Consider the following 141719-nt stretch of genomic DNA (forward strand, 5'->3'; position numbering starts at 1 on the left):
TAGTAATGCTCTGAGCATAAATAGTGTTTTCAGCAAATTATCTTGGAGTCATCTGGTCTGTTAGTGCCCTGGAAGTTGTACACTGTTACATGCACAAAATAAGTAACAGATCTTCCTGTTTTCCTATAAATGTGTGGAATTTTCATGAGTTTGAAGCTGGGTTTTAGACTTCAAAAAGCAATTTTGAAAATGCCTGATTCTTTATGGTTGACTAAAATTTAGGGCTCTCTCCCTTCTTCCCCTCATTCCACTTCTGAAGCTGTCATAAATCTGGGAACAAAAGGAAGGTGAAATTTAACTCCCACATGCCAAGATAAAAATCTTAATTCGTTATGTTTGATTTATAGCAAAAAGAAAGTGTTGCTCTGCATGCACTGGTCCTTATTTCACAGCCTCTGAAAGTGCTGTCTCATGTATTTCTGAAATCAAAAGCTTTAACTTTAAGAAATTCACTTGGGAAGGGAGAATGAGGAAGATGAAGAAAAGTAAGGAAAGAGGAAAACTGCTCTCTTCCAAGGTCAGCAGTCTTGCAAACTGCGATTCCTTCCTATCCCGGTTAACAACTTTGAAGCAAATGGTAACTGCCTTCAGAAGTTGTTCCATGATTGATACAGTTTGTTAATTTTATTAAAAGCTATTTTAAGGCTTCTCTAAAACAATGACAAAGCTTCTTTTATTATTATAATTGTTTGGGGAAATAATATCGAGGAAAAACTGTTCAAAACCTAATTTTTTTCTTTTTCTTTTTTCCCCTATAGGTTTTTTTAAAATATAGCTAAGAAAAAGCACAATGGAGTTTTACGAGTCTACCTACTTTATCATCCTCATTCCTTCTGTGGTTATTACAGTCATCTTCCTCTTCTTCTGGCTTTTCATGAAAGAAACTTTGTATGATGAAGTCCTTGCAAAACAGAAAAGGGACCTAAAGTTTCCACCTACCAAGACTGATAAAAAGAAAATGGAGAAGAAGAAGAACAAGAAGAAAGAAGCTCAGAACGGGAACATCCACGAGTCTGACTCTGAAAGTACACCTCGGGACTTTAAGCTCTCTGATGCCCTGAGTACGGATGAAGAGCACGTCGCTCCCGTTCCCTTGAGCGTGACTGAAGCATCTACTGGCGTTAGAGAACGGAAGAAGAAGGAGAAGAAGCATAAGGCCGTTCAAGATGATCATGTAGCTAAGGAGTCGGAAGGATCCAAGTCTTCAGGCAAGAAAGTAGAACCAGTCCCTGTTACAAAACAGCCCACTCCACCATCTGAATCAGCAGCATCTAAGAAGAAGCCTGGGCAGAAGAAGCAGAAAAATGGAATGGGTATCTGATGTTGCATATGCTTCTTGCACAGAACGCCAAAACCATGTTCTGCTTTTTGCAAGGCCACAGAGTGTCTCTCACAACTGTTCTGCCTGGTCTCTATGGGGCAAAGCTCACTTCTAACCTTTTCCTTTTAACGAGCTATTGCATTTTTCTCCCTGTTTTCATCTGGCAGCAATGCTCTGGTTTTCCTCCTCCCATCCTTGCTTTCTTCTACTAAAGATTGAGTGAAACAGAGCGGTTCGGTATCCCTGCTTTGCTCTATGGTTTGGCTACTTTGCTCTCCAGCTGTCAAAATTGTGATTACCTGAAAGAAGTCCTTAGATGTTTGCTGTGTGCATTCTGACGTCAAGCTATGAAAAAGTGGAGTCCTAAGAGTGGTTGCTCTGATAAGGAGGGGTATCTAGGGAAACTTCATAGCAGACTGGGCAAAATAAATCACTGTTGAAGTGCAGGCTTAACGTACAAAGAGGTGTTTGGTGGCTGATTCATGGAAAGAAGCACTTACGGCTGCTTCCCACCTGCTACGCCTCTAATTGAATGGAACTGATGCTAAAAGAAAACTGGTCCAGCCGTTGTAACTGAAACATCCAGCCTAGAACAGACCGAAAACTGTAGTCAGAGTCGCCTGGGGCTGTCCTGACCATAGCCTCAGCAGAAGCTGACATGTCTCAATGTGGCTATCTGACTATGAATAGAAGTTAAAGAATAAAAATACCCAGTTTCAGAAATAAGTGAAAACCGAAGTATTTTGCAGATCACCCTTTTGGGATGCAGGCATAACAGGTTTGCTACAGGGAGTGAGGCAAAAGAACGACATTGCTGCTTGATGTGGTGGATTTTTTCTTTTTCTGAAAAAAGGGAGAAAAAAAGACCCACCCACTACCAACAACAACAAAAAAAATCTCAAATCTTGTTTGTGGGTGTTCTCCGAAAATCTCTGTGGCGTGGTTAAAATGTGGTCTGCGAGCACTATGCTGAGGGCAGCCACAACTAACTCTTATCCTTGATTGCAGGAGCTAACACCATAACCCTGTATTGTGTGTGTCAGCTCTGACAAGAATATTATATAGAACAGACTGTCCGAAAAGATAAAAAAAATCTCTCGCTAGAAACAACTTTTTAAAAGAACAGTTCTCTAATGTGAAACACTTATTTTCTGCTTCTCACAGTCCCAGTAGCTATTGGGGGTGTGTGTGTAAAATACCCAAGTGGGTTCATGGGGAGGGGATAAAAAACTTCTGCAAATGAGAAAGTAATACGGGTAACATGTGCTGTCTCCTCTGTCGCAGTAAAACCTGGATTGGATTTGTTAAACTGTTACTTGCGTTGCCGTATGTTCTGCTTGCAGATAAGGTTCCTGTCTGTCAAAACACTAGGTGCTGTGGCTCTTGACTCTGCTAAACCTTCCTATTGCTTTGGGGTCTCGTCTGGTACGGGAAATGTATGTGTTTGTGAGCGCGTGTGTGTACATATATATGGATAACTTTGTGTTCTGATTTAAAATACACAAGTGTCTTTTCTTCTGGGAGTGGACTTCGGTGGTTATTACATATTTACTGATTGAAAAGTCATAATGAGAATATCCAGAAAAGCATATTGTCTTAATTGTCTGTTACAGATGATCAAGATAGTAAGACTGATTCTGTTGTATCTCCTGCCAAAAAGCAAGATCCAGTGCTGCTCCACCAGGAGATAAAGCAAGAAAATGTATCAGGAAAGAAGAAGGTCTCTGCAAAGAAGCAGAAAGTTGATAATGGTGAGAATATAGATGGTGACTTCGTTCAGATAAACTTGACTGTTAAACCTTTTTGCCATCCATCCTTTAGTTTCTCTTCCTTTGGAAAAGAAACTCATAGAAGAATAACTTTTAATTTGAAACAGCAGGAATTCCAGGTAGGAAAGATTGTTCAGCCTGTGATTCCGTTTAATTTTATGAACATCTGGTACCACTGAACATGGGATGATGCTGTGAACCTTTCTGAGCTCGTTTGAATCCAAACATCCACACTTGAATTGAGGAGTAATGTGTTGACTTAGAGTATAAGCTGAGCAGGCTCTAAGTTGCTCTGAGCAAGGCATGTCTGGAACTGCTGCAGTCATCTGCCCCAAACAAGACTGCAGTTTTTTTTAGCCGGTTGCTTTGACCACCTTCCTCTCTTATTGTCCTTTTGTTAGCTAGCTGTTGCTCCAACATAAACTGTTCGTCTTTGCTGTCAAGGCCTTTACTGTTCCTCATCCCTCATTCTCTGCCAAGATGCTGTTTCTTCTCTCCTCTTGGCTCAGTGTGCCTCTGTGTTTGTGTTTTTTACAATGAGTGCCGTTGTGCCTGTGGCTTTTGGGAAGAACGTGACCATGAAGTTCTGCGAGGCCACCTTGTTAGCTTCTCAAAACTCTTCTTTACTGGGACAACTATGAAGAAGTTGGTGGACTGCTCCTGGAGCAGACAATGTTGGTCACTGTTTCCTTTATACTTCGGTCCTGTCGTCAGGCTCAGACCAGGGTTCCAAGTAGTGCAGGGTTCCTGTATGTTGTAACAACTGCAAAACTTTCAAATTATTCCTGGAAGAAACCTACTGATAGGGAACCTAGGATGTGATTGCCTTTTATGGATGCTCTCGTGCTTTTCTTGACACATCCATTGCTCTTTTTTGAGGGGCCGTTTTACGGACCAGAAACTTGTCTGTATGCGGGAAACAAGTGTCAGTACCAGCTCAGCCAGCATTAAAGCTAAGCTGTCAGTGCTACACAGGAATAGCTCATGCATTATTTGAATGCAAGCTGTTTTCTTTTAAAGCTGCCTCTCCAAAATGACAGAGGAAAAATTAGCTGCGGTGGGCACCTGGATTAGCCAAGACAGTGCTATGGGGATTTCGGATGTTACTGACACTGCAAAATGTCTTGTTGGTATTAAATGGATTTTGAAAGGAGGGGACTAAAATGAGGAGGGGAAGTTAATAAGGAGAAGAAGGGAAAAGGTGAGGATGGTAACTGGATTAGGTGGTGGGTATTTCTGCTAGAGGAGAGCTTTCCTCACTTCTGAGCTTGCAGTGTACCTGCAGGTGTTTGCTGGCTGCTTAAGGGGAAAGACTCTAGCAGGTGACACAAAAGGTCCGTCTGTCCTGTTCTGCTCCTTAACAGCAGCCAGAATACAAAAGTGTTTTATAACTGGCGCTCTGGCAGCCAGGAATGTGTATTTGTCTTGCACTGATGCCTGAAACCTTGCATCCCACCCAATTCCTCCTCTCTCTGGTCTGCCGCATGGCATCTGTTGTCCGTCAGCCCTTCAGACTGGGCTGGCTGGGTCAGCGAGCTTTCCTGCTGCGGAGGCTCTGTGCACAATGTCTTGCATACTTCAGGCGGTGTGGACCAGCAGCTCAGGAGCTGGGCAAACAGCAAATCCAGCTCTGTAGCTGGCTGTCTCTGTTGTCCCTGGTCTGTCGCTCTTCCTCTCCCCTCCTCGGCTTTTGTCTCCTTTGGGCAGAGGCTGATCCTCATCACATTTATACGGTGCTGTGTGAATGGAGACCCGAGGTCGGCCAGTACCTCTGGGTACCTCTCTGAATATTAATGATGCGTAAAGCCTGCTCTGACAGATGAGATATCTTCATTAAGTGCAGTTGAGTCTGCATGTGAAATAAGCTTGGTTGCTGTCCCTATTACATGTTCTGCCTAAATGGTTTAGTGCGTAGGTGATGTAATCTGGGTGAAAATGCTGGCAGTAAGGTACCTGTTTTGAACACAACAGGGACAAAAGACTTTACTAATGCTTCAGGGAGGCCGAATGATTTCATACGCAGCCACAAGTAAACCAGTCTCATTGATGCTCTGTGCAACTTTCTCATTAAAGTGAAATGAAAGTCAAAATGTAAAGGTTCTTCTCTGCTACTTGTTAAAATGCTAAAAGGCAGCTTTGGAAATAGAAATTTAATTTAAGCTATTAAATTACCATGCATTAGAGACCTTTATTTAATGAACTTACCTGAAGAGCTTTAATGAGTTAAGCTGTGAAGGATAATAGAAATAGCGAGTATAACTAACTATTGAGGTTAGAGATGCTTTAATCCAACTCTCTAATATGTTATGCACCTTTTCTAAAAATGTTGATGTTAATTATTATAAAGCTTTAACCCATCCTGTGGACTTCTGATTACAGTTTTGGTAGATGAACCTCTTATTCAAGCAACTACTTATATTCCTTTGATGGATAATTCTGACACTGGCACTTTGGAAAAGCGAGAAGCGGTTGAAGTAGCAAAACAAAACGTGAATGAGGGGATCCAGAAGAGCAGTGGCAAGAAACAGAAGAATGAAACGGATAAAGGTAAGAAACCAATAGTGCAGTCTGTCTCTGGCATAGCCTGCTTGCAAACCTGAACAGGGACAACACGCTGTGTATGTGGGGAGGGAGATCCTCCCTTATTTGCTGGGAAGAAGTGATTTGAGGAAAACATTTGTGGCTGCAGGACACTGTTTGTTCTTGTCTGTGCTTGTTTCTCCCCCGTCTTTGGCACCGTGGAAGGGGCTTTGCGCCATCTGAATCCTTTTAGTGCTGACTGTAGGCTTTTGTGTCCTCACAGTGAGCAAACCAGAGATGCATGCGAGCTAGTTTTACAGGAGATAGTTCAGGCATCGCTAACAGTGATGGACTCTAAACCAAGAGCTTTCAGCACAGGCTGTTGGAGTCTGCTTGAGACTGGGAGTGCAGGTTGTATGTTCTAGGGCTGTTCATGGAGCTAGCTGGGGCTGACCAGCCAGCGTGTATCTCCGAGTGCAACACAGGGTTACCTGAAGCAAATTGCCAGTGGAGATAGTCTGCCAGCTTCCAGGAAGACTTTGAGTTTTCCTTTCAATGCTTTTGGAATTGGCTGGGACAGGGGAACTTGCTTCATACTTTCTGAGGGAGGCCTGGAGTGATTCTTGAGCACCCTGAAACTTTAAATAGGCCACTGACCTGCTCAAAGCATGCCAAACTTGCTGAGCTGTGAGGAGAGACCCTCAAATTTGTGGGCAGCCAGAGAGGAGAAGCTAAGTGACTGAGCAGTGATTCCCTACTCGGGTTTGTGCAGAAGGCTGGCTCTCCAACGTTGTCTGCCTGGTCACTCACTGCTCTCTTTGGAACCTCTCTTTTTAGACTCGTCTTCTAAAATGCTCACTCGAAAGCTTCCTGGCAATGCCTTATGGTATCTAGATTGGATTCCCACTTGCCGGGGGCTCCTCTTGTGCTTTTAGCTTAATGGCTGCATATTACTGCCTTGCAGCACAAAGCCTCTCAGTGCACCCGTCCCTTCTCATTCCCTTTGCAAGCTGTAACCTTCTATATGAGCTCCTAATTCTCCTATGTCAGCTGGGATTTGCCCTCCCAATATAGAAAGCTTCCCCTATTCTAATTGTAAGCTTCTTGGATGCAAGGGCAAGGTCTTCCCGTCTCCAGGGAGCACAGGGCTCAGGCTGGTCCATGCCAAGCTGCTATAGGCTCCCGGCTAACCAGACTGCGGGCTCAGGATTTTGGTGTATTCCTGGTAACAACATCATTGATGATGCCGATGCAGCAATGATGTGATCTGAAGTCTGCGGCCAAGACTAAGTTGGATTTAGGACTAGGAGAGAGCATGCTAGAATTTCTCAGCGCTTCCCCCCTGCCTCCCTGGACTCTGTTATTCAGTGATTTATTTTTATGCTCGGTAATTTCTACTAGGGGCTTAGTATCACCAGCACTTTTTCATTCTTCATTCATTTTTCAAATTCTGGAGAGGTTTGGGTTTAATGTGTGACTCGGTTTCAATGGCATGTTTAATACCTATGGTGGGAAACCTGGACCCTTCTCCATGATCTCTGGGACAACCAAGCATCACTTTTAAGCTTTTCCTTTTTTCCCCTTCCAGTCCCTTGATGTACTTCTGTCCCCTGGTGAATATTTCAGAGATACTGGATGCCTCGGTCTTGTGCTTCCATTTACTTAAGTTAGGGGGCCACCTAATGACCTATCTATGTGCAGCCTGTTTTTTATGAACAAATGGGTTTTTTCCTCCTGTAAGACCATTGATGAGTTGAATTGTGTTTCCTTATTTGTGTCTTTTTAAACACGAACTGATTTATCTTCCTACTGCTGAACTCCTTCTGCAGCAGTTCATTTCCAAACTTAGACTGATGGAATATTTTTCTGGTTTCTGTATATTGTAATCAGAAATTCTTAACCTTGTCATTTGCATATTGTTTGTGGAGCCAGGCTGTCCTTTAAATTGAGAGCTCAGTTTGAATTACTGTCATAATACACTAGAAAGGACTCTTTAAGTTTTCACATTAATGCTATTTTTTCCCCCCAAAATCTGTGTTATGCTTTGTCTTCTTGCTAGCAACTCTATAAATGTTACCAACTGTACAAACAAAGCGGTGGATTTTTTCCCAAAACTGTCAGCTGGCAGATTGTTATCGGATTTAAATCAGAGATATGTTGTTTTTGCTGAACGTTCATGACCTTTTGCTTCTTGGCGTTTCAGACTGAAATTAAATATAATGTGTAATAATACCCCATCACATGCAGTTTTGAAGCAAAATAAATAATTCTGTATGGAGTCCAAAGTAAATATATCCTCCTTTCTGTGTTGCAGAGAATGCTGAAGTGAAATTTAAAGACTTTGTAATGGCCATGAAGAATATGATCTTCACTGAAGATGAGGCCCGTTGCATAGTGGAGGTGTTAAAGGAAAAATCCAGTGCAATTCATGACGTCTTGCAGAAGGTGAATGACTGGGGCGGGGGGAGAGAAGACTATTAAATAAGCAGAAGCTGGAAGAGATGCTGTCAAATTAGCTATGTCAATGTTCTGTTGTGATTTCTGCATTCTGTCTTTTGGAAGACTTTTTCCAGCTGGTCTGTACTTGCTTTGCATGCAGAAAGCAGTTGTCAGATGTCTGTGTGCTGCCATCTGCCATCCCATGGGCTGGCTAGACAGGCTGATGGCTCTTGACCGCTCGTAAAGAGCAGACATAGCCGTGGAGAATAAGGTATGTAACGTCGGACTGCTGCTGCAGCTGACGCGTGTGTGTTGGCATGAGGGAAGGCTGTCTGGTGACTTTCAGGAGTGATCTTTCACAAATGTGTAAATAGGATAAACTATAGTAGAAATTAAGAAAAAGCTGCTGTGGCTGCGCACTCAACCAGCTAATTCTGTGTTTTGCAAGTCAGTCCCTCTTAAAGCCTATACATTCTAGTCTGATGAGTTCTTTGGATATATTTCATAGGATTTTAGGACAATTCAGATTTGGGAGGGCTCTCAGAGGGTCTGTAGTCCAACCTCCTACTCAAACCAGGGCCAGCTCTGAGGTCAGCCCAGGCTGCGCAGGGCTTTATCCAGTCTGGCCTGAAACCTTCAGGGACTGAGACTGCCCAGCCCCTCTGGGCAACCTGTGCCAGTGCTTGGCAGTTCTTTTTAATTTTTGTATTAAGATGGAAGAGAGTGGTGACCACCAATATCTTACAAATATCTACTCCTCCTGCCCATGACTCATTATGATTGTCATTTTATGCTTGTAACATCCTGTTCGTCACGCCTGAAGTCTTGCAATTCTGTATTCTTCTGCAGATATGGTACCAGAACAGAAATGCAGAACTGGCTGTGTGTCAGCTCAGTTAATGCAATATGCTGGTATATCGCGTAATCCAGGCTGGAAGGGACTTCAGGAGGTCATGCAGTCGAACTGCCTGTTCAAAACAGGGTCCACATTGAATTCGGAGCAAGTTGCTTAGGGGTTTGTCCAGCTGGGTCTCAAACCTCCAAGGACAGAGACTTCACATTCTCTCTGGGCCCCTGTTTCAATGCTTGACTGGAAACCCTGTAGTGGTATGCTTGCAATGATATTCCCTGTTTAATTCAGAACATCAGCCAGCTTGCTTGCTGCATTTGTTGTGTGTGGTTTTTTTTTAAGGAATATTTTACGTTAAAGGTAAACCTCAAGGATCAAAATGGGTTTGTATATGACCAAAAAATGTAGGTTTCTGTAGATGGAGATGTGAATATTTTCCTGTCTGTAGCTCATGCAAGACACTGTCACGTGTGTTTTGGGTATGTATGTGGTACATACCATTAAAGGAGTACTTCCAGATGAATTCAGAGTGGGTTTAGGGGACTGACGCTCCTCTTCGCTGCTTCAGTTATCAGACTTCGCTCAATAAAGTCTGAGTGCAAATTTTTGAAGGTTTGCCCCTTACTGCAGTTATTTCGTTTTAGGACCAGCATACAAGTGGCAGGACTGTCGGGATCGTTCCTCTAGTTCTGTTCCCTGCAGTGTCTCTGAAACTTTGTGTGTCAGTGTGCCAGCAGAAATGTAATTACGTCAACTGGAGGCTCTCCTGTGAAGTGGAAGGAGGGACCAGATCAGTGTTCCCTTTTTCGCTTTGTAGCGAGATATTTCGAGAGATTAAGTTTGTAGTTATAATCCAAGTTGGGTTATACCTGTTTTGAGCATGGGTTGGACCAGGTAATCTTGGAAGTACCTTCCAACCTCAATTATTGAATGATTCAGCACCTCTGCATCTTTTTCCTTTATTTCTCTTAATGGCTGTTCTTTGTTTTCCCCAGTGCACCACAGCAGCTCTCTTCCAACACGGAAGCACCTTAAAAGCCCATTTATTCTCTTAATTGGTTTCAGTGCGTTTGAAAATGCATTTTCTTCTCTAATGAAATCGGCTCTGCAGGATCCATTAGCAGCAGAATTGGGTACTGGTGGTGCCACGTACGCCATGCGGAGGGATGATTTGGGGGCAGGAGGGGGTGTTTCTTCCTTTCAAGTTTGCTCTGCTGCCTGCTAGTGTGCTCTGCAAGTACTTCTGGCATGTATGATCATTTTTATGTACTTTTGCTGCAGGCTAGCAAGGCTGAGTCGGCTGCAGCTGTACATCAGCTACAAGACAAAGAGAAAATGCTGGCTGCGATGAAGGAGGAGGCAGCTGTTGCAAAGGAGCAGTGCAAGCAGCTAACCCAGGTAAATATAAAGAGGTTCAGGCATGTAGAGAGCTGTGGGAGAGGAGCAGGGGCTTGTAGGACCAGCAGCCAGCAAATGCTGATTTACTGATGTTAGTGTAAGTTGATAGCTGGAATTTTTTGTATTGGGAAAGCAAGACACTATGTTTGGTTTTATGATGCTATTAATGAATTTATGCAGAGTTATTCTGCAGTAGTTTTTCCAGAGAGTTCATTTACTGAGACTATTAAGTTGGGACTATTTTTCTTTTCAAAAGGTTACTTTAAAAACACTTCCTTATGAGTATAATCTGGTTTTGTGGATGCAAATATTAAACACCTTTTCTGGATTGCAGTTTTAATTTGGTGCATAATCTAGCATTCACATGCTTGTGTGCTTCTAGGCACAACAATCATCAGTTTTCTGTAAGAAGGCAGCTACAGAAAGCGTAGACTGCTGGCTTAGCCCCTTGAGTTGCAGCTCTGACTGCTTTAGTTGCTGATGTACCACTGTCAAGACCGGTTTATGAAACTTGGCCTCTTTTATGAAGGTTTCAGAGGAAAGCAGTTATGGTAGAACAAATAATTAGGCAGATATGGAGTGAATTGGAGACTCTTCTAGGGGGCGGATTCTTATGTTTTGGCTAGTTTGGAAGCACACAGGCATTAGGTTGAGGAAGGTCGTGTTGTGGGACAGAAGTTGGGCACAGAAGGCTGAAGACGGGAGCAGAATGGCCAGAGGACACAAGAGTTGGGCGCCTCGGCAGATGAGAAGGGAAGAAGGGAGTGGGTTTTGTGTGAGCTCCTGGCAGGGCACAGGTAGGTGTATATTCTTTACTGTGAGGGTGGTGAGGCACCGGCACAGGTTGCCCAGAGAAGCTGTGGACGCCCCATCCCTGGAAGCGTTCAAGACCAGGTTGGATGGGGCTTTGAGTGACCTGATCTAGTGGAAGGTGTCCCTGCCCATGGCAGGGCGGTTGGAACCGGGTGATCTTTAAGGTCCCTTCCAGCCCAAACCATTCTGTGATTCTGTGATATTTACAGGTGGGATTGAGAGGTTTGGGATGGTCAATATGTAACTAGGGAGAAGGGACTTGTGATGTGTTTGAAGGGGGGGAAAAAAGAAACTCTGGCTCAGGATTGCAGGGTGAAAGGGGGGAGGTATCTGCTGGTGAGGAAGCAGAGGGAATGTATGAAGGAGCCTGCGTGTGGGGGAAGCTGATGTGGTTGGGGAAAAAACATCTGCAAAGTGGTGCTGGCGAAGGCAGGGCGGGAGCTGCGGAGAAGAAGGGGTCATTGGGGGGGGTGTTTGCCATCTGCATTGGGGGAGGGAAGGGAGAAGGAGGAATAAATAGGTGTTCCTGAAAGCTGGGGAAAAAATGGGTAAAAACAGAGTTGCTGCAGTGCTAAAGTATCAGGATAAACAAGGGGAAAAGCTCAGCTTGACTGACAAAAAGCTCCTATCTTCTAGTTAACGTGTTTCTCTGAAAACACTGCCAAAAGTTATGGAGGGACTGTAAGGTGCAGAGATGTTCCTGCAGGGGTGTTGATAAAGATGATAACTGGAGAGGATGAATGAGAGCAAGAGGTGCCTGACCTCGGAGGTATTTGGCAAAACACAAGCTAGGTGAAAGTTAATCTTCCCAGGATCTCTGGCACTGCCTTGACAGGGTAGCCGAGTTAGTGAGGACTGCAGATGGATGGTGGAATTGGTGGAGGGGTAGAAGGAAGCTGCAATATGTCCCGGTGCCCTTCTTTTTGTTGCATCTTAGAGATGCAAATATAACATGGAGAAGGCTTTGTGTCAAGCTGCTTACGCTGTATTTGCAGAAGTGACTTAAAATGTCTGGTGTGACTCAAGTTCCTAAATGCCTCCGTGAACATGGGCTTGGGAACTTGTGTCACTTATTTCATTCAGGGGGAACAGCCTCCTGAAGCTAGTAAGTTGGATCTCAAAGAGAGAAGAGCTTTTATTTAAATTAAAATGTGGAAAAAGCTATAATTACTCTGAAGAGATGGAGGGTATTCAGGCTAATAATTTAGAACGCTTAAATTGTGTCAAGGCTCCCTGGCACTGTAAGGAGCTGGAGACACCTGAAGCTTAAATGGTACAAATACCTCCTTCTGCAATGGGAGCTTGCTGAAAGCTGCACTTAAATGTTTTTGCTTGCTACAGCAAGTGCATTTATATTGCAGAGGAGCAGCTCTATGGATTTCTCAGGTGTCTGGGTTACATAACTAGCTAATAAATGATTAATCTACATAGCAATGTGTATTTTTATTTGAAAGCTGTAATATGGCGTCATGCTGGTGGGGTTCAGGGCTTCTCCGGCTGTTGCTGGGTACTAATAGCCCATCTCCTCTGGCAAAACATTTGGCTTTGCAACCTGCTACAAAGCTATTATTTGCTCTAAAATGCTCTGTAGTTTTGGCACAGTTTACCTGCGTTCTTCCATTTTGCTAAACTTGGGATGAAAATCTAAGCTCTGCCCTGTGTGATATCCATGGTTTTAATTGTTCGGACTCTGTGTAGTTTGGCCAAACTCTATGGAAATAAGACTCCAGCTCTTCTGAGACATCAGCAGATCAGTGTTTAAATTGGCAAACCTCTTTTTAATAAATGTGAAATTATGCTGATCCTGAATCCTCATAAAGGTGCTGGAAGCTTGGTCAGGTCTAATGCTGTAATTTCTCTGAGCGAAGATCGCTGACTTTAGTTTGATGCACGCTTGCTGTATTTTTAATTTATCTTAAAACACTATTAAACTCTAGAAAGCAGCAGTAGATGACTTCTTTTCCGTTTTCCTTTCACTCCCACCCAAGGAGCTGGTTGCAGAAAAGGAGAGAAACGGCTTGCTTACAGCGAAAATGCGAGAGCGCATCAACACGCTAGAAAAGGAGCACGGCACTTTTCAGAGTAAAATACATGTTAGCTACCAAGAATCTCAGCAGATGAAGATAAAGGTAAATGCTTTACCCAGACCGTTCCAGTTGATGTTCATGCACAAGCAGATCAGTGCTGAGAGGCCTTTGCTTTAGCCAGGGTGCAGCATTTGTTGTCTGCTCAGACAGAAATTGGCTTTACTAGTTACCCTGAGCCTCGAACGCAGTGTGCTGGTAGCTGGTGGTATAACACATCTGCATGAGCACGGGGAGCTTTGTGGCAGTTTCCTGACTTAAAAGAAAGACGAGACGTTCTCATGGGTGACTTTTGTAGTCTGCAAAAGACCAGTGCTAGCTAGGCATCTGATCTCTGATCTTAGTTAATTTGCTTTGTGGTATTCTGCTGAAATGTTACTCAAAGTGTAAAATCTAACTGAAATACTCAACTTCAGAGAGCCACTAATGCTGATGATCACTTACCAGCTGATCAATCTCATTTTTTAAAATTATAGTACAGAGTGACACCGTAGCAAGAAACATCATTGCATGGGAGAATGCTTTGCTGAAAATATTTGAAGGGCAGACGCTTGCATTTTTTTTAAGACCCCTGTTACTCTCTCCTGAAGTTGCATTACAACCTCAGAAGAGTTTGTTTCATCAGATTAAAAAGTTTGACTTAAAGTTTTCTAAGAAAAATGGCCCCTCTTATACCAACTTGATTAGTGCTTAGATTTGACATTCTGGTATTTTTTTCTATATACATGTCACAGCATCAAGCCCAGCATGCGAAGTTTCCAGCTTTAGTGCTGTATTTTCTGTCTCGGCACTTTGGAGAGTAGCATCTCTGCCGTTTTGGAGCAGAACTACGTTCTCCAGAGCAGAGACAGTTTCCTTTGAACCTATACAGACAACTGCATGACGAGAGGGTCGTACTGCTGGCTGGGGAGGGTGAAGGAGCTCTGGGCACGACTGGGTGGCTTTTGCAAACGCTGCTGCGGCAGGCAGAGCTGGAGGAAGGATGCGCAGAGGAACCGGTGCTCTGGTTCTGCTCCCCCTGCTGATGTGCTGTAGCGTTGCAGAGATGCTGAAACTTCATTTTCCAAGCCTCCAGTTATATAGGGCTTGTGCTCTCGCTTCTATTGGGATCTTCTATATCTGTTGGCATGAAAAGAAAAGGGGGGGGAGCCAAGAGAACCCCCCAACAAACATCCAAGGACCAGCTTCTTAGATGTGTTGGTGCTGAATTGGAGGCGGCTGCCCTGCAAGGGACTGCTGTCTTCTGCTGTGGTTGTTATGCAAACATTTGTTTGGAATTTTTTTTATATACAAAATCATTGTTGAGTCAGCCATTTGATGAAACTGGGTCTTGGAAATGGTGTCAGCCATATCTACAAACTGGTACTGGTCGAGGAGGAAAGTATTGTAACTGTACGTGCTTGAGGATTTTCAAAGCAGGCTGTTGGGCTGTAAGACCAGCTGTGCTGTCGTCTGCATATGCAGAGTCCATTTTTTTTTCTTTGAATCCTGTCTTTTGATTTTGTTCATGCTATTCTGAAGCAACCTTAGGTTATTAGGGCTTCTCTCTGCCTCAGTTTCAACAAACCGTGCTGGAAATGCAGTCAAAGCATATTATTGCCTAAATAAAGGATCTATTTCATGATCTTGATTTTGGGATATTAGATGAGAACTATCTTTTTTGCAATTTACGTGCTGTCATCTGTGTATTGTTAGTTATTTTATACTTTTTCTGCTTTGCTTAAAGGCTTTGTAAACTTCTAGTGCATTTGTTTTATTTCCCTTTGGAAAAGTAATGTATTGCTATCCAGTTATTGACAAGTATCTAAAGTTATACAGCTGAGCAATTGGTATCCTAAGTAATGCTTGTGTAGTCTTTTAAACAAACAAAAAAGGCTGCCTTAATAGGTTAATACACTGGTATAAAAGGAACCTGGTGCCTTTATTTGAGCAAGAGGGTCTGAGTTGCACAGTTTAAGAGTTGGGGTGTGAGGAAGGATGTAAAGCTGCCCCTCTCCCAAAAAATCCACTTAGTTTTATTTACTTAAACTGTTGTGATATCTTACCTACCGTTTTAAGTTACAGGGGTTTTTTTATTTATCCTTAGTTTAATCTTTTTTGATCTTTTCTTCCCCCTCAGTTCCAGCAACTCCGTGAGCAGATGGAGGCAGAAATAAGCCACCTGAAGCAGGAAAACGGTATCCTGAGAGATGCTGTCAGTACTTCTACCAATCAAATGGAGAGCAAGTATGTTCTCAGCTACTCGGGGCTCTGTGTGGTTTTAAGCCTTCCCTGAAGAGTTGTTCTGGCTTCTGCTCCTTTTTGTTTCCATCTCCTCGGCTGTCTCTGAATTTGTGGTTCAGCTAGGAACACAGTTATTTGGAGCTGGGGAGGTAGCTATTTGTATTTGTATTTGCATTGAGCCAAGGCTTTCAAAACAGATTACTGTCTTTTATCAATTTGAAGCCTGAGCTTTTAGAGAGTGGGTGCTGAGGCTTTAACAGAGAGAAGTGCAGAAGTGATCGGCCACAGTTGGTGATTTTGGCAGGGTATGTATCCTTTCCCTTGCGGCTTTAGGAGAGGTGCTGATGCTGGCCTCTGGGAGAACAACAGCTCTAAACTTAAATCAGTCTTGCAATAAGAAAAAAAATATCAACACCCTGCAGTTAATGATAGTGCTGGGGCGGCACTTGGATTTATCTGCTGGTGTTGCAAATGTTTGGAGAAACAAAAAGGCATCTCAAGGTTTTGTCTTTTGTGAGTTACGACTTAAGCTGCCCCTGAGCTGGCAGAGCGGATTGTAGATATTGTGGTAGAAGCTGAGCACCCCGGTAAGGTGCGTAGTCGGACGGGTGAATTGTTGCCAGTGGGCTTCTGCCTGTAGAAAGCAAAACCGCCGCTTTATATGATCTCAGATATTTGTTACTGTAGGAGACTAGAATGTCAAAACCGCTGTCGGGGCTTGGAAAGGGCTAAGGGCTCAGTATCTCCCTTCTCTGGCTATGCTGTTCTTGCAGAGGTGCTGCTTCTATAAGGACCTTTCTGTTAACAGCTTCCCCACGGCGAAGCGCAGCTCGGCAGAGACGCGTTCCGCTCCCTGCCCGTGTCCTGCCAGGGCAGGTCGATATGATGAGTGCTTGGAGAAGGGTACCGGTACCCTGATTTTAGGTGTCCTCTTTGTAGAAATGAAGCATCGTTATCTCTTAGTTATCTTCAAAAATCCTTAATTCAGGCAAATTTAAGGTAAAAATAAAATGCTTTTTATTTGCTTAGACACAAAGGGGAGCCTTTTAAAATTCTTCCCTTGGGCTATACAAATGCATCTTCTTTCCCTAAGTGAGAGAGTACATCAGATGCCTTCATAAGTTAATAGGTAAGTCAAGGCCAGGAGGCAACGTATAGTCCGAACAGATGCGTGCAGCTAGTAGTCCAGGAGGAATAGTCTTGAGTAAGTCTGAGATCAATAATCCTTTATGGGAAAAGGAAAGGAATGTGAATTTTGGTGTGAGACCTTTCCTTATGCTGAGCCTCTCTAGTTTATATAAACCTGTCCAAATTATGCCCATTGGCTTGCAAACCTTGTAAAGGAACTGCTGCTTGTGGCTTAATCCTGACCTTTTGTTTCTTACTCAGTGGGTTGTAGCTGCTGTGCTGGTGGCCAAGAGTACCTGGCCCTCATCCCTTTCCTAGGATGAAGCGGTGTGGAAAAAAAACCTCCCACCCAGTACAGCCCTCTGGCTGCAAATACAGGACTTGGTGTTGATATTTGGGTAGCTGTTGTTATGGCCTATGCTTCTTGTAAAAGATGCTGTGAAAACGTTGATTTTTAGGCAGTCGGCTGAACTGAACAAACTGCGCCAGGATTATGCGAGGCTGATGAACGAGCTGGGAGAGAAGAGCAATAAGCTGCAGCAAGAGGAGCTCCAGAAGAAGAACGCAGAGCAGGCAGTTGCTCAGCTAAAGGTGACTCGGGTTTTCTCTGCCTGTCGAGTTGCGCTTAAGGCTTTATCTGAGCCAAGTTCTGAATCGGGCGGGATGTGAGCTGTGTGAGAATCGCTTTAGCTGTTTCCCTGGCCGCTAAATCTCTCTGTCGTCTTCATATGTGCCAGTATCTATTTTCAGATAGGCTGAGCCAGCCTATGGGTTTATTTAATGTTTTTATTCAGTACTCTGGGTTTTGAGTGATTACAAACCTCCCTATGAAGTGAAACTTACCCTTCCAGGTAAATATCTTTAAAGAGCTTAACTGGGGATGTTGAACTTTGCTTTCTGTAAGCGTACAATTCCAGCAAGATTTGATACTTTGGAGTCGTTTATCCAGATGGCATTGTCCTTGTGTGACTTTTATTTGAAACTACATGCTTTTGCTTAAATGTATGTTTAAATTTCAAAATAAATATACTTTTTTTTAAGAGTTAAAATGTGAATGGACTGGCTTTTGGATGCATGTCTTTCCTTTTCTTCCAAAGAAAAGGTCTTTCGTATTTTTTTTTTAGAAGAGAAACCTAGTGGTTTTGGGTGAGAATGCCAATCTAGAGCTCATTACTTTTTTTTCGTATTTGCAATTAAGTCTTAGTTACCAGAAGTTCTCCCTCTCTCTAGCCCTTGCAGGTGGAGAGTTGATATCTAGAGTTGAGACATGTTTTAATTACTGGATGCAGATTTATGTGATGCATGGCTAGTCTGGTTTCTAATGTTAATTCTGAACTTGCAGGGCAAAGATGCTACACTTTCATATTACAGAAACCATCCTGTTAAGAGCCTATAATGAAATCCTGTTCACAATTTGCCTTTCAAATTAATAGGCTAAACTACTTTAGGAGGAGGATTACAGGGCACTCTGTCTCTCTGATGTGCCCTAATGGAAACAAGAAACAATTTTACTTCATTGCCATATGTTCTGGGAATAGCACTGAAGAGATGCACTCTGAATGTTTCAAAAATAAATTAAAGGTTCGACTTCTTTTCATCAACTCTCTCTTCAATGTGAAGGTCCAGCAGCAGGAAGCAGAGAGAAGATGGGAAGAAATCCAGGCTTATCTCAGGAAAAGAACAGCAGAACACGAGGCAGCACAACAAGGCATGTATCACAAAATTCCTAAATAATGCTTACTGCAGTAATTTGGCTGTTGCCATTTGTAAAAAAAGGGCATTATCGAGTCAATGGCTTAAATAAAGCTCAGGTGAAGTCAGTACTGCTTCAGCACCCTGGGGAAATAGTATGTTGTGATACCAGTTAGTTTGAATGCTGATGAGAGAGCTGAACCTTGGCTTGCTGGAAAGAGGCTTCTAATCAGCCTCCCTGTTTACAGTGAAAGTTATTTCCCCCAGAGTTAAATATTTACTTCTGAATTAAAATCCTGACGTTTCTGCTACAGATGTGCAGAATAAGCTTGTGGCCAAAGACAATGAAATCCAGAGCTTGCACAGTAAACTTACTGATACAATGGTGTCAAAACAGCAGCTGGAGCAGAGGATGTTGCAGTTAATAGAGGCTGAGCAAAAGAGAGCTACTGCGGAGGACTCCATGCAAATGCAGGTGCAGGTAGTACTGCTCACGTGTCTCTTCTTCCTTCCACTTTCTGCCTATGGAAACACAGTAATATCCTTGAAATGCTGCTTTAGTAAAGCTTTTCCACTGAATAAAGAATGAGAAAACTGTGTGCCGGTCTATTATCCGGCAACTTATGAAGGGAGACCTTGTGTGTGGTGCTGTGAGGAGGTCTGGGGCCATCTCAGACCGGAGAAGCGCTCCGGGCAAGTCAGGAAAACGTGCTGAGCCAGGCAATTTCCCAAGCTGTGAAATGACGCCATGGGCTGGGGAACACCCTGGAAGAGCAGCCATGTACCTTTGATGTTTGTGTGAGCTCTTCTGGAGTGATCTCTCTCCTCCTGGCGCCACGTGGTGGGGGGCAGTGTGGACATAGCTCTTGAGGGCTTCAGGGAAACCAAATGGTATACGGTGGGGCAGGGAATACTTTTGTCTTGGTTCAGAGCAGGTTCTTATGCTTCCACTCAAACTGGTTGATCTTAGTGGGGAGAAAAATAGCATCTTTGAGAAGTGTCTGACATGTAAATGCTAAACTGTTCTTACTAACGTAATCATGGCTAAGAGCTAATCCTAGCAAAAGTTGACTAGCTGCAGATCTCAGCCTGCTTTTCTTTCTGTGCTCTCTTACAAGGAGCTGATAGAGCAGAATGATGCTTTGAATGCTCAGCTTCAGAAGTTTCATTCACAAATCGCAGCCCAGGTACAGCATGTTCTCAGACTTTCTTTTGTAGTCGTGAATTGTGAACTTTCATTAAAAGTCAGATTTTTTTTTTTTTTTTTTGTAGCTGGATATGAGATACGTAATGCTGAAAACAAAGACTTGTTAGCAGCCTCCTTTTCTAATGTTTCTCAAACTGATTTAAAACTTAAGCTTCTGCTCTCCTTTTGGGTGGAAAAATCCACTTATTTCCTCCTGTAGTAGCTTTCGTTTATAACCAAAAGGTAGAATACCTTTTTGAATGTTTGTTTTCTGTATCTTTGCATGTGTACAATTCTGTCTTGTGGTTCTTTGGTCTTTTTGCAGTCCTCCTGTGAACAACCTGATCATGCTTTTCCCTTGTGCATCAGGTTGAGAAACAGTATCTTATGGTAGCTCCCACGTAAAGCTGTTTTGTTCATTCCAGCGGTGACTTCTGTGCAGAAAAAAAACCCCAAACAAAACCCCACCAAACCTGCACAATGCCTTTCTCAATTCTCTTAATCTCTAAAATATTAGTTTGACTAGTTTCTTTGAGAAATGATTTCTGTTGTACACACTATGTAAAACCTCTGAGTCGCTGCAGTTGCTTCCACGTAGAGGTAGGTCACAGAAATCAGCTCAGAAAGGCTGTAATTTCTGTGGGCACAAGTGGAGACTGTTCCTATGCAGTTGGGTGCTGTGTTCTTTTAATCATGGATGTGCTTGATGTAGTTTGATTAAATTCAACATCAGACTGAAAATGTGTCATCTGGCTTTGTTTGAAGAGCTTGGTGCTTCAACCCTTTGGGTGGGGAGAGTAGCAAAGGAAGAGGCACTCTGGATTTATTTTATATTCATGACCTACTCCTCTTATCCCAGCCCTTTAAAAGGGCTTTGGAAACAAATCCGTAGGGGAATTTTAGTTTTTTGCTCTGGGTTACACAAGGAGGCTGTTGAAAGGAGGTGTGTGCTTTCCCCATGGAGCCCTACTGGCCATGAAAATGCATGGCCATCTTTCCACCGTGGACAGTGGGTGTGAAAATAGCACTTTGGGGAAGCGAGGTTGGACTGGATAGGGTTGATGAAACTGCTTTGGTCATGAAGGAGACCCTCTGGGACTGGAACTACTTGTTCCCTTTCATTTTTTTTTTTTCTTCCCTCTGATGCTGTTCTCCATGGTATGATCCAGATAAGGCAGTATAGGAATTGCTGTAGGGTCCCATGGGCACAGGCTCTGCGAGATCCAGGATTTTGGAGGAGGGTAAGGCTGGATAAGGAGAACCATGCATCTGAAGCACAAATGAACATGGAAGTTCTGCCACAGCTGCTGCCAAACTGGATGTGGAACAGTCCGCAGAGGTCCCTCGATGTCTTGATAACCAGTATGATGGGCCTCTCCTTCCCTGTTGGGGGCGACCACATAGGAACAGGCTTTTCCCAAGGGGAAAAAATGCCACTTGCTGGTTTTATGCTGCCATTTCTGTTCTTAACATGAGTCCTGATGCACTGTGTGGGGTTTTCTTTCAATTCAAGTGGTTTGTCAGCAGAATGTCCTGTAAAGCACTTAGTCCTTGGGAGAAAAGTGCTGGTGATCCCTGTGGCTTGTTTGAATCTGGTGAAGGGCAGATAAGATGGTTCATTTTTTCCCTTCGTGTTACCTTAGGCCAAAGGGAAAGGGGCATTAGTATGTGCTGGTATTTCTTCAGTGTTCCTTAGCCAGGAAATAGTTGGAATCATCCTGTGCCAGTTTAAAATAACTAGACAAATCCTGCAAATGCTATTCCTGGCTCACTGTAGATGATGATTCTTTGACTTGCTTTAATTTCAGCTGTTTTTTTTTTTTTTTTTCTTTTTGCAGACCTCAGCTTCAGTCCTGGCAGAAGAACTGCAGAAAGTGTGAGCGTTCGTTTCCTCTGGTATTTGGGAGGCGTTAGTGGCTTTTAATGCGTGCCACCGTTCCTCCGCGCACGTGCAATGTGTACGGGAGGGACTGGTGAAGGAAACGTTGCTGTCTATGCTTTTAACTTCTCGCTGTGAGATTGACTTGGGAGCTGGGAAACCGCTTCCTGCGGATTTCCCTTCCGTGTCTGGCCTCAGGTTTGGAGTCTGTTGTATGTGGCTCTATACGCTACACGGAAAGCGGTGTCTCCTCTCTTGTTTACAGCTGCCTCTGTGCAGGGATCAGTGCAATGTGCAGGAATGTGCATGACCATGAGAACTGTTAATATTTGGGCTGTATGGCTGTGCCAGGAGATTTCTTCCTTTGGGAGACGGGATAGTTGTGTTTCAGAGCTAGAGAATGTCCCATAAATTTTTGGCAAGCAAACGGTATTTAAAACGGATGGAAAAGCTTTTGGACCCAAAGCGTACTGTCAGCAAGATTTAGAGTAGGAGCTGGACTTCAGGGCCAGCATGTATCTTGTGTTTAGCCTGATGCTTTGTGTACTACTTTCATCCAAGACCTTTTAGTACTGATAATGTCATCGTTTCTCATTTTGTGCAGGATTGCGGAAAAGGACAAACAGATAAAGCAGATGGAGGACTCATTAGGCAATGAACATGCCAACTTAACCAGCAAGGAGGAAGAGCTCAAGGTATAATAAAAGCATGTGTAAATGCCAGCTGGTACGGGGAGAGGCTCATTGGCTGTGCATACAAAATGAAGCCCACAAGGCTGCTGCCTTTGGGCCTAGAACCAGCTCTTTCAGCTACAGGTCTGCTGATTTTGCTCTTCTAGGCAAGGCCAATGCTTGGTGCTGGGAAGCAGTTGATAAGAAAGCTTGGGGTTTTTCCTTGCTATTACCTCTAGACTCCTTCAAAAAATGACCTGAAATACTTTGCACTGGAGAGTGAACTTAACTGAAATACTGTCTCTATGCAAAGTGCAAATTATTTCTTTTTCTCCTTCCTTCAGGTCTTACAGAATATGAACCTATCCCTGAAATCAGAAGTACAGAAGTTACAGGCTCTGACAAATGAACAGGTAAAATAATTGTTTCATTAAATATCTAATTTTACTCTCTTCCCACTACCTATTCTGGCATAAATGCAAATGCGGATCCGTTGGCGTTAAGGATCCGTTGGCGTTAAGGATCCGTTGGCGTTAAGGATCCGTTGGCGTTAAGGATCCGTTGGCGTTAAGGATCCGTTGGCGTTAAGGATCCGTTGGCGTTAAGGATCCGTTGGCGTTAAGGATCCGTTGGCGTTAAGGATCCGTTGGCGTTAAGGATCCGTTGGCGTTAAGGATCCGTTGGCGTTAAGGATCCGTTGGCGTTAAGGATCCGTTGGCGTTAAGGATCCGTTGGCGTTAAGGATCCGTTGGCGTTAAGGATCCGTTGGCGTTAAGGATCCGTTGGCGTTAAGGATCCGTTGGCGTTAAGGATCCGTTGGCGTTAAGGATCCGTTGGCGTTAAGGATCCGTTGGCGTTAAGGATCCGTTGGCGTTAAGGATCCGTTGGCGTTAAGGATCCGTTGGCGTTAAGGATCCGTTGGCGTTAAGGATCCGTTGGCGTTAAGGATCCGTTGGCGTTAAGGATCCGTTGGCGTTAAGGATCCGTTGGCGTTAAGGATCCGTTGGCGTTAAGGATCCGTTGGCGTTAAGGATCCGTTGGCGTTAAGGATCCGTTGGCGTTAAGGATCCGTTGGCGTTAAGGATCCGTTGGCGTTAAGGATCCGTTGGCGTTAAGGATCCGTTGGCGTTAAGGATCCGTTGGCGTTAAGGATCCGTTGGCGTTAAGGATCCGTTGGCGTTAAGGATGTTAAAGGTGTGAGGCTACAGAGTCGGGCTAATACGTGATTCCCTGGAGTTCTTGCAGCTTGTGGGAGGCCTACTTCTTGCCCTTCCTTCACCAGTGAAATCTGTTTCTTACTTGGCTATCCAAGTTGCTGAAGCAATTTGCTTGGTTGGTTTAGATTTGCAGGCATGCAGAGTGCAGGATGCTTCACAGGAGTGAACACAACTGTGCTCAAATACGCAGTCCTGGCGTTTGCATGCCAGGGTCATAAGCACCCCTCTAAAAAACCCCAAAGCACACAAACCCCCCCCGCCTCAACAGAGATCTTTTTAGAACAAAACACAATGTTTTCCCTCTGTTTCTGTTATGTGGCCTGTCGTTACAGAGGTAGAAGTGCAGTGTTTAATTAGAGATAATCCTAGCTGTCAAATGAATCTCTTTGAGATCTTCTTCCCTTTGCGTAATAGGATGCTTGCCTGGTAGATATTGGTGTTTTAAAAGTGCATGAAGACAAGCTTACCGCTTTCAGTCTTGCTGGTGAGTTGTGTGCTGAGAGGCCAAATGACTTGTTCCAGCTTTTTAATATTGTGGAATGAAAGATTGATTGAATCATGTGATGTATCCTAAGTCTGTGTTAATCCTCTTTAAATCTAGGCTGCTGCTGCACATGAGCTGGAAAGGATGCAGAAAAGGTAAATAGCTCTGGGATTGATAAACAATGTTTGTCAGTCTTTTATGTTCTTTTGAATCGATGCTTTTTGTAAGACTTGGATGAGGAAATGTATTTAACTGTTCTGCTGTGTCTCAGCATTCACATCAAAGATGACAAAATAAGAACTCTTGAAGATCAGCTTCGAGAGGAACTTGCTCAGATTTCAAACACAAAAGAAGAATGCAAGGTAAGGTACAGAATAGCTGTTCTTGTGCTTATTTACAGTAAGTTTTCCAGGCTTTGGAGGTTGTGGAGCAGTTCATGCAATTGAATGTTGATTTGCAAAATAAAACTGACTTTCGGCTGTTAAGGTAAATTACAGTATTCTGTTTGCAAGGCAAGAGCGATGTGGGATGTCACAGTAGTAGCAACAGACTGCAGCAGAGTAAGAGGTGGGGTAACACAAGTTAAATGTGGTGTTTGCAGTTGCGAAGTGAGGTCTTTGAAATTTGGAAGAGGAGGTTGTTCAGTAAAAGCTATTGCAGTTTCTCTGCGTTCCACCTTCTAATGTGACTTCCAAGGCCTTGGTGTGAGCCTTTGTAGCTTGGGTTATCGTGCTGTCAGGTTTTTTCTTTTTTTTGTTGTCAAAGTAGGTGTAAAAATGCTTATTTTTCTCCTGCCATCTTCCAAATTGTTTCTCATAAGGCCGCAGCTAAATTGCGGAAGCTTTTAGTGCTGACATCTGGGGTGTGCACAGCAGAGCTGATGCTTGTTTCTAGATGGTGCATGCAGAGAGCAACTTAACTCCTCCTTGCCCTCTGCCACTGTAAGCTTGTTCTTCTGACCTCTAACTGTTAGAAATAGACCTGCTTCTTGAGAAAGGTGATGACTCCATCGTTTTAACTCCTTTAAAGCCCCTCTTGGGTAGTGCTGCTTTCCTGATGCTTCTGGTGAAAGGTGACTCAGTCTGAATCTCATAATGTCAAGTTGGTAGGTTTGCTGGTGAGGAGCAGAGCAGGCGGGTAGCAGCAGAGGCAGCATGGCTTGTGTAGGGGCAGCTGTGCCTCGTGAGTCTCCTGGAGCTCTTCGAAGGTGTTAGCAAGCAGGTAGTACACCTGGATCACGTATTAAAGTGGCACTTTGAAAGTGTTTTGGTGAGAGACCCTTGCAAAGCCCCGTTAGTTTCTCTAAGCTGTCAGAGTAAGAGGGAAGAAGCTTGCTCAATTAATACAGTGAGAAACAAAGTACAACTTTAGATAGTTGATATTCTTAATGAAGCTATCAACTGAATTTTCAGTGATGCGTGTGCTGGGTAACGGGTGCATAAACGATCTGGAAAGGGGTGGCGGGCTTGAGTAAGTTGTTGACTTTCAAGTGACAGTCTCAGGGCTTTCAGGGTGGTGGAACATGGTAGCTGAAATGGTGAAAATGAATACAAGGAGGAGTAATCTGCACTTCCTTAGTGTGGTGGTTTCTGTATAACTGTTACCCAGCAAAAAGGCTTTAGAGGTGTTGTGGGTGGTTATGTGCTGAAATCAACTCCGTGCTAAGTAATGGCAGAAATCAGCTGGAGGCAATCCTAGCAGTTCTTGGGAAGTGAATAGGGAACTGAACGCAGATCGTCATGTGGAAATTCACAGCGTGCTCTCGGCACTGATATTATGTGCCCTACTGGTCTCTTCTTCCTCCTGTCTTTGATGCCAAACATAAGCCAGACCAGCTCTGCACTAAGTGCTTCCACCTGAGGAAGCGCTCCTTTTTTCCCATGCACATGAAAGAGAGAAAAACCAGGTTCAAAACAGAGGAATTCTTTTAATGTTCACCATTGCTGTCCCTTCTTGCTTGTGTTGTCCCTGTAAGGCTTTGGGTCTGAAGCATAGGTCATGTGTCTTCCTTTTTACTTTTGTAAAGCACCTAGCAATTCTTTAAAAAGACTTTGTAAAACAAAAAGCAGTAATAGAGGAGGATTTTAAAACATATATGAGGAATCCAGACAGGCAGCCTGTCTGTTAAGGGCTGCTGTGGGAACGCTGAAGGGAAGGCAAGGTCCACAGTATGGCTGTTTGTCTTCCCGATGCGCCTCTGTCCAGCCTGCCGTCGGACCAAAGCGCTGGGAGCTGTGCAGACCTCTCTGCTGCTGGATTGCTGGCTCCTTGCTGTGCATCCTCAGCGTAAAGGCAGCTGAAGAGAACTAGAGAGGTGATCCGAGACCATTTGCTTCACCAGATGAGTGTTTTTTAAGAGGCAGCTATCAAATCTTGACATGATGCTGTTACTGCTTTAGGAGGAAAATGCAGTTTCTCTTGCCTCTCACACTTGGTACTGTCTGATCCTCTGCCAGGCAATAAAGATGGTAACAGCTGAATTTCTCATGGGAACATAAGGACAAAAGTATTAATACAGAAAAGCAAGAAAGAAGGGGAAGGGATCTTTGTAGTTTTGTAGCTTCCAAAGAACTCACTGTAACGACTTCTGTGCTATTTAATTACCTCATTGCCAAAATAAAAATGCTGTTGTTAGGGTTTGCAGTTCTGAACTGATAGAATGTTTAAATTTCCTTCCAGGTTCTCAAGGATCAAAACACAGCTCTGCAAGCTGAAGTTCAGAAGCTGCAGACTCTCCTGTCTGAGCAGGTATAGCCAGCGTTCGCTGAGGTTGTATCAAATATCTTCTGTTCTTTTTAAATTCAGTATTTTTTTTTTCTTAAGCTGGCCCTAGGCTGAGCTGGTTGGTGTCAAAGCCTGTTGCTTTTTAGGTATTTTTCTCTTCTATGGAGGGTTCAAGTAAGGCAGTTGTGGCTGCCTTCTAGACCTAGTCAAGAGTGTGCAAACGAAATGTTGGGCTTCTCCCCCTGCCCCCGAGGAATGCTAGCTTAACCCAAGCAAAAACTTATTTCTGCAACCCCTCTGGTTTTAATGGGAATTTTCTGGAATTAAAAAAAAAAAAAAATCCCATGAGCAACCAGCCCTTCCAGGGGAGAGGGCTCTTACTGGCCTGTGGGGAGACCAGAGTAAGATCTTTGCTCTACTTGTTTTCTTCCATCCTGGAATGAATTCTCAAACCAGTAGTAACCAAAGAACAGACTCATGGAATGGAAAAACTATTTACATCACGATGTCTTTTCGTCCCTCCTCTTCTGTATGTTTGCCCATGGCACACTGGCTGCAGCCCGTCGGACTGGTACTCACGCAGGATGCTGCAGGTTCAAAGCCGTTGTGTCGCTCAGCCCCGTCTCCTTTGCGAGTGTTGCCTGGCAGAGCTCTTGTGAACATCCCTGACTTTGTACCATTGTGGAATGAGAAAACTTCCTGAAACACTGGAAAAAAGACTTGCAGGACAGGAAACTTATTTCCTCTTCTGCACTGGTGTCTGCTAGCCAGCAGCTCCCTGTCTGGAGCGGCTCCCTGTCTTCTGGCGGAGAACCAGATTTGCAGCCTTATTCCCCTGGGTCTGGCTGATTTGGTGTCCTGTCTGAAATAGTGGGGCTGATTTTTCTTGGTAGCTGGCTTACGTTTCTCCTGTGGTCAATGTGGTGGTGTTGTGAAATCATAAATGCTCTGCTGAGTGAGCTTCAAGCGGAGCTTGTGGTTTTGATAAACGCTCAAAAGAGGCAGATTTTTCAGGTACTGAGCTGGCTGCTGTGGGTTAAATACCGCACAGTGCTTGATACGCTTGATGCTCCCTAGGATCACTGGGATCCTGTGTCCCACAGCATCTTGTCGCCAGAACTCCTGTAGTCCATCAGTGTAAAATCACCAAGGCATTTGGGCTGGATCTGTACCTCCCCTGAAAGACTGGCTTCTTTCCAGCATCAATATTAGACACACATGCCATGAGGACATTCTGCCCCTATTTTATTTTCCCTTCTGGATTAGTGTGGTAACTAAGGTTCTGGTTAAGTTGATGCTCTCCAGTTACTTTTGTTTTTAAAATCCCAAACCATTATTGATCCAATTGATGATCACCCTATTGTGTTTTTTATAGGCAAACAAAGACTTGTTAGAGCAGATGGAAAGAAGGTAAGAAACTTTTTTTTCTTTGGAATCAGAGGCTAAAATAAACATCCAGTTTTGCTGGCAGCAGGGTTACTGTTGATAGCTAAACTGCTGTCAAAGGCTAACACTTTTTCCTAATAACCACTTCTGATTTCTCAGCATGAGAGAGCGGGATGATAAACTCAAGACAGTTGAAGAGCTGCTTGAGGCAGGACTCATACAGGTGGCTAATAAAGAGGAGGAGCTGAAGGTAAAATCTCTCATATTATCTTTTTATGGGGAAGTAGAGATTAAGTGTTCTTGTGCAAAGTGTATGTTTGAGTGCTCATAGAGCAGTCTGAGATCATTCCCTTTGAATAGGAAAAGCATCTTGTGAAGACAAGGTTAAAACCCTTTTGGTGAGATAGACTAAGCGTGAGCATTGATGGTGCACAGTAAGTGCTTCTCTCCACTTAGTCTAAGCAGATTTTGCTAGGTTGTTTACCTGGTGTCTTTTGGAATAAAGTGAATACATTGAATACATCTCCAGAGCTGTATGTTTGGCCTACTCCGCGACAAATCTCCTTTTAGGAAGGGGGGTTTTGTAAAAACTTGGCAGTACGGGGTGCTTGCATCTCATTGCCTAGTTGGTAATCTGAAGGGTTAAATGGATCATAAACCTGTGACACTTCTGGGGTGATGCTAAAGGTACTTCTTTCCTGTTCTGTTTATAAAGAAGCTAATGACGAGAAATCTGGAAAGCCAGCACAAAAATTCCTATCTGTTTTCAGCTGGGTTTTGCTGGAAAGCTGTGTCCTGTCTACCTGGACATAGCCAAGACAATCCTCGCTTTCTTAATGTCCCTAAATTCCAGGTGCGTTGCTGACACCCCTGTACTGGGGAGGGCTTGCGCACTTGCAAACTGTCAGGTTGCTACACAGCCAGAGATGTGAGCCCATCACCTTGATGTTTCCCTGGACTCCAGCTTCCTATAGACTGAAGTCCACTCTGAGTTGTCTGTAATGAATAATTAGTCCATTGAGTACTTTGGCTCCAGCTGCTGCAGAGGGGGGTCTCTTTCAGACTTCCGAAGTTTTTCACTTTTTCTAAAAGAAAGTACTTTTCAGTCAAGCTTAACACTTTTTCCCCAACAAATGAGTCTTTCATTATCTGTGTGTCTGCTTTCAAAGGCACTGCGAACAGAAAATTCATCCTTGAGAAAAGAACTTCAAAGTCTGCAAATTCAGCAATCAGAGCAGGTAGTACTTTTCATCTAAAACTTTTATTACACCTAAACTAAATCTAAAAGAATCTTGCTGTGGTTGCAAAAGTCAATGGAAAAAGGTGAAGACGTCTTTGAAGGCGGTTGGCAAAGCATCCTGTTTTCTTTCAGCGTTGTTCTGGAAGCTGATACTTCTGTCAAATACGTCCTTTGTATAAGCGTCAAACGCGGCAGATGTAAAGGTCCCAATTCAACGGTGGTTCTGGGTTGGTTTGAATTTGCCACGTGCTGAAATGGCTGTGGGTTGCCTTTTCTCAAGAAGCCTAGTGCAGCAAGCACGGCTGGTAGGAAACTCGTGCTGCATCAGCTTCGTTATGCATGTTTGAGCTTTCTGATGTTAATCCACACTTGTGCAGGTCTGGCTTAGCCCCCTTCTGTTTATGTCTCTGTTCAGTGGCACAGTCACAGTGTTACTGTTTTTGCTGCGCACCCGGTGCCGATCGGGAAGTGCCTTTCCTTGACATCCAGTTCTGCTTGGACAGTTCAGGAGAGCACTTAGTTTCTAGACAATTATTTATGGGAGAGGAGAAGCGCAATAACTGTGGAGAGGTGTGCAGTAGTGCCAGTATGAAGAGGTTAGCTGATCAGGTGCTGGTCCTGAACCTCAGCCTCTCCTGGTAAAGACGGTGTGGGTTTGCTTTTGTTTTCCTGGAACTTGCAGCAGGCTTGGCATTATTGGTTTGCCAGGAACTGGAGACCAACAGCTAATTTTCTCAGGAGCAGCCAGGTAGATAAAATTGTTAGGCTGCTACATAGTTTACCCAGTGCCAGAGAGCTCAAGCTCTCTACTCCTTACCCCTTAACACTTGCAGATTGTTTTGCTCTCTTCTGTTTTTCTAAGTTGAAGCTCTGTTTTGAACAGGTTTCCTTCCAATCACTGGTGGAAGAACTCCAGAAAGTGTAAGTTACTGCACAAATTCCATTTCCGATTGTTACTTCTGTCTGTCCTTATTCCAGGCCTACAAGTGTTTTGCTTCCCTGAAATGATTTGCTTCTAACTGGGTGAAGTGTGTGTGTGTGGCAGGAAGCATTATCACTTTGGAAACACATCAAGTCAGATCAATACCTTTTGAAAATCCAGTTGCTTCTCTGCTAAGCAATTAACTTCATAAGCCTAACTTTGACTAGATGAGGGATTGCACTGAGTTGTCAGCTAATTGTTTTTCTTTAGTAGGTGCTCTAAAAGGAGTGACCTTGTTTGCTCTGTGTGTGTGTATTTGAAGTTGATAAATACTTTGCTGGAATGTCCAGTGAAGGCTGAAGTTATGTGTCATTCCAGGGACCATCGATACCTTAATTTCCATTTTTAGACGGTAATAGTACCTATTTAGCATGTGAACTACTGGTTATATATATCCAGCTTGTTCTGCATTATTCCCACTCTTATTCCTCCTATTTGTTTCTTCTGCTTGTTCTATCTGGATTCGGGATTGCAGTGGGAGATGGCACCTGCAATAGTGGGAGGTCCCACTGGGGATCCCAGAGGCTGGCGATGTGATGCGATAGCAGAACCAAAGCTTGTGTATTTGCTCGAGTAGCGCATTTGTTCGGCCAGCTGATGATGCTCTTCTTCTTCTGCTCTTCTTAAGGATCCACGAGAAGGATGGAAAAATAAAATCGGTCGAAGAACTCCTACAAGCTGAAATCCTGAAGGTAGCAAGCAAGGAGAAGACTGTTCAGGTATCTCTCTACAATACCTACCTTCCTTTCTGTGTCTATGCCACTGACTATCATTTATTTGTTACTGCATGGCGTTCTAGAGTGATGATGAATTTGTAGCATCCATTTTTGTGTCGTTTTTGTGTTTCCATTGTCCAATCCTGTCTGTTTTGTCATTGAAAAGGCTTTGACACAGGAAATAGAGGCTCTGAAAGAAGAAGTAGGAAATTCCCAGCTTGAGATGGAAAAACAGGTAAAATAACTTAGTGCCAGAAGTGTGAAACAGCCTTGCCTTGGATGCACTGCTCACTCATTTCTGTTCTAGCGTGGTTTTTTCACTGGTGAATGTCATTGGGTAAGGGAACTTTTTAATGGTAGAGCTATACTATTCTTGGATATAAAGCTGTAAATGTGTAGCATAACTACTGCTGTCCTTCAGAAACCACATTTCTCTGGATGCCCGAGCATTTTGGATTTTTAGTATGAAATTTGGCCAGAATTGCTATAACTTAAAGCATTGTAGCATTAGCTCTGGCTGGGCATATTGCATACTGTCCCTTCAGTAAACACAAAACCTTGGGACATCCTTTGAGGCTGGCACCTCGGAAATCTCAAGTGCTGAAGGTGCTTCTTTTGTTGGCCTTTCTGTGTTGCTAGAACAATACTACTGGCCCAAATAGTATTTGGTTTCCAGGTAAACCTAAGACTGTTTTCTTCCCAGTGTCCAAAGAAAGCCTGTATTGCTAGAATCAGTTTTACTCTAGCTATCAGGAATGCAGAAATGGAGGAGTATTGGCTTTTTTGGCATGCTTGCTGTCTAGCATCCAAAACAACGGGAACCCACGTTTCCTTAGGGAGCCCATTCTGCAGGCAGCTTAATCCATCGTGCTGTCAGGAAGTTTGCTTGCTTGTTTGTGTGGGGTGTATGGGTTGTTTTTTTTGGTCTGCACTTTTTTCAGTCTTTCTAGCTACATTCCAACATGTCACCCTCTTTTCTTCTTTCCTTAGCATTAAAGTTTTGTCCTTTTTAGGCAAAGCTTCACAGAATATATTTCGGTCTTGGGCTTTTCCTCCAAAGCAAATTCCCAGGAACTGGAGGAATTATTTGTGTGTTTTTTTCCTTCCCCGGAACTGACACAGAGCCGAGAACAAAATGCAGTTTAGAGTTGCTGTCTCTAGAAAGTTGCATGTGAGGGATGCTTGCTCCAAAGGTGGTGTATATGCAGCTTTTGGTATCCTGCAAGCAGAATAGAGGTTTTTGGGAACGTCTGGAACTCCTGTAGTGTTGTGGTAGAGGACTAAGCAAGCTGTTTGGACAGCCAGTATCTACACAGGTAGCCACTGTCAGGCTTTTCTACAAAATTCAAAGGGAATATTCCCACTAAATCTTGTTTCTTCAATCCATGTTCAGCCTTAGAATGGGAATTTAACGGAGTGCTGGCATTACAGAGAGCATCTAAAAAGCACTTGCTGTGCAAAGGTCTAAATGCCCAGGGATGATCTCTCTGACTTGAGCTGCAGTTGCCAGTGAGATGGTTGTCATCGGTGTCTGCTTCTTCCTTCTGTCTCTCGTGGCAGAAGGCTGCTCCGGTGGGCCTGCTTGTGTTCCCATTTGCACTATTTTCTTTTCTGCTCTGGAAGTCAAATTTTAAATGTGGAGAAAGTAAATAGTGGAGACACATGACTGTAACAAACAGTGCCTATTTTAGTAATGTCTAATGGCTTTTTTCCCATATTTCTCCCTAAAGCAGTTTATAGCATTTATGTGTCTTCCGTGTGCATTGAACTGAAGTACTTACTCTTTTCTTTAGGTGTCGATTACATCACAAGTCAAAGAACTTCAGACTCTGTAAGTACAGTTGTTAACACGGCTGACCTGCCCCGTGCACCTCTTGCTTCCTCACTCCAGCGTATTTTAAGTTAAAATGTTCTTGCCCGGTGTCTGCGCTTTGCATGCAGTGAGCCAGGCTGTTAACACTGGTCTTGGTAGACGTGTGTCCTTCCTAAATACCTGGTCCTGTCTGCGACAGCAAACCGGGTGAAGTGCTGCATGGCTTCATGAGCCCCAGTGAGCCTACAAGGGGTTAAATTCAAGTCAGGATGAAGGGACATAGGCAAGGTACTATGGCAGACTTACTTTGGCAATATCTGTGCTGTAGCTGGGTGTGTAAGTGAGAATTGAGTCACCATGGTCATCAGTCCCTTGTGTCCTCAACTGGGGAGGAGGGAAGGAAGTATTTTAAGATGAGGAGAGCACATGTATTTGAAATCCCTGCAATATATGTCAGTGCAGAATTTGTCTGCTTTCACTTAATGAGTGGTACCATTGATCAAGGGCATCTCTTGCTAACCCAGACTGAAGTGGAAGTGTTCACACATTGATTTTTAGCAGATGAATTGTGTTTGTGCCTTTGATCACATAGACTGCTTTTGTTATGTGCTGCAAAGCATAGAATGTCTTTTTTTTCATATGGATAAAAGAGCAAAGGTTTATGCTGTGTGTCTGTGTTTAATGGTACAGGTTGAAGGGGAAGGAAAAGCAGGTGAAAACCATGGAGGCCTTATTGGAAGAGAAGGAGAAGGAGATTGTTAAGAAAGGAGAATGGCTTCAGGTAAGCTTCCTTGGTATTCTAAAGGGAAATAAACTCTGCTGCAATATTTCTGGTTGTGGAAAAGGTACATTTACATTTGTAAACTTGCCTTTTTTTTTTTCTCCCCCCCAAAGGGTCAGAAAGATACAATTGCACAATTAACCAGTAAAGTTCAGGATTTAGAACAACAGAACCTGCAACAGCTCCAACAGGTATGGCCTGCAGAGTGGATGTGGTTTGGGAGTGCTGCTCGGTTGAAATGGAAGATGTTGGTTTTGTCCTCTACCCCTCGCAGAGGGTTTGCATTGGCTTCAACCTACAGAGCTGTTTTAAATCCTGCTTGACGAAACTGGTAGTCTACAGTGCAGAGAGCCCACTAGTTAACTGTGTTCATCCAAAACAGGTTTTACATGGATAACAAGTTCTGAGAGCTTTTCTTTAACCTGGATGATAACTATGCATAACGAGTAGCTTTGGTGTCTGAAAACTTTGAAGCTCATAGACAAGAATCGTAGCTGTGTCGTAGGTACCTCCTTTCCATTCTCAAGTAGCGTCTCTGTAGGGCCATGGTCATGGAGGAACTCCTGCTGTAACTGAACATAGCAGCTCCTCTTGAAGTGGTCAGGCTTTTCTCTGATTCCTTCCTGCCTTTACCTGTTGCAGAAGTTGCAACTAGCTGGAGTATTTTGGCTTTTGATTTCCTGCACTGGACTTGAACAGGCAACTGGGCATCCTTGAAGCCAGGTGTTACTTAATGGAAGAATTTTTCCACTAAGGTGGTATTTCAAGCTCAGTTTGGATTTTTGTCGATGATAAATGGGAGAAACTGAGTTGCGCTCTTATTTTGGGTGAATGTCTGGACAGGCCTTTATCCCAGGGGAAAGGTGGAATGGAGAGAAATTGGCTGGTGTGAAGTTAGGGATGCTTGGTGTAAGCAGTGCTTCTGAAATCCATTATGCGTGCAGGTATTCCTGGAGCAATGTCTGATGCAAAATTTCTGGTATTTCTTTGGCAAGTATCTTGCAAGCTGTGTGGTGCCCCTCCTCATGCAAAGAGTTGCTGTTAATTCGAAAGCTTTACTGTGCCATCAAAATCAAGTTGGGAATTGCTTTGTTTTTCAGGTACCTGCTGCATCCCAAGTCCAGGACTTGGAGAGCCTGTGAGTATGCTTAGTAGCAGTTTCTTAAGCCCCTGCTGATAATGTGCATTCAGTGCTGGCGTTTATCTTAAATTGGAATGTATGAATTGGTTTCAAGAATTTTATGGGCTTTGCTAAAATAAGCTGTTAGTGCCGATGGACGCACACGGGCCAGCGTGTCTGCTGCCGTGTATAACAGCAAGCGTCTGGCGTCCCTGCCTGGCGTGCCGAAGTGGTAGTGCTCATACGCTTTGCGAAAGTGAATGATCGCCCAGGGCTCTACTAACTAGTGAAATTGCTGCTACTGCTTGTGTCTAGTGATAATTTCTCCTTCTGTTTAGCATGTTCAAAAGAGTGTGGATTTAAGTGCCTGTGGCTGAGTCGGTAGAAGCAATGAACAGATACAGTTTGCCATTTTCAGTCTGAGATGCAATAGCCAATTCTCCAGCTCCTGTTTTATGGAGAAATGCTGCCAGACTTTCCTCTGTTTTGACTCTGCTTTGTCTGGCTGCTCGAAGTCAGAGGAAAGTTGTACGAGACCGTGCCAAAAAGGGCTCTGTCTTCAATGTAATGTGCTGCCCTCCCAGCAGGGCTCCTGTATCGCCAGTACTGGTACCTAAGGCAGCCTCACCACTGGGAGACTGTCCCTGGCACCTTCGGAGCCAGCTGGCTTGCAGGCTTTGCTCAGGTGATCAATTGCTTCTCTCCCACTTGGGCTCTGAATGCTGTTGAGATCAGCTATGACTAAATGCCTTTGCTGATTGACATGTGAAATGATTAGCTTGCTTCAGGCCAGTTCTTAGCAGGTAAGCGTTTGCAATACATGTTGTTGCAGCTGGCATGTATTTTTGTTAGCTGTCTTGGTTTGGAGCCATAGTGCAATAGTTTTTTCTCCATGTGTGTGTGCTCTCCATTTGGCTGATTATGATACATAACATAGAAAATACATTTATCTTCTGCTGCTAAAAGCTGTCCCAGCTAGAGTGTCTGTCCCTTTATAGCATAAATTCTGTCTTTAACCCTTTTTTTCTTACTTTCTAAACTATCTCTGCAGGTTGAAAGGGGAAGAAGAACAAATGAAGAAGTTGAAAGCTGTAGTGGAAGAAAAAGAGAGAGAAATTGCAAGCCAAGTAAAACAGTTGCAGGTAAAGTTTTGATAGAAGTGTCTTGTGTTGTAAGGAGTGTAGGTATTGTGAGTGTGTATCTATGTGTATACATGCGTATATATTGCCTCTTTTCTTTCAACAGGATGTGCGAAAGGAAAATGAATCTTTTAAAGTTCAAATTCAAGAATTAAAGCAGGAGAATTGCAAACAGGTACGGCTTCCAATTGCAGTGTTATGGAGTGAAGTCAGAGGGGGTGGTGGTAGCAGCTTGGGTTGATGGCACGGAAAACCAGTAGTTGTACTGGCCATGCAAATCCAGGGACAGCTTCAGGGTTGGATTGCACTAAGCCAGCTTTTCTGGCTGTTGCATATCTGTTCCTACTTCCCTTTATCGTGTGAGTTTGCAGCCTTGCGTTCTTTCTTATGCCTGCTGTGTTCTTGTCTGGCTTTCCACCCCTGTCTTTACACGCTGCATCACAGCCAGGGTTCTTCTGGCCAAAGGAGGCTGGACAGGACTCCCTCGAAGGCCACGAGTGCAGCTGCTTAGCGGTGCAGCGACGCCTGGTTAATAAGGCAGATCACGCCCTCTGCATCACTCTCTGCTGGTGATCTGCTCCTAATGAGTTTCTGATCTGTTTGTAGGCATCTCTGGCTGTCCAAAGTGAGGAGCTTCTGCAAGTGTGAGTACTGCCAAAAGTTGAATGCAGTAGATAAGCGCTTCATTTCACTTATTGCTCAGGAAATTTAAAAGATGAAATACATGCCAAATGTACAATATCAGTGTGTGAGAAGTGGCCAGTAAAAAAAAAAAAAAACAAACACTTTACTGTCTAATAAAAGTCGAACATAGAGATTCTGCTCACACTAATAATCCTCAGCTGCAGTCTTCTGCAGACAGCGCTTGCAGTATGTCGTGCCCATAATGTAAGCAAGCCATGATTGATTTAATTTTAAATGCATGCCAGCTCAGCTCTATGTCTGAAGACTTAAATGTTGGTATTTCAAGCACAAATGACAGGCTTTTTTCTCGGAACTTCAGCTTAGTAGAGGGTGGTTGTTCGTATTATAAAATCATCTGGTAGAAATCTTTTCCCAGGGAAAGTCTCGGGGTAAAAGTGTGGTATAACGTAGAGCTGAAGTGCACTGAAGAACTATGTGGAAGCTAAGGCCATGCCGGCTTATACTGTGCTACAGAAATTGCCGTTGTCATGCATTTTTGGCTGGCTGAATTATTTTTCTTTTAAGTTAAATGACTTATAAATTGTGGTCTAGATGCTTGAAAAAGAATGCTCTTATCCAGCAGGCAGTGCCTGTTTTGTGGCGCTGTACTAGCGTGGGCTGGCTGACTTATCCTCGTCTAATGCGCTGCCTTTCTGTGGCCTTATAAATGCGCGCAGATGCCTGTTGTAGGCAAACAACAGCTTTACAATGGGCTTTGCTCTGGCAGCCTGTGGTTCACGGAGCGGTAGGAAGCAAGCCGTACTGCCAAGTCAGTGAGAGCAGCTTTTCAAAGAGAGCGTGTTGCTGGCAGGGGAGAGGAAAGCTAGTGTATATGAAAGGGTGTCAGTGCTTCACTTGAAATTTCTTAAATGTCTCCTGACTTGTTTATGATTCTTTTTGCTACTTCAGGGTTGCAGGGAAAGAGAAGGAAATCGCCAGTCTCCAAAATGAGCTCGCCTCTCAGAGAAATGCTTTTGAGCAACAGAGGAAAAAGAACAACGTAAGGAAATTCTTCCCCCACTCCCCCCCCAAAAAAAACCCCAAAGAACAACCAAACCTGTGTGCACAGCACTCCTCAATGCCTAGGGCATCGTGCTAAGAAAATGTTTCCGACAGTTGTCGGCCGAATTGTGTCCCCTGGACACTCCTCTCCTCTTTTCTTGACTAAGCATACCTTTACTGCTCCAAGTTTCATCAGCTCTTTGACAAGTTGCCGATGTGATGAGAGGGAGGACGTGCTGGGGGACACATCCCGTAGCAAGTTCTCAGACTTGGATTCAAGCCTTGTTTGCCCTGTTCAGAAACACGTCCTTTGCCAAAGGAAGAAGAGGGGGTTTGGGGAGGGAGGGTGGGAGGATGAAAGGGGCCATGCTCTGACTGAGTTATGGTCCTTGTGTGCGGACATGGGAGGAGGCATTACCTTCAGGGGACTTGGATCTCGCTCTTCACGTTCCTGAGAGTGCCTAATCCTGATCTTTGAAGGAGGTGAAGGACAGTGAGCCTTCCTTTACGGCAGCCGCTGATGGTGCAGTATGGGTTGTTTGTGGGTGGAAGTGAAGATTGTATCTTCTGTCACAGAGCTGTGAAGTTACCTCATTGTAATACATTACCTGTGCAGGGCAAGAGAATGGCGTCTTATATGGAAGAAAGTTGTTAAAATACAGGGTTTTTAACTCGCTTATCTCTCCTTGATAGCCTATAAAGGATATTGCCTGAATACTGTGCAATAAGTTTTATTGCTTAAAAGTGGGACAACATAAGGAAAGATGCACAAGGAAAATAATGAGAACGTGAGCTTTTGAGCAAGTAATGTCGCTAAGAGCTGAAACAAAGTAGAGGGAAAGTGGCTGGGTATTCTCGGAAGGCAGATGAGTCGGAAAGGTAGAACGTAAGTGTGCCTGTTCCCTGGGGATTTGTAAATTCTGCCCTTCGTGGTGCAGGCAGAAATCTGGCTACTGCTAAGGGCAGACCATGCCCATAGGTCCCAGCTTTCCACGTTGCAATTTTATCCAATCTTGGTTTTATGTCCTGTGAAACAGCCCTTAAGATAGCGGGCAAATGGAAGTGGTAAAGTAAACTGAGTAGGTACGTGCTAGGATTTGGATGCCGCTTTGCGTGGTGAATGAAAAAAAATACAGCCTTTCAAAAATAGCCCTTTGCTAAAGCAGATTGCTCTGAGGGTTGGGAAAAAAAAAACCCAATCTAAACCCCAAGCACCGTAACCTCCTCCCTGCAAGGCCCACCATCCTTCTAGATAAGAGCTGCGAGGCTCTTTTTATAAGAGCTCTCAGCCTCCTAACTGAGCTTGCATGTTGACATCTTGTGGAGTACACGTTTGATGACCTCGCCAAGAAAGATGCAGGAGCGCAGCACGGCACGGTGGTGTTCCCATGCGGATCTGGGGTGTGCTTGCCACTGGTGAAATCCCAAAGCCTCCCAGGAGGGCACTGGTGAGCAAACCAGTTTTCTTTGGGCACAGTGGCGAGAGCTGCGTGGGTAAATGCTGCGAACCAAGGCCCTGAGCTTTGTGTTTCTAAAATCAGCCCTGGCGCAGTAGGTTTGGGCTGAGGCATAAGGATCTACGCAGCTAGATCTGGTTGCAAGATCAGGGGCATAAATGTGTACACCTCCATGTATACTGGGGTCCATGCTGGGTTCTGCAACGCGACATGCCTAACACTCTGTTGTGTAATCTGTGGTTTGGTGTCTGTGTTCCTCACTACTTTTGAAAACTTCCCTCTTTCTTCTTACAAGTGCAGTCAAAGTGTGAGGTCGCTGTAGCGATACGCTCTGCAGTAACACTTGGATCAGTTTTGGACATGGGGGCAGGTTGGGCAGAAATTGGCATTTTTATTTCCCCCCCTTTCATTCAAACTCTTTGAACATTGTGGTTTGCTAGTATATGTCATCTTACCCAGCAAAATCATCTTGCAGTAACCAGCATTTAAATGCAAATGGTGGAATGTAATGCAAAATATATCTCTGAAGTAAAAGCGGAAACAGTTTGAATATTGGCTGAACTGAAATCATTCTTTCTAAAAATGATTAGGACCTTCGGGAGAAAAACTGGAAAGCAATGGAAGCATTGGCATCAACTGAAAAAATGCTGCAGGACAAAGTGAACAAGACTGCCAAGGTTGTAATGTTAACTGCTAGAAACGATGCGTTAAGCTAGAAGCAGATCTGCAGCTGGTTTTTTAAATGAAATGGAGGCATTTAACTTTTACTGCAATTTAAATATAGTCTGTTCTGAGTGATCATTCATATACTCTCACCTCTGCTTCTTCCTGTTGTCTTTAGGTTTCTTTTTTTATCCTTAATTTGTGGGCATGTGATTTTTTATTTCTGTTTGCGTAATTGTTAGAGCTGTTGTGAATCTTTTTTTTTTTTTTCTTTGTGGGGAGCTCTAGAGTAAAAACTGTGCTGGTGAGCAACCTGCTTTCATCTACTGGGCTTTTGCTGTGCTTGAATAAATTTATTGGACCCGTGAAGAACTAGGGCTAAATTATTATTTAAAAACCTGGGAACTTCTCAGGAAAATGGTGTCACCGCAGCTGCGAATTTTCTCCTTGAAAGCATATGAAGCTCGACAGGTCCTGTCGGAGCCAGTGTTCAAAATGATACGGGGCGTGAATTGCTCTGAAAGGAGCTTGCATTTGCTATGAGCCTGATGTGGTGTTAATTGTCACCATGCGGATTTCAAAAAAAGCATCAAAATAACTTGAAAACCACAAGTCAGGTAGCTAGAAGCAGAGAAGCTCTGATTTGGGGTTGCGCGTCTGTGTTTTGGAGAAGTCTCTGCTCTTTGCTCGGCCCCGCGTTCAGAGAAGTTGTGTACCTGCTTTTGCTGTGTGCTAACGCTTGCCTGCTTTCTCTTGCAGTCGGAAGACTTCATCAAACAGCCATTTGCCACTTCTCGGTGGTTCCTAAATTGCTGAAACCTAACACACTTAGCACAACTTCACAACCTAATGTCTCCTGTCTGTTTCTGTCTCTGAATCTCAACCTACTAATGCCACCGATCTCTTGCAGCAGAGGAACGCAGAGCAGCAAGGCGCAGTAACACTGATGTCAAAGAAAAAAACCGAACCCCAATATTAGCGAAGGATTTTTGCTGAAAGCTGCCTTCTGCGCAGGAGTTCAGGCTTTCTGCATTTAAACTTGTACGGGAGCCCGAGTGTCGTATGGCTAAATTAAAGCAATCTGCCACAAGCACAGCAAGCAAATGTCCTGTGGTTGGTCTGCTCTTAATGTTAAATAAATGGAGGAGGACCGATGGATCTGTGGTGCCCCTTGGCTCTGTGTATTTATATTTGCAGACCAATGACAAGGAAAACCTGGAGATTGTCACACAGCTCTAATAATTATTTCCCATTGCATCCAAGCTTGGGGAAGGAGGATGTAAGGGTATCCCTCTTAAAAGTAATTAAAAGTAATATTTAGAAGGTATAGTCTTGCTTTCTTGGCCTGGTTCAAATGTGCATTAACACAAAGTTTCCTTTTGACTTTAATTATCTGGTTTTGATGTGGTGATGTTAATTTATGGAGATTTTTCCCCACCTAAAATCGTTTAAAATAAGTATGGATTTCTAAAAAAATTGTTGATTGATCAAACTTCTCGGTTTTGAGATCGCTCCACTTGAGTGGCAGGGTTGGTGTGATCTGTGGATGCAGTTACTCAGCACAGTGTAGTTTGTGTTGTGAACAAGCGAATGATGGTGTAATTTCTGTACGAACAGGCTAGATTGGAGGAGAACTTAATGAAAATAAAAGCTTAAAAGCATGAACAAATGTGAAGGCCAAATTCTGAAGCAATTCAGTGTCAATTTTTGAAGCAATTTACTGGCAATTTTAGAGACTATAGAGCCTTTCTCACTTAAAAAACGATTTTCTGGGTTAAGTAGGTTACTCTGGGTGTAGAAGAGGCTATTGCCAGGAGTGGAGCGTGTTGCCCAATTTCACGTAAGCCTTTCTCTTGGTTTAGGAGAAGCAGCAGCACTTGGAAGCTGCCGAAGTGGAGACACGTGAGCTACTCCAGAAGCTGTTCCCTAAAGTCTCTCTTCCTTCTAACATGGTAAGAGAAGAAGGGGCTTTTCCTACCGTACTGCTGGGGGCTGGGGAGCTCCGGTCCTGCTGTGCTGGGCAGTCCGGAGCGCTTCCCCACCGTCCCCTCTGCCCCAAGGTTTTTGCAGTAGGACGTGAGTGTCTTTTGCTGGCAATACCTGTACTTGCCGGCAGCAAAGAGGCAAAGCTGCAGCTGGTTACTTCAAGAGAAGTGTTAAAACAAAACAAAACAAAAGTTAATGTTATCTTGTGTGTGTTTTGTGTGTGTTTTTTTTTTTTTTTTTACTGCCCCAACATCTGATTCATCTGCCTGTGTTATCTTGTGTTTAACCGAGACAGTAAATTTTCAGGGGCAGATAAGGTCTGCTGCGTGTTTGCTCACTCTGGCACGATGGGGATTCATATCTTCCCCAGCGGCTGTGCAGATAAGGGCTGGCCCCCCTTTCCAGAGAGGCTGCGCTGCCTCGGTGCCACTTAATACAGTTCAGAAGGGTTTGTTTTGTTCACAAAGTTCCTTTGAAAACCACCGATTTCCAATTTTATATCCTTGGTGGCTTTCAGCTGTTTGCGAGGGAAGTGCCCTGGGTTCGTATGGTTTCAGTTGTGTGGATGATGTGAAGACGGGCTGGGAAAATGGGATCTGCGTTCATTTGTAACATCTAGAGGCTTTGAATATTCATATTTAAAATTATTTTCAAATGCGCTAAAGTTAGCCTCCTGATGAACCAGAAATAGTCTTTAAAAAGACTGTTTCTGTAAGGTTACAAAACAGCCTTCCTGGTGAGGTCCCTAGAATTACATAGCAAGCGTCTGCTTTAACTGCTCAGGAATTTCGGAAAAGATTCCCTTAAGTCTTAATACTTCTTGTAGAGCCCTGATACTTGCAGGGAGACCTCTGTCACCCCGTTGTATTTCAGCACTTCCAAGCCCCCGTGAACTGTGTGTGTGTCTCGTAACCTCGTGCTCCTGGGTTGCCGCCTGCCGACAGTCGGCTCGGCTTCGTGCGGTCCTAGCTGAACGACTGCTGTCAGGCTGTGTGTTAACTCTGGGGATTTAGGGGACTGAAACACTGCTCTGTAAGCCTCCGCTTGGGAGACAAATGTCCTGAAGGTAGATTTATTGAGGTTATTCTCAGCTTTAACCAAATGCATTTCCCAACAGAGTCATAGTGAATGGATATGTGGGTTTGAAAAGATGGCTAAAGAATACTTGAGAGAGGCTTCAGGATCTGAAGACGTCAAGGTAGGCACAAATGGTGGATAACTTCCTTGTGTGTGGCATAGCTTATTTTTCCAGTATAAATCTTGCAAATTGTGCTCTGAATTGTGAAGTTCAAATTGGTAAGCAGGTGTCAAGAAAATTGTTTTATAGATATTTGCATCTTGTAGATCAGAAATGTATTTGCATCTTCGAAAAGCACCTTGTGGAGCTGTGAAAACGTTCATGAAATTCAATCCCTGCTCCCTTTTTCGAGTAATTGAGTTTTTTTTTTTTCAGGCAACTCAGAATTACTGCAGTAACGCACATAATGTTTGTGGTTGAGTATTGAGAGTTGTAGGTGAATGGGGCACTTGCTGTTGTCTTTGCATGGGTTGGAAAGAAAGACTTGCCCATGTGAATGATATTAGCTTGCTTGTTGAAATAAAATAACAGAACTCAAATCCGTCAGCTGAGACGTGACACTTCTGGTCCCTTTTCTCCTTTGCCAGGCTATGGAGCAGAAGTTGAAGGAGGCCGAGGAAATGCACATACTGCTGCAACTCGAGTGTGAGAAATACAAATCGGTCCTGGCGGAGACGGTAAGCAGGATGCCTGGTCGCCTGTGCCTTGTGATGTTGCAAGCTGCCTTTCTTCTGCTGTAAGCTTTCAAACCCCGCTCTCTTCTTAGGAGGGGATTTTACAAAGGCTACAGAGGAGTGTGGAAGAGGAAGAAAGCAAATGGAAGATAAAAGTTGAAGAATCACAGAAGGAACTTAAACAGGTATTTCTGAAGATCCGCTTTTTGCAGCAGCCAGGCAATTTCTGCTTGAAGTCGCAGAGGGTGTCGGAGCGCTGTGAAGGCAGGTGTAGAACAGCCCTGGCTGCCTGGTTTGATCTGTGCGTGACCAGTGAAGCCTGCAACCGGTATAATAGGAATGATCCCTCCTTATAACAATAGGATTTTTGGTGCTCTGATACTTAGTTTCACGCTAAAGTGAATTTTATTTTTTTGAGGAACATCTTTCCATTTAAACTAAAAAGCGGAGGAATTGTTGGTGTCTTTAGATTTGCGTGGCTATTCCCGTTGCCATCCGTAGAGTAGCAAGAACAAATGAACAGCGCAGGTCTTTGACCGTTACGGCAAGTCTGTGTCAGTCCTTTGCAGGTGATGCAGGAGGTAGCCAAATAGCACGTCGTAATATTAACGCTGATGGGCTAGGAAGCCCAAGATTCGGGAATGTACATGTGTCCCATTAATGTGCCCAGGAATATAAATTTTTCTGATTCTGGCAACTCAGACTGTATTTCTGTGAAGCACCTGTTTTTTTTCAAAGTCTATTTGTGAACAGATACAGACTTTGTACTGAAATTTAAGTATCGTATAATCATAACAATTTCTTGGAAGCTGTTAAAATAGTGCTTAATCCATTATGGTCAACTAATTACACTTGAAACTGCCTGCAAAGCTTTCCTTTTTAGGAAGGCTCTGTTGCTAGCAAAAGTGATATGAAAAAAGCCTTTTATGTTTTTTTTTTTTCCTAATCTAGAGTTAAAGTAGGTCAAACTGGTTTTTTTTGAAATAAATTATTTCTAAAGTACTTCTGCTTAGTAAATTTGAGTGCTGGAGTATGAGCCTGGAGCAAACAGATAGATGGTTTGTAAACAACTTGTTTGAGGGGCTTATAAAAGGCTGTCAGATCTTGAACTATAGATGCGCTACCATCTGCTGCACTTATGCAGGCTCTAACAAGGCTAAATATGCTGGGTTTGGCTAGATATAATACATGGATAGAGACAGTCTTCCCTGTCTAGGACAGATATTTCCTTGCCATGGCTAATGGACAACTGGCTTAGTCCTTATATTCCAAATCTTTCAGGCATGTAGGCTCTCACTATCGGAGAGCTGCTTATGTTGGGAGAAGGTAGGAAAGGTGTTATAATGGAGACTCAGACTATTGAATTGAGTGAGCATCTTACTTTATTCAGTCACTGTGATTTCATCCTTAATATTTTTAAATTGTTGAAGCAAGCTTGTGTGTGTATGGAGAGCTTGTCTTTAGACCAACCCAACTAAACGATATGTTTATCTTTCTTGAAAACTGCAGATGCGTTCTTCAGTCGTTTCTTTGGAGCACGAGGTAGAGAGGTTAAAGGAAGAACTCAAAGAAGTTGAAACTGTACGTGCAGGTGTTTTTTCTTTGAAGCTTTCTGTTACTTAAAACATGATTTAGGCTTGTGCTGTAAGTCCGAGCTTCCCAGGACTTCTCTCCTGCAAGTAGTGCAGCCTGTGCTGCAGTTTAAACTGAATCTTATGGCCAGTGTTTTTAAGGAGAGAAGCTGGGTACTGGAAACTGTCCTGTTTTTTTTACTTCTGTACTCACCCACTGGGGCTCTTTCCTTGTGAGACTGAGCAGTTTACTGCTTGTTGATGATCTTGGGCTTGATTCTTGTTATCTTTTTTTTGAAATGTAACAGTTTAAATCTGTGCTGTGCAATCACTGGATTTGAAATGCTCTCTAAATGTCATGGAGTATTTGATAGAAATTTATAGCTAATAATAAATGAAGAAAATGATACTGCAAGAAAACACTGAAAACATCTGTTTTAACTCTGTTTTTCTGTTTCTAGCTTAAAAAAGAGAGAGAACATTTGGAAAGTGAACTAGAAAAGGCAGAAATAGAACGATCTACTTATGTTTCAGAAGTCAGAGAGGTAAACATAATCGACCAAACTGTTCTTTTTTCTTTTGTTCGGTTACCAGTTGGCTGGCACACTAATCTAATGCTTAGCCCCCGTGGCTGAGGAGTTTATATGCTTGTGACCTTAGGGTAGAGCGACACACTAATAACTGAGCAGAAGAAAAGTGGGCATCCTAAGGAGACAAATCCTAAAACTCTAAACTTCATTTCAGCTCAAAGATCTGTTGACTGAATTGCAGAAAAAACTTGATGATTCATATTCTGAAGCAGTAAGACAGAATGAAGAGTTAAATTTGGTAAGAAGCTCGTTCTCCGCTGGGCACAAACTAGGCTCCCAGCGTACTTATGAAGCAGAGACTTATTTCAAATCCTGTCTGTTCTGCTAACCTCTTCAGCTTGATATTTTTGTCCATTGCAATCATTTATGTAGTCTGACTTTTACAATTTGTCTCTTTCTCTGCTCCTAACAATAGCATGTCTGGTTCTTAAGACTTTTTCCAAAGTCTGTCAGACTTTCATTCCTGAAACTTCTTGAGAATCGATGTGTTACAGTATAGACATATGCAACAGCAAGTCTAGTGTCCCTGGAGCAACAAAAGTTGTGCTCTTAGCGGTTTAATATGAAGGTGATTTTCTGGTGGTTGTTTTTCCAAAGCTTTTGAGGATGCAGCTGTGGTGTCCATGCTCTAACTGTGCAGAGTCTTTTCAGTCCTCCTCTGTAAATACAGAAATTGGCCAAAACCAGTGTTAATGAATTTGGAGTATCTGGCCATTCAACAGCTGGCATCCTGATGTGGCTGAATAGCTGTTCTGGCTTGGTGCATGCACTCTGTTACAGCAGGTTTGGCTAGCAATGCTGTCCAGCCAATGATGCTCCTATACCAGGTTTTCTCAAGAAGGAGCTGGATTAAGTGAGGCCAGACCTATAGACCCAAAGGTGCATGGTTTTCTGGTTTGAGTCCTGTCACTTCTCATTTGTTGCAGTGGTGTGCTTTTTTAAGGCTGCAGGAGCAGTCAGATCTTCCTCTGCTTGTGTTTGAACAGTGCTTTCTGGCTCTTGAGCCAGAATCGGGGAAGGTTGTCTCTGTCACCCTGTCTTTGGTGGGTTTTAGAGTAGTTGATGGGACAACCTGTCACTGCAGGCCGAGCTGCTGATCTCACCAGGGTACTGTCACTAATGTAAATGGGTTAAAATAGTTGATTTAAAAAAACAAAACAAAACAAAAACCCCAAAAAAACCCCCAAAACACAAACCCACAATAACTATCTGCTTAAGTTTAATAGTATGCTTGGCAAGACTAGTACAGCACTGATTAGCATCCTGCCTCAGCAACCAAAGCCTCTCGTTTTGAAAGCAAGGGAAATGGGAATTGAATGCATATCTTACAGTTAATCAGTAAACGCCAACCTCTTGAATATAAGAGGCAACAATCTATTATGTCTGTAACAACAAAAGCTTAAAAGCTGAGCTCCCTGCTAGGGCAGCTTGACTCTGCAATCTGATGCTGCTGTGTTGGTAGCAGTGTGAGGGGGTGGTAAACAACTACCTTCATGCAAATGGCTCAGGAATGCTGTCCAGTGTATATGGGGTTTTTTTTTGCAGTAGGCAGGAGGCTGAGGAACAGAAATGATGGGATTTCAGAATGTATTTCCCACTAATTTATAAGGTGAGCAAGGAGAGAAGCTGAAACTGCAGAGGAGCTCAACAGTACTCCCCCAAAATGTAGAAAAACAGCATCTACCAGTCCAGGTGCTCCAAAGGGGGGAACCTTCCAAGGGTGAGACAAATATAATGCATAGGTTTGGAATCAGTGCGAATTCAGGGCTCCGAGTAGCCTGTTGTTCACTTCTTTAATCCCCTGCTGGCTCCCGAGAAGACTGACAGCAGGAGTAGTGAACATTAGCACAGTGCACTTCAGAGGCACAAATCCAACAAAATTGGCACTCGAGCTTCTTGTTAGCACTCCTGTTTGAGGCTCAAGCCTTAAGTGCTGTGGCTGGTTCTGTATGCTGTGTTGAAGAGCAATCGAAATATTCTTTTTAGAAAATGTTTATATCCTTTGGAAGGCTGTAGTTTAAGGGCAGCCAGTACAAAGTATTCATCCCTCTTGACTGAAATAATTTCACTTTTTTGGATTGAATCTAAACACAATTGACAACTTAATATACCCCTGTCAGTGATTCATGCCTTGATGTGACATTAACAGACTAGTTAAGTCAACATAGTTGTAGTAAGTGGTGCTTTATTAAGATGACAAGTAGAGCTTTTTAGTTTATTCAGCAGTAAAGTGACTGTTTAGCCTGAATTAGGGAGATGACAATCTACATTTTTGCATATTTGCCGTGAATTAAGTTGAAGTCTGGGCTGACTGGTGATAAGAGCGCTGGAGAGGCTTCCGTACTTTCAGTATTGCTAATATTCCTACTGGCAACGTAGTTTAAAAGTCAAAACGACTTGTAATCAAGCTGATGCCAACCATGTCTTTTCTTCTGTAGTTTCCATTCTCTACGTTTATCTTTACAGATGGAGTCTCTCTTCCTTGACTGTCCTTGTAAGCCTCATCGTACATGTTGACTAATCCAGTGTGTGCAATAATTGTTAGTAATCTTACTCTCTTTGCAGTCAGTGTGCACTGGGTTAATCCGTGGGACAGACAGATAAAATCTGTGTGTGTGAGGGGAAACTGAGTTTCTTTGTTACTATTTTGCAGCTGAAAACGCAGCTAAATGAAACACTATCAAAACTCAAAGTTGATCAAAACGAGAGACAGAAGGTAGCTGGTGACTTGCCCAAGGTAAGCAGAGACGCTTAACAGTTGCAGATCTAAATGTTATCAAAACCCTCAAGATCTGTAGTTTTGCAGTGCTGGAAGACGTGGTGATTTGAGCGGCTTGAGCAGACTGGCTGCCTGGTGGGGTGTCTTACTCTACTCACTGGTTCCCCAGGTGACTGGGACTATGGGTGTAAGAGCTCATGCAAGATACCTGCATGCCTGTTGAAATGATAAAAATGCAACTAACAGCTCTGTTTAATTATCCTTCTTGGAAGAGTCTCTTGTTCATGACAACTTTATTCCAGTAGGAAGAAGCGGTGATGTGGGGCTGACAATTCATTCTTTAAATAAGGAAACCCAGCCTGACAAAAAGCCCATCCCACAGCCCTACACCCATACCACAGCCTGAAGCTTTTAAATCCAGTCTCAAATGGCAGTGGGTTACAAGTTGGTTTACAAGCCATCTGCCCGTTTGCACGTGGTTGCAAATTGGCTGTAACCCAGGAGACTGTAAATCTTTAAAGTTAGCTCTACACAAGCTCGATGAGACAAGCAGGTGGGTTACCTCTGCTCTTCCTCATGGTCATTCTTGGAAGATGGATTGGAGTGGGAAATCTTTAAGCATGAGAGGTCTTAGTGCTGTCTGTCACCCCAGAAATGAACCTCTCATGGGAGAATTGATAAATGGAGATAAGAATAGCTTGCAGAGTGGCTGAGCTCTGGCTCCAGACTGTATAACACCTTGTTCCTTCTGCGGGAGATGCAGAGTAAAGAAACTGGGCTGCATTCCTGCAGGGCTGGAGTGGGGAGAGCTGTTGGTGGGGCAGGTCTTGTCCTGGGAGCAGCGACAGATGATCAGAAAAGCACTGCTAGGAGGTGAGAAGACAAAGGAGACCTGCTGCAATAAGCTGTTTAAAACATTTTGCTCAGGACAATTATATTGGATGTTGACATAAAGTGAGCTGTGCTGATGTCCCTGGTTCATGGTATATTCTATATAAATGCAGATCTATGATTAGGCTTTTGGATACCTGCCTGCGCTGTTACTCTTGCACAAAAAAATTGCTGCACAATTTTTACCTAATAACTTGACACGAGACTATTAAAGCTTCCCTGTAGAATTGCTTTCAAATGCAGGCTGACATGCAACATGCTGGATGTAAGGAGACATGTCAATCTTGGCAAATGTGTTGGTCCCTTGAGCAAATCTGGCATAAAACAGCTTTCCTCCTGAACAGTGATTTCCCATGTCTCTAGTGCTCTTGGAGAGATGGGGATTTGCTTCTCAGCCTTTGCTAATTGTTGTGCCTCCCCTGTTTGTTTTTTTTTCTCCCCTACAGGCCCAGGAGTCTCTGGCATCTCTTGAGAGAGAAATTGGAAAAGTTGTTGGGGATGCCAATGTTATTGAAAACAGCGATGTTTGCACAGAGTCGGTGAGTGTTTCTTTTGAGCCTGTGCTCAGGGACAATGCAAATCTCATGCAAAATGTGAACTTTGGGAAGTGAGGTCCAGCAAAAGAACAGGACGTGTTCTGCCGACGGTAAATTAAGGCTTGATGAAACTTCCTCTCCCACAACTTGTCAGGGTGGTGTCCTGGAGCTGTATCCCAAGGATGCTGACACTTTTCTAAGGATTGGGAGTTCTGCTGTCATCTGGATTGTGACCTCTTTCCCATAGCTCAAATTTGTAAGGAGGAAAGGATGAGATTCTTGGGATGAGATTCCGGACATGAGATCTGGGCTTCTAAAGGGTTGTTGGTTTGGTTTGGGCAAAAGTGGGAAGAGTCTGGGGAAGATCCCCAGACTTCTCCTTTTGAGAAGGGAGGCTGAAAATAAATGTGCTGATCGCTAAATGAGCTTAAAAATTTAACAATTGGGTTGGCACTTGCTGACATCTGTAATGCCAAAGAAAGAAGGCAGTCTTGCATGCCCTGTAACACCAAGGCAGGCAACGTCCCTTGCCAGAACATTGACCCTTCTGGTCCTCTGCAGCTGTGGGCAAGGGCCTGTCCTTAGCCACTGGTTGGTGCCCAAATTCAACTTCAGCTGGTCCTGGCTCCTGGAAATTTGTGCTGACCTAGAAGTGATCCAGCAGCAAAATCTTACTAACCTGAGCTTCAGTAAGCACCAGACTTGAGCACTGCCTTGTGCTGTGGGTGGGCAACTCTCCAGATTGATGGTGTTTTTGTATCCTCCAGTAACTGCATTGCAGTTGCAGGGTCTGGAATTGGGTGGACTCTGGGGTGGCCTCTTTTCACCCTTGCGGGTGACTTGCCTGAGCCCGTGTGTTACTGTTCACACGGATGATTGCAGAACTGCTGACGGAGCTGGTACTCCAAGTGCTGGCCCTAAAAAGACACCACCTGTACAACTGGTTGAATCGTGGCTTTGTAACTGGGCCTCTCCATCTCTGGAAATGAGAGCTTTCACACCAGCTTCAAAATAGCTTCAGAACAGCTTTCCAGAAGGCAGTTGGGAAAGGGAAGGTTAAAGCAGATGCCTTCCCAGCACGTTTTATGCAGCTAAGTGGTGTCAATGGAACTCGTTACACATTTTCTTTCTGATGGATAGAGTGGAAGGAAATACTGTTGTTTGAGGAGGAGAGGAGCACTTGCTGGTAGGACAAATAATTTATTTTGACTCCTTTTAGCTGCTGAAAATAAGTAGCTTCATCAGCTGCGAGAGGAAGCTAGGAGTCCTCCAAGGAGTACTGTAGAAAAGCCTTTGTCTTTGTAGTCATCAGCAGAAATGAAGTGGCTTTTCCAGAGTGGTCCGTTGTGGATGCTGATTGACCCTCGCGTTGTGGGCTCACCGTGTCTGAGCCAGAGAGGCAGCTGGGCCTGTGAGACCACGGATGTCCCAGCTCCTGGGAGGGATGGTAGATCTGCCGAGCCCTCGCCTGTGTTGCCAGCGGGAGGCCAGCCAGTGATGGTGACAACCGGGTGCTCAGTGTCTCTGTCTGCAGCAGGCTGGAGAAGAAAAGCCCTCCTCAAACCAATGCCAAACAGCTTGCCCTCCGCTATGCCTTTATGGCTTATCCAAGTGGTACATCAGAGCAGCGATGCCATCAGCTGTGGCGTTTTGTGGCTGGTGACACTGGTGAGCCCTCTCCTGAGCTGGGTGTCAGTAGATGTGCCCTGCTGTGGCCTGAGCATGCTAGTTTGATTTAATTGCTTTACCCTTAGCTTTTGTAACCCCTCTGGCTCATGCACTGCTCCGCTGTAGCTGCATGGGCACGTCGTGGAACCCTGGTCAGGCTTCCTCCAGAATATCCATCGCTTTATTCTGCAGAGGAGTGTAGAAAAACAGTCCTAATAAACCTGTAATTAAGCCTTCATTAGCAAAAATATGTTCATTGTCTAAACAGCGCTCTTGCCAGGTAGCCATTGGCAGAGGCTGGAATTTAGAACATTTTCTTTATCTTCTTCCCCAAGCCATTTTTGCTGACTTTTTTTTTAAAAAAAAAAAGGAAAAAAAAAACCAAACCACCACCCAACCCTGTCTCCCCAGAAGCCTAAAAACCCAGCTTAAAATAGCTTTCGGATTAAAAAAGTAAGTCTTCCAGCCACTTCCACCTAGCAACAGTGTCTCTCTTTTCTAAGAAGGACCTGAGAACACATGCTCAAAAATGAGCATATTTGTTCCTTCTGGGCACTGGAACCAACCCACAAAATTGAGAAATGATGCTTGTGTAAACCCTCAAACACATTCTGTATGTTTTCTTTAGACTCCTTTTCTTTCTATTTAAAAATAGATCATTTGGTTTTTCTAATCAGCTTCCTTGTCACTTATGGGATTAGATGATGACTAAAGGGTGCCTTTTAGTATGCTGTAAGGAAGTCATTTATATTCAGCAGCTTGCTTAGGCAGTAAACTTATTTTGAGGTTTATATGAAATCTAATGTGCTTTTCCCCCCAGATCTCAGTGTAAAACACTCTTATCCTTGAAAACTGGAGATGCCGTACATGTTAAGCATGGCGGAGGGGAATCTGGCAGTACAGTGCCTTAGCTCCTGGGTCTGTGATTGCAGTGGGTTCCCCGCTACCATCCTCTTCCTCTCTTCATCCCCATATCCCAAAGACATGCTTTCCCTGCAGTCATGGAGAGCATGGGGCTGGGGCACAGCAAGGGCTGCGTGAGGCGGTTCTGCACTCCTGGGTTCACAAAGCTGCGGTATGACTGTGTTGAGCCCAAATCTATCAGGAGCTGGTCAGGATTGGCCCCGGGAGGGTTGGGGATGTGTCTATAATTCATGAGTAAACACTGCCTGCGATGAGTGAAGCCACAGAACAGAAGGGAGAGGAAGCAAATAAGGGAGAGAAGAGCACTTCGCAGAGATGAGGGCTGAGAGTGAATTGAAAGGCTCCTTCATTGCTTCTGCCTGCGATGGTTTCTACGCTAATGCACATGCACTCTCATACCCAGCACTATCGGTCAGTCCTGCGATTCGTTCATTTGCTGGGATGCTAATTGCATTTGCCTTTCCACTTTCATCAATCCGTATGAGGCCGTCAGGACTGAGAATGCGCTTAGCAGACCTGATTTTCTATTTTAATAAAGGTAAAATAGGTTAAGGCTACCGTAATACAGATTCCCAATGATTTTTTTTTTACAGTAGAAAAATGTTTACCAGTTGCACTTAAGTAAGAGCTTTGCAATATATTGCTTCGTTCTCTTGCCTGAGCCCAGAGTCGTTTCTGTAATGGTGCAGGTCGTTGAGTTTGATTTAATGCCCGCTCTGCGTTCCAGCAAGTCTAGCGGCGTTTCCAGCCAAATGGGAGCTGGGAAAGTGGCCCTCTCTGAACTCGCTCTAATTTCCCTGAAACTCCAGGGAGAGATTTGCAACAGCATTATGCATCAGTCTCATTCTGTTAGTAAAACTGTTTTCAGTTGGAGCGGGGCTGGCTGATGCCGAGTGCCTGCGAACACCTCTGTGCTCGTGTTGAGAACCGGGTACTTCTGTAGCGCTGACAGCAAGGCAGAGCTGCTTATTTTTAGCTGTTAACCTGCAGGAGAGCTTCCCCTTGCAATTTATCTGCACGTCTGTGTTATGAGTAGAGTAAGGAGTAGTAATGTGTGTTTTAGATGTGGAGTTCTTTGTACGTCTCTGGAGGAGCTAATCAATAAAGGTAATAAACCAGGGATTATATCACTGTTAGCTCAGCAGGACTGGCTTTGGGGAGGAGGGCAGGCAAGAGAGGAAGAGTCTGTTTTGAGTTGTGACGCTTCCCTATTAATAAATGGTTGAACTCCTTAAAAAAGCACTTATTTTTGTTTAAAGAAAGCAAGCTCAGCATTTTCATTTCAGAGCAAGAAACCAATTCTCTAGCTGTTGGTAGCTTTCTTTTTTTTGGTTTTTCTGTGTTGACGGGTGCTTAGACTGCTTTGTGATCCTTATCCGAGTCTGGGCGTCACTGGCAAGCAGGAATTTCATTGCAGCTCGGAGCAGAGGGTGAATCCGTGGGGTAGCTGGTGGGCAGCAGCCCATGCCCCGAGCCGGAACAGAAGCACCGGTGCTGTGGCGTGGCTGGGGAAAGGTGTGTATCTCCAGCCAGCTCTTTCAGATGGTTTCACAGCTGGAGCTGCCTTGTGCTTGGGTATTACGTACTGCTGAGGACACCATCCCACAGATCTTCATACAGACCGAGTCCTTGGTGGTCCAGCAGCCTTGTTGTTACAGCTGCGGGGGTCAGAAGTCATCCCTCCCGCTGGGCACCGTCCCTGCGCTTAGCAGCCTGCCTAATAAAGCACGTGCTCTCGTCTGCGTGGGGTGTTCAGCCGGGCTTGTGGGGACGTGGGGTAATAACTTCTGAGGCCGGATCAGCTGTGGTTATGAGCACAATTCCTGGAAGCAGGGAATAAGCGGAGTCCCGGGCAGGGAGGGTGGGAGCCGGAGGTCAGCAATGCTCCCGCCGTTCAGCGTGTGCAGGTAATTCCCTGCAATGGGAAACAGCTTCTTGACTTTGAACCGTGTTCTCTTTAGATGTGGCCCTAACCCTCTGATTTACAAGGATTGTTCACATCTGCGCAAGGAGTTGTAATTTTATATGGAGGATCTAATTCGAGGCTTTCTTGGTAATTAGATTGTAAATGAGTTTTTAATGATTTTTTTTTCCTTCTTCCAGGAATTGACTGAAAAAAGACTAAATGTGGCAGTGAATCTTAATCAGGATGTAGGTCATCTCAAGAAGCTGCTCGTGTCAGTAAGCCAAATGCTTTCAAAGGGACGAGAACACTACCAGCTAGTAGGTAGGTGCAGCTGGTGGCCGTCTAGTTGAACTGGGTGGCTGTCAGGAAGGACACTGGTCTGTCGTGGTGGGACCTTGTTCAGATTTAACAAGTTGGGTGTCAAAATCTGAAACTGTCTATGTGCAATTCATCAAAGCTGCTGGTAGGCACCAGATTTGTCCCTCTCTGGATCCATACTTCAGTTAGTTGGGACTAATCTCACATCTCCATGTCCCTCTCTGGGTACGTAACCGTCCTTCCCTTCCGCTACTTGCCACTTCCCGCAGCAGGTTTCCCAAAGCTTCGTTCTCCCAGTGCCTGTGCCTTGTTTCCTTCGTCCCAGCTACACGAGCAAAATGTCTACGCTTCCATGCTCCGATTGCTTTGGGATGGAGGATGTAAAGTAACCCACTGGGCTTTCACTGAGTTAACAGCAATGGCTTGCTGTGGTCACGGGGATATGAGTATCTGAAACATCAGTCTGGCATGAACTCTTCATCCAATTATAGACAGACGAACAAGGCTTTTATTTTAATACACAGCCAACTTGGAAACCTGGGCCTTTGTGGCTGACTGCATCATGCTGGTGAACTTCTTAAATGACCCAAAGTTAGCTAATGGTTGGATAAACTCGAGACACTAAACTTTCTCGGGATGCAGCTTGTGAGCCTCTGCTAGATGTGCTGTGAGCCGGGTCTGAGGGCGGGTTGTGAACTGTTTGGCTGGGGAGGCAGCAAAGCCTTGGCTCTGAACGAGCCGCTACAAGAAACGTCAGAACTCCCTCTTGTCTGCTGAGGACGGAGACTTGGTTTTTTCCTCATTTAGTATTATTTTTTCTGCTTCTGCCTCTGTAACACAGCGTGGGCAGTAGAGCTGGTCTTAAGGGCTGGTAACAGAGTGGTGGGGTGAGCCCAGTGTCCTAGGACGGGCTTGGTGCACGTGGGGGGAAGGTGCTACCTGCGCCTTGGCCTCTGCTCTGGGAGGCTGCTCCTGCTCAGCCTCCGCCGCCCCGGCTTGTTCCTCTGGGCTTCGTCGTGGGCCCACGCTAACGAAGCGGCTGGCGTGAGGCGCCGAAGCGCTGGCGAGGCGCGGGTTTGCTTGAACACTGCCCCTTGAACACTGCTTGACTGACGTGGCGTTTTGTGTTTCTCTTGCAGAATGAAGTCACGGGGGAATCATTAATTTGAGGATAGCAGAAGGCATTGTATTATATTTTGCCAAATTAAAGCCTTATTTATGTTTTCACCCTTTCTACTTCGTCAGAAACACTGAACAGAGTTTTGTCTTTTCTAATCCTTGTTAGACTACTGATTTAAAGAAAAAACCCAACTCTGTAGACACCTCCAGAGTTTAGTTTTATAATAAAAACAAACCTGTTTGGATAATTAGACCTTTACATTCCTGGAGAGACAGTAAACACATAATCTTTTATCTTATTTTGCTCAATAAAACTTGTTCAGAAACCTCCAACATGGTAAAGTCACCAATGGGATATAACATTTTAATACTGATGTTGTACACTGATGTTTTACTTAATTACATTTTTGGGATTAGCTGCCTCTGACTTCAACCTCAAGTAAACACTCTTTTTTTTTTTTTTTTTTGGTTGCTAATGTAATCAGTTTTTGTAATGGTGTCAGCAAATAAAGGGATGCTATTATTCAAGGTGTTCCTGCTCTCTTCTTTTAACTGCACGTGGATGACTCAGGTGAGCTTTCCATCTCTCCCCTCCCTGAAACGAGCATCAGGCTGTGCTTGGTCTCCTTGGTTTTGGGCAGAGCAGGAGGCACAAACTTGAGAAGAGGCAAACCGGGGTGCTTGCAAACTTCAGAGCAAGTCTTCCTTTTAAAGGAAAGGCACTGAGGTTTTAAAAAAAAAAAAAAAAATAGAAGAAATCCCCAGCGAAATCACCATCATGTGAACTGTGCTTCCATGTCATGTATCGCCTCTGGGAAAAATCAGGGAGTAAAAGGGGAGGAACAGTTAGGAACGTCGGATTGTACGGCAAAGCCAGCTCTTGTGGCAGTGTTGGACCAGCCTGCCCGGCCGCCAGCGGTGCGCAGTTATCCCCCTTTGCCCTGGACCTGCCTCCTGGGCGGGTGTTGGTGGTGGAAGGAGTTTTGGGGGGTTGGATGCTCTGTCACTGGGTGCTTCATTGGAAACAAAGCTGGGGAGGGCCTTTGGGACAGGGATTCTTCTGGGGGCGTGGGGACGTCAGGTGGCCCTCCTCTGCTTTGGGTTTTGAAGTGTGTCTTTGAGGAACCCTTCAGTTCTGCGGGAGATTCTTCAGTAAGCAAGGTGAGATGTTGTTGCTTAGTTCTTGATAACACTTGAGGACATGATTATCTGAGGGAAGGCAACAAAACAGTTGGGGGCCAAACTGAATTAAGTGTAGAGGTAAAATGGTTCGAACTGCTCACCCTGAGCTTTTCACACTCTCGCCTTTGGGGGATTTTTTTTGTTAATATTTTGGTCCTTTGTCACCCACCCCCCTTGACCAGACAGGAGGTGAAGTGAAGAAGTTTCTTCCTTGCATGGACCCAGTGGTTTCCTGGATGATGCAAGTCCTGTTGAGAGCTACGAAAGAGCTCAGAAGAGGGAGAGAAAACTGGAAAACCTGTGTTTCTTCACAAAAGTGACCCTTGGGTTTCAACTGTAGCCATTAAACTGTTATGTTCCTTGGAGATGTTATTTCATTGAGTAAAAACTCCAGTGCTGTGAGTCCGTTTTATAGGTGGCTTGAAGTAGAAAGCATTTTTAGTGCTAAGGGCACCCCCTGCAACTACATCTAAGGAAAACCTGAACCCTGGAGGGTCTCCACGCTTGCCCAGGCTTTGGCCAGAGGCTGATCCTTTGGCAGATGTCTACACACCTATTTTTTGGGTAAGTAGCATCATAGAATCATTTAGGTTAGATCTGTGCAGGTTTGACTGTTTTGAAACTTTATGAACATAACCCACAAGCTTCAGCGATGGTGGTTTGGGCTGGGGGTGTCGTGGTGGTGCTGTGATCGCAGCCCTGCCCATGGGAGAGTCCCCATGGCCACCCCAGCTGGGAAGCTCCTCTTCTTTGAAGCTCTATCATTTAGTAAAATGGTGGTGGAGGCAGGTGCTGGCTGTGGCGGTCGTGTGGGAGAGCAGACCTGGGTTTCTGCTATCGTATCTGTTACCTAGTGTGCAGTTGGCTGGAAGCTCAGCCTTCCCCTGGATCAGGTACTCTCCTTTGGCTCCTCCATGCATCTGGATGTCGGTTGTGTTTTTTGCTCCTTATCCTTATGGATAAAGATAATGGACAGCAGGGAATCTCCATGAAGAGCTGTTCCCCATCCTCCTTGGGCTCACCAGCTAACAGTTCTCCTGGGATTCGTGGGTAACAAGTCCAGGGGGGCTCAGAGCCTTCCTCCGTGCCTTGCCATGTGCATTGTTGGTTGGAGAGCGTGCAGAGATGGGCACCAGTGAATTCCCTCCATCGTGAGCCTCCTTCCCTGTGTTCAGGTGGGGCGGTTGCTTTGCAAGGCCCTGGGAAAGCTGGTGGGGAGACACAGGTTGCACAGGTACCAGGTGGAGGAGGGTTGGTTCCCTTGGATCTATCCCCAGTGTGGTGGGTGCTGTGAAAGCAAGGCAGGTTGAGGAGCTGCTGTGTTCATCCTGCCTCCCTCTCCAACAGCTCAGCTCATTACACCGGTAACATCCCAAGGAGAACCGAGGTCTCCAGGTAATGCCATGTCCCTTTTTCCTCAAAAAGATGGCTTTGCAAATGCTGCTGGTGCCTTGTTCAAGGAAGAAACGCTCCTGGAAGGGCCAGCAGTGCCTGGAGAGCCTCTGGATGCAGCCTTTGGAGGAGCGAAGGTGCTGTGAGCGTGGAGGTGGAAGCCGGCTGTGTCTCCAGGCTGTTGATTTTCTGTTGGGTTAAGCTGCAGAGCAGGGGGTGAAGGCGCTGCTGCAGCGCTTCGTTTAACAAGGGCAAGATTTGCAGCGTCATTCCCTTTCTCTCTTGGCAGAAATCCTCCCAGGAGAGGAGGCGAGACCTTTCCTTTTGAAATGTAAGTGCAGGTTTTTATTTTGCTTTAGGAGATGTACAGAGGTGTTAAAGGCAGCTGTAAAAAGATCCCCTGAAAAACCCAGCTGAGCAAACCCTAATCCCCTCTCTGAAGGGTGAAGAGAGGTCAGGATGGTTCCCCAGGAGCAGTGGGAAGGGGGATGGATGCTCTTTCATCCCGGTGTCCAATCCAGCCCTTGATAAAATGTGGCTGCTGGCAGTAGTCTCTCAAATTTGGAAGACTTTAGCTGGCTGATTTGGTCACTAAGAAATGCCTCCTGCTCTGAGCATCTGCTGAGAGAAAATGTGAAGACCAAAAAAAAAAGCATGTGTGGGAAGCTGATTCATCAATGCAAAGGTAAAGCTGGTACTTGGCGTGTTTTCCCAGCCCGCCCCGAGCCCCCCGTTCTCTGCAGAGCTTCAGCCCTTGGTTTCCAGCCAGGCCGGGAGCCGCAGCCGTGGCAGGAGGCAGCCTGGGCTCTGCCCGCGCTAGAGGGAGACAATACCTAATGGATACGGAGATGCTTTTCTTGGAAAAAAACTGGAATGGGGATGTTCAGATGCTGGCAATGGATTTTTTTTTTTGTTTTAATTGCAAGGCTGCGGTGATTTCTGCTAGGAGAAGCTGTGCACCGTAAGCCGCGTGCGATGTGGTGCTGAGCGTTTCCAACGTGGTGCTGGCTATTGAGTGTTGCTGAGCCTAATCCATGTACAAAACCGGCTTCTCTTGCTTTCCATTCAAAATAGCAATGAGCAATGCAGGGGAAGGCTCGGAGCTCTCTGTTTGCTCGCGCTGAAGTTGCGCTGCCTCTTCTCCGTCCCTAAGCATGAACCTCCCACCCTTTCCCAGCTGTACCCCGCAGGCGTGAGCAATGAGTTGTTCATCTAGGAGCTGCTGTTGGGTTTTCTAGGGCAATGACTCACTCAGCTATTTATTATTGTGATTAAAAAAAGAAATCTCATGCAAATTTAATTCAACCCCGAATAATTCAAACGATTTTGCCATAAAACCCCTTCGCAATGACGCAGCTGTGTTTTGTCCCCAGGTGCCGTGGTCTGTGCCGCCGTGGTCCCCGTGTCCCCCTTGCTTGATGTGTGACCCTGGCCTTTTTCTGCAGCACTTGCGGTGCTGTTCGCTGTCAGCTCTGAATTTCCCTGGATCATTTGCTGGTCACCAAGGCTTTTGGCAGGGCTCTGCCTTTCGCATTGGGCAGTGGGGTTATACTGGGGGGCTCTTCTGCAGATCCTGGTGGAAGCTGAGAGCGGGGAGAGCTGCTGCTGGCCAGCTGGGAGTTTCTAAAGGAGCATCCAGAAGGTGAGAAACTACATTTCTGCCTGCTTCGCTGGATTCACTATCTTGGCTAAACTTTGCCAGGATGCAAAGTCAGGAGACAATCCAGCTCCAAGGCAGGTATGGGCATCACCATGCAGGAGCTTCCCTGTGTCAACTGGACCCTTTGATGTACTCAGATTTGTTTGATTAAACATCATCTTCCAGCAAACCCTTCTCCATGGGTCCAGAGCATGCCTGTGCTCTGGCTGGAGAGGAAAGGTCTTGGGGAGAAAGAGTCTCTGGTAATGCTACGGGACGCTCAGTCGCCAAAAGCTTTAACATGAAACGGCGATAGCTTGAGTGCTGGAAAAGTAGTAGTTTTCTTTCACCTCCTTTTGGAGATCTAGCTTGTTCTGACAAATCCCTGTAGATCCCATGTCATAGAATTGTTTAGGTTGGAGAAGACCTTTAAGATCATCAAGTCCAATGTCAGCCCTGGCTGGGCTCCCCTGCCGCAGTGTCCTGGGGTGGCTGGAGAGGAGTGATGGGTGAGGGGTGCTCCTTGGAGGGAGGTTTAGCCAAGTGTCTTCATGGAGGGCGTCTTCTCTCCCAGGCTTGCTTAAAATAAACCTGGACTAGCTTCCTGAAGGTACAAATTATGCTGGTTTTGTTGAGAGCTCTGCCTGTTGCAGGGCCAGGACTAGAGACCCGAGAGCCAGTCAGAGCTTCATCTGGACGCTGTCCTCTGTGAGACCACCGAAGCAAATGGGTCTGTAAAGGCCCTGAGGGCTTTCCTAAGTCTATGTGAGAGACCAGGAGTACAGGGACAACCCATGAGAATGCCAAGACTTGCTCGGGTGATGGCTGGGGGAGGTCGCCCATGGTGTGTCCCCTTCCAAAACCCACCTCTCCTCGTTCCCACCCGCCAGCCATGCCCCTGAACCAAGCACACGTCACCAAACCAGGGACAAAACCCTTGCGAGAGGCGGGTGTCGCAGGCATCCCTGCTCACAGCAGCTGGGGAAGAAATCATGCCAGCCTGATGGAATGGATTTTTTTTTTTCCTGAAACTGTCTCACCAGGAACACTTTCTTTTTTTTTTTTTTTTTTTATGGAAGAAACAAAAGCCAGAGTCAGGACCAAAGAACTTGCCCTTGGGTTTTTTACTCTAGGGTGAGGCTATCTTTTAAGGAAAAGTCAATTGAAAACAATTGCAAGTGAAAAATGATTCTGCCAAAACACCTAAACCACCCCCAACCCTTCAAGAAATTGAATTCCCCTTTTTCAGCTGGAAGAGGAGGACAAAAGTTATTTATTTTTTTTTCTTTCTGTCTGATGTTCTTTCTAGGAAAGAAAACAAAACACCTTCCTTCTGAAATGCCTGTAATGACGATTTATAACAGCTTGGGAACAGTTTTGCTGAACAACCTGCACCCGAGAGCCGTGAGCATTTTCCTTTTTAAGCCCATCTCCATCCCTCACGGAGATGAGGGACGTCCTGCTGCCGCAGCCTTTGCCGGGCCCCTCCTGCCTCTCGTGTGTCGGCGCTGGTGTGCGGCGCTGGGGAACTTCACCCCTGCTTCAGCAGACGTCCAGGAGAAACCGTGGTCCTTCTGGGATGGATTAGGTGGGATGTGACCCAGGTCTGTACAAAAGACTGGTTATTTTTGCACTCTCATTTTTGCACTCTCATTTTTGCATGCATATATTTGGGAAGGTCCTGAGGTCCCTGCTCGAAGGGAGCATGTTTTGACCCCCCCACCCTGCTTGGGATGGGCACAGGTTGTGCTTTCGGCTGGTGCATCCACAGTGCAACCTGCACGTGGCTCCTCGATGGCTGTTTTCAGCTTCCTGCGGGGATGCTTCTATTTTTGGAGCGATTGCACCTAAAAATACATCTTTAGGCTCCTGGGGAAGCTGGCTCTGCATCGTTGAGGAGCTAATTAAACTGGGGCGAAATGTAGGCCTTTGAGCAGGGCCTGTTCTGTGTTGCTGAAGATTTCCCCCCCCCCCCCTTTTTGCAACGATCCACGTGCTTCTTTCACCGCAGGAGCAAAGGCCGGACATTGACCCTTCCCCTGCAGGAAGGGCAGGTTCACACCCCGGGTGCTTGGGCATTAACACTTGTTTTTGTGCAGCTCTGCCCTGCCCCAAACCCCAGCCTCAGCCCCACTGCAACCATCGTACGACCCCATGAGCAGTGTTGACCGCAGCTCCCTTCGATGCTCAGCTGAACAAGGGATGGGGGCCAAGCAAACAGCTTAGGCTACAATAAATGTCATCCTATTCATTTCTAGAGATCCAGGGTTAGTATCCAGCTCAGATATGCCGAGGGGTCCTGGTGGGCTTTTGCTTTCCAGGCTGGCCATCAGCAATTCTTTATATTGATAAAGTCACCGTCAAATACAGCCGTGGGTCCCGTTTATATCGCTGGGGGACCAAAAGCCATGAGATGGATGGAGGCCCAGGGCAGTTCATGGGCTTTACTCTCATGATGTTCTTGCAGGAACCATTTGGGTAAAACACCCATCAGCTCCTCAACCAGGCTTAAAGCACAGAGAAGAAATAGCCCCAGACCATTTCAAAGCTTATATTCAGCACCAGATGTGTTTCTATGGTATGTTAATACTGCCTGGGGCCATCCTTGAAGACTTGATCTCTTGCTTAAGCAAATAGGCTTGTCTTAATCCAACCCTATTGAAAACAACCTGAGCTGCATCAGGTGCTGGAATATAATTCTTTAAAATCAATAAATATTTCAGGAGCGGTGGGAGCGGGTTCGTATCAGCAATGCCAGTCCCGGCTGGTCATTATTAATTCAATGGATGCCGTCGTAAATTGGCTGAGGAAGCAGAACGGCCAAAATTACAAGCGCCACTTCCCTCGCAGCCTTGCTGAGATGTTTTGCTGGATCTTCAGCAAGTTTGAATGGGGCCACCAGCCTTCCCTGGGTTGTTAGACATTGCAAAAAAATAGCTGTTTTGAAAATGTCTGGGTCTATGTCCTTTGTCCCCGGTTTTATAAAGCTGTGTACAGCAGGACTTTGACTCCCGAACAGTAAGTTGTCTCCTATAGGATGTTTTTCCTAAATCTCCAGCTTGCTCCTGCGATGGAGTGATAGTCTTGGATTAGGGTCTGTGCAACCTGATGGCTGCACCGACAGCAGCAGGATCTGTCCCCATTCCCAAGCAAGCAAGGTATTTCCTTACCCTAAGCTTCACATTTCCCCAGCTGAAATAAGGAGAAAACGATACCTTTCTTTTCTCAAAGCGCTTTTGATACCTGATAAAGAAAAAGCAGCAAGAGCAACATGTTACTGGTGCGGGGGGAGAATCCAACTCCTCTCTTTAGTAAGTGTTTGCAGCGAAAAAGCCTGAAAATGTGACTCTCGGGGAAGGCAAACTTCTATATAATGTGCGTATATATGTGTATAATATATATTTGATTTATTATATATATTTTATATTATATATATTTTTTTATATATATGTGCACACACCCCACCTCCTCTTTCCCCCTGCTTTGTTGGGAGGGCAGCTGGGTTCTGTGCTGGTTTTGGGGGGCCGCGGAGCTGGTGCGTGGCGCTGCCACCGCGTCCCCGAGCGACGTGCGGCAGAGTCCTCCCGGTCTGGCGCTCTGCCCGCTTGACGAGAGGTGTCTTGTGAAGAGCTTTGTAGCACACAGGTGTATCTTAAACACGCATATACGTGTTGCTGCCAGGCATTCAGGGGCTGTACAGGGAGAAAGACAAACTGTCCCTGAGCTTTCTTTACTCTTGGATTCCTGTTGTTGCCGGTTGGGGCGAGTTTATCATAAATCTTGCAGTATTTGATGGTTTTTGGCAAGTCTCTGTTCGCAGGGTTGTGTAACCAGTGCCTCAGCTCCTTTTGGAAGCTGAAGCAATTTCATCCTTTATAGCTGGCTAAAGGGGCAAATCCTATGGGACTGAGATCAGGAGAGGGTCCCACCGTGTCTGTGTATTAAGCACACCTTGTACCAACCGGGGCTCTGATCTCATATATATACACATATACATCACATACATACAAATGCGTCATTGCTGGGACCCCACCTGGAGCCCTGCGTCCAGCTCTGGGGTCCTCAGCACGGGAAAGGCATGGACCTGGTGGAGAGGGGCCAGAGGAGGCCGTGAAGGTGATCCGAGGGCTGGAACATCTCTCTTATGAGGACAGGCTGAGAGAGCTGGGGGTGTTCAGCCTGGAGGACAGAAGGCTGCAGGGAGACCTTATTGCACCCTTTCAGCACTTAAAGGGGGCTTGTAAGAAAGATGGGGACAGGCTTTTTAGCAGGGCCAGTAGCGATAGGACAAGGGGGAATGGTTTTAAACTAAAAGAGGGGAGATTCAGACTAGATATAAGGAAGAAATTTTTTACAGTGAGGGTGGTGAAGCACTGGCCCAGGTTGCCCAGAGAGGTGGGAGATGCCCCATCCCTGGAACCATTCAAGGCCAGGTTGGACGGGGCTCTGAGCAACCCGATTTGGTTGAAGATGTCCCTGCTCATGGCAGGGGGTGGGACTGGATGGCCTTTAGAGGTCCCTTCCAACCCAAACCATTCTGTGAGATACAGAGAGATAGAGATATATATATATGTATGTATGTATTTAACCCATAAGGCTAGGAGTGCTAGTTCCTAATTGGCACTCAACACTGCCCAAGGATGGCTAAATCCAAGTACAAATTTTTTCCTTACCTTAAGATCCCTGTTACAGACTCACTTTTTCCTACCTAAATCCACATTTCAGGATCAGCCTCTACCCTTGTCTCAGCTTTCCTGGCCCCGCGGCCGGCAATATGCCGCTGTAACAGCAACTGGCATTAACGCGAGGGCTACTCTTAATTACGGGAGCTGCTGTTTCTCGCCGCAGCTCTGTTTGCTGCTGACAAAAGCCAGCTTTGGGGGGGGTGTCTCTTGTTAATAAGCTGTGCGTGCACCACAACAGTGATATATTGATGTATTTTTAATAAATATTCTCTTTTAAAGGGCCACATATGTGTTCTGTGCTAATCTGCTCGTTACAAGGTCAGAGGGCGGCTCGTGAGGTCCGTAAGCGTGTGCCTTGCAAAGCAGGTTTTCATATTCATCGCTGGTGCGTTAGATCTTGTACTTCCTGAAGGGGAGAGATGATGAGAGTAATAAAGACTAGCTGTGCTAATTATTGTCATCCTTGAAGTTTAGAGGATGGAGGTGCACCGCCTCAATTAAGAAAAATGTGGAGCGATAAACCCCGTAACAGAAAAATCTTTCATTAATCAGTCCCGCTGGAAATGGGAGGCTCCTCCTCTGCTTCCCCCTGTCCCCCATCGCCAAACACCTTCGTTAGGATGGAATAACAGTTGGAGAAAGGGGGATTAAATGTTGGGGGCAAGCCGCAGCAGCGGGACCGGGGTGATGGTGGGGAGCCCCCTGCGAAGGCTCCTTCTTGGCAAAAACTCTTCCAGCGATGGGCATCACGCCCTGCCGCGATGGATGCGGCGGCGAGGATGTGGGGGCCACATCACTTTACTGTCTAAGCTGGAGCAGAGCGAGCGCCGCTTGTTCACGTAGCAAACCTGAAGTTAGCGGCATGGAAAGGCACATTGAACCTTCCTTTCTGGTGTTTGCCTTACTCTCCCACTCAGATCGCCTGGACTTCAATTTTGTTAAAATCTGATTAAAATATTCCGTTACCATTTGCTCACCGGCTGCATAATAAACGCACTGTGTACATTGTGAGCGGAGCGATGGGCATCTTATGAAATGGAGACGACTGCTCGGATTAAAGCAGCTAAGCTTACACAGACCAACAACCACACAGGCTTTGAACTGCTGCATCCTGATTTTATTCAGTGTTTTCCACTTATTTATTTTTTTCCCACTTTCATAATTTTTTTTCCCTACAAAAAAAACCCTCTTTTATGTGAAAACACTGAGTTTTTTCTTGTTGCTGCTGACTGGGGAGAATGAGGTATCCTGTAGGTAGAAAGACTTTTAAAACAGGTTGGTATTTGACAGAAGAAAATGTTCCTGACTCCGTACACATGGTTTTTCTTTCTGTGGTGGCTCGCGATGGATCCTGTGCGCTGGCCGATAAAAACTTAGCACTGCAATTGTGCAATTTCCTACCTCTGTTTCCCAGAGCTTAACAAAGAGCATCTTAGTTTTATGAAACATTTACACATTGCACAGAGCAATGGTAGGGCCAGTGGTGTGTGTCCTGCTAATTTTAAGTGGGTTCGGATGATTTGCATCTTTTCCTACCTGGCTTTAAGTTGCTTGGTTACCAGACGCGGGAGCAAGCGGCGAAGGCAGCCTTGGCTTTGCAGGAACCTTCTGCCTGTGTGGTCAGGTCTGGTCTTGGTGGCTTCAAGCTCCAAGATGAGACAAACATCAGCCTGGCTGATCTGCAGCAGCCTGGAAGGGAATTTGGGAGAGGCATCAGTTGTCCCTCGCTGCTCTCCCAAGGTGGGAGCGAGCAGTAGAGCCCCTGGGAGACGCATGACCCTCTCTCTTGCCTTTTCGAGGCCGCCCCTCGAATGCTGTGCTCAGCGCTGGGCCCCGCACCCCAAGGCGGCCATGGAGGGGCTGGAGCGTGGCCAGAGCAGGGCAGCGAGGCTGGGGCAGGGGCTGGAGCACAAGGCTGGGGAGGAGCGGCTGGGGGAGCTGGGGGGGCTCAGCCTGGAGAAGAGGAGGCTGAGGGGAGCCCTCATCGCTCTCTGCAACGGCCTGAAAGGAGGCTGGAGCCGGGGGGGTCGGTCTCTTCTCCCCAGGAACAAGCGATGGGACGAGAGGGAACGGCCTCAAGCTGCGCCAGGGCAGGTTTGGGTTGGGTATTGGGAAAAACTTCTTGCCCAAAAGGGCTGTCAGGCCCTGGCCCAGGCTGCCCAGGGGAGTGATGGAGCCCCCATCCCTGGAGGTATCTAAAAGCCGGGTAGACGTGGTGCTGAGGGCCATGGTTTAGTGGTGGGCTTGGCAGTGCTGGGTTAACGGTTGGACTTGATGGTCTTAAAGGTCTTTTCCAACCCAAATGATTCTGTGATTTTCCAGTTGTTTTGGTAACAAGGCTAGAGCTTTTCCTCATCAAGAGCTGACCCACACCAGCTGGAGATGCATCATGGCACAGAGCCTGCACTGGGGGCTGCTGCAGCACCTGCCCCCATGGAGCTTGTTTTGGGGTGCTGGGCCATGCTGCCACTCACGAGCAGCATGTCCCCCCATCCTCTTGGTTTGGGATGTCACTGTGGGGGAAACCCTTGGCTGGGGAATCACGTTCACGGGGGTTGCAATATGGCTGCTGATGTGGTCCAAGCCTGCACCCGAGGGTGATGCTGATGGGTGCGGGTGATGTTCTGAGAGCTTTTGCCCCATCACTGCTGAACCTGGGGAGCAGCACATACCCTTTGTGGCTGCAGGGATGGGGTTTTGGCTGCATCTCTGTTTTGTTTGTTTTTTTTTCTCCTCCTCTTGCAGGCAAAGAGGGAGCCTGAAGGGGAAGGATTGCCTCCCAGTCTTTTCTGAGGACGCTTAGCACTGGAGGAGGAGGTGGTGATGGAAATGAGTCATCCGTCTAGCAGGTCGCCTCTCCCCCTTCAGTGCTGCTCCCACGCGAGAAGGTGGTGGTTCTCCTCCTTCCTCATCAGGGGAAACAATGAAGCTGTCGTAGCCCGTTGTCTCCTGCAGCGTGAAGCCCTGGTTGCTTTCAGAGATGCCTGCAGCGAGAGCAGGTGGGGACACCATACCTCTCCAGTGCCATTGCACACCTCCCAGGCCCGGGGGGGGGGTTTGTGGTTTTGTGCTTCACTGAAGCGGAAAAAAAAAAAAGGCTTTCCAGGCAGGGTGAGAATCAAAGCCCTCCAAGCCCCTTGCCCCGTCTCCAGCAGCCGCCAGCGCAGGGCAGAGCCCAGGGGCCAGGCAGGGATGTAGCAATGCTCTTCCAGCTGCTGGTGATCTGCAACACGGGATTTCCTTGGTCACATGTGGTTTCCATGTATTTCGTAACCATCCATGAGCTTTTCCAGTCCCCCCTGGAGCCCACCTAACTTTGGTGTCCCGAGGCAAGGAGATCCACCAATTAAACACATGTGCATCCATCATTAAATCCAATACAACCATCCGTCTTGTGTTTGCAAACCCAAATGCGAGCAAAGCTCTTAAAGCCTGCAAGATTTGTTCCAGAAATTCCTAACGTGTTTTAGCAGCTCCTGGGAACTGATTTCATATTTAGTACAAATGTTTCCCCGGCCCCTGTGAGCAGAAAGCGAGCGAATGGCTCATGCAGGAGCTGCTGATGCCACAGCTGATTTTAGCCCTAAATTTGGCAGCTCTGAGCCTGCCTGAAGGCTTCAGCTTCGCAATAACCCCCTGCGGCAGGGTTTGATTTGGGTGAGTGGGTGCTGCTCTTTTCCCTGGTGGCAGCTGGGTTCAGAGCATCAATCTGGGTCCTAGGAGTTTGAGGCAGGTTGTCGTTAGCAGATACAGAGAAATCAGATTTACCATCTTCTTGGGGCTCACATGTGCTGCTTCAATCAGTTGTCCCAGCAATTATAGGTGTTGGGTGAAGCAGCAAAGCCTGGTGGCTTTTCGTAAGCTATTGGAGAGCCCTCCAAAGGGCTACACGTGGGGGAAGAGATGCAATGGGATGGGTGATGCTGCAGCTGGTCTGACGATGCTTGGCTTTGGAAGAAGCTGAGCCAGTTCCTTCATGTCTTCAGGACAAGTGGTTGTCACACAAGGGCTTTGGGGAGAGGCGTCTTTCGGAGGTTGTGGGAGCATGGAAGAGGGCAGGGGCTGGAAGGAGAGGCTGGCAGCAGGTTCAGGTGGTGCAATAGTCCGCTTTGGATTCAGGGAAGGGAAATAAGGTGGGTCTCTGTCCTGCCATGCATGGGAGCAATGAGGAGGAACATTACCTTTCCTTCAAATGTCAACTGGTGGCGGTTTTCCTTGGCCCCGTCCTGGAATTTGGTAGCACTTCGTGGTTGGTGCCTGGCTGTGACCCATGGCAGAGATGTCATCCATGGGAGAGAGAAGGGGCAGGCGGAGGGGTATGGAGGCTCTGCGGAGGGGAATCAGGCTGCGAGGTGACTTGATAGAAACATAAGTCACACACAGCTCCAGCAAGCCCAGATGCCTTCTTGCTCAGGATACTGTAAGAATGCTCTTGGCTGTTGTTTTTCTTTGATTTTCCCAAGATCTTCTTTGGCACACCCCCAGTTCCACATGAAGACAGTATTTCTACCGTCAGCGATAGCTTCTCTCATTCACCTTAGGCCTAAACTTCTCCAAGACATGAGCTGGTGCCTCCCACCTTTAGCCCCACAGCCTTTGTTTCGGGCAGTGCCTCCTCCTGCCATGGATGCTGCTGGGGCCTCCTGGGGCTCCGCTGGTGGTGGCTGGTAGCAGGAGCCAACGGGTGTCCTGCTGTTCTGTGAGGCCAGGGGATGGGGTGAGGTGGGATTAAGGGGAATCAGCAGAGGGTGGGTGTAGGGGGTCTCGGTCCTGCTGCTGTGTGGTTTGCACACAGGATCGAGGCCAGTGATGTGCCTGCAGAGAGGCTGGAGGGATGTCTGGGGTGGGTGTCTGCTTTGGTGCATCAAGGTGGGTGATGCTGGGGACGTCCAGTCCGTCTCCTCCTCCTCCTCTTCCTCTTGTGCCATGGAGCTGCCTTTTTCCATCTTCAGGCCTCTGCTCCCATCCATAACACTGGTGAGAGCAGGGGGTTTATCAGCAGGACCTGTGCCACTTCAGTGCCTGAAACAGGCTGTGCTGGTACAAATGCCCTTATGGCATTTTGCTCCGAATCCAGGGTCCCTGGTGACAACTGGGTTTCCCGGCCGGTGCTGGGCTCCTGCCCTCCTTGAGGTCTGCAGGAACTGGCATCTGCTGGTGCCTGGCAGCGTCCAGGCTGCTTTTCGGCTCCAGCGCAAGGAGGAGGAGGCGACCTTGCCAATGACGTTTTGGGATTAAAAAGAAACTCTGTGCCCACGCGCGTGTGGCTGAGCCCCATCAACGCCGTGAGATCACTGGCTGCAGCGACCCGCTTCCCGTGTCCGTCTGTCTGTCCATCCATGCCCTCACAGCTCTTCCTCTGGCCCCAGTACCCCATGGCCCTTCGGCTCTGTTGTGCTAGGGAAGGTCAGCACTGATATTAATCTCTAGATTTTTTTTTTTTTTTGGCTATTTATAAAGTGTAGCTTGAACTAAAAAGCCTATTGTAGCAAATAGTAAGCTGCTTGTGTGGCATCCTTGAATAGGAGGGGTGTTATCCCGTCCCCATGACAACGAGCATTTGAATTAAGAGCAGTCTACTCAGAACAATTTGCCGTCACATGGTTCGGAGGAAACACTTTGAAACCCTTGTAGTCTTTTCAATAGGCTTGATTGTTAGCGTCTCCCAAACTTAATCATTAACAGGGCTCTGCAACAGATAATTACTGTGCTTTGCATTTTTCTGCCCCGCATGTGACTGGCGTGGTCCCGAGGACGCAGGTCGCCATTAGCTCTTTCTCCTCGTTGAAGAGGTGGATGAGACAAGTCAGTGATGGACTTTGGCTGGCCTTAAACATTTGGGCAGCAACCCCACGCGCTAAGGGACGGATGGTTTGCAGGAGGGGAGGCTGAGCCCTGCTCGGGGGCGATGGCTGCTGGAGTACCCACGCAACGCCTGGGACTTTCTTTCCTTCCCTGGAAATAGCGAACGCCCTGCCACATTCCTTGCAGCAGCCATAAACGAGGGTGTTTAAAATATATCCTAATGCTTTGCCTAATTGTAGGGCTCGGTGGAGGACAGTTGGGTGCTGGCTGCGCTGCTCGAAGCCTGGAAGAGCCAGCCCTGCGATGGCAATGCCGGCTGCTCCGACATCAAGAAGGGCAATATTATTGTCATATAAATATCTTTTTTTTTTTTAAATTTTTTTTATTTTTTTTTTAATTTTTTTTTTTAAATTTTTTTTTTTGGCTAATAAGTTTTTATAGCCCAGACGAGGGGACAGCCATTTTGTATCCCATAGAAGGACCACCGGTGGGATGATCCCAGCAGGACCCCAACGTGCCCGGGTGCGGTGCTCTTCCCCCAGCCACCGTGGCCTGCTGGGAGCACTGGTGCTGGGCTGGTTCAGCTGATGGGCTCCCGGCAGTGTGGCCGGCAGGCGGGCAGCAGCCAGCTGCGGTGGAGGTGCCCCCTTGTCCTGCATTAATACGATTTGTATTGTGCGGGAGCAGGTGGCAACAACCTCATTTGCAATTTCTGTGCCTGCCACATGTCCTTTCAGAAACAGCGTGTTTTAACGGGGCGTTAAAATAGATGAGGCCCTGCTGGCAGGACTGCTGCCTTCCTCCACCAGAAACAGGCTTGAAAAAGCCTCGTGTGCATTCAAAATGCACTTGTGTGGATACAACCTTCCCGTGCCTCCTTGGCCAAGGCAAGCGATGCTCGGGAGCAGCCCAGACTCAGCGGGTCAATAACACAGTCGGTACCCTTGTACGCCGCCATCCATCAAGTGACATGATTACATCTCCGCCGGTTGCAGGGTATAATGGAAATTATGTCACTGTGATAGAAGTGTTTGAAGGATTCATTTCTTCTGCCTTTGGAAATAAATACCTTGCTCCTCCCTACATTTATGGGGAGTCAGGGATAGTGTTATCCCATGACAACGATCTTTTTGGTTAATGCTATTGTTTGATAAAGGAATATTTGTGTTTTATTTTGCCTTTAGAAGGGAAACCCTGGTGACTGTTCAGCTGGATGGGTGATGTGGGGAGGCAGCGCTGGGGTGGGCGTCCTGCCCTGCCCCACTGCAGCTCCCTGCCTGCAACTGCCGCAAGATTTCCTTGGGAAATCTTCTCCCAGTCTTTCACTTGGGGAAAAAAAGATTTCCTTGCCTTTGGGAAACCTCAGAAATGAGATGGGAAATAAATAGATGGAGCCACCCTGCTTCCTCTAGAGCAGTGGGGAGATAGAGGCTGGGGCTTGCTCCATCACTGCCTGATGCTGAGAGCAGGTGAGCTGGATTCATCCTGGGAGATGATGAAATCAGAGGAGTGATTTCCTCAGGAGCTGCCTTTTGGTCTTTAATCTATTAAAGCCCTGTTCCTGAGACAGGCTGAGCGGTCTCCCTTCGTGCCAAGCCCCTGCGAAGGCTCAGCCTGCCGGCCTGGGAGGATCGAGGGCTGGACGGCAGGTTCGCCGAAGCCCACGTGCGCACCTCTGGAAGTTGCAAAACGTCTTGGTACATGAAAAGCGGGGGGACACGGGGAGAGGGAGGCTGTGAAGTGCTTTTAAAGCGATAAAACATTAATGGCAAAGTGCTGGCATGGAAGCAAAGATATTATTCCTTCAACAGGGGCCTGACTGCTGTTGTTTTGTGTGTTTGAGTGAAGAATAATGGGGTTTTACAAGAACACTTCAAAAGGGAAGCAGGGGCACTGCCGAACGCCCAGACAACACAGAGGCTTTTCAGATGCAGTTGCCTAATTTTACTGCTCTTTTGTTCTCTGCTCCTAAAAAGATCTGCTGTTGCTTTTATTTTTGAACGGAAAGCGTAGAAGGAAATCAGGGAAAAAACCTCCTAAACCAAAAAAAAGCCAAAATAACCTCCTTGCAACAAGCATTTTAGACAGGAGCAAACCCTCTGAGCCCTCTGCCGTGAGCCGTGGGTTGGTGGGACCGTGGCTGGTTCATCGTCCCTGAGGATGCTGCCTGCTGGACCTGAGCTGGCTTATCTATTTAGTCCCGGACCTGAGCTGGCTTATTTATCTAGAGCAGCAGATTTCTGTTGGGGATGGGATGGTGCTGCTGGGCTGCTGCTACCCAGGGCAGAGGAGCAGATGTGAGCCTGAGCCCCGCAGCAGCAACCAGCTGCACTTTTGGTGTTCGCAGGGCTCAGTGTTACCTTTCTCGCCACTCTGGACCCTGCGTTGGCTTGTGGTTTTTGGTTTTCATGTGGAGAGGGGCATTGTCGCCTTATCTTTAAGCTGTGATGGAGCCTCAAATGGAGCATCAGGTCCAGCTGCTGCTACTGGAAGGGAACGATGCTGGAGAAAGTGCTTGCGCTCTGCGCTTGATGTGCTCTTGCTTGTCACGTAAGCACCGAGTTTTAATTTTTTTTTCCAAAATAGAGGTATTTTGTCCCTTCAGGATGCAAAATCGTCACGGGATTTGCAGAGGGATGGAGATCTGGATGTGCAGCGTGCTGGGGCTGGAGGTGGGTGCCTGGGGAGGCAGGCAGGAGGGGAGGATCAGTGGGGCTGAGGCAGATGGGGGACGATGGTGCCGCCTGCCTTAGGGATGCTCAAAAATAACCTCTGCAAAGGGACCTGGGCAGTATCTGCCCTCGGGCTGGGTGGATGGGCCAGGGCGGTGCCCCAGCCCCTGGCTGCCTGGCCCAATTTCCCATTGGATTTGCCTTTGGATCTTGCCTACGATAAAATCCCCAAAAGTTGGGAAAGGCAGATTGTCATGCAGCGATGGGTTTCTTAGAAGGCAGGGTCAGCTCATGGGCAAAAACATGTTCCTCTCCAGTTTGGTGTTGCCCATAAATAATGTTATTTCTGCTTATTTGCAGAAACCAGAGCAGAAAGACCTTTGCTCCCACCATCTCCCTGCTTTGCCAATGTGCTAATCGATGGTGACCCTAGGAAGGCTTTGATCCTACAGACTGATGCCAAACTTATGTTGCCCCTTTTTGGTCCGTGCGTGCTGTAGCCAGGGTGCTGCAGGGAGGTGGTGGCAGCCCCAGGGGAGCAGCACCGTCCCTACTGGCCACAGCACCAGTTATTAGGGGGAGGAGAGTGCAGTGGGCATTGGATGCGATTGCATTTTTTTCGGGGGATGGAGGCTGTTATCGTTATCTGGGAGGAGCCGGGCAGCAAGCGGTGTCCTGGGTGAGCTGGGCATTGGAGCTGGCCCCCAGCGTGATGCTGTTGTGCCATTTGGAAATCTTCCTGGAGCTCGGAGGCAGGCACGAACTGAATTTCATCCTGTAGGGTCAGGGCTGGGGGAAGGGACCCAAAACTGTGTGGCAAAAGGAGATGGGGGCAAGGGGCACTGGTGGCTCATTTTGGCCAAGCAGGTTGGGATCTCAGTGCACGTTGCCTGGCTGGGAAGGGGCATCCTGGGATGATCTTACTGGTACCCAGAGGGGGGTCCTGGGTGTATCTGGTGCTCCCAGTCTCCTGGAGGTGCATCCCCATGTCTCCGTCTCCCATTGCTCCTCATGGGGAGGAGAGCACCCAGATGAGCCAACTCTTCCTCTTCCTCTGCGTGGGCTCTGCAAAGCAGAGTTTGCTCCTTCGCCCATGTTCAGGAGCGGTGGGGTCTCTGGGACAGCAGTGCAGATGCAGTGTTGGACTCGGCAACCAAGGGGCAGGGCTTTTGGCACAGGGTCAGCGAGTACCTGAGCCTGTAGCCGGTGACCGGTGGCTCTGAGAGCCTTGGGTTTTCAGCTGACCCAGCAGCATCTTGCTTCTCACTCAACTCCATCACCAGAGCATCTCCCTTTCCCTGTTCCCAGCCGATGATCCCCAACATCTCGTTTCTTCATAACCCTCATTATGCCACCCCACGATCGTGTTTGCTGGCCGTGGCTCTGGGAGCTGCTCCCCTCTCCTCTCCCTGGGAAGGGACCAGCCTTGCAGCTACGCAGGGATTTAAAAGAGCCACAGATAATCACAGCCACGAGCCACCGCGAGGGCTGGGCTGAACAACTGCAGGCACCGGGAGGCAATTAGGATGGTGGGAATGAGTCGGGGAGGTCACGGCAGCCAGACACAGCTAGGGGTTAACGTGGCTTCATTTGCAAGCCATCACTTGAAAATGAGAGAGTAAAGGGACAAGGAATGTGTGTTTCCTTTTAGCATGAGAGTGTGAGGATTCGGTGCATCTTGCTTGTGCAGACCCGCAGATGGGGCGTCCTGGCTGGGGAGGGGAGCGAGAGCAGCTCTGGGCTCTGTGGTGGGGTCAAATGGGGAATTTAGGCACAGCAGAGTGTGGGGCAGTGATTTATGGCACCCGCAGGGATACTGCTATCACGCTCTTCCTTTGAGGTTGAGGTTTTGGGCACCGACAGAGATTGGGTCTGCAGCCACATGGACCTTTGGTCTCACCCAGCACTTCCATCCTGGGTGGACTTAAATCTTTCTGTGGGTCCAGTCCTAAATACTCAAGGAGACAAGAGCAAGGGGTTTGATGCCAGCCATGCAAGAGTGTTCCCCAGAGCAGTATTTTGGGGTGAGAAAGGGCAGAGGAGGTCTCTTACCCCTCCTTGGAGCAATGTGTGGGGCTGGAGGGAGGTTGCTCAAGACCAGTGGGAGAAGTCAGGGTTGCAAACCCTTCCAGGGTTTCACCTGAACCCCTGGGCTGGGGATGAAGGTTTGGCTGGGGAGAGGGGCCAGACCCTTGGCTCTGTGTGGCAACTGCCTCCCCTGCTGCTTTGGGCTCTCCAGCGCGATGGACGGGCTCGCGTGCCATGGCAGCGTGAGCACAGAAAGTCTCCCTGCAGCTATGCACAAATCGCCCAGCCCCTGGACAGGCTGCTGCTATGCAATTAAAAGCTTTTGCCAGTGAGAGGCTTAATTAACTCTGGCTTTCTAGGGTTATACCCACACGTGCATGTTTTGCAGCCATGTCTTTCTGTTAGATTAGCTGGAGTTAGACCCTGGCTGCAAGAAACTCCCCATGGGACTTGCTTGGGTCATGGCAACATTTCACTTGGCTGGTCCTTCTGGGCTGGTGGGAGAGATACAAACCATTGACTGAAGCATTTCCATGGGAGAAATGTGACTTTGATGGGGATGGACTATTTTAGGGTCTTGAAAACCTCAATCCACCAAGGATGGAGATCCCACCATCCCCTGCCCATCTTTTGTCCTGTCTCTACTAAATCACCTTCACCCTTAGTCCTTCCTGCCTTTAGATATTCAGTGCCCCAGCCCTGCAGTTTTCAGGGTGTTTGAAGGCGTCTCATGGCAGGGAATGGATTTTGGATGGGCTTTATCAGGGCCACAAAGCTGCTTCTGGAAATACACGGCTCTTACTTGCCTTCAGGCACCCAATAATACCAACAGGCTCAGTTAAAAACAAGCCCCCTTTTCCATTTCGGCTGTTGTTTTGTGGCAGTAGGGGATTTTTTGGGTTTGAAATAGATACCCTTGGGAAGAGCCGTAACCCACTGACCTCAAGGGGATGCAGCTAACGTGCGTGAAGCACCCTGCCGTTGGCGGCTGCGGGAAGGAGTTAACCGGGGTCAGCAGCCTGTTATTTTTTTTTCCCCCAGCTGATAAGGAAAAGGAAGTAGACATTTGTGTCCCTGCAACAGCCTCATTAAATAGGAAAATAACAAACGGAAAAATAACATGTTTCCAAAGGTACCCCTCTTTCCTGCAGCTACAAAATAATCGCTTGGGCTGCCTCTCCTCCCACCATGCAAGAGCAAGCGTTGCTCATCTGTTTTGTAGGAATGTAGCTTTTCCGTGGTGACAGGCTCACCGTGCGCCCCGGGAACACCCCAGCATCACTTGGAGACTGGCACTATCTGCTCTAAAAAAACGGTGGCGGGATGGGTCTAACTGGGGAGCAAACGGCCTGCGCTGGCTGTTGCCCTTTGTGCTGTGCCCCACCGTTCCCTTTGCCCTGTCTCTCCCCGTTCTTCAAACCCCAGCCTTGAGCTACACGCACTTAGATCTCCTTTTTTTGTTGGCTCTTTTTGTACCAGATGTAAAGTTTAATGAGATTTGTGGAGTTCCCAGCCCCATATTCTTCACTCCTCCCTCCATCCCCCAGGTCCTGGGCAGCTCCTCTGGCTGCTCCTTCCTGCGGGGCTTCATCAGCGAGGCCAAACTCCGCCATCGCTTGCAAGACTGCAGACGCACATGAGTGATGATGTGCATTTGGATCACTCCCGATTTACCCCATAGTAACTGAAAACTGACACTAAACTGTGGCCCTTGCACCTGGAGTAACTCCCTGTCCCCTTGCCGGTGTCTCTGGACTTATGGCCACCAACTACCAGAGCAGGAGCCCTTCTTGGTACCTGCATGGAAATCTCCATGTTCAGCTCATCCCATCGATGAAAGATGAACCCTGGACGTGTTCACTGACTCATTTTGCACCTTTATTTCAGGTGTTCCCTGCCAGTACCCGTTTCCTCTGGGGCAGGCATGGCCTTTGTGGCCAACGTTGGGGCAGAAGTCCGCCTTGGATGAGGTTGGTCCCACCTGGATGACTGCAAGGAGGTCTCTGGACTCATTGACATGAGACTGCCGAGATTAACGTAGGTTTTGTCCCAGAGGTGGAGCTGAAGCTGTGCTCGAGAGGGTACTTGGGTGAGGGTCATTGGTGCTGGGTGCCCAAATTTCTCTAAAGCAAACCCTGGGAGCCTCTCTGGTTTGTGCAAAACACAGTCCTGCCCCTGTGTGCTCTGGCGAGCAGCGGCTTTGGATGCCTACCCCAGCCAGCACAAGCCACTGAGGTTTTGTATCTAAAATTCGCAACCGTGCAGGAATGAGAAATGAGAATTCCTGCTGATGCCGGCACTGCGGGAGTTGTTAGCATCCGAGGAGGAGGCGGTGTTTCTTTCAGTCAGCCACCTTGACAATCTCATTATTATCTGCACACGACAGATAAATGAGCATTTCCACATAGTCAAAGCAGGTATTGATTAAGGCCCGGGAACCAGCTGATCAATGCGATGCTGTTTTTCCCTGGTTGGACACGTAGGGCTGCTTGGCTGGAGGCTGTGCCGAGCGCTCGGGGACTTTCCCCATCATTAACGGTCATATGCACTCAGACAATAAGGGCCCATTATATTGTTTTAATGCGGGGCCAATCTGGGCATTAATCGGGATATTTGGAAGCACCTTAGCTGCTTGCGCTGATACAAGGTCCTGAGTTTCTTCTCCTAATCTCCCCCAGGCAACTAGGATCTCCCACAGGTCCCTGCACTGCATAATGTGCGTAAGCTGGTTACAGTGAATTTGCATGAATAAGCGGGCAATTCTGCTCAGGCTGAATGCAACTTCATTAAGGCCTGGCAATAATTTGAGCTTGCTTATTGCCTGTCCTTTGAACCCTATAAAGGAAGATTTGAGCAACAATTGACTTTGTGTTTGGGGTCATGGGGCCCGCTCCAGCTCCCAGGCAGAATTTGCCTCTCTAGAAACGTCTTTTCCTCTTTGCTTTCCTCCACAATCCCTCTGTTAAGGTGAATAATTATTGTGGAAAGTTTTATTTGTGGAAAAAGGTTAACCTTGCTCACAGGTGAGACGACAAACTGCTGGCTGGCTGCAGAGTGGCATGCAATGAATTAACGGTAGCTCCCTGCCTGGGAGCTCGGCGCAATGGGTCTGTCCAACAAAATCCATGCCTGCAAATCAAATTGAGCTGGGATGGATCCCTGCCAGTGGGGGGATTGGTGCAGGGGCGCCGGTGGGATTGGGGTGCTGGTTGGGATGGGGCTGTGGGAGGTGGAAAAGGGCCAGGGAGCATTGGGAGGCAGGGGATGAGCATCTGTGCTTGGGTGGGAGCAGAAGGGGAGCAGGTAGGACAGGGAGGTGCCTGGAAAAGCTTTCCCACCTTGCACTATGCAATCAGCAAAATGAGTTATGCAACCACAAAAAATGAGAGGCTTTTTTGGAAGTGAGAGAGGAGAGGCAGGGAGGGTATCCCCGAGGGGACGAGGGTGCAGCGGGCAGGGTGAGCTCGGGGACGCTGGGGCCGACTTCAGCTCCCTGCAGGACTGCAAACAGAGGGTGGATGACTCTTAGTTACAGCACCAGCTAAGCACCACTTTGCTCTTTCCGTGCAGCCAGGCGTTGCATTTCCCCCGACAGCAGGGCTGCACGTTCCCTGGTTTAATTAGCTGTCACAGCCATGTGGGCTTTTCTTGATCGCTGTTTCCCAGCCACGCTGGAGCTGGCGGCTCCGGACGGGAGCCCGCTCAGAGCCCCGGGTTGTATTTACATTGCGGACACACCCTGTGCTCAAACACGAGCATCCACATTGGGTGGGCAAAGGACAAATCAGGGTCGGGGCAAACTTTGGGGTCAGGAGAGACATCAGTGATTTACCTGGATACAAGCAGCATTGCATGAGCAAAGCAATAAATACTGCCTGCTTTGGTACTGTTAGCAAGGGCTCGTTCCTTCACAAGAAAATTCATTACACTGGGCACAAATTGGCCTGGCGAATAATGTGATGATGGCCTTTGGCCGCGCACCCAGCCCTCCAAACCTCCAGCCAAGGAGGTGACTCCATGCAACATCTGGGCAGTGTCCTGGCACGAGCAGGGGCAGAAACATCTATTTAATTTTCAGATGAAGCTCAGTCATTTAAGGAAAAGGCTCTTTTTTTTTCCCTCCCAGGCTCTTGTGTACGTGTTCTTGCATATACCATCTATATCAGTAGCTCTTTTGGACAAATTATTGCATTTTGCATTAAAAGCAGGCGCTAAGCCTTGTTTTTAGGGGTTTTGGGATGACTCTTAGACCCAACCACATCTTGTTTTGACCAGGCACTGGCAAAATGTCCATGAGGCCATTCCCAAGAGGGGATTGCCTGTGCTTTCCCTGCTTCTGAGCCAGCTCTGGCCAAATAGGTGTCAAAAGCCATGGGGACAACAGAAAAATCTCAAGCTATGAGACAAAACTCAGGTTTCTGGGTAAAATGACAACGTGCAGAGCTGCTGTACAGCATGAGGGGTTGAGAATAAGTCGCCTTCTTCCCCTTAGCCCAGGTGAGCAGCCTGAGCCTGTGTACATCATCCTACGTCGGTGTTTACACTGAAATCTGTGGCTGGTGCCTGACGTAGCGCTGAAAGCAGCAGGCTGCCTCCAGTCTGGCCTTGGCATAAGCAGGATCAGGTTTTTGGCCTCAAATCAGAGAAAAGCTAGAGGGATTTTTAAGGAGGGAGCCAGGATCTCCTGAAGGTCTGTCCTTGCAGTGGAAGCTGCTTAACCAGCTGTTTTGCACAGCTGGAGGGCTTGCCTGAGCTGAGAAGAATCATAGAATCATTTATGTTGGAAAAGACCTTTAAGATCGAGTCCAACCGTAAAGAAAGGCTGGAGTTTGTCCTCATTTACCCCAGTGTGACCCTGTGCTGTCACTGGTGGCTTCAGTGCCATCTTGGTGGCTCCAGCAGCAGGGTGGTGGCAGGAGATGGGATGTCCCATGCCAGTAGGAGCATCAAGGCGAGGGGAGAATCAGGTTTGGGTTCGGGTTGGCCAGGGCTCTTTGTTTTGGGGGTGCCCAGCGAAGATGGGGAGCCGGGAGGAGGTGGAGGGTGATGGCACGGCAGTGCCAGGAGCCCAGCTCCCATCTGGCTGCCTTATCAAGCCCCGCACAGCCTCCCGTGTCACATTGGGATGTAAATCGCATTAATTGAATTCACTTTGGCTGCGCTTTTGGGAGCAGACAACGACCGAGTCAAAATCTCATTTACATACTGATAAGACACAGTTGAAAAATGATGCCTTCTAATGAATAAAATGTGTGTAACTGGTCCAGCTTGATATTAGCATTAAAGTGTTAATCACTTTGGCATACAAGTTTATAGTGCTGAGTAAATTTGTCTTCAAAGGGTCCTGAAACAGAAATCTATGTTTCTGGACTGCCATAGCAACATAGAGACATCTTCATTGTATTTCTTGGTCAGAAAGCAGGTGCCAGCTTCTAATTAAAGCCTAATTTGCAATTTGTGTCCTATTCACTGTTTTCATGGGAACTTTGATGGCTGATATAGCAGTAAGCAATAACCAGCAGCAAGACTTGAAAGCAATAATGGAAATTCATCCTCCCCTGGGGCTGCTGGGCTGAGCAAGCACGGGAGAGGGAAGGGGCCAGGGACGTGTTGTGATGTGTGTCCCTCGTCCAGGAGGCTGCTCGCAGCGAGGGAAGATGGCAATCATTGCAAGAGCGCTGATGCCAGCCTCGCAGCGGCTGGTAGTTGTCCTGCTCCAGCCTCCTTGGGGCAGCTCTGGCCCTCCCTCCTTGAAGACAGATGGAAAAGGCTTCTTCCAAACTCCCAATTAAAGGATCCAGATTAACGATGCCCGTGGAGGTCTCTTGTTGCACATGTTCTCTAGCCTGCCCGCTGACCTGCAGCATCTCATGCTTTCCAGTCTTCCCCCTGCCGCCTATCCATCTCCTCTTTCTGCTTCTAATTACAGGCTTACGAGCTCTTGACAGCTCTAATATCAAGGGTAATTAGCAGCAGCAGGTCGGTTGGTACACGGACCCGTGGTGGAGTGCTGTCCTGCTGGAGGTGGCCGCCCTGGGAGCAGCGCATTTTGAGGCACATGGAGATGGAGGGCCAGCACCAATCTGTAAGAGATGTGCGTGTTGCTGATGATAAAGTCATGCTGCTCTCCCAGGGCTGTGTTTGCTTCTGCTGGCTGGGGCTTTGGAAAGGGACCTGAGGAGGCCAGGGCTCAGATCCCAGTGAAATTCAATGCTGTTTCAGATTCCTTTCAATATTGCAGCCTCGGGCGCTGGCTGGGGAGCTGCGCCTTCCAAAAAGCTCAGCCCAGAGGGTGGGGAGTGCTGCTGCGTGGCAGCCACGAGCTTTTTGGAAGATATTCCCCAGCTGCAGACGCCGAGGGTCTGCAAACCCTGGGTTTGCCGGGCTTTTCATTGCCCAGCCCACGGGACCCCAGCCCCACTCCTTGCACCAGTGAAAGCCCCTCGGTGCGTTTTGCACCATGCATCAGCTTGTTGTTGGGTTTGTTATTGATAATAATTTGTGTGGCAGCAGATTCAAGGGTCAGTGGTCGCACCAGGGTTTGCTGAAGGACCATGGGGGGCTCTGCCTTGATTAGGGGACAGTTGGCACAGTTGGACCTGACAAAAGGGAGACCCAGGATGGGTTGCTGGTCTAGATGTGTTGACAGACTGTTCTCGGTAAGGATTTTTGCATGTGCATCAGAGTTGTGCCACCACATTGGGTTGGTGCCGTGGGACGGCGGGGGACAAGCTAATGGGGAAGAAGTCACACTGTGTTGTGTCCTTCAAGAGTGAACCACACACACACGATTGTGGATCACACCAATGCTGGTGGGAAAGGATATCTGGGCAATCTCCTATCCAACCTGCTCCTCAAAATGGGATTTTGCTGGTTCCTATTGTCTAGTTGAGCCCTGAAAACCCCTGGGGAGGGAGATGCCACCCTGAGCCCTTGCTCCAAAGCTGCACCACCCTCTAGCAGAGAAGTTTCTTCATGCCTCTCTGCTGGCTGCTCCTTCCCACCTCAGCTCAGATTTTCAGCTGTGATAAATCAGCACAGCTCTACTAAAGCCAATTTTACACCAGCTGATGCTCTAATTACCCGTACTCAACCTCTCATCCCTTGCCTTCCCGCTGAATTAATTCCCTCCATAGACACTGTAGGATACGTGCTTGTTGAAGTCCTATCATCCATCATGGAATGTTCTGCTTTTATAGTAAAAAAGAAAAAAAAGTCAGCGGCTTAACCCAGGCTTCAGTGTGTGCTGCTCCAGGAGATGTTGTTTCAAATGCGTCACACGCTAAATGGGATAGCAAACATCACATCCTTCTGCCCTCAGCTCCCCAATTCCTCTCCCCATCCCCTCCTGGCTCAGTTACCATGCAAAAAGGTAAATCACAGCCGGACTGTTTATCAGCTGCTAATCATCTCCTTCCCAAGGGATTTGGGTCCCCCTGGGCTGGCCTACAACCACTGACATCCTGGGAGTGTGATCACCTCCTAATAAGCATGGTTTCCTGATTGCCTTACAGCTTAATTGTACTGTGCACGGGCTCCTGAGTACCACGATACGGTTAAGACGCTGCAGCACCTTGCAGAAGACCTGACTGTAGACCTGACTTCTCCCCTTGGCTTGTCTTCTGCAACCCCCTGAGGACCAGGAGTAGCACCACCAGCCTTGATTGCCTCCAGAGCTGGCGACGGGGCGGGTGGGATGGTTCCAGCAGGAGCCTGGCTGATGCCCTGTGCTTGTATCAAGCTTTCTGTTTTAGGCTCAGGGCCCCGGCAGCAGTTAGAAATTACAAATTAGAAATCCAGGGGAAGAAGGCAAGTGAACGGATTTGCACACAGCTACCTGATGCTGCTTATGCCCTGTGAATGAATCCCTAATTAATGGTATAGAAAAAAAGGGGGACGTATGCATAGCTGTTTATGTGGCCTGGGATTTCAGCTGACAGTTTTCTATTTGGTGTTTTTCCTCCACCACAGGGAGCTACGCTGATGTCTTTGCTGGGAGCCCTTTCTAAGCAGTGAGCACTTTTCAAGCAGTGTAAAAATCATCCTGGGCTGATGCACGTGCACAAGCAGACATGCACACATCACACATCCTGAAGCCAGGGTGAAAACCCCAATAAATAGGTGTGGCAGACTCAGATGTTCAACTAAATCAATGAAATAAATCCGGAATGTCCGAGAGAAATGGAAAAAAAAAAAAAAAAAAGAAACCCACCTAAAACTTCGCTCACATAACAGGAAAAGAATAGCCTGGGGCTTTGTCCACCTCTTTCTATCAGTGAGTGGAAAATACTCTGCTTCAGGAATCCGCCTCTTTCCTGCCTGCTGGGGGATGTAGGTGCAACTGCTCCCCGCGGGGAATATCCTGTTTACCCAAACCCCCGCTTCCCACCGGAGAGCCGCACGTTCCGACAAGCGCCGCTACCGTTTGAGTGACATCTCCTAGGGAGTAGAAATAGTTGTCTTAATAAAGACTTGATTAATATAAGGCTTTTTGGCAAGGTACTGGCAGGATAAGAGGTCTAGGAAATCGCTGCAGCCCCTGGAGCGGGAGCACCTGCTCTCGCCGAGTGGGGTGGTGGCATCCAGTGGCCGCGATGGCTTCTCTGAACCCGGCAGCTCCTCTCCATCCCGCTCAGTGCCTGCTCCGGGTGATGCCCTGGGAGCTGTCGCACCTTTTCCTGCAAGGTAATTCCCCAGGGCTTGGTTCGAACCCTCATGGGAACATGTTTGCTTCGGTACATGCTGGAATTGCTTTAAAACATCTGGCTTTAAGCCTCCCTGGCTTTATGCGGCATTATGTGCCTAAGTCTTTTAGGCCATCAAAAAAGCTTTTCCCAAAGGGCTTAGTGCTGCTTTCCGTCACTGGGGACGGGACGGGGAGCATGCAAGTGATGGACATGAACTCGCAATCGAGAGAGAGGAGTTATTTGGCTCCTGGGGTTTCTGCCAGCTGGAGTTACGGCTTGTTCGAGCCCAAACATCCCTAACCACATGATAAATATTATTAGTGTTATTAAAATATTTTACCGGAGCCAGAAATGTTTGAAAAACCTGTTACAACACTAAGCTAAGCTTTTTAATGCGGTGTTAGGAACAGGCTCTCTCTGTTCTTAGCACAAACTGGGTGATTTTTTTTATTCCTTAAAGCAATTTGCCATGGACGGGGGACGTGCCGGTACACAGTGGACCTGGGCCAACCCTGCCAGAGGGTCCGTGATGGCAACAGTGGGGTCCTGTGTGGGTCCTTCCCCAGCTCCATGTGGTTCATATTTCAGATTGGGGCACTTTGCAGGTCTGAAGGTAGCTGGGAAGGAAAGGGGAGCTGCTATTTTTCAGGCATGGAGGGGTATAGCTGTGTGTGAAGGGACGACATGGCATCATGGGATGAAGGCGCAGCATCCAAGATGCAGCCTGTCCCACGGAGCCAAGAGCCGATCCAGCCATGAATCACGGCTTCAGCTCATCCTCCTGAAAGCTCAGTGTTGAGAACGTGGTGCTAAAACACCCATTATGTACAGACTGGAAGCCCGTGATTTCATGGAGCAGTTACTTCCCCAAGCGTTTTGGTGCCTAAACCAGTGTCTGACATCTTGGGATCTGCGTCTAGAATAGATTACAGGCTCACGACATCAACCGACGATTGGATCCAATGTGGGTAGACTCAGCCTCTCCTTTTCTGCTGCCAAAACAGAGGCTGATGGCAACGATGGCTGTGGAGACAACAGTGTTTAACCCACCTAATTAAAAGCTTGAGCTGGAAGAAGCCCTCCAGAGGGAAAGCAGCAGCTCTCGGGAGTTTTGCTCGTCGGCGCTTCATGCCGGGATGCAGCGCGTGATTTGCAAGCGCAGAGCAGCCAGTGCAGCATGGCCAGGACCACTCTCCATAGGCGTGCGCTTGCTTGTTGAGGTCTTTTATATCTCTGAGTTTAGCAGCTATCTCTTTGTATACAATGAGACGCCTTCCACAAAGGAGCCGGTCTGCAGGCGCGACAAAAGTAACGGTATTGCTCAAGAGCAAATATTTGCAAAATAGAGCGAAACCGACTCCACAGCGGAGCCGTGACTCACTCGGTGCCTCTTTAGGCTCATAAAGAATAATTGCCGTGCGATGCTGAGTGTGTGTTTCAAAGGCAGATGTCTTGGTTTTTGCTGAAGGGAGAATATTTGGGTGTGAATGTATGTATACCCCATTAGTTCATATGGGAAATTTTTATTGCCTCTTTTCCCTACTATGTGACTATAGTAATAAAGTAAAGTATCTCCTTTCTGTCTGCAAAAGCAACAGTGGGGCATTTCCCACTGCATGGGGAAGGTTGTCTTAGTCCCGTTGTGGAGCAAGGACCCTTGAACACCGGTTGTCACAGGCAGCATCTTTTAAATACAGATGAGTGGCCATCTCCGATGATAGCTTTATCTGTGTCAGATCAAGGACGATGTTTCACCCAGCATCTGCAAAACCAGCTCCAGGACCAGATCCAGGCACTGTAGCCGTGACCCAGCTGTACGTTTTCATTCCCTGGGGCCAGATATAGCTCCTGTTTGCTGCATTCACTGTGTCATGCCAGGGTGTCCACTGCATGGCCAAATGAGACCCCCCTCAAGGGGTCAGTGCTAGCTTGGTCAACCCCTGCCATTCCTGGTGATGCTCCTAGCAAACATAGCAGAATCCTGAATAAAAACATCTAGTGCTTTTAAAAGTGCATCAATGCCAAATACACCTCCAGCTGCCTCTTCAGTAGGCAAATTCAGTCCATAAATCCCTGCTTAACTCCTCTCCAACCTCTGCTCTACAGTTCCCCTTGAAGAAGATGGAGGAAGCTCAACCAGGAGAGAGGACACCTCCAGCCTCTCCAAGGTAGGTGCAGCCCAGGACCAGTGGCTCTAGTCCCAGCGAGGAAAGTCATGTAGAGCTAAGTAAAAGTTACGTCTATTACGAGCACGGCTGCCTTTTAATTAAAGAGGAGCCCATGTCCTCAGCTACTTGCTGGAGAGTTTTGGGTGACAATTGACTAGAAATGCAGATTTCCAGCTTTTGTGCTTGTGAGAAAGAGAGATGTGAAACTTTAAACGTGATAGAGCAAACACACCTTCCTGTGGGTTTCATCTTCTGCTTCCAGAGGGATCTTTGAATGAGTGGGAAGGAGGTGACCGAATGCTTCCTGGATGGAAGAGATCTATGGGTGGATGGAGAGAGCTCAGCCCACTGCTTGCTGACCCCATTAGCCATGCCGATACAGGTGGCACATAGCTCGTCCTGTCCATGCTGATCCCCACACCCCACCTCAGTCTGGGGTGCAGAAAATTGAGGACGTGTCCTTTGCAGGTGGGTCTCCATTTCTTTCTGGAGTAAGGCAAAGAAAAGAGCGAGACAGGATCTACATGAAGTCCTCATGGTGAAGGCAGACCTCTGAGCACATCTGAGTGGCGAAATCTCCCGGCTTATGTGCTGACAGGGGGATGTGTGCTGGAAGAGCAAAATAGACCTAGCATGCAAATATTTACCCTGCCCTGAGCAGGTTAACAGACACTGTCAGCCTTTGTCTTATTTTATTTAATCCTTCAGTCTGGCTCAGCTCAGGTTTGCTAATTTGGGATGTCTTTTTAAATTTAGACCTGTTTCCTCTATGTCTGTCCAGTTGGAAACATGGTTTCAAAAGCCAGAGGATGGGTTGTCCCCATCTCGCGCCATGGTCTCCTGCTTGAAAGGTCTTGCGTCTCTCCTTGGCTGCCCCAGCGTGCAATCCTGCGTCGTGGCAGAAAGGTCTCCTGAAATGTCTGCGACATGCTGGTGAGCTGTGGTGCTGTCCTGGATGGAGGAGAACGGGACTTGGTGCTGGGGTGGGAGCCTGGGGGCTGCACCCATGGACCTCCTGCAGGTTTGTGCTTCTGGAGGCTTTGGCTCACCTCTCGGTGTCCTGCAGTCCTCTGCAGCTTCCTAATGCAGCTCCACTCAAAGTGGTATGCGTTTTTTTCCTCCCTCCCTTCATTACTGTCCACCCATTTTAAGAGATGTAGGGGCAGATATCTCATGTGCAACGATGTGCTGCTTCTACCAGTGCAAAACAGTGGTCCGGGCTGTTATCCTGCCTTGGTAGAGAGCAAAAATTGATGGGGAACACCTCTGTCGTATCCAAACTTTGCTGTCTCAAATCAAATTCCTCTTTTAATGAGAACCCCCAAATTAGGAAGCCAAGATTTAAACTTACTTAGTTTGTTAGGCAGTAGAGCCTAATAAACTCACCTGGAGAGCACAAAGCATGATCATACAGGTAGAGAAACACTGGGGATGCACAGATTTTAGCAGAAATAAGTAAAGGTGGAAGGGTGAGTCTGAATATCTGGACTTTGTCAAACACCACCGTCCAAGGATGCGCTGATTTCTCCCCCAGGTCTGCGGGGAAGCGAATTTCAGTTTGGTTTTGGTTTCAGCCTGCAGTACTTGGTCGGGTTGGAGAGGGATGGCTAAGGGAGCAATGTGGGGAAAAGGAAGTCATCGGCCCTCTCTGAAAGCCAAGTAAGGATGGTTTGACTTTCGGTCTTGTTTTTCTCTAGCAAGGAGGCCACATGGTGGGGTTAGCTCTTGTGCCAAGCTGTCCCTGAAACCTAGGTGGGTTTAGATCAGGAGTTTATACTCAGATCAATCCCTGCTTTAGTCGGAACTTCAGGTTTTAGGAACTGGGTTCAGACTCAGCTTATTCTGAAATTCGGGCAAGTATCTCTGGTTTTGCCTTATTTCCAGTTCTAATGTTTTTTTAGTTGGAGAAGAACTAAGGGTTTGACCCAATGCCCACTAAAGTCTGATGGAGCTTTGAATTTACTTGATACTAAGCTGGCCTGTGGACAGTCTTCCAGCAGATCCAAGCCCAATTCTGCTCTCCTTTACCCCCTGTAAAGCCAAAATTGAGCCAAGGGAAGAACAGACCTGCAGGCATAGAGCCTTCTCCAGGGGCAGGATTTGGCAAGCTGCAAATAGACAGCAGATCCAAACATCTCCTGGGGGAGTGAGCGATGTTATAGCCACAATCAATAGACTCCAACTGCAGCCGCAATTACTTTACACACCTTTTTAGGCACTTATATTGTCATCTTGGTGTCTTATTCAACACTGACAAACAAAATTCCTTCTTTCCAAGTCACGAGGGGGGCTTGAACTGAAGGGCTAGTTGACTCCACTGGAGAAAGACACTTTTACAGCACATTTTTGTTGCTAAAATAATGGGACTCATGAAAGGATATGACCTAAACTATAAAATGCACTTATTAAAGTTGTATGATAAATCAGAGAAGGACACGCTTGCCTCTTCCTAAGGAACTGCACGCAGCCGGACAAGAAATCGAGGCAAGGCAGATTGATTTCTGGTGTGCGGCTCTCTCCCAGCTGGAGGTGAAGAATTAGCGCAGGTCAAATTGCTCACAAACCTCTGTCAAGGAATATATATGTCTAGCCTAAATGTCAGGCTAGAGGAAAGAAAACCTGAGCTCTGTGGTCCTGCTGCATCCCAGCATGGGTGATTTCATTAGTTATATCCCTCTTTGCTCTTGCGTCTGGATGCTGCATCTTTGCCCCCTTTTTTCCCCCCTGAACGAACCAAGAGATGGGTCTCCGGCAAGATGTCCCACTGCCATATTAGGTGCCCCAGCCCCGAATTGTCAAGGTCTGCTGCTGAATTTCCACCAGTGTTTCCAACGTTGATGTCGGTTCAGTTCTGCCTCAAGGAGTACTCAGAAATGCATGGACCAAATTTGGAGGGATTTAGGTAAGTGCAGTGGGATGATCTGCTCAAGGTGAGATGAGGCAGTCTGTTAGGGTTTAATTTGATTTTCACCGGTCTCATGGTACCGTTACACTCAGCAGACAGTGGAACAGCCGCCTGTTTGGTGGGCTGGAGGGGAATGGGTGTTGGTGGTGTTAACAGCCCTCTCAATGAGTGGTTAATGGCACCAGTAGAAGGAGGGTGGAAAAAAGAGCTTCCTCCCCGCCCCCCCCCCCCCCCCCCCCCCCATATGTTCTCATTCCTCAAATGCTTGAGAATCTTTTTTAACCCACTCAAATTATTTATTCTTCCGCAAAAGGTCTGACTGGAGGGGAGGCTCCCAGATTAACTTTCACCAACATTAAGCTGTAACGGGGAGCAAAGCAAAAAATGCTGTTAAGGAACTGTGGGATGCTACAGTGCCTGTAATGTGAATGCCAAGAGGCATGAAGTTAAAGCAGTTTGTTTGCAAAGCTGTTGGATATGGTTGGATTGGGCAAGTTTTTCTCAAATCCCAGTTCCCAGAACACCAAAACATCACTGAAACAACCTCATGTCCCTGCAAAGGCTGAGGCTGAGCCCTTCCATCCGTGCAGGGCTTATGTCAGGGCCAGTTAAGGTGCAGGAGCTGCATCTCCTCCCTTCAATTCCTTGTGGCTCTAAGATGCCTCAGTTCTTAGCTGCCAAGTAATTTTCTTTTGGGTAATGCAATAGTGCATGGAAGAGCCTATTATTTGCCAGTAGCAAGAGACTCGGCAAGCACTAATTGGACAAACGAGGCTCCAGGGATTTACAAACTAAGCAGATGAATATGCAATTGGGGAAAAAAGGCAAACAAGGCTCTGAGCTATCCTGAAGGGCACCTGGGACGGTGCTTTGCTCCTGAAAGCGAAGGGGCACGTGCTGCCTTTCCCAGCTGCAGTGGCGTTAGGGACCATTCTGTCCAGAGAGGTTTTTCCTCCCCCGTAAACCATCTCCCACCGCTGCTTTCACAGGAGCATCTCTGATGAGCAGATTTGTTTTACTCCAGGGATGCACAGATTGCACCATGCGGCAGGTATTTGGAAATATTTCCCAGGTTTTTGGCATCCTTCCCAGCTCACGTTACCCACAGGGACAGGATGCCATCAGTTCTCAGTGTTGGGTACTGTGCTGAGGGGAAGACTTTCTAGCTCTTCACCTGTTCCCAGCCTAAAAGCTTCCCTCTAAGAAAGGAAGAGGGAAAGAGCAGGAAAGCAAAGGTCATGGGAGAAAATTAAGATTTTTTTTTTTTTTCTCTCTTTCCTTTTTGCCCTCAAATGTTCCCTTTGAAAGAATATCCTGAGCCATGCTGGGCTCCAGCAGGTCTTTTGGAAGCTCTTCCCTGCAGCTATGGGACATCAGCCCAGCTGTGCTCCTCCTGGCCTCTAGTGAGCCCAGTCACAGATCGCCAGCCAGCCAGCTCCTGACCCGTGAATGCAGGGACAAATCCCCCACGAGTGCTGCTATTGCAGCCCTGGATGTGCTGGCAGCTTGGCGTGGGACCAGGGCAGGGATTGTTTCATGTCTCAGGGGAGGCTGATGGCAGCATCTCTTGCTCTGGATGATAGCTGCTGCCTGTCCCAACCACGCATGGGCGCGGACTTGGGCTCACCAGGGAGACAAGGGGCTGCAAGAACGCAGGAGAGCAGAGCCACAGTCCTTTGCTAAGCCATGGGGCCAGCACAGGGTTTGGGGCTTAGAAACGTAGAATCATTTACTTGGAAAAGACTTCTAAGATCATCCAGTCCAACCATTAACCCAGCACTGCCAAGCCCACCACTAAACCATGGCCCTCAGCACCACATCTCCCCGTCTTTTAAATGCCTCCAGGGATGGGGACTCAGCCCCTGCCCTGGGCAGCCTGGGCCAGGGCCTGACAGCCCTTTCAGTGAAGAAGTTTTTCCTAATATCCAACCCAAACCTGCCCTGGCGCAGCTTGAAGCTGTTCCCTCTCGTCCCATCGCTTGTTACTGGGGAGAGAGACCAACCCCCCGCCAGCTACAGCCTCCTTTCAGGTAGCTGTAGAGAGCAATAAGGTCTCCCCTGAGAGAGAGGAAGAGGAGGAGAGCAGGAGGAAGAGGAGGAGATGGCAGTGATGTTCATCTTGTGTCCCCATGGGTAGCTCATTCTTTGGGGACACAGCTTCATCTCTTTGGCCCCAGGGATCATTTGATGCTGCTTCCCCACTTGGTCTGTGCAGGAAAACAGATTAGACTGTGATTTCCAATACCCAAGACACAAGGCAGGGGAACAGCTTAAGAACAGTGCTTTCTGACTGCTTCCAGACATAATTTGTTACCAGTTCACTTCTCCTTCCTTTACCGCTGCCCTTTCCAGCAACCTCTCTGTAGGGAGGAGCGTTTATTGCACCACCATCAAAACGCAGCATATCCTCAAACCTCAAAGTCTCCAGGCACAAGGTCTGCTGTTCTCCACGGCTGGGTCTTGCTCCATGACCCGGGTATCAAGCTACTACCGTAAAATGAATAATAAGGTGTTGTGTTCAATCAGTGTCTGGGGCTGAATACTCCTGGTCCTGCAGCACTTGGACGTAACACTGTGAATGCCCCCGAGAGGAAGGCCAAGAAATGACTGATGGTGTCGAGTAAGTTATTGCAAGCCCTTCTTGTAGGAAAAAGCGGTCCTTGCTGGAGTTTGGATGATAGATCACTGCGTTTTTCTGTAGTGCATTAGCACTTGATCTCAGAGGTCGGGCTGGAAAATAACCTTCTCCCTCTAATTGACATGCAAAGCTACTGCTGTGTATTAATTTGGATTGGGGCTGAACTTGGAGCACCAGTGCTGAGATCAGAAAAATGGAGAGTGGTAAATCTGCCGTAAATTGCTTGGGTATTTATAGGCTCTCATATGTGAAACATTTATTTAAAAAAAAAATAAAAAAATGCTGTAGTCCATAGGATGGCCTGGCTTTCTGCCAATGGCCAGGGTCAAAAAGTCCACAGCCTAGTCTGGTAGAAGCAGGAAATATGGCATGGCTTTAACTGCCCAGAGAGCTTACCGGGATGGGAGAGGCGGCTGTCGTCTCTCTTTTCATGGCTTTAAAAATGAATGGGTTGGTTTCACTGTGAGAATGCTCAGTGAGAAGTGGAAATGCTGAGGCTGGAGTTAAGCTGGGTGGTGAATAGGCGATCTCGGTGCTTTCCACCTTCTTGTAGTTAAAGAGCAGAAATTAGTCAGGTGAGACACTGCTTTTAAAATCCGAGAAAAATAGCAACGAAGGGGCCCTTTTTCCACTGTTTGAGCCTTTGGTTGCTTCCAGTTAATGTTTTCATGCTCCCCTGTGCAGTCTTGATGGCCAGAAATGTGTTAGAAAAGATTTCTTCACATGGCTCCAAATGGCGCAGTGCCCATGGAGAAACCATGAGCGCTGGTGTGGCACTGGGCAGTACAGAGGACTGTCCCTTCAGTTTTGGGGAGCACCTCCTCATTTTTGTGGTACAGCAGGGCTGTAGGTGCTGGGGACCAAAGAAAAGCACCCGAACCTGGGAGACCTGCTATCACCGGTACCTTCTGCACTGGGCTTTTCACTTGAGGTAGGACCTGTCAGCTAATCCAAAGTGCAAAAATTCTTGCTAAAGGTGACTACATACAGTGGGAAGAAATGATGTGATCGCCCCTTTCCTTTAGTCTGCCTTCAGAATTACCCAGACTTGTAAAGAAAAGCCTTCCAGATCCTCTCTACTAGCCATAAACCTCAGGAACTGTCTGGCTTCAGTTTTGCATGACGGAACGAGCTCTTCATTACGTCTTCCAGAATAATGGGAGAAGTCAAAATGAGAAAAACATAATGAAAACGGCTGATGTAAACATAGCTGTATCTTCCTACAGGTCTCTATAGTTAGCTGCTCTCATTAATCACTGCTGTATCCAAGGGCTTATGAATTCCAACAATTATTTTCTCTGTGTATTTTTCTTGGGAGGAGGACAACGACTAATTGGTCCTGGGCTTCGTTACCGCTCCCAGACACCGCAGGAGTTAACAACGTGCCCCCGGCCAGGCTGTGTGCGGGCACAGGCTTGCAAAGGGTGAGTCCATACAAGTGGCTGTTGTGGTGAGAAGGGAGAGGACCTTCACCTTGGGGGCTGGGGGTGTGCTTGAACCAGGAATCTGGAAGATTTTCACCTTTTGGGAGTAGGAATATGCTGGAGCTGATCTTGAGGGAGAGATGTCATGGATCCCCCCTTAGCCTTCAGAAACGCCCTTTCCATCCAAGACATCTGCAGATGTCCAAGATCTGAAGCGTGGCTGTTTGCTTGACCTATTTTTCTATTTATGACCTATTTTGCTATTTTTCTCACCCGTCACGTGCCACTCTGATCACATTGGGTGTGAGACACATCATGAGCTACTGCACAGTCGGGGCTGTAACCTGTAACGCTGCAACCACCACCATCACCCCCAGTGCTTCCCTCTCCCCTTCCCCCATTATAATTAAAGCATGAAGCCTGATTGCAGCATGCTCATCGTGGTAACACACAGCACTCCTGCAGCCTGCTCATGTTGGTAAACAAGACCGCTACAAGTAATTTTTCCCAACAGGCATTTGCTGGAGAAAAAGGAGTCTGCTTGCTTCTCTCTGACTAGACGCAATCTGTGGAGTGCGTGGAGTGCATTTCAGGTGTCTCCAGCTATGCTATAGCATGCACATCATCAGGGTGAATATTATTATTATTATTATTACTATTATTATTTTCATCGTCATCATCATTATATTTATTATTTTTATTTATTTATTTATTTATTCTTGTTGCTATTATAATTGCTATTATTATTATTATTATTATTATTATTATTATTATACCACCACTCCTGACCTTGGGATGAGCTGCAGCAGATTTAAGCCTGAGCATGGAGCAGAAACAGGCTGCTGCAGCAGCGAGCAGATGCCGGGGCTGGGGGAGGGCACATCGGGTTGCGCCTTCATCTCTGAAACCCAGGACGATGCCGTGTCCTGGCGCGTGTGATTAATGAGCCCTGACTTCACGGCGGCTGAGCAGCACGGGGCGGGTGCTTCCCAGCCTCCCGCTCTGGTCCCGCGGGATGCCTGGTCTTCGATGAAGCCCCAAGGTTTGACTTTTCAGGGTGATGGTGGCTCCCAGCCAGCAGCTCGGCAAGCCCAGCGGGTAACGCTGCCCTCCAGAGCCCCCATTCATCACGGGCGAGGAGCAGGGGGTGCAGCTGGGCTGGATGTGATGTTATGGGACCTGATGTGCATTGATTATCGCCCGTGGTGGGCAATTCAGATGATGAATTGGCTCATGTTGAAGGGAATCTGCCCTCAACCCCAGTAAGCCAGGACTTTGCCCAGTAACCATTTGACAGCTTGGTTTGACCGGTTGAACCTATATTTAGACAAATGCACTTGTATAAGTGACCAGTGGGAAGGCAACCCTCCCTGCGTTCATACTGCAGCCTTGGTCCGACCCACATTTCATTTTTTAAGGCGATGCCGCAGCAAAAGCCTTTCTGTAAACGTTCTCCAATCTCTGCCAATATCTGCTGCTTCTACCCCCAGCCTGGGTATTTTTTGATCTGAACTTCCAGGTTGCGGTGAGTTTGTACAGTAAGTTTCTGTTGTTGTTTGACTTGCACAAAGAACAAGGAGTCTATCGTTTTCACTTTGTGAATCCTGCCGGGACATGACAGAGCATTTTAGAAGACGCTATTTAATTAAAACACCAACAACTGGAATTTCTGGAAAAACATCAGAGGTTCTCATAAATTATCCCTGTCTCCCATGTTTCACACTCCCAGTTTCTACCTTTTGTTTAGTCCATATTATTTTGGAGCGTGTTTCAGGGGAATACTTATGGGCAAAGCATGTTCCTAGCTATGACTGGCTTACTTACAAATTACCCTTTAATCAACAGATTTTATATTAATTAATAATTCATAGACTGCTCTTAGGATAAAATTGCATAATAATGTCTTTGATGCAGCCCAAACTGTCCATTGTAGATGGCATAAAATGTTAATTAGCAGGAAAATGCAGTTGGGAGAAAACTCTTTTAATTATGTAATAGGCCTCATTACAATGGGTAATCAACAATGCTTCCAAATTAGCCCACTGACAGCATTTATCTATACATAGCAAATAAACTTTTGTTTGCAGAAAATACATTTCAATAGTCAGCTTCTTAATTGCTTCCAGGCAGTTTTTAAGTCATTGCAGTCCCTAGCAATATTTTAAAAAAGACCACGCTTCTCAGCTGAACGGGCCATACGTAAAGCTTAGAGAATAATGGGGAAAATTGTTCACAAATATTTGTTCAGATATGCAAGCAAATTTCAATTTGACCTTTTATAGGACCCTCATCTGAATACTAGAGCATTTTGCTGACAGCGGTGCCCGGAGAAAAATGTAAAGTATCGGTGCATGAATATTCCCTGAATTTCACATTGTGCATTAGGTCGTCCGACTCACACTGGCTGCTTTGTTGATGAGTTGCATAAATCACCCAGTCGGGCAACTGCAAACCAGGCCGTGTGGCCAATACGGCCAATACGACCCAAGAGTGTGCACAAAGACCTGGTTGGAAGCTACTTATAAATCCAGCTTTCCTTGTGAAGGAAAATGGGAAGGAGCTCAAAAAGCAGATGCCTCATTTGTAATCTCTGTCCTCAGCTGACTTGTCTAAGCCAGAGTCTAGCGAAATGAAGGGGTTTGTGCCAGGATGGCTGAAACGAGTCAAATCACCCAAAGTCAACGCCACATCTAGATTTGCACCTTGAAGCATTTTGCTGTTTTTGCCTTGATTTTGAGAGTTATCTGGGCTTCTTCAGGGGAGTCTGCAATCCTTATTTCTCTCCAAACTCAGCCAAATCTAGGACTTTACTAGGTTCCATATACAGATGTGGTCCAGCTGGTTCCAGCTCAGACCTTTTGGGCAGGGATGGTGCATTTATCACGTCGCGTCCTCTGTCCAGCCCAGCAAACCTTCATCTCTCACACCAAATAATTAGCAGTGGTAATAATATCCTGCAATCAGTTGCTAAGCAGTACTAACGGCTGCTGATCTTCCTCAAAGGGATGGCGTGAATCCTTGCGATACGACGACCTTTACTTGTTCTCTGTGGTCTTGCTTGTAATTCTCCTTTTAATATTGTACAATACCGATAGCCCAAGTTTATCCATATTGTTGAACAGACGGATATGCTATTATTAGATTTGTTCTTGCAGACACCTAGCTATATTGGCCGAATGTGATTTATAGTCTCTAAAATCTGCGGACACAGATTTCTGCCTCCTTCAGTGTCTGGTCATTTCTATTCATTTCATCTCTGGAATCTAATATAATAAAATTATAAAAGGCTCTAACTCCTCAGCATTTAATCAGCTTAGTATGAGAGAATTACATCAGCAGCCCTAAGGTGTACTTTATCCTGCAAAGGAAATCTCACATTAGGAGACAATCTCATTATTTTGACTACTAAGGATTGCATGAATTTCTTAAGACCCACCAAGAATACAGAAGACTTGAGGTAGGCTGCATCTTTATTGATAGTAGACGAAGAGCAGGAGGGTTTTGCTTTTCCAGCAAGGCCAGCTGGAGGTGTAGCTTGGACCCAGAGCCAGCATCTTGGATCCTTTACTAAGTTCTCCAAATGATCCAGGGTCCTAGACAAGATAGTATTTAGGGTTAGGTAGAAACTTGCTTGGTACAGCCATCTCCATCCCTGTTCAAGGTACTTTCCATGCTCACAAGAACAGCTCTAGGTCAAACCTGTGTTCAGCAGAGGATTTAGCAGAGACTTTAGTACCTACTAACTTAGGGCTCTGTTTTTCCTTGCTAAAGAGATGTTGGTGCCTCCTCTCTCCTCTGTTTCTTGATCTCAGTTTCTAGAAAATCTCCTCCTGGGTTATATCCCACCCACATGCCTGGGTTTCTCACCCTGAAAGGATCAGGCTATTCCTGGAAATCTCCTTATGCCCTGCACAGGTCCGTGTGTCTCTCATTCCCTGAGTCCAGCTCTGGCCGTGGACCGCTTAATTCAGTGTATTGGCTTGTAGGGCATTGGTGGGGCGATTCTTTGCCTCCACTGGGTCTGGAGAAATCACAAGTGTTACTTTATTGGCTTTTTCCAAATCCATTTTATTTATTTCAAACTGCAAAATTTCAGCAACTGGGGCAATAAGGTGGACAAAGAGATGGTGCTGCCACCTCCATGTGGGGGAAGAGGAGCTCCAAAGGCTGACGTGTCATGCCCACCTGCCCAGGGTTGCACAGAAACTCTGTAGTGAAGCAGAAGGCTAAACCCAGGTCTTCTCTGGGCTATGTTACTGCAAAGCCACCATGCCCCACATCTGCTCCCCAGCCCTGCCCGTGGGTGGCTGAAGTTGGGCGAAAACAGGATTTCCGAGACTATTTTTGGTGCATCCAGATGTAGGCTTGGCTGAGAAGCAGGGGGAAAGGAGGAGGCAGAAAGGGAGAGAAAGAAGCTGTTTAATGTACCACTGGGATTACAGGAGTTTCACTCTCTGGGCACGTTGAGGCTGGGGTTGTCCAGACCTGTCCTTCTCTCCCACCTCGCAGATCCATGCCGCCCCGATCCTGTGGGATGGTGTTTCTGCCTCTCTGGGCACTGGAGTTATTTTAAAAGAAAACAGCTTGCTTGTTTTCCAGCCCAAGTTGGCTCGGCCAAGCTCAGCCCCTCTAACCACAGTCTGGGCATTTATTTTTGTCCTCCAGACTTTCTGAGGCATTTCTTGGGGTTGTTTGTCTGGTTCTTGCTGGGAGTGATGGAACATGATAAAAATAGAGAGGAGTCCCAGGCTTGGGTTCATTCTTTTGAAAAATTCACAGTGAAAGCTAACACAAGGCTGAGGACACCCAGGCAGGGTCTCATTGCCAGAGCAGGATACCTGATACGTCTTGGAGCCATCCATGGGACCCGGGTGATTGAATACAGCTTGGTAGGGTGGCTTCCAGCTCGCCCTTGGGCCTGACTTCAAAATATGGATTTGTTAAAATATTTAAGAAACTGTGCCTCCAGCTTCAGTGCAGGCTTCAGGGGCTAAACTTGGTTGAAATATAAACAGTGGAGCCCCCTCCATCATCATGTTGACTCCAGAACCTGGGGCTTTAATTAAAATATTAACCATGATGAGACTTGCACCTCGGTTTGAGGGTGGGCAACACTGAGTCCCATTCCCCCAACACCTTCAGTAATGCCAGTGTTAAGGGAAAGCGTTGGACTGTCGAAGCCCAGGTTTTGTTCCGCAGGCTGGTGCACCACATTGGAGCGTCTCTGAGTCGCGCCTGGAGCCAGGTGGCCAGCATCTGCCAGGTGTTTGTCGTGTTATCCTCTCCTCTGGGAGCGAGATGAGCAGCCACTCCTGTTGTTTTGGCTCTGTTAATTTGAGAATGTGTTGTTTTGCCTTCTTGAGGTAAGCAAAATGCCCTTTGCACGCGATGGGGAGGTCTGTGATGGTTCCTGGAGGAGTTCATCCCCATCGCCAATGACCCCCCTGAGAAAGCACTCCTAACGCACAGCTGAGCTCTGCCCCTCTTGCAGCACCATTGGCAACCAATTTAGCTTGTTACTGGTGTGTTCAGCTGGTCTGGAGCCTGACCGTGGGGCACTTCAAAGATTAAGATGGTGACTCTGAATCCCCAGGGGAAGAAAGCACTGAGAGGGGAGGACAGGACAGGATTGAGGACATGAGCTGCAACATGCCCAGCTCCCTGGGGTTTCCAAATTGATGATGACTTGGGCTTGGGTCTGTGCCACAGCTGCAATTCAGCCCTGAGCTGGCAAGAAGTCTGCCTGGGGGCAGGTCATTGTCTGCCTGGGCAGGGTGGCTGCTCATCAGGATGATAGGACCCATCACAGGGTGCTGCTGTGGTGGTTTGAGTTCATCATCGATGGGAAATCAGGAGCCTGTGATGCCCTGACTGTGCAGGCTGCAGGCTCTTCCTCCCCAGAAATTGCTCCATCCGGGCGACATAGTGCAAATGTCTTCCATTTCCACCAGGAAATCCCTTCTGGGCAGATTTTCAGCATTTCTAAATATTCAGCCGTAATCTTTAGTATTTGTGGAGTTTTGCACTAGTCGTGAGAACCCACAATAGCACTGCAGTTTTCTTGAGGACTGCTGTATGTCCAGAAATCCTGGACATGTCTGGGTATGCTTGGGCTATGTAGAACCTAGAGAAGAAGGCTGATGCTGTGGCCACCCCAGACTTTTGAGGAGCCCTGGGTAGGGCAGCTGTGGATATAGCTCACATGCACTATCCATCCATGCTGTTTGAGATATATCATATCCCTTCCAAGCTGGCTACACAGCGCACATGCTTTGTGGCTATCCAGGGATCGAAACTGTCTCTTCTCCTCATTTTTACCTTCAGATAGCCGTTCTTCACCCAGGAGCTGATCTTGTCCAACAGCAGCTACCTTGGCAGTAGTGACGTGGGCAGTGGTGGTGAGCAGGTCAAGCACTGGAGTAGGTTGAGCGTTTCATCTGGAAGCATGGAAATCCCTTCAGCACAATGCTTGGAAGAAAAATGCACCGGGATACGTAAGCCTACTTTGACATGGATGTGGAGGGGAAGAAGACTTCTCTCCCTGCTTGACAGGAGGCAGCCATGATGCTCGGTAGCTTTGGAAGAAGCCCTCGAGAGGCAGGTTTGGTGTATGTCTTCAGGGTCTGAACTCCCTGGGACCTCGTCCTTGCTTCAGGGGTGATCATAATCCATCTCCTCTTGCTCCTGTATAGCTCATCTTTGCAGAGACATAATTCAAACCAGCATTAGTATGGTCTGCTGACTGTTGCCTCCAGTATGTTTCCTCCTGGAAGTTGCAGCACAGCCCCAGTACCATTATTTCTGAATGTCCTTTAAGCAGAACTGTTCACACCTCTCGATTCAATTCGCTGAGAGTCTCTTAGCATTCCCATCGCTTATCTAAACGTATCATATTTCAAGGTTTATTTTGTGGTCATAAAAATTTGCTGTTGGCGTTCAAAATAAAACTCTTTGCTGGATCTTAGCCTAGTAACAAATGTGTTGGATTGGGTTAGGCTGGAAGAAAAGAGGTTTTAGGAGTTTATGAGAAACGGGCCTCAAACTGGAACGCTTTAAGCTGATCTCCCCACTCCCAGACTTATCAGTTCAGACAAAACAAACTGAGCCTGCAGCACTTTTCCTGGCAAACCTCTCTCCTGGAGCTGGCGAGGCTGTGCAGCACCAGCCCAGGGCCTTCAAGTAGCCTCTAATGAAGACACTTGAGGCACTGCTTGAAAGTTGACCTCTGTTCAATTCTGCAAAAAGGGGGACACCAAATGCAAGGGATCTCCGCCCGTGCTGGCCCTGAACCCATGCTCTCTGCAGCACCCTGTGTGCAAGGGAATCCTTCTGGATTTTGGTTTAAAACCCTGCATCGTCATTCCCAGCATCTGGTGGATGGAGAGTAGAGAGATCCTTGCAGAGGGACTTAATGGTCCTGGGGCCAGGGAGGCTGCAAGTTTTTCTGAGCTAAGCTGTCCCCATCCTGCCTTCTTGCTGGCCACAGAAAGTCACCCCAAGCTGGGCTGGAAAGCCCCCAGCCTTTGCACAGAAAGGTGGCTGATGACAGGAAAAGGGGAGAAGTTGGGAGTGGGTTTGATAGAAAAGCAGGATCCCAGACACTGATGTAGCTCATGGGTGGTGGAAAAGGTCTGAGCAGGCAGTTGTGTAGAGTGGCTGGAAAGGAGGAGATGTCCTGAGGGCAACATCCATGAAAAGCAAACACAGAAGTGTGGTGGGTGCAGGACAGCCCCGGCGAGCATGGGACATGCTCCTGGGAGGGCTACGCAAGGAGCCAGCTGGGGCAGAGAGCAGTGGCAGCACGGAACAGCAGAGGTTGCTCCTGCAGGGTTTTGTTGACAAGGACAGAGAGCTTTTAACCATTACATTGGCTCCAGAAATCATTTGTCTCTGTAGGCCATGTCTGGCAGATGTTGCACTGGGGCTGCTGATCCCTGACACAAGGGTTATGGGGATGCACACCTGCAAGGGTGACACCATGCATATCCATCTGTAAGCACAGAGGTGAGGAGAGGACCAAACCAAGGTGGTCTCAGTTCCGGGATCCTAGCAGGAAAATCAGGGTTTCTTCTCCCCATCCACTTGCATTATCTTTATTCCTGCTGTCCCTCACTGCTGCTGTTGTGCAGGGAAGACACCAGGGATCTGCCGTAGCCCCAGGTGCTGCCCCGTAGGAAAGCTTTGCCCAGGAGTCTCCTCCACTGCTGCTTCCTTGCATGTTTTGTTGGGATGGCAAGGAGGTAAGGCATTCTTGGTATCTGCATTTATCTCCTGATGATCTCCAATAAATAACTGTTATTAAGGACATATTCACTTGGAAATATGCAGTCTAATGGGGGAGCCAACTCCACAAGTCATGTCAGTCAAAGGGTTGGTGCCTACTGAGTGCCCATGCTCACCCCTGTGCTGAAGATGTATGTGGAATATATGAAGAGTAGTTGCACCAGGGGAGGTTTAGGTTGGATATCAGGAAAATTTTCGTCACTGAAAGGGCTGTCAGGCCCTGGCCCAGGCTGCCCAGGGAAGTGGTTGAGTCCCTGTCCCTGGAGGTATTTAAAAGCCGGGGAGACATGGTGCTGAGGGCCATGGTTTAGTGGTGGGCTTGGCAGTGCTGGGCTAACGGTTGGACTTGATGACCTTAAAGGTCTTTTCCAACCTTAACGATTTTATGATTCTATGATTCTGTAATGTGACCATAAGTTTGCAGTCATCGGCTTTGCACTGCTGCATCTATTATAGGCCCTCGTTTTGCAAATCCAGGATTGCAAATGGTTATGGCACAAGGCTGGGACACTGGAGATGATGGATTTTAGACAATGCTTCCTGGGTGGTCATGAGTAAGGTGCTTCATCTCCCGATGCTGGAGACTGCAGGTGATGTTCAGACTGGAACGTGGCCAGGCTGGATGTGCTGTTGGCTGGGCAGTGCGTTGCTGTTATGCAGAGTGTAGGTGCACATCGCTGACCTTGCAGAAATATTCCCCTTTTGCTTATAACTTTATCAGCTCCTTCATTTTTGAGCTCCAATTTGATTAATCTTTTTCTCAGCCTGGACTTGAGTTGCTGTGAGAAGTCAGGGCAATTGTGATTGCCTGTTTTGTGGCAGCAAAACAAGAAAGGCAAGGAAAAGTTTGCAAAGTGGGCTGAACACACTCTGCTGTGCCTCCAGGATGGGTGGAAGAAGCTCCAGGTGTGGCAAGGTTGTCCTTATCCTGCAAAAGTTTCTTTGAATGGGCTGCAAAAGATGAACCTAATTGCTTCCAGTTGCATGGGAGAAAGTGGGCACGATGGATCTGGGAGTTCTGCTAATGCTCTGCACAGATTTACAGCTCTGGGAAAACTGGCAGGGTGGAAAACACAGCAGCAAGATGAAGGGGCTGGACAAAATAGGAAAAAAGCCTCCAAAAAAGGTGTTCTTAGAGCAACAAAAGATATCAGATGTGGCAGAGGGATGTCCTCCCTATTTTATCAAAGCACATGCAAGGCTGGATATGCGCTCAGCAGCTTGGCAGGCAGGATATTGCAAATTCCAGCCTGAATCCTAGGGAATTCAGACCATGCTTTTGGCAGGCAGATGCTGCCTTTGCTGCAGGTAGGCAGCAGACGCACCCTTTCCCAAGCTGTAGATCAAGTTTTCTACAGTTTTTCAAAGCGGTATCTGGGCGAACCGTAGCCATTGCTCAAATAACTATTGAACAGTAGCAATGAAAGAAACCTGCCATGCTGGGTCAGGGCCCTGTCTTACAACGACAGCTCTCAGTTCTTCCTACAAATCAATCCGTGCTTGCAAAGCCTTTCCTATCTGCTCAAAGATTGCCCTGTAGCCCTAAGGACTTCGCAATCCAGTAAGGATTGCTGGGGTCTGGTTCGAGTCAATGGAAAGTGTCTCTGGACTCCAACAGGTTTGGATCAAGCCCACCCCAATACTCACGCTCACACGATAAATGCCCTTTTATCCCTCACTCATTCCCAAAGGAATCAGTGCTGAAGTGTATGTAGATGGTAATTCTCTGTCAGCTGGGTCTACGGCAGGTCTCTCTCACCAGGGATGTCTTCCACCAGGGAAACACCTTACCAGGGATGCTTCTTTTCCATAGGTGGAATTACTGACTTTGAGCCTGCTGGCAGAGCAGTCTGACATCCAGCCTGCTCAACATTTAATGCACGCTTGATTTTTAAATCTCTCACTTTCCTCGCCGCCCTAGCTCAGCTCTTTGACTCAGCCAGGATGTGGGTGGCACTTGTGAATGTGTATCTGCTCTCTGTGTTAGGTTCCAGCTTTGTGCACCCTTAAAACCAAGGTCTAGCATGTCTAAACGTCTGTCTTAGTTGCAGAAATGATGCTGGTAATGCTGGTGGTAATCTAAACTGTTAGCTCCTGTTTATCACATCGGCGCTGGGACTGTTTCTGGAGCGTCCTGGCTGCTCGGGAAGGATCATTGCTTCCTGACAGCACAGCAGACAAGGAGGAATGGGGATGGGGCAGCGTGATGGGAAGGGATCTGCCACCCACAACCTACTTCAGGGGTAGAATTGTATTAACATTTGCAAGTTTCTGCTCATCCATGTGAGGCTGCCCAGTTTCTGCCTCTAACGCCTGCATGCCTGAAAGGAGGCTGTAGCAAGGTGGGGGTCGGTCTCTTCTCCCCAGTAACAAGCGATAGGACGAGAGGAAACAGCCTCAAGCTGCGCCAGGGGAGGTTTAGGTTGGATATAAGGAAAAACTTCTTCACGGAAAGGGCTGTCAGGCACAGGCACAGACTGCCCAGGGACATGGTTGAGTCCCCATCCCTGGAGGTATTTAAAAGAAGGGTAGCCGTGGTGCTTGAGGACGTGGTTTAGTGGTGGGCTTGGCAGTGTTAGGTTAACGGTTGGACTCGATGATCTTAAGGGTCTTTTCCAACCTTAACGATGCTGTGATTCTACGTAAGGATGTGAGGTTTGCTCTAGTTTTGGAGCAGCAAACCCAGGGAAAGGGTAGGAGGAGAGAAGAGAGGTACAGTCTTTGAGGTCTGTGCGTCTTGCAAAGACAACGATTCACAGTTGCCCTTGTTACCTGGAAATCTGTAAGACGCTCAGATGATTAATTTTAGATTTGCTCACATAAGCCTTTTTCTCATCCGGGCTCTGAAGAGCAAAGCAAAGAAGTGAGAACACCTTTTGGAAATGCGTTAATGATCAGGGACATATCACTCTGCTTTTACAGCCTGGCTTCTAAACTACGCAATGACAAGAGTTTCAGCCTGCTGCTGCACACAGAAAGTGTCCAATAAAAGATTGTTTTATTTGAAGACAACATCGTGAAGCTTTACCAAACGCAACAAGAGCTCATTGGGCCATGTGCAAGAGGGCTCTGCTATAAAGTGACTGAGATCACATATTTTTGTGGCCCCTCTGGTTTCCCTCTGGGAAATGGAGGTTATAGTCCTGCTTTCCTCCTTGCCTGCAACAAGGTCTTCAGTGCAGGGGCCAGTCTTGTCCAGCATGGCTGGACACCATTTTCTGGGCCTCTAGATACTTCTGTGGTGCAAAAACCTGCAATGAAGAGCTCAGATATCTGGTTTAGCATGTAGTACAGATGTTGCAGATGATGTGCTGCAGACGTTTTTGCAATAGATGTAGTGAAAGCTTTCGATTTCACACAGCTCCACCAGCAGAGATATGTATGGGAGGGAGGGGAGGAAACGGGGTGGACAGCCCTGGGGCTTCCGTCTTGAAAAACAGAGTGGACCAGGGACTGAAGGCTCCCGATCCTCAGTAACGCATGGGATGGTTTCTTTCCAGCCAGCTGGCTGTGAGGACAGTTTGGAGATCACTGTGGGACTCTCCTTGGATAAATGCTTGTCCTTAAATACTTTTGCCCTGGAGCTGAAGGAAACGATGCTTGTTCTTCCCAGGCTTTCACCCACTGAGCTGAGTCAGCCCGATTCAGGCATCCTTCATGTTCAGCCCTGAACAGGTTATTTAAATCCCAGCGGTAAATAAATGGTAAATCAGAAGCAGCGTGGTAGGCTGCTTAACCCATGCCCCATTCAATCCACATGGGTTTTTTTTCATCAAGTTGGAGAGAGAATCCTCTCCTCTTCAGCCGGATAGAGCACGGCTCATGGATGCCCCATTGCTGCAGGGCAGCAGCTCTGCGAGCAGCTCCTGCATCCCTGCAGCCGTTCTCCGGTCCGCTGGTGCTTCGCCTGGATCAGCTGTTCGTGTCTCCCAGGCCGTCAGCTCTCCCCCTGCCCACCGTCATTGCCATCGCTTCCTGTTTTGGCTGCTGACTCACGGTGTTTTTGCTGAATCTCCCTCCCTTGCCGAGCAGCTTCCTTCACTTGGTGGGTTGTTTCCCATCAGCAGCATAAACATCTTTTAGTTGTCAACCGAGACGTTTTGGGCTGGCAGTCTCTGGCACTGGTGACATCTGGTTTCCGAGAGAGGCTGAGCAGGGAGTTTCAAAGGGCCGAACGTGCTTTTCTCTGCAACATCTCCAGGAAATTGGCTCAGGGTCAATGAGAAGCCCAGAGGCGGAGCAGGCGGTCAGCGGCCAGAGGTCCCCTCCAGCTGCCACATCCTCCCAAGCAGGGTGCAAGGTGACAAAATAGAGCTCACGAGGGCAGAAGATGGGCTCTTTTTCCAGAGGCAAGGTCATTTTTGCAAAGCCAGCTTTGAAGGGGATTAGTCCAAATCATATAAGAAGGCAACCAAAATTAAGTCACCTAGAAAGAGCAGAGGGACTTTGCAGGGTTGGTTTAATGGCTGAACAATGCCAGGCGTTGATGCACAGAGGAGGGTTTCCTTCTGTTCTGCCCCTGTGTCAGTCGTGGTGGTGGAGCTGTGATTCCTACACAGGTATCTTTGATGGCAAAAGCAAAATTGTAGAGGAAACAGAGCAGTGCGCTGCTGTTGTTGCTGAGCACAGGTAACTTCGAGTTCTTATCGTGTACTAAAAGATACGTGTGTTTGGCAGTGTGAGGTAGTAGTTTTAACCAAGTCCCTACATCCAGACGATTGCAGGGGAGGAGAGGGACCCATTCCCTGTGTCATGTTTTGGAGGTGGGAGAAGGAAGGAACAGCAAACCTGCATGCAGGATTTCAACAGGAACCAGCTGCCCCATTTTCTGCCATGGCTGCGACCCAAGGAGAGCACCTTCCCTGCCCTCCCCAGCCGAGAACAAGCGTCGTGAGCGAATGTCCCCTTGCTGCTCGGATGCCTGGAGATGCCCACTGCTGACAAAGTGCCAAAATCCCAGCAGACTCTTTATGTCCCATGCTCTCCTGACCGATTGAAGCATGCTTTTGCTAGCGTTCCCGGCACAAGCGAGAGGGGCTGTTGATGCACAGGAGGATCTGGGGTACAGGGCTGGCCTGCGCCCCAGGAGTTTCCAGCAGAGGATGGATGAACGAGGCCAGATGGGCTGCTTCTCTGCCTGGCCCACCTTTGAGAGCTGATGGAGGTTCATCTCCTCTGGGCTCATCCTCTGGATGTTTCTGAAAGGGTCTCTGAGAGATATCAAGCCTGCTCTCACTATCTTTGGTTCTTAAATTGATGCAAAATGTGAAAGGCTAATCAGCCAGCCCTGTCTGCAACTGATGGAGGGTGTAATTTCAGCGCTATCTGTGCTTGATAACACTTAAACATTTCATTTAATCCAGGGAGAGGTGGTCTGAGGTAGAGAAAAGCCCATCCAAGCAAAAAAAATACTAACTCCTCCACCATCAAAAGGCCAAACCAGATCATTGCTTTCCCTCTGAGGCAAGCCCAGCCTGTCTGGACCTCCTCCTGGCTCGTGGGGGATGAGGAGCACCGAGCCCTCTCGCCGCAGCGGAGCTCAGCTCCCAGCAAACGACATGTTCGCACACGAACGCTGTTTCGTGGTGGGAAAAAATAGACGGCTCCAGCCAGCAGCTGTCCCCAAGGAGGGGCTTTGAGCAGGCATGGGCTGCGCTAATTACAGCCACGTATTCATAACGAGAAGCGCTGCGGGAGAGCAAGAGCAAGGTGGATGGGGGCTGATTTCTCAAGCCTTGTAGTGTGGAGTATGGCCAAGCAGAACTCTCTTTTGGGTCTGGCAGGGCAGACAGAGGAAGCAAATGGGGCCCCATCACCTCTGCATTGCTTGTTAGCCTCTGAAGCTGCTGCATCTCAATGAGCTCCCCACGGATCATCCCATTAGCTCTATTTAAGGGCTGGGAAGTGATATGTTTATCCAGACACTGGGAGCAAAACACGCTCACTTTTTTTTTTTTTCAGTCTGGGACATCTTATTTTAGGTTAAGGAAAACAGCAAGGAAAGGAAGAGCAAATATAACTCCCCAGGAGACAGCAAGCCCACTGTGTCTGCCTCAGCAAGGACCTCAGTCTTGGAAGTCTGTAAAACTCAAACCACCGACGTCCTGCAGAGAGGAGAAGTCAACAACTACCCATGTCCATGCAGCCCACAAAAAGGGAAAGTACAGAAGAAGCCTTAACTGTGAACAAGTCCCTGGGCTGGAAACCAGGAGATCTGACACTGCTTCTCCAGTCCCAGTTGAGCAGAGCTGTGGGGTGACTGTGAACAAGCCCAGTTCCCTTCCAGCACGTCTGCTCCCTGTTCTGCTCTTTGGCTGTTTGAACCAAAAGCTCTCCTGGGCTGGCACTGCTCTCTGAACGTACCTCCACACACTTACAATATAAAAACCAGACCGTTTCTGCCTGCTGCAATGTGACTCACCACCAGGAAAGCTCCTGCTCAGCTCCAGAGTTTTGGGGGCTGTTCCTGTAGCTGCAGCCGCTTGAGTTTCATGGAAAAGTGAGGAAAATCGGGCTTTCCTTTGGAATCAGGTCATTACTTTTTTCATCTCTAATAAGGCTGATGGAGAGCTTTGGGTATGGATGAGGACGCATGGAGGTCCTTTCCCCTACCTTGGTGAAACACTGGAACAGGTTGCCCAGAGCGGTGGTAGATGCCCCATCCTTGGAGACATTCAAGGCCAGGCTGGATGGGGCTCTGAGCAACCTGATCTGGCTGAAGATGTCCCTGCCCATGGCAGGGGGGTTGGGCTGGATGGCCTTTAAAGGTCCCTTCCATCCCAAAGTGTTCTGTGATTCTATGATTCTACGATACCTGAAATGGAGAACATGGGAGCTTGCTCTGAAGATATGGGAAAATAGGAGCTCATGCAGTGGTAAGAGAGAGGCAAAGAGAGATCTAGGAATGAGGAGAAGCGAAGGACATTATATAGGATGTGCTACATCGGAGGACATTCATTTAGCAAAATACAAACCCTGGAATGCAACAGTTTTGAGGACATTTGCTCTGGAAATATGGCAGGATGCCCGTCTGCTTTCTTGATGCCCCACTGCCAGCAGGAGAAGAGTTTGGTCACTGCGTGCAACCCTTGTTCAACAACAGGAGCAGAGCATTGTTGCAGTACTCAGAAAACCTGCGGTCCTGGGGAACTTGGTAGCACGTCTGCTGAAATGGCTGCACTACAACAGGACCTGTCACCCAGCTGCCGTGGTCGAATGTGAGTGGCAGGATTTGTCCCCTGGCACCAAGGATTGCTGTGCAATGTTCCCAGCATAACTGGTTCAGAGGAAGGGGTCTGAAAAGTGCGGCTCCCCTCCTGCCTGCCTCTGTTTCTCGCTGCTGTACGTGGCTGGGACTCGCCCGAGGGCACACTTGCTGTAGTTTCCCGTGTTCATACAATGTCTAAAGTAATCAACGAGATTTTCAGGGCACCGCAGGGCTGGACTTTCAAGTGCTTTGTGCTCACTGACATTTCAGGAGAGTCTGACTCTCATGCAAGCACCTAATAAGGCTCAGAGGGAAGAGGGCAATAACACTAATAGCGGCAGCAGCAGCTATCCCTAATATGATGCTTGCCTCCTCCGTAATTACCTTTTCCCCATTTTGTTTCTCCAGTGCATCGACAAACCAATTGGTTTAAAAACTTCAGCAGCAAAAGCCGTGTAAGTACACCAACTTGTAGCACTGGGTTTGCTTTGCCTTGTCCGTCAGGTCGTATTCGCCCGTGCCTGATAGCCCAGGGACATTGCGAGTCTCTCCCCCCAGGGGGGCATCTGTAATGTCTTTCTCTCTGGCTCCAGGTTGAGTTCCCAGAGGGGACATAGACCTCATGACGGTGGTGGCCAAACGCCCAGCACCTCATTGCTCATTGCAAGCCCACCAGCGTAGGACTTCATTGTGCTTGCAGGCTGTGCTCCTGCCTGGGGCTCTGCAGCTGCCCCCAGCACTGCAGGTGCTCTGTGCTATGACCATGAAAACCAGAATAAAAGGCTGGTGGGTGCTGGGAAAATGGTGGGGGTTTTTGCTGCTTTAGGCTGTGGATCAGAAAGGGCAGTCGTCTTAACAGACAAGCCTAGCTTTGCTACAAAATCTGGCTACAAGCCACTGTGGCCCCAGAGCGTTAATTTAGGAGAAGAAAAGGCAGAATCAGCAACCGATTAGCTGAATTATTTTTTAAATAGGAGGTTTCGGTGTCCATGAGTTCCCTGGCTCACTGCTCCAGCCCCAGGCTTTGCAAAAATCAGGCATTACTGCTCCCCTGGCTCTGCGGGAGCTTCAGCCCCGATGCGTCGCATGCAGTGGTGCAGATCTGCACCGTGGGCTGCGTGCAGGGGCAGGGGGTTCAGATGGGCAGGGTGGCACGGCCGTGCCCCCCCGGGCTAGGGGTGCCCATACAATACGGAGCCTGGGCCGTCTTGCATAGCAGTGCCAGTGTGAGCCACAACAGAGGCTGCATTCAGGCTGCAGAGGGGCTCTCCCAGGGTGGCACTTGGGTCCCCGCTGACCCCAGGGCGGGTTTTGCTTGGTTAAATCAAACACTGGGGAAAAAAAAAACCCAAAACCCCATGTTTGATCCAGGCCCAGGCAGCCTGATGCTCTCTGGCTGGGGTCAGAGGAGGCGTGTGGTCACGCAGTATTCGCTGTAACAGCTGATTTGCAGATTTATGGCAGCAATTTGAAAAATGCGGCGTCTTGCAAGCGAGCCGCTGGAGCTGGGAGGAATGTGCTAAAGGCGAAACATGATGGGAAAGTAAATAGAGAGGAGGTCCCCGAGAGCAGGGTGGAACCCAGCCCAAATGCCAAAACTCGGCTCCGGGACTCAGGAAAGAAAGAAAAGAGGCACGGGGAGAGGGGAGGCTGTGTTAGGTTGGAGAAAATGGTTTGGAGGTGGGCTGGGGGGCTGAGATGTCAGGGCATCAGGGTGTCCCCGCTGGTCCCTGCCCTGCTACCTTGTGCGCTGCTCTTCATTGGTGTACGGCATCGTGTCATGGGAGATGAATTTTGACTTAAAAACTTGAGCTGGTGAGAAAAGAGGAGCAAGGGATGTCTCAGCCCTGAGCCCAAGGAGGCCCAGCAGCAGTGCTCCTGGGCTGAACTGTCTTGGGTCTAGCCAGGAAGAGGAAAACACAGGGGTTTACTTTATTTTGCTAGAAATATGCTGGGTTTTTTTTCCAGAGAGGAGGCACAAAACAAAGCAAAACCTTCTAGGCAAAAAAAGGAGTTTTCTTTTGATTTTCTCTCCACCTTGTTCGCTCAGGGTTTGCTTAGGTCTGTGTGCAGGCAGAGTTTGCTCACCATCATATACTCTTAAAACTCTTCATATGTGGTCAGGCACCTCTGACCCAGAGTATTTGCTGTTACTGTAAAAAATGGAGAATATATGGACAGCAAAGAGGCACATCACGTACCACAGCCCCCTTTCTCAGAAACAGCCTGTTTTGCAGCTAGTGCTCCTCGAGCAGAAAGATGTTTACGTGGAGGCATCAAAGCCCACCGCCTGCGGGAACGCTTGGCGGGGAGGCAGTTCCCACTCCCAGCATCTCTGGCTGCGCAACACCGGCACTCGCTTGTGTTCAGTTTGCTCCCGATGACAACGTGGGGCCATGCAAGGTGCGAGGGTGTCACTGCCGATGGTTCATCCCCAGCATGGCGAGGGCTGTGGTGTTAGGTTGGCCAGGGGGTGAAGAGGTGCTGGCCAACCTGCTCTTCCAAGTGTGCTCCTCTGCTCTGCCGAAGATGTTATTTCAACACTGCAGTTTCCCTCGTGACCTTTACAGCTGCTGGTTTGAAATGATTTTTTGGCTTCTTGTCCTGGAAGGGATTTGATGTCAGAGATGAAGTGTCTGAATGTTTAACCCCTACTGTCCCCCATCTTCTCCTCCTTTCCTTCAGCACCCAAGAGCCTTTTGGCTGCTCTTGCCTCAAGGTGAGTGGTTCAAGGCAAGAGGGCCAGAAACAGGTTGAAACCTCACACAGAAGATGCAGATGTTGAGCCCTGAGTGAGGAAAGCCCCTTGGGCTCCCCATGGTCTGGGGAGAAGAAGGAAGCCCAGAGGCTCCAGACCAGGGTGGACAACAGCCCATAAGGATGTTCCCTGCCTCCTACAGGAAAGCTGTTTTCTTTGCCCTGGATCAGATACAGCATCTTGGAAGCTGAGGAGCCCCAAGAGACCTCCACACTGGTCCCAGCTCACTGGTGTGAAACCCCAAGGGTGCATTTGTGATGGATCAGTCTATGTTGGTAATGCTACTTATTCCTGAGCTCTCTAAAATCCTGGATTTGCCTCATGTCCACCCATGCGTAACTTGTGCTCACCTTTGGGCTTCAGCCCTCCAGGGCTCTGCATGCCCTGACCTCTGGCTCCCTGGTTTGGCTTGTGGGCCTGTGATGTGACCAGTCCCCTTTCCTGAGCAGAAGCACCCTGCGGTTCCATGGTGAGCACAGAGAAGGCAATGGAGAAGGCAAAAATAGGGGAAAACAACTTTCCCCTCAGCACTCCCTCCCTTGCAAGTGCTCCCCACTCCCAGCTCCACTTCCAGAAGCTCTCCAGGGTTGCGTGAGTCTCTGAAGCACTTTGACCTCCTTTTTTCTACCTTGGTGGCACTGGACACTTTATTCTCTTCCTTCAGAACTCATCGTTAACTACGCAGGGGATGTTTTTGAAGCAGCAATTTCTCCCCAGGAAGCAGAGAGCTGCTGTCTGGCCATAGCAGACAGAGAAAATGTGTACAAACACATGGAGAGACACGATTTCAAGCCATGAATTCAACCCAAGTGTGAGGAACTAATGTTTTTATGAAGGAACCATTGTGCAATTGAAAGTCCCAGATGTAAACAACAGCAGTAGGCAGTGCCCAGGAAAGGTTACAAAACCTGAGACGTGGTTATTGAAGCCTTTGAATGATCCATCAAAGAACACAATATAAAAATGTTCTTACGCTCAAAACTGGGGGAGCTGGGAAAGGCTGCACAGCATAGAAAGTTGGTCACAGAGGACTTGGAGGAATGTGAATCCGTCAGGAAGGCAGATAAGTGTGGAGACTGTTTCATGATGGCTATACTGCTGCTTTTGCTGAGTGTAATTAACACCATGAATATGTAGGTCGAAAACTGGTGACATGCAGGGAAGTCTCCTGCTGTGTGGACAGGCGAGATGCTTGATAAAGTGTAGATGTGAATGCAGATTTAGCATGCTTGAGGATGGAAAGGGAGCTGGAAAGCTCACAGGCATGTCTGGGCATCCCGATCTGCTAGGGCTCACTTCAGGGTCTGTCCTGCACCTAGCTTGGAGTTTGTCCACCGCACATCAGTCAGCAACCGATGTGGCTCCTTCTGCTCCCAGGAACAAGCCCTGGCTTTGCTGAGGTCATGGAGAATTTATTTCTATTGGATTCAATAAACATGAGCCATGGCATGACCAGCAATAAGTATTAATGTCTGCAGTGAACACAAACAAGGTTGCAGAGTTTTAGATGTCTACCACTGCAAGCGTTTGTGCTGGGTGCCTTGGAGATCTACCCCAGCTCTGGGTCTGCTCCCAAGAGCACTTCCTCAGCAGTGCTGATGTGGGGAAAAGGAAGAATTTGAATTGGCTGCTTGAGGAGGAAGGTCCAGTGTAAAATTTGCGGTATTGCCAATATCTGTGGTCATTTTTCACTGCCGAGCTCCACTGTACAGTGTGAAATTAGTTCCTGTGATATCCTGGGGACAATGGATAGCATCAGCAGCCCTACAGACACAGTGATGAACAAGGCTGTTGAGGAGTGGGTTAGTGCTGGAGGAAGAAAAGCAAGCTGGGAGTTTTGACTCATGTCCTACTGGGTACCATCAAGGATCAGGTGCTGCAATTCAGGAAAACCAAGGTGTGGGGTGCTGCTTGGTTCTGCTCCAGCCCACGCAGGAGTCCTCCCACCCCACCAGATGTGTCTAATGCACGAAGAGCCGCTGCAATGGGGAGATATGACCTGTCCTACTAGAGGTACCCATTCATGGGTGGACCAAATCATGAGTGTTTTCCCTGGATATCCACCGTCTCAGCCTCCTGGAGGAGATGATGCATTCGCCTCCTTCCAGACTGTTCTTCTGGTCTGGTCTGAAGCGGGCTGTGGTTGTGCAGCCCATCAGCCCATTAGAGATGAGCGGAGAGGTTTTTTAGGTAGGACAACGCACAGTGGAGCCCTGAATTTTCTCAGTTTGCACTGGAGGGTGACTGGGGCAAGTGTGGGATATCTCCAATGACGTTTGTGCAACACGAAGCATGAAGGGATCCGGGATTGTAACTAGCGCTCCAAGCTGCTTCTATGATATTAAGAAATGATGATGACGATAGTAATAAAACCAGCAGCAATGACGGCAGTGCACAATGCAGGACACGTCTCCCGGGGGGACGTGGAAAGGCAGCAGACGGCTGGAGGAAACGAGAATGTACAAACGCCACCTTGGGAGGGCTGCCTTCGAAAGCACCTTTCCTACACTATTTCCCAGCTGATGAGCACAGAAGGATTTAACAATATTAACTCATTAAGGCTGACAATGTCCTGGGGGTGTAAAAGCAACGGGGCATCCTTTCATTTACATCTCCGAGGCTGTTTTTCGGAGCACTGTGGGTGATGGAGACAGGGAAAGGTGTTTCAGAGCAGTTGTTTTTCCTCTTCCACATTTTTCTCTTTTGCCAGGCAGACTGCGGCCGCTGCAGAAGTTTTCTGTTGGTGCTGCATATTGTACGGCTGTAGCTTTTTGTGCATGGGAGATAAAACGCCCACTGTCTAGCAACTCATTAGCTCTCCTTCGGCAGCATTAGTGGTTAACAGTGTAATTAGTTTCAGTGGTAAAAGGAGATTTTGCAGACCCAGGAGAGAGATTGTTAATCTTCTGGCATTTCAGACAACAGCAAAAAGTAGCAAATTGCTTGTTAGAAACATCGGCAGAAATATTGCCTGCTGTTCAGCAACTTATAACTAAAACACTGACCTGAGGTGGCTTTGTTTTGTTTGAGTTATGTTAAAGAAGCAGAGTGATTTTAATGTCATGAAATGTTCTGTAATCTCAATGAGCAGGCAGCAAAATGTCCACCAGGATCCCGGTGTTTGTTACCGCTTCTGGGTAGTTTGTTACTCTGCGAATATCTGCAAAATACTGTGTTCAGGCTCAGCATCTGAGTCATCTGCTGTGGGAAGGAGACAGATTTTATAATGAGGATAAGAACGTGCCGCGGTCCTTTGCTAGATGTGTACCCAGCATTTAGCAGATTGGGCCTTAAATCAAGGCAGGACATCGCAGGAATTGCAGAATAACAGTGTTACAGGTAATGGTGTGCATTTGTCATCTTCAAGCCTTCCTCCAGCGTCTGGGTGATGGTCATCCCTGCCTTAGAGCTGGCAACTCAGAGCTCAGAGTAGGCAGCTTTTGCTTGACGAGGAAACCCTTTTGACCAGTTTCTGGGCCTTGGGTCTCAAGGGTTGCAGCAAGGACAGATGGAGGAACACCTGAAGGCCACATCCCCATCACTGGAGACCACCTGGAAGCTGTCTAAAGCATCGTCTGGCATTTGACCATGACCCAGAGGCCAGCCCTCCTGGCCCTGGTTGGCAGCTGAAGCCAAAGACTGAATGCTCCAGGAAAAGTGTTTTCTGCCGGAGATGCTACAGACTTTGCTAGATTCATGATGTGTTGGCAATCTCACGAGGAACACCGCCTGCCTCACATTTCCAGACTGAAGAAGGTCACATAAAGTTCAGACAAGCTTTGGGAAAATATTTGAACTTCAGGATGTTTGTATGAACCCAACCTCTGACCTCCCAAGCCTCACATTTTACTAATTCATAAGTACTGAGGGATCAGCCCATCTATGTACATGTGTGTGCATTGTGGAAAGAGGGCTGAATCGTTACGAGAACATAAACTAAGAGGGATGAGAGTGCATTACTCTGGACTGTTGTGTCCCAACACTTGGCAGAAGGTAAAGAAACACCTTGGATCTAGATAATACCTCCAGAAACACGTCTGTCCTTGAACAAAATGAGGTCTGTTACTGCTAGGACTCAAATAACTCAACCCCTTTGAAGAAACGGTCCTTACACCCTATTTATCGTCTTGTGTCTGAGTCCTGTCCCCCTGGAGCAATTTAGGCACCGTGCATAACAGCATGCACGTTATTCCTGGAAGCATATGGAAGACTGGTTCATTTTTTGAAGAAGGAAGGTGGGTTTTATCGTCGTGGCAGTGAGCTGGGGATGCAAGCGCCAGAATGGAAAGGTGGCCTCGGGGTTCGGTGTGGGCTCGGAGGGTTGCTTCTGGCTTTTGAAAGGTTTTCCTCCTGGTCTGAGAGCTTGACTCCCTCAAAATCAGAAAGCAGAACTAGAAGTTATTTAAAGGTTATCTGTTGCATGCTGTGTGCTTCTATATATGTGTATGTAAATGACGAAGGATTGATGGAAACAGGGAAAGGGAGGAAAAATGGAGTAGGGTTTGCATTTCTGCAGCATCCTCGCAGAGCAGAGAGGGGGATGCCCAGCAGTGTGCAACATCGATGCCCAGGACCAGGAGACCTGAGGGCTGGGGACTGTCTCCTCGGGCACAGCCCCCGCTCAGCCTGGCATGCTGCTTCCCAGCTGATTTTGGGATCCTTGGCCATCATCTTTCGCAGCTCTGCAGGAAAGCTGTGCTGCATCTGGCCTTGCAATCTGATCACCGAGCTTGGTGAACCATCGCTAGCACACGACCAAATGTGCTTATCCCACCCAGAGAGGGGGCATGGAGATGAGAGGAGGAGAGATGCTTAAATATGGGAAGTTAAAAACCCTTTCCGACAGGCCCCATTTCCTGCTTTTCCACTCAAAAGCAGCGTGTGGGGAAGGACGCAACAGTATTTCCTGACAGCTCGCTTCTGGTAGCTATAGAAACTTAAAACACAGCCACAGTAACAAAAATACATCTCTTTGCTGGAGCTTCCTTCCCTTGCAGGCCGAGGTTTTTCCCCGACATGAGCTGCCCCGACCCTGCAAGACCCCAGAGAGCCTCAGCCTGGGGTTGGAAACTTTTTTTGCCTGTTGGAAATGAACAGTGTAATCTTATTAGCTGGAAATGGAGAGATGCAGACGCAAAGCAGGGAATATCAGGGACCAAGAGGTGTTGACTCAGGGGAGAGATTCAATCCTAAACGTTGCATTTGTGATAGCAACAATGTCAGTATGGCTACGCGTTTGCTACCAAATAGATGGATATATTGAAGCAGAAAGGCTGCTGGGAGGGCAGGGATGCCGGAGAGCAGTGGATGCCAGGAGCAGCTTGTTGGCAGAGTCCCGGCGGCACCCTCCTGCCTGCAGGTCTGCGAGTCTGGTCTCTGGCTCGGATCCGTGCGGCTTTGTGCCACGCCGTGGGCATCCGAATGGCTTTCAGGCTTTGCTGCGCACCATGGGGCTCAGCGACCTGCCGGGACAAGGTGGGGTTCCCTCCATCACGCCTGATGGACTGAGATATCTGCTGAGATGATTAGCAAGAGCACAGGTGGAGGAGAAAGGGTTTTTTTTGCTGTTCTCTGGCTTTTTAGGAAATTTGTGCTCATTGCAGGCTGGTGAGTGGCATAACCTCCTGAGACATCCATCCCCACACACATTTCCACGCTTAGATGTGGCCTACAGCTCAGCATCCCAGTCTTGTCCCAGATTAATGGCAACATGGGGCAGAGAGACACCCAAAAAGTGCCAAGCAAACAACATATTTCATTGTTTGATTCCCACCCCCCCCAAATGAATAAATAAATAAGCAAAGCCTACTAGACATGAGATTTGTGAGCCACCTGCGTGCTAGCAGATTACTCTGCTCTTGATCTCGCCCACTGCTACACACCAAACCGCGGTGGCCCTTTCACAGCCCCCTTGTTGGGAGTTGCCTTCGGCTGCTGGGGCTGGCTCTGCCGCAGCGGGCACGTCAGCAGAGAGGGGGGTCAGCACAGCGCCCCATTTTCTTCCCCTGAATATTGTTCATAAGGAGTAATTTTGTTAAAAAGGAGTTTACAGCTTTTTGGGTTGGTTGCTTGCCTGCTTTGCTAGGGCTAGCAGAAGAAAAATGGAATTTTTTGCCTTTGTAACAGAATAACAGGTGGCTTTTCTGATAACGTGGACCCCCCGCATGCAGATGATGCTTGGGTGGGCTCCAGAGTGGACCTTGCAAGCACGTTCCTCTGCTGCTGCCGGTAAAGAGGCAGTGCCAACGGCGGTGGGCTTGCAGCGAATACCACCATGTGGCTTCCCCTGCCAAGTGCTGCTCGTGAGGGGAGGTGAAACAGAAGCCCTCGTCCCCCATCCATCCTGCTGCCTTGCAAAAGGCACTGCCCTTCTCCCAGCCCTTTGGAAAGGTGCATCAGCTTCTTAACCTTTAGTGTAGTGGGTCCCTGGGGTCAGGATGAGACCCTGGAGCATGGTGCTGTCAGAGGAAGAGGGATGCAGGGACCCCAGAAGGGGTGATGTGATGGCGTAGGAAGAGAGGGGAATCCTGCACATCAGCGTGGGAGAGGATCAGGTGTGGACCACAGAGGATGAGGTGACAACGTTGCAGGAGCTGGTGTACGGGAGAGCATCTCCCATAAGCCTGTTTCTTAAAAATACGGCTGTTTCCGCAGCTGCCTGTGATGTCTGTTCCCATGCATTGCTACTCTATTGCCAGGAAGTTTTTCCTAATAATTTTCATAATTGATGTCTTTCTTTGCTTCAAATAAAGCTGATTTCCTCCTCTCCTAGCCACAGCGGATGCGGAGAACAATAGGTACCATGCCTGCTCTGCCCACCCTGTGTGACGGGGACGGTTATCCTGCTTCCTTACCGCTGATGCCCAGGCCTCCACTGGGAATGAAGCAGACTCAGAGAACCCACCCGAGGGAAAAAGCTACTCCAAAGAAGCGATTCGGAAAATAATTTTGCAAAAAATGGTGGAAAGCAGCAGCTGAATGAAGAACAATGTCTACAGCTGTTCCAGGACAGGTACAGCAAAATACACATACGTATCCATAGCGTAACTTTTATAAAATTAATAGAAATAAAAGAGTCTCATCACTAGCATTTCTGTGAACTTCAGGAGTTAAGAAGCAGCTGAAGGTGACCAGCACAATGGAGGAAAATCATGGCCAAGCTTCCTGTGCCGTGTTGCATTGCTGTGAAGGGAAGGTGCTGCTTGGGGAAACCTCAGCCCAGGAGTCCTTTGCAGGGCAGAGACCCCCTTTGGGGACCCAGCCACTGACGTGAAGCTGCTTATTGCAAAATATGCAGCTGCATGTATCAATTATCACTCTGTCTCTGGGTAAAGTAGACAAAACCTGAGCTTGGTTGTTTTTTTTTTTTAAATAGCAGATGGTGAAAAAGTCTGCAGCCCCCAATTCTTTAATCCTTTCTGCATTGGCCGTTGTTTCCAGAACACGTCTGGTTGCTCTTTTCTGCACCGGCTCCAGCTCATCTGCATTATCCTTAAGGTGTGGTGCATCGCAGTGAGTCGAAGCATCGCGCACGAGGAGAGGTGTCACCTCCCACGGATGGGCCCAAGGGTGGCCTTTGCGCCTGCCCTTTCCCTCCTGAGCCTCATCCCAAGCTGGATCCCATCACAACCTCCTGAGCTATTTTTTGGGGGTTATAGACCTCTCCAAAAACTATCCCCCAACTTGGATTTGAGCATTAGTTATTAATCCAAAACACAGCTCTTTACTTCTCTGTTCTTACTGAATTTTGTCTAGCTCACTCAAAATAAATGCCATGAATTTATTAAGATTTTTTTCTGGTTATCTGCCTTCCAAAAACCTTGCAGTCCTCATAGCCCAGAGTTATCTGCACACTTTACAACACACTCTTCAGTCTATCATCTGGGTTACTAATGCAATTTTTGATAATAGGGGGACCATGTGCCCCTTCGGATCCCCTTGCAGCCTGGCAGGGAATGTCTGATAACAGCTTGCTGAGCACAGGTTTTCTCCCCTCTGTTGTGCCCCCTCTCCCCCCTTTATAACCTCACATGGATCAGGTTTCCCTTGTTTGTTTGCAAAGTTGTCAGCCGAGACGGTGCCAGGAGCTTCCCTGGAGTGAGGATCTGTCACAGCTACAGCTTCCCTCCATCAGCCGGGCTGGTTTTCTTGTCAAAGCGTAGAAAGGATTGACAGGAATTTGCTCTTGCAAAAATCCCTGTTGGCAATTTCTCTTCCCTTTATTTCCCTCTGATCTAATACTTCTAAATTGCTTAACAATTTGTACCGGTAGCTTTCTGGATGCTGAGATACAGGTCATGGCTTGGATGCTCTGGGCACTGCCTGAATACACCATCTCATTTGGGTCTTGTGTTGCTGATCCCAAACTGGGATCAGTTTGGTACATTTGATTCACCAAATCTTTGGTCGGCAAAGCCTGGAAGGGACAAGAGACGTCTGCTCCCCGTGCAGGCTGCTGCAACACCTATAGATTTGTTCTGGCCCTGGAGGGCAATCTCCGCACCGCGGAGGCAGTGGACTCTGAGGATATTTGGGAGAAGCTCCCTGCTCTTTGAGCAGAGCCTTTCAATGCAATGTCAGAGGTTAATTGTGTTTAGGTATTTGGTGCTTGGCAAAATTTATGAAGGACAGAGAAAACATAAGGGACTGGCATGTGTTCTCAAATGCTCCATAACGATGTCAGCCGAGGAAGATTTACATAGGAGCCGGAGCATATGGCATGCTTTATCACCGCAATCATCTGCCAGGACATGCGCCGTCACCTAATTACACACCCGCATTTTGTCTTCTCTGCTTTACATCTTGCCTTATCTTCTGCAGAGGCATCAGCCATGGGTTTTTTAGACGGAGCACTGAGTGGTGCTCCATCAGAGCGGTGGGACATCCTGGACAAGGACAGTGGGAAGAGGTTTCCCTGCAGGGATCTCCTGGGTTTGGTCTCCACTTATGCTGGTTGGTGTCTGAGAGCTTACTGAGGAGCTAATGCACCTCTTAGCTCCCATGTGGCTAAAATCCAGCTGGACTGACTCCTGGGGAGATAAAAAGCAGAGGATAAGAGCAATCAGAGAAAATAGATGGCTATTTAACACGTCGCCTGTTCCAAGGTGACACTCTGTTCTGCATCATTCCTACATGCTCATCTAACTTGTTCTTAAAGATTTCCAGTGATGTAGACTCCTTCGCTTCCCCAGTTAATCTATACCCCTGCTTAATTAACCTTGTCATTGGAAAGATTCCCTCAAGTCTCACCCAAATGTGCTGCACTTTAATTTGCCCCTTCTTGTCCTACTTCCAGCAGACATGAAGAACCATGCACTCCTTTCTCCAAAGGGATATTATACCTCTGAGGACTCTTTGGATGTCTTCCCTCAATCTTCTTTCCATATTTCCTTCAGACCTTAAGTTTTCTCGACCTCTGATCATCTTTGTTTCACCCCTCTGGGCTCTGCCCAGTTTGTTTGCATCCTCCTGTGATGGTACTCTCCAGCTGAGACCTCGCCAGCAGCAAGCCATGCCAAAGGAAGACTCCACATGCCTTAAATCCAGCAGTTGTGTTAACTCATCCCATTTTTAATGGCTTTTTCAGGAAAGAAAATATCAACGGCTCTCATGGCCCCATCTTATCGCTGAAGAGGGGGATGGACACTGCAGTGGAGAAGACAAGAGGATCTGCGCATTGTGGTGGGATTTCTGACTGCCTGCAACCATGGCCTTCCAGTTTGCGAAAAAGCTTTTCCAAACTGGAAAAAAAAATCTTTTGTGATCCAAATGTTGTGCATTTGGAGTTTGATTTCAGTGATATTTTCAGGCCTGTTTTGGTTTTAGTGTGTCTCGTTTTGCAAGGATGAGAACATTTTGTGCTGATGAAGTTGTTTGGCTTAATTGCATGCTAAAAGCATGTTGATGTTTATATTAATTTTAATCTCCAATATTAATCAGTAGCAATGTAAACAATGTATTGAGCATTATCTTTGCCAGGTTGTATTTGTATATAATTTAATATTTACAACAGGTGTTTAATATTTTATATTGTGTGATAATGTTTCTCTGTTATTGTTGATCAGGGGCAGGAAAAGAAATAAAGGCTTTAAACAGCAGCGAGGGAGTTTAGATTAATCATCAGGAGCATTTTTTCTTAGGGGAAGGGCAGTGAAGCACTCGAGCACTTTGCTGGGGGTGGTGAGGAACTGCTGGGACCCCAGTGTCCCCAGCCCGTGCTGCTGTATCAGGCCATCACCCCAAGCCCCTTTTGTCCCCACTTTCCCTGTGGGGAAGGGAAACTCCAGAAGTGGCAGCCTGTGGGAAGGATTTCTGATAATAGCCCTGAAAACTCATAGATTTGATTGCCCTAAGGGAACTATTTTCTTTATTTTGCAGAAAATGAGGAAGGTTAAAGGCAAGATCTGGACCAGCTAAATTTTGCTTTGATTGGGACGTTGGGGTCATAGCTTATGAATGAACTGCCCAGAAAACCACATTCCAATTTCTCCTACTGCCAGAGTCACCTAAAATTTAGCCGGCACTCCCTGGCAGGACTGAAGACCCCGTATCCAAAGTTGGATGATGAAGTGTGCCTGAAGATGAAGGCTAAAAACCCCTGCATGAGAAACTGTATTTTTTGCTTGTAAAACTGGCATCTGTCCCTCAGGTCTTCTGCGTGCCTGGAGCACCCAACTCAGGCACAGCATGGGAGTCGTGGCCATTTTCACCTCAGATCTGGAGGGCAGAAGAACCTGCTGCCATTCATCTTTTACATAATAACCTGGAGCTAGAAAACTTAGTGAAGATGCCTACTTTTCAACATACAAGATGCTTTGGATCCTGCAGGAACTTTATTTTTGCTTTCCAAAGGCCAATGGCCATTAGGTAGCAGTGGCAAGGGAAGGATGGGATGGAGACAGTGTCTGTGGAGCAGGGTGTTGTGTCACAGGCTATACATTGTGAAAACCATGGGTATAGAAGCAGAAAAGATGCATTTCTCAGCCCCCTTGTCTCAGCGAAGGTACCTAATGCTCATAGCATGTTTATAGACCTCACATAAGGACACGACTTCAACGACATCCAAATTACTGAGACACCCAAATTACTTTTGAAAAAGCAATGCCCATTCCTCAGCTGTTTGAGCACTTGTATCAGGAATATTGTGGCCAGCAGGACCAGGGAGGTGATGGTGCCCCTGTCCTCGGCACTGGCGAGGCCACACCTCAAGTACTGTGTTCAGTGTTGGGCCCCTCACTCCAAGAAGGACATCGAGGTGCTGGAGCGTGGCCAGAGGAGGGCAACGAAGCTGGTGGAGGGTCTGGAGCACAAGTCTTATGAGGAGCGGCTGAGGGAGCTGGGGTTGTTTAGCCTGGAGAAGAGGAGGCTGAGGGGAGACCGTATTGCTTACTACAACTCCCTGAAAGGAGGCTGTAGGGAGGTGGGGGTCGGTCTCTTCTCCCAAGTAACAAGTGATAGGATGAGAGGAAACGGCCTCAAGCTGCGCCAGGGCAGGTTTAGGTTGGATATTAGGAAAAACTTCTTCACGGAAAGGGCTGTCAGGCACAGGCACAGACTGCCCAGGGACATGGTTGAGTCCCCATCCCTGGAGGTATTTAAAAGAAGGGTAGCCGTGGTGCTCGAGGACATGGTATAGATGGGCTTGGCAGTGATAGGTTAATGGTTGGACTCAACGATCTTAAGGGTCTTTTCCAACCTTGACAATTCTATGATTCTATGATTCGAGAAGTTTTTCCCACTGTTTCCTTACCCGCTGTGCCTCTCCTTGCGAGGTGCCAGAAGGTCACACTGAGCTGAGGAAACCTAGGCATTTTTGCCATGTCCTCTAACGCTCAGAGCTACGGCAGGACGATTTCCTCGGATCTGGCTCTTGATTCCGAGCACTGAAAGAAGGGTAAGCCACACTATTTTCTTCAAATATTATTTAGAGATCTTATGGAAAGAGTTATATAAGAGCTAAACAGCATTATTATTTTTCACAACTTAACTGCACTTTTGACATTTTTTGACTTCTAAACTAGAAAGGGTTTTTTTTTTAATTATTATTTTCCAGGAAGCCATTTAGTTAAATTATATTTTAATAGTGTTTCAACAGATTTTAGTACAGGAAATAAAGTAGTCACAAGTTATGCACCTAGGCGGTGATTTGCATTATATTTCCCCACAAAAAATATATATTCGTTGTTGCTATGAAACCAAAAGTTTTGCTTAGATCAGATCATTTTGTTCTCATGTTATGGATAAAGGAACTGAATGAACAATGCACCGCTAATGGTTTTCACTTTAAATCTACTTAAAGAAACCTTTCGCCTCCCACACTTTCCAAACAAATAAGGTCTTTTTAAAATGGTTTTGGTAAGTTTAGTACTCCTGAAAGTGCCTTCCGCAGCATGGGTGGGAGAGGCAGTGAGAGGGGTGCTGGGGCTACGCGTTGGCCTGGTAATTTGAATTTTGCAATGATTTATGCCTTGGTTAATTTGAGGGGTGTTTTTTGCTCATGCACCAGTTCCCTCCTTCAGTAGTGGGGGGCTCTGAGGGTCCTCCTGCTCCCGAATCCTAAGCCCTGGTGGGAGCTCAGTGTGGCACCAGGATGTTGATGGTGAGATGATGATGAAACGCTGATAATGAGAATATATTTTTTGGTTGAATAGCTTTTTCTGGTTGCCTTTTTGAAGAAAGCTGTGGTTATGAAAGATTCACTTGACTCCCGGAGCTGAGTCTTTAAGGGCAGAAAAAAAAAAGAGGTGAAACGATGGGATAAAATTGCCTTTGGGTGACGATGTGTCTGGCCTTGGTCAAGGCAGGTTCTCTGTTTCTTTTGGCTGCTTGTGTATATGTACAGTGTGTATATATCTATATCTATATCTATATCTATATCTATATCTACATCTACATCTACATCTACATCTACATCTACATCTATATCTATATCTATCTATACATACATAAAATATGTATTTATACATGCTGTATGTGTAAATGTATATGTATACTGTATAGCTTTAACAAAAATTCTTGAGTATATGAATATATATGTATGTGTGCCTGTGTGTATATATATGTACTTGTGCCTCTGTGCCTTGTTTTTAGTGTATATATATATACACACACACACACACACACACACACATAAGCATATTGCTGAAAAAGAACTCAAAGACAGAAAGTTTCTCTTGCTCCTGTCCTCATTTATTTCTAATTGTGGATGATGGATTGCATTTATATGGTTTCCTCTAATCTCTTTTATTTAATACAAATATATCTCTGTAAGAATTCCTTGGAAGAACTGTGGGCAGAAAGCTAATTTAGCCTCGGTACTGATTCATAGTCCTTCCTCGCTGCAGACGTAACAGTAACGGGCTTGTAAAAGCCGGTGTTTGCAGAACCCCCCCACCTGTTTCAGGGAGCAGCTCTGGGGCGTCGCGTGAACCCCCGTCTTTCCCCTGTTATCAGCAGGAGGGTGGCTGTGAGAATAGTGCCTGTGTAACAGCCCGTGAATGGGAAACGAGACGCAGCAGCCAAAACTGGAATGAAAGTCTCTTTTTAGCTGCTGAACAGAAGATAGGAGTTAAAATATGCAAGTCCATGATAGAGCCAGAAAAATGTGCGCTTTGTTAAAATTAACTAGGGAGGGCTGTTCTCCATCCTTCCTCCTCAGCCGCCGCAGTAAACACCACGGCTCCTCTCCAAACAGGAGCTTATTTTTGGGTTCACCTTGTGCAAGCTTCGACCCTGCCATCCCGATTCTTGTGTTGGAGGCACTGGGTGCCGCTAGCTGCAAAAATCTCCCCAGATATCCGGCCTGGTGTATATATACATATATATATATATATATGTATGTGTGTGTGTGTGTGTGTTTCTAGCCGCTCTATGCAAAATAAACTTTCAGTCTGTGAACTAAAAAAAAAAAAAATGCAGAAAAATCAACAGTGGGTAAACCTGAAATTGTTTGGAGTGAAGTGACGTTGTCTGTAAAATCAAAATGTTTCTAGGGCTGCTTTTGCTGGTATAGATATAAGCCATGTCACGAATTACCTGCTTCACTAATGCAGTGCTTGTGGCAAATTTACTCTGTTGATTTAGACTGAGTTTGCAGGGAGCCTGAGAGAACAGTCCCAAATATTAACCCGGTTCCAACCACTGTTGCTTTAAAGAGGAGCATCATTAACTACGACTTAGCTCATTAAATCAGGGATGAAAGGAGAGGGCAGCTCAGAGTGAGGGGAATTAACCCAGCAGGGAGCGGGGCGAGGGATGGAGATGAAGGGAGATGGAATATCCAACACACGGGGCTCCAGGAGCTGATTGGTACGAGACATTTACAGGTGGCCCTTAAAATTTTGGGAATTGTTTTTTTTTAGTCAGGCAGCAGGATTTTCCAGGGAAGGGGGAGATATCTGTAAGTAATTCAGGATAAACCCCATGCCACATGTGAGCCACAAATCCAAATGGTTTTCTTTCAGGCTCTTCGCAAACTCTGGCATTAAACTTCCATTAGTTATACTGGTTAAACTGGTGATCTCGTATAGCTACAGAGAAGACAGCTAAGGGTGAGGTGTCACCTTTCCCTTTTGCATCCTCAAAGACGAACTCCTGTAAGGTGTCCTCAGCTTTTGGGGCAGGAAAGGAGCAGGACCCACGTCTCTCCCCTTGAAACCAGTGCTAATTCCCAGCTGGTTTGGATGGGAGCAGGAGGGGAATCAGAAAATGCACAAAACGTAGCTGTTGTTGTCATCAAAATGAACTTTGGGGTTTGTTGCACTGGGGTGTGATACACAGCATGGCTGTTTGTACCTTCACTAGGTTAAATTAGCATCATTATCCCTTTACGAATGAGTAGATATTACCATGCTGCCTCTTAAAAAAAGCAATTACCATATCTATTGGGCAGTACATTAAATGACACCATTTAATTACAGCCTAATTTATCTCTGAATGAAAAATATTTAAAATTGCTGTACAGTATATTATTCCATTCAATTACTGCAAATCTCTGTCTGTTTGCTGCCACAGATGAGCTCAGTTGGCAAGCTGGCCGCACACACCAGTGAGCGCTTGGCTTTCTCTCTCCTGTGCCTGGTGAATCAGCTCCAAATTCAGCCCCAGAAGCCTGATTTCTGTCTTTGATGGCCTTTCCAAGCTTTAGTGGAGGTGAGATGTTTTCCAACCATCCCCAAATAACCAGGGCTGCGTTCAGCATCGCTGCCGCTGAGCCCTCCTGAGAAGTTGCGTTTCTGTGGGTGCCGGAGCCCTTTGGAAAGCTCATGCCAAATGGGATGCCTCATCTTTGGAAAAGCTCCCAAAGTATTTCCATAGTAGGCACTACAGGAGGTCAGCTTTGGGGCTATCAGGGGAATCCCAAATCAAGCCAATACAGGATTCAGGAAGAGGTTGGAACATCTTTAAGGGACGTGGGATAATATCCCAGCCCTACTGAGGTCAAAGAGGAGTTGATGACCATGTCCCTGGGGTTAGGGTTTCTCCTGGAGCCTCTGGTGAGGTCTCCAAGGTTAGCCTGGTGAGAAGCCAAGCTGAAATACAACAGTGGCCCTTCCTTTTAGTCCTTCTAGCAGAGTTACGTCATGCCCCAAAAGTTTACATTTCAGAAAATTCCTCGTGTTTTCAGCCACAGAAGCTCAACAAATGAAATGATCATGGGAAGATTTGCCAACTTGGCATAAATTTGGGCAGAAAGAGCTGTTGCTGCTAGCCAAGGACAGATAATTTGCTGTCCGTGCTGCTAACCAGTCACAAGAAATGTGCCTGTTTTATGTGTGTGTGACTAATGGACCAGTAAAATAGGGCCTTAAAATAAATAAATAAAATAGCTATCCCTCTGGTCATATGCTCTGGGTTTATGTTGAGTTATGTCATGTCCCATTTAGCCATGCCACGTTTGAAGTCAGTGGCAGGAGGGTGGGCGAGACACCGGGACAGTATGCTGGCCATGGTGCAGCAAAATTATTGGAGAGTTCAAGAAAGCCCTTCTTAATTTGAAAAAAGAGAGAAAGAGATGATTAGATTATTAAATTGAATTTATAATGCCATTTCTGGCAAGGTTTGCTGCCTGAAAGGGCAGCCATGGATGTGATTGTGGGCTGCCATTGGATGCTGCTGCCTATCCGAAGGCAGATATTCCCTGTTGCTGCTTGGGCTCATGGCAGACCCTCGGCTCTCGTCCTGGCTTGCTTTAGCCCAGCAGAAGAGGAAAGTGCCTGCAAAGCACTTTTCCACCAGCTTTAAGAGCTGGCAGCGGTGCTAAGTGCCCTAACGATGCGATGTTTGCGACCGCCGTCCTGTTTGCACAGAGTTGTGGGAAGCGGGAGAGAGGATTTCATGGCTTTGGGAATACAAAGGGCAAACACTGTTGAAAGAATAACACTTCTGTGCAGCAAACCAGAAGATATACAGCTGCCCACTGGAAGCCTTTCAAATCAACGATGGCTATTAAACATACAGTCACAGTCTTGCAAAGTGCAGTGCGAGAGGGAGGTTTTTTCTATTATTATCATTTTCGGTGATATTGGCATCTTCTGAGCAGCCTGAAATTGTGCAAGAGGCTTAGGGCAGGCTGGAAAACGCAAGCAGGCAGCGTTCCCGCTGCTTTTGCCCTGAGTTACAAATCTCCCTGTGTTAAAGATGTTTTCTTCAAACACAGGTGCCATCACTGCTTCATCCCAGGGCTATGAAATATTCGGGCATCGCGCTGCCAAGGGGAGGAAAACAACCCCCCTTCCAGGGACTCCTCCGGCTCCATGGCAGTGCAAGGCTGGCTCTAGAGCATGGATTTGAGCACACCCTGAAGTCCCAGCGATTCCAGTGCTCGAGTGCTTTGCTGAACAGGTTTGCCTTAAATATATGTTTAAGGTTAGGCATTTGCCAGCCTGGGACCCGGCACTAACAGCGCTTTGCAAAAGAGGAATGAGATGCTGATCTGTTTTCGATAAAGGCTGAAGAAAAGAAGAAAAAGGGACAGGGAAAGAAAAATTTTAAAAAGTAAAAGCAAAATTAAAAGAAAAAAGAGAAAGAGAAAGAGAAAGAGAAAAAGAAAAAGAAGAGAAAGAATAAGAGAAAAAGAAAAAGAGAAAGAAAAAGAAAAAGAGAAAGAAAAAGAAAGAAAAAGAAAATAAAAGAAAGAAAAAGGAAAAGAAAAAGAAAAAGGAAAAGGAAAAGGAAAAGGAAAAGGAAAAGGAAAAGGAAGAGGAAAAGAAAGAAAAAGGAAAAGGGAAAAGAAAGGAACAGGAACAGAAAAAGAAAAAGAAAAAGAAAAAGAAGAAGAAAAAGAAAAAGAAAAAGAAAAAGAAAAAGAAAGAGAAAAAGAGAAAAAGAAAGAAAAAGAAAAAGAAAGAAAAAGGAAAAAGAAAAAGAAAGAAAAAGAAAAAGAAAAAGAAAAAAAGAAAAAGAAAAAGAAGAAGAAAAAGAAGAAGAAAGAAAATAGAAAAAAAAGGAAAAAGAGAGAAAAGGAAGCCTGATGGTAGACTATACCCTTTTGCATGATGCTGCTTTCATGGTTGGTTGGCAGATATGAAAGATGTTGGTGATGGGAAGATCAAACCTAAAGTTTTAGGGCTCATTTGCACTTACAAACCAACTGGGAATATGGTCAGGTGAGAATTTGGAGCCCAGAAGCCACTCAGTTCACACTCGGAGCTACTCAGAAACAGTCTGGAAATGCTCTTCTGGACCCCAAACCCTTCTCCAGCTGTGGAGATGTTGCACAGCCCCACGTGGGCTGAGCTCTGCTACCAGCGGCTCCGTGCTTGTGGCCGCCTCTGAACTACTCACCAAGTGGGTTTCCTTGCAGAGAAAAATCGGTTTTCTTTCTAGATTAAGCAACATTGTTCCTTTTTCTTCAGCCTCGCAGTTTCTTTTTCATTATGGCTGGGAAAGGGGAATAGAAATATAGACACAGGAGAAACCTGACAGTATTCAGCTTAGTAGGGAATCTGGGGCAGTATTTTGCTCTTAGATCTGTAGCGCAACTCTCATCTTTATTAGAGAGGTTGACAACTGTGCTTATTTCCCTGTGTGATAAATCTACTGTAGTAAAAGGCTGTTCCAGATGGTAATAGCTGGCACACGGGAGTATACACATATATAAGCAAAACATCAGTACCCCCAACAGAAACCGTCAGCAGCCTGGTCAAAAATTCTTCAATTTTAATGGTGTGTGAAATGTCACGTGAAATGCATTCACTCAGTAAAAATCACGGGGGATGTTATTTTCAAATGAACTCTTTAATTAAGAATTTTTTGTTCGAGTCTAAAAGTTTGACTTGGTTCTGGAACAGCAAAAAAAGCCGGCACAGCCGATCTTAGCGAGATGAAACAAGAGTATCGGAAAACCGGGGTGGGGGTGGAAGAGATAATTTAGGTTGTAAAATGCTAATTAGCTTCTGGGATTGCAAAACCATTTGTTTGGGTTTTTTGGGCTGCAAATACGTTTACCGTGAAGACACACAACTGCATTCAAGCTGGGGAAAACCAGGCTGGATGCCGAGGCCGCGCTCACAGAGGAGGTGGGATGGGATAAGCTCTTTGCTCCCTGAGGCACAGCCACGAAGCTGTCACAGCTGTAACATATCTTTCAAAGCAGGTTAAATCTCCTGCTCTTCATTACCCTGTGATCTGTAGGAAAGTGCTGGCGTTCGCCCATTTGTTTCGCGTTTGGATGGTGTCGCTCACGTTCGCGCCCCGGGTGGGAGGTGAGCGGGGTTGGGAAGTTGCGCTGTGTCCTCCCCTTCTTGCCTCTTGCCGTGACTTTCTTCTGCTTCTGGCTGCAAATCTAATAAAACACAAACCCAGTGCATTTTGCAAAGCCTTTAATTTAAAATACTATCCATAAATCCGGTCAGCTGTATTTTGCCATGGATGTTTTTTTAGCTATATTTGCTGGTTTTGCACTTTTTTCTGCGGTCTCTGCTCCGAATCCCCTGAGACCCACGGTCAGGGTTTGCTCTAGGGACCACATCTGCCCTCGCCCTCCTGCCTTCATACTCCCTCCCTGCACAAGTCCTTCCACACAGAAATATGCTATATATTGTCTATGTGCTGTATATTGGATGTCTGCTATATGTGATCTGTGTGCTATATATGGTCTATGTGCTACATAGCTATATATTAGTATTCCAAATGCGTTTACATACAGTAATTGTTATATGCACTGGTAGTTTTTCGCCTAGAATCACCCAGATTTGGTTTATTTTCCGAAGGCAGCTCCCTAAGCCTGTCTTTAGGGACACACCAACCGCCAGCCTGCAGAAGGGTGTGTTGTTTTTCCGAGGTAAACAGTCTGATATCCAGGCTGGCTCCCGCTCAGAAAGTATTAGCGTATGGATTACATGTAATGCAAGCCATTATGCAATGCAGCCCGGATTACAGCCTGATAAACGCCATGTAAGCGCGAAGCTTTGCAAAGCCGAAGCCGTCTTTAGCGGCCCTTGAGTGATAGTTACCGATGTGAGGCTGCTCACGCAGAGGTGTTTAAAGGCTCAGGCCCCGCGGTTTTTAGCTTTCCATTTTAAATAACGTGGGGAGCGGAGGCTCCAGCCCTCCCTCCCCGGGGACACACCTCGGTACGGGGTGCCCGTAACCCGGGGGGAGGCATTTGCGGTGTTTCGGCTCCCAGGGCACGTCCCGGCGGGGATGGACAGGGGGTGCGTCCCTGTCTCCGGGTGCGATGCCTTTCTGCAGCATCCTCAGGTCCTTGGCAACTCCTCCCTCTGCTCAAATGCTGTCCGCCTGATCCAGAATTACACAACTGGGGAGAGGTCTGCCATAAGGTTATGATATCCTCGTGACCATTTTTTTCTTTTTTTCCCCGAGCTATAGTAGCGCCGTCCTTTGCCTTTTTGGAGTATCGTGCTAATTGGGTTGGAACAGAGGATTTCATTATTGAAAGCAATAGCTCGCAATTGGAGTAGCACCAATTATTTCTCTACTGAACTCAGAATTATTTAATCTGAGGCTGGGTTTTGAAGCCAGTGGTATGGGGGGACGGGGATGCCCCAAAAGCCCAGCTGTAGGGACATGGGGCTGCTGCTGATTATCTGGGAGAAGGGCATGAGCAGGGCATCACCTGCTTTTCAGGTAGGTTTTTGGGGGCTGAGGAGGTGTCAGATCTGATAAAAGGTGACCTGCTGCAGGAACCAGCCAATGTCAGGATTTCCAGAGGCCGAGGTTTAGCCCGTTCAAAGGAGCTGCATGTGTCTGTCGTGGAAAATGAGAGAACCTGGAATTGCAATGGTCATTGGTAACGAGAGAGCTGGTGGGGATATTAATCTTCCTGCTTTCAAGGTTAAGCTTAATTAACCTCTCACTATTAGATGCCAGGATGAATCCTCGCAGGAGGGACGGAGCACCCGAGGGTTGCCGCTTTCCATTCCTTAGAGCAACGGGGATTTTTTCCAGCCTTACCCAGGCGATTCAGTAACGTACCTGCCCAGTCAGCCCAGCAGCACTCGGCATCCCTGTCTTTTCCTTCCCGAGCTGGGACCGAAGGATGCAAATGGTGAGGCGACATAATACCGATGAATATAGGAAAAGCAAAATTTCCTAGTGGGGGGGGATTTGGGGTTGCCACCACCTCTCTGGGTTGCCATAGGCAAGTAGAAGCTGCAGAGCAGATGCAGTAAAATATGCTTGGTCCAGGGGAAAGACTGCTGTAAGCTGTTGTAGGGTATTAGGACCGTACAAAGCCGGGCTGTGCAATAGGGATAGAAACCTCCGGGCTGTGCAGCGCCTGCAGAGCAAGACCTTTTGTAATCCCTGACCTCTGTGCAGCTAATGCAGGAGATTAAGGGAGTGAGGACAGATGCTCCGCTCCTGCAGAAACACCCGCCTTGGCTGCCGTGCCACATGTCGGGTTTTGTCCTCCCAGAGAGCTGCTATTGAAGATGGGGAGAGAGGGAAAGCAGCAAGGAATCATCTCTGATTAATCAAATAAGAGCGCACACGTCTGTGGGGATCAGATCAGCCCTGCATGGGAACGGGAACGCCGCCATGCCGGATTAAACCCCCGTCCGTCTCCTTCAGCATCTTGCACCGATACTGGCCATGGCCAGATGTTGCTGGGGAAGGTGTAAGAAAGTCTGGGAGCCATCAGACACCCCCCCAGTGTTTTCTCTCCTCTGCCTCTCTGCCCTATTTCTCTGCCAGGCAAAGGGGACTGCGGTGGCTGCTTTGCTCCAGGCTGCAGGACAGTCTCTGCGTGCTTCTTTATTTCTTTTTTTTTTTTTTTTTTGGGTTGCTATTCATCGCCGCTGCAACTGGCAGAAAATGCTGTATTTGTGGTTGGTGGCTGAGGTTGCAATGATGTGACCCACGACACCCTGCCAAAAGGCACCAGGGACATGGTGGGGACAGTGGCCTCCAAGCCCAAGGCTGTGCCGCTTGCTCCTGGGGACACCACAGTGTCCCCGCCTCTTGTCCAGCAGCATGGACACAGCCTTAGAAAGCCCAGCCAGCTCAGTTTATTAAAGAGAAACAAGATGAGACCCGGCTTGCTGAAAAAAACCCTGGGGACTTAAAGGACGGGCAGAGATGGGCGAGCGCTGGTGGCCAGTGGCTGGAGCCGGGCTCCGTCCCCCCAGACCTGGCTCCTGGGAGGGGAGAGAGGCAGTGGCTGGAAACAGCATTTCTTTTGTATTTGAAGTTCTCCCTGTCCCTCAGCAGCTCATTCTTGGCAGGTTAAATGGCTTTGCCTCCTTCTCCTGGCACTAAGCTCACTGGAGGCAAAGCTGCAACCCCTGCTCTGTCCCCAGCCACCGTTCCAGAGGACATGGGACATTTTTCCGAGCCATTCCCTCCGGCAAAGGCAAATGATGGGTGAAGCCCAGGAATGGTTGGCTGGGGACAGGCACTGAGTCCTCAACACGTGTCCCTGCTTTGATGGGTAACTTCAACACCTTCCTAGCCTTGTCTTCATCTGCCCCTGCTCGCACTTTATTGCCCTCCTTGACACCTGGATCCTGTTGCTCTTTGCAGGGCAAAGGGCTGGTGCCCATCATGCTGCGGCAGATGCATCTTGTGTTCAGCATCCATGAATGCAGCCATGCTGAGGAGATGCTGATTTTTTTTTGCTCTAGAAATAAGACCCATCTTTTCTTAGATCTGCAAGGCTAATTGAGCGGAGGAATTGATTACCATGGGCATGAAACATTTCTTATCTCTTTAAATCCATAAACGACTCGCACCAGTTTAGTTACAAAATCCCTGTAGAGTCCCTGCGTTGTGTTCTGCCGGAGAGCAGAGATGCTCGTGGGGTCCCTTCCCTTGAGAAACACCAAATCCAGGGAGCGATGCCCATTGCCCGATGCCTCTTCAGAGGGGAGCTGTGATTTTTGTCTCGAGTGGCTCCATGTTGCTCCAACCAGCAGGACTTTTCCCCAGCCGTAGTGGTGGAGACAGTGGAGGCAGCTTGTTTTTCGTGGGGGCTGGGGCTGATGCAAGTACATCTCAGCTCACCAGTGCTGTTCATCCTTGGTTCGCCATTACCCACTGGCCTGAAACGCACGGGATTTGCCAATCCTAAACATGCTGAAAGCAATGAGATACACTCGGTGGTAGGAAACTTGTCACAGCAAAAGACCATGGTACCAGGTATCTAATATACTGTATTTTAAAGGATTTTATGTATTCTAATATATGCCTTTAATATTTTAAAAACATATTTTAAACTGTGCGAAGTTTCTGAGCTCCAGGAGCAATTACAATGAGAGGCACCGTCCCCTGATGCATTTGAACAGCTCTGACGTTTAAACTCTGCCTTTTGCCGTGAACCTCAGCATCCCTCGCTGCCACGCGCGTGTGCAGAGCCACACAGAGCCTTCCAGGCACCAAGTGTTACAGTTTCAAGCCAGGCTTTGGGAGACTCTTTGTGACGAATCCCAGGCCATTAGTGATTGCTTCATTTTTTTTTTTCCCACCAAGATATTATCAGCAGCCTAAATGGATGCTTTCTGTATTTTTTTTTTCGTGTATCCTTCTTTGTGGGCAGAACCACGTAGTGAGCAATCTGTGCGCTCCAAACAAGATAATGCGATGATACAGTGGACCCCCTGCTTGGCTGGAGATTGCTAGATAATATATGGTATTCTGGTGAGATAATAACCCAAAATGGAGTGAGTATTTCTCCCTGCAGCATTTACATCAAATACTTAAGGTAGCCCTTTGTGGACAGAGAAGTCAGAGGTGATATCATCTGACTGGAGAACAGAAAATATTTGAAAAGGGGGAAAAAAAGAGCTAGTCATCGAGATGATTTTATTTTCTTGAGCTTGCAAGGCTGGGAGGCTGTGGGATGAAAGGGGAAGGAGGGAATAATTGGAGTTATAAAGTGTGGGCAGCAAGCTTGCTGCTGGGTGAGTTAATGAGCTATATGAAAATTAAATCCCTGGCTGGAGAACCCTGTATGAAGATGCCCTCCCTTGTGTTTTTTCTTGCTGGCTGTCAGCAGGGACTAGAAAACGGGATGCATGGTGGCACGGGTTCTGCCATAGGTGACGCCAGGCCAACCTGCTGCCACCCGGTTTCTTTCTTTAAAAGGGAGCAGACTTTCTAGGAAAATACGGCAGCTGGAGTCTGCCTGCCTTCCCTAAAGCATCGTCCGTGTGCCGAGAGGAGATTACAGCAGGAGTTTCAGGGTCGGTGTTGTTATTGTGGGCTGGGGAAGGGCTGGGAAAGCAAGAGAATGGGTTAGAGGTGATATAAAATAGGGCAAAATGCCCTATTGCAAAGGGTGAGCTCACGAATTTCGGAGATGAAGCAGATTTTCCGCTACACTCAGGGCTCCTGAGTGCAAATTAAGAGGAGGAGAAAGACCTCGGTGCATTTGCTGTGTGCAACTTCTATGCGATGCTGCTGGGCAAAAGGAAAATGTGACCCTAAAGTGTAATAAGCAAAATAGATATGAGGAAATATTTAAGTGCCCTGTGAAATGCTGGGGAAACCTCTTTGGGAATGTACCAGGGAGTTCTGGTCTTTGGCCCAAAAAGGCTGAGTTTAAATCACAACAGGTGCAGCAAAGGGTCGCTGGGAAGGGCAGGGGAAAAGGGACCTATTTTAGGCGAGGAGATGAAAAATATCCTCTATGTTTGGCCAAGGAGGCTGGGAGAGGACGTGATGCCTGTCTATAAATACAGCGGGAATGTAAACACCAGGGAGGGAAGCAAACTGATTTAACTCGAAGGGCAATGTCAGCAGAAAAACAAATCGCTCTGAACTGGGCAGGAATAAATCTAAAAGGAGATAAGCGCACAGTTATAGGATCCTGGGACAACTGGGGTTAATAGGATTGTTGGGGGTGAAAGACCTGAAAACTAATTTTGAGGCAGAGCTTGTTAAATTGATGAAAGATCTGACAGGGCCATTTCTGCCGGCAGCAAACTGGGGGCTAAGCTGGGAAATCCCTTTTGGTGTGTATTACCGTGAGCTCCCTGAGTTTGCATCCACAGCATCCCAGCGACCCTGAGCTCATGGTAATATTAGTAGTGACTAATTACATGATTTTTTATTTTTTTCCATGCCTATCCCATGCTATTTGCAAAAAAAAAAATTGGAGTATCTGAAAATGCCTTCTTGCACCGGGCTGGATGGCAGGATTAGCATGGGGGCTTCCCGGCAAGGTCCCTGCTATAGGTACAACGGAGAGGCAGGAATGCAAAGCCACCCCTAAATGAGCTCGCGTGGGTCCTGTGCTGATGAGCAGAGTGATAACAGAAACGCTGTTATTAGTCCCTGAGTGCTCAGCAGAGTTAATGAGCCCGTGCACGAGTCAAGTGCATGCCGTGCCTGAGCCACCTCCTTTCAGCCGAGCTGGGCAGCTGAGCCGTGCCCCGGCGATGCTGGGAGGTCCCAGGGCTGTTTTTAGGAGCATGCAGAGGGTGACAAAACCAGCACGGCTTCAACCAGTGAGGCAGGCATGGACTGGAGGATTTGGTGGGGTCTGGACATTGCAAAAGCGGGGCAAGCGGTGCTGCAGGCTGCGTGGTGCTGTGCCCCGGGGACTGGAGAGGCAGCGGGAGCTTGGAGGGACGGGGATGAAGGATGCTCGCGGCAGGGGATGCTCAGCTCTGCTTGAGAGAAGGATGCACAGGGGAGCATGGGCACAGCAAAACTGCTCAGAGCTGCTGTTGTACTGCTCCTGTTATGGGAACCTTGATATTGCATTAGTGCTTTATAAAACAGCAGCCCAGAAATGGGCAAAATTGATTTTTTTTTCCGCAGTTAGTCTGAATATTTCCTGCAAGTTGGGAGCCTCCAGATGGATGAGTCGTAAAGTCCTCTTGGTGCTTTTGGGACAGGCGCTCACAGGGAAGTTTGTGGGCTGCCAGCCACACTTGGGATTTTGGAAAGGGTCATGCGAGGGCAGCAGGAGAGGCTTCCCCAAGGGGAAAGGGTGTTTGTTCCGCAGCAGGAACAGACCTAGGAATGATTTCCCTATTTTTTTCCCCTAGGCATTTCAGTTTTGTTAATCAGACAAAGCTTGCAGATCTGTTAATTCGCTGGACTGGAATATGCTTAACTTCGTGATGAGGGTGTTTGGATCAAGCGTTTAGGAGGCTGTGCTGTTTGGACACAAAGGGGTTTGCTAAAGCTTATGTGGGGTCACAGTGACCTAATTACGATTTAAGGGAAATACAGTTTCTGTAAATGGGCTGGGTTTCAGATAAAGGAGGAAGGTACCTGGAATGTGCTGTAAGATGTAGGATATAGCGTTAAATGAGCATGTAAATTAGATGGCTTTCATTATAAAAGGGCAAGTTTGATGAACAGTTCCTGAGAGCTTTCCCCAGAATGATGCCTTTGACTTCTGCTGCTCATCTTATTATGGCAGGACAAGGAGGCCGGGCAGGCGGGAGGGATAATGAACTGCTGATAACACCGCGCGTTGGAAGAGCGCAGCTTTGATGCCAGCAATAAAGAGCAATCATCTCGCCTCTGCGCTAGTAAATCTGTGCATCATCGCAAAGTTTAGCCAGGCTGCTTGGGAACATGGCAAAACCCACCATGGGGCCCTGGGGAGCTGAGGTTCGTTTGAAAGTCAAGGTCAATGTTGGTGGAGATTTTGGGCAGGTCTCATGTCTAGTGTCCTGCTGGGACTGGCATGGGCAAGTGAGTCTCTCCTGGGTGTATTTATGGTCAAACCCAAGTTTGCATGGGAATGTCCACGCAGCATCTCCCAAAATTCTCCCCAGGAGCACCCCAGCGCCCAGGGCTGCCACCAGCCTGGTGGAGAACAAGTCAAGAGTCATCGCCCCACACTTGGCTGTGTCCTCAGGATGAAGCAGCTGTTTTTTTCCTGTCTAAAATAATCTTGACTATTAAACCTCAAGCCCTAGACCTTCTCAGCCTGATGATATCACTTCAGAGGCATAAGATGATTCCCCTTGAGCTTCCTACTTGCTGGAACAACTGTGTTGCAGCTCAGCCTGTGCGTGCCGGCTGTGTGCTCCAGCCCAGCCAAGCGCAAAGGCTCTGGGGATGTAAGCGAAAGCCCATTTATCTTTTCTGAATGCCAATGGTTGGACGATCAGAGATGTCTACTACATTTAGAAGCAGGTTAGAGCAATTCTCACATCCAGGGGATAGATTTTGCTGAAGAAGATGGTTTTTGTTACCAGTCCCAAAACTGAAAAAGCCTGCTTCTCATCAGCCACGTTTCTGGCTTCAGTGGTCACCTCCTTTGGTTTACCAGAAATACACTAACAGACAGGAGAGCCTTGGGGGTTACCGGAGTGAATTTGTCTTTATGGGATCTGTGCTGGATCCCCCAAGTGTCCCCTGAACTCCTCTGCTCTCCTGGAAGAGGTATTAGGCTCTGAGACACATCTACAGCCAAATGTCCCCAGGTAATGTAGATGTTCATGTTTCTCCTGGATAAGTTTTTTCTGGGACAAGAGCAGCGATGCCTTGAGCATCTGTGAGTATGTTAGACCCAAAGCATTTTCCTTTTGGACTCCTATTCTTCTGGACCAGGAAAGAGAAGCTGTCCCGTGCACTCTCCATGCTGCTTTTCCTCATCTCTCCTGCACCCTTGATCTTTAGCTGCGGGTTTTTCAGGGTCGGGACTACCCCTCGCAGCGTGTCTGTGCAGGTTTAGGCAATGAGGTCCCGGTGTTGGTTACAGCCCTCAGCAGGAATCGAAATTCCCTTAAGCTGGAAACTACAAGAATAAACCCTGAAATTGCAGCAGACCCTGCGCTGCTTTCCTGACTACCGACTACAGCAGTTAGCAGCCCTGTAATTGTCACTGTAATTGTAGGGGACTTGGAAACCCTGAGCCCTGCCAGAAACATAACGTAATCTTTTCTGAGATGTTGCTTTTGGGGTCTGTGCGTGGGGATTTGCTCTTCTCACAGTGGCAGGGGACCAACCCTGAGCCCAGGACCCACAGGGAGAGTCCAGGGGTTGCTGCACCCTCCCGGCGCGTAACGAAGAGCCCAGGTAAGGGCAGCACGTAAGCTTGTTACGGGGGCTTATTCACCAGATGGACGAGCTGTTTCCAGGTAGATCTTATTTTTCATTAATATGCCATTAGCCTTATTTGTGTGCCCTGCTCACCTCCCCAGATCTTGTTCCTTTCCCCATCTGGCAGAGAGATTGTGTTTCCAGCTCAACCTGTCCTTGGCATCGCATTGCCGTCGCTCCTTGCCTTCCCGGCTGAAAACAAGCGGCGAGGGAGCTCGGACCGCCTGACTACGGCCGTGGCAGCCTGCCTGGGGCTCGAGAGAGGTCTCGAATGTGGTCACTGGGTCCCAAGGCTATGGGGAAAGGCACTGGTCCCAAGTGCAAGAGCATGGCTCTGCCGTCCCCTCCCCGTGTGCAGGCGCGAGCAGCCCGGGGTGATGTGCCATGGGGTGAGAGGGACTCTGTACTGGCAGGGACGCGGGCTCTAGGGGCAAACACCTCCTCTCTTTCCCTGCAGCCGAAATTGGGAGGTGACAAGCAGAGAGCACAAAACCATTGTTAAAACCGAATTAATCGCATTGCCCAGAGAGGTGGGAGATGCCCCATCCCTGGAAACATTCAAGGTCAGGTTGAATGGGGCTCTGAGCAACCTGGTCTGGTTGGAGATGTCCCTGCCCATTGCAGAAGGGTTGGACTGGATGGGCTTTAGAGGTCCCCTCCAACCCAAAGCATTCTGTGACTCTCTGACTTGACTGCAAGAGATGCCAAAGGTTTCCATAGCTTCTCCAGGTGCTCTCTCCTAGCATTACAAAAAGATCTGGGAGCTCAGAGCCCTTGGAAGGGTATTTCTGAGCTTTGCAGCACGTCGGTGTGAGGACAGGCGGGTTACACAAACCACCTCAACCTGCGACACAGGGGAGAGCGATTCGGGGCCGGGAACCTGCTGGGTTCATCTGTAGCATCTATCAAACTCCTCTGAAAAGCGAAAGCCCGGCAAAATCCCTCCTCCTGTGTCATCTTTCTTAAATGTTTTCTGTCAGTACATTTTGTTCTCCATTTTTCTCAGTACATACTGAAGTGGGAGATTTTATAATGATTCACAGTGTTCTGCTGAGCAGCTTCAAGCAGCAACCAGGGAGTCTGTTAAATAGGCATCCAGCCCAGAATATTTTGTACACTATCTAAATGCAGCGCTGTAATTAAAAGACATGCTTGAAATAAATGACAGAGGGCTTGGGGTTTGTGTTTTTTTCTCCTTTTTTTTATCCCCAAGGGAGATGGAAAGGGAGGTTGAAGTTGCACTGAAATATCAAAAGGCACAACAAGCATATTTCGACAAATAGTATCCAACAATGTGGGCCGATGCAATTACTTTAAAATGCTAGATGTTCCGTTATCACCCAGGGAACTTTCTGTCTGATTAAAAATAATTATTGCTGGCGTTAAATCTGTTTAGAATTACTCGGCGCAATTCATCTCCTATCGCACGCCGCTACCATATGCCTAGTTTGTTGAGTGGAAAAATGTCTCTTTCGTTCGGATAAATAATGCTTTGTAAATATTTAGAGATGAATGTTCTGGATCAGTGAGCGGCTATTTTTTTCTGACAATAAATATGTGCAAATGAGCTTGGGTTTGGCGGCGGCTCAGTTTGAGGCAGGCGCTCTATGGGGCCAGAGTAATCCCTATGTAACGGGGCAGGGGCTGTGCCAAGATGGCTTACCACGGGGACGGCAGAAGGGACATTTCTGCTGCCGAGCAAGTGGGGCGAAAGCAACTCTTTTAAGATACTAAGTCTGTTAAGAGCAGTATCTGCAATGCCTTCCAGCCAGCCGCGGTTGCTGGTACCTGGATGTTTGGCAAATGCTGTGAATTTCCCTCTCAGGTCCCAGAAGGACCCATGGGCCATGGAGAAGGGCACAAGAGCTGGATCCTGCATCATGTCCGGATCTGACCCTGCTCCCTAATGCCTGGAAAAAGGGCCTGCTCGAGGAGAGGGACACACAAACCGCTCGGCATGCTCCAGATTCCCGCAAGCCTGCCCACTGCCGTCGCAGGCTCGTGGGGCTGGATGGGACCATGGGTTACTGCTCCTGAACCCGTGTGACGGCGAGGGAGCTGACGCTTTGCATCTTTCCCCTTTTGCACATCAAAAGTGCTGCAAAGAAACCGCTCAGCTCGGTGCCAAAGAACATATTTGCTGACACATATAACCACCAGTACAGCTGCTCTGTCTGGGTCTTGGTGATTCACGGAAAGGGAATACAGCGAGGGCTGTCAGAAGGTGCACAGAGTATTTAAAGAAATACGGTTTTCACATGTAGTGCTTTGTCCAGAGGCTTGATACGGGATGAAATCTCTCCCACCGGTAAGACAACGGGCTTTGCGAGGGCTGGGAGTTCAGCCGGACACATCCCTCTGCTCCTGTGATGCCCCCCAAGGAGTGGGGGTCTTGGATAGCACGTCCAAAAGATGAATTTCTTTCCCTCAGGATATGCATAGGAGAGGAGATGCAAGTCCCAAGCTTGCCGGTCATCTTCACCGAGGTCCTGCCGCCTCTTCGTCTCCGTCTCCTCTTTCTTCCAGGCAAATTAAAACCAGCAGGAGATCTCAGTCCTGCCTGACTCGGGCTGAATGTCTCAGCGAACACTCTTTGGATGTATATTTGCTTTGCATTCGATTAAAATATGAAGGCAAACAACAGGCATTAATGAATTCATTCGTTTATGATGACAATACGTTTTTGAGTCCTCCAATTGATTTGCCGAGCAAGCTGATAAAAAGAGCAAACCTTGCATTATTTACCACCCCGAGTCTAAATGTAATGTCTGAATCAACAGAGCTTGTTTGCTTTTTAAAATTCAAATGAGGATAACAATAATCTCCTTTCCAGGAGTCTGGCAGTCCCCTGCAGGAGGGGTTTTACCCACCTCTCTCAAAAAGATGTCACAGCTTGAGGCCAACCTGAAGGACCTGGTGTAACTCGTGTTTCCCTGAGCTTCAAGGTCTGCACTAACGCATACAGGGGCAGACGCAGGGTCAAGGTGCGAAAACTTGAAACCAGAGCAAAAAGGCTTTTGACAGTCAGCAGAGTCATCAACTCTGCATGGTTAATTGGACATAGTTCCTAATTAAAGTAATTATTTACCTTGGAAAGCAGGGAGACTGGGCTGCTCCAGCCCTCGGTGGGTGCAGGGCTTGGATTTGCCATGTTTCCTGGGCATGCCGAGAAGGAGGAGGGGTGGGAAACGGAGGCACACGGCTCCTCCAAGTGCCTGGAGGGAAAGCAAAAAAAGAAATTAAGAAATAGGAGCCATTGGAAGCATCAGTGTCACCTCTGGCGCTCCAGGGTTTCCTCTGCACCGTCCCACGTGCAGCAGCAGCCACGGGACGGAGGGGGATGAGTGGTGGGAGCCCGGCTGACTGCAGGCTGGATCGAAATCACCCCTGTGCAGGTTAATAATAATAAAAAAAAAA

The 141719-nt window shown here is 47.3% G+C and overlaps 1 protein-coding gene across 7 annotated transcripts; it reads left to right on the plus strand.

The window, feature by feature from the left end:
* Positions 1-790: 790 nt before the first annotated feature.
* Positions 791-55822, plus strand: KTN1 (kinectin 1; the record flags this gene model as incomplete). Of its 7 annotated transcripts, XM_082317017.1 has the most annotated exons (43): positions 791-1313; positions 2935-3072; positions 5470-5637; positions 7925-8055; positions 10181-10297; positions 13099-13239; positions 15314-15420; positions 17004-17136; positions 18166-18253; positions 18552-18718; positions 19356-19424; positions 21262-21299; positions 21907-21997; positions 22318-22386; positions 23792-23829; positions 23946-24036; positions 26354-26422; positions 27774-27808; positions 27944-28034; positions 28954-29022; positions 29908-29945; positions 30635-30725; positions 30889-30957; positions 32516-32553; positions 33226-33316; positions 33430-33507; positions 34417-34454; positions 35488-35578; positions 35682-35750; positions 36182-36219; positions 37169-37259; positions 39309-39395; positions 41244-41333; positions 42485-42565; positions 43033-43122; positions 43212-43304; positions 44629-44700; positions 45152-45235; positions 45435-45518; positions 47934-48017; positions 49337-49429; positions 54122-54245; positions 55382-55822. In XM_082317017.1, the coding sequence occupies 43 exons, from the start codon at positions 791-793 to the stop codon at positions 55384-55386; spliced, it is 4092 nt and encodes a 1363-aa protein (XP_082173143.1). In that variant the 3' UTR covers positions 55387-55822. The 7 variants fall into 7 exon arrangements, with proteins under 7 accessions (XP_082173143.1, XP_082173147.1, XP_082173148.1 ...); XM_082317021.1 differs by lacking the exon at positions 45435-45518; XM_082317022.1 differs by lacking the exon at positions 39309-39395.
* Positions 55823-141719: the final 85897 nt, after the last annotated feature.

The sequence above is a fragment of the Platalea leucorodia genome (genome assembly GCF_965183815.1).
Source record: "Platalea leucorodia genome assembly, chromosome: 7".
In the NCBI taxonomy this organism is placed as follows: domain Eukaryota; kingdom Metazoa; phylum Chordata; class Aves; order Pelecaniformes; family Threskiornithidae; genus Platalea; species Platalea leucorodia.